Raw genomic sequence first — 144179 nt, 5'->3', positions numbered from 1 at the left:
TTGTGGAAAGGAACCGCCTTGTAAACAGAGCACTTTGCGTTGGTATCGACAACTTTGGGACACTAGTTGTCTCAATAAACTGCGAAGTGTGCGAGATGCTACCGTGGAAGAGGGGAGGGAAATTTTCTTACGGAAACCAAAAATCAGCGGTCGTTGCATACTACGAACTTGGAATTATCGGTGCAAAGGTTTCGCGGCGGTGGTTACATTTCAAATGCTACCGTCTGCAGCTCGTGGAACAATTAAAATTTGATGTGTATGACCGGCGGCTGCGTCACAATTCAGGAAGCATTTGTAGATGAACATTTTGCCTCCAACCTGATATCCAGCGACGAACTAACCTTCTAGTTATGTAGATGTTAACTCCCACAATGTGAGAGTATGGGTCACCGAAAATCCTTACGAAATTGTGGTGGATGAACGAGATTTCCCGAAGGTTAATGTTTTCTGTACAGTGCCACAGACGAAGTCTGTGCGAAGACAGAAGGATACCTCTTACCCTGATATGTTGCAGTTGTGTCTGTTTCCATAACTGACTTTTTCTTCCGGGAACTTCGTCTCCCAACAAGACTGGGCACCCGCTCATTAGAACATCTATGTTCGTCTGTACGACGAACGTCCGCGTCGATGGATTGGGCGTATTGGTAAGGGTGATGCGGCTATGTTTCCGTGGCCTTCCAAGTCGCCTGACCTAACATCTTGTGTCTTTTTTTCCCTTTGCGGTACATTAAGTACCGTGTGTAAGTACCCCAGCAGTGTAGTAGACCTGTATAACAGCGATCTGAACGACATGAATGCATTATACTGTTTGCCTCTTGGGCAGATAAAGTGTAGCTACAACTGGGAAAGCAGACGAGTTGAAATTTTCAATACATGAAAAGAAAAGGAACACAAGTGTGAACCTGATATATTACGGTGTTAACCTGACGTACTGCGTGGCAACAGAAATTGGAAGATGAAGAGAACGAAGGGAAAAGGTTTCAGCGAGTTACAACGTGGAGGTTTTCGACCAGTAGTGCAATTCAGCTCGGTTCAGACCAGCATAGAAGCAGGAAGCATCACATTCGAAGGAAATCCTCCACTGACATCATCAGGCTGAAACACGAGCTGCTTGCGTAAAAGCAACATCACGAATGACCTAGCGGCACTGATGAAACGGGACAGTGCTTCGCAAGACACAAAAACATACACCGCAGTAGCGTGACCACTAACGATACATGTACAAAATTTCTTGTGGATCTGTCTTTGCTACGTGTGTTCGATTGTGAGGTATTCATCGTGATGTAGAATGCAGTTTGGGTTTATAATGGTCGCGGGACTGCTAAGACTCTGTACAAAAATCGTGGGCTAAGGCGACAGCTGAATAATTTTAAAAGGAGTTACGCTCATTACGTCACACCTTCTCGAAAGTTAGGGCTAGAGAAGAGAGCTTTAGGGTATACTCTTCACTTCACGGTGGAATAAAACGTAAAGACAGTGGAAAATACTCTATTGCACACACACAAAGCCTAACAGCAGGACGTGTCTGCTACTAAAAATTGTCTCTTCTTGACCTCTACATTCGCAAACAAACTAATTACCCACAGAAAACTCATGATCGTTTTCTGTCATTCTTTCGGGTATCCTGAATCTTCAAAATAAAGTGGTTCTTAACGTGCCAGTAGCTTAATACCTACACTTCATTGCAGCAGCATGGTTTTCAGAAAGTGAATACAGAGATTTTATAGTCCTTTTTATTTTCTGCGAACAGGTGCACCTAGGCGATTTTTAAATTTTGTCATTCCATATTACAAACAAGACCTCTATCTAGTAGAGTACTACTTACTACTGAAAAGTATCTCCCTCATGCTACTTTTCTGGATTCAGTTTCATAAGAGATGACACATTTTACAAAAGAAATTTATAAAGTTAAAGAAAGTTTCATGTTTCATTGAATGAAGGGAAAATTAGCAAACATACTCTCATTTGGAAACCTCAATGGTCAGATTCAACGGTTCTTCAGGTAAACATGGGCAGTTAAAACTAATTTCAAAGTAATTAAAAGTTAGTATAAAGTGCAGCATTGGAAATCCATACATATTATAAAAATGGATGTATATATATTTGTACGCACGTACGTTTCATATCTCTTCCTAACTCACTCTACCGATTTTTACTGTCTGTAAATAATTGCTGTGGGGATGAGAGCCACCTCCCTGTCTAAGGGGGAGGGGTGAGGGTGAAAAGCAACGTAGATCACGACACGCCAACAGTCATACTTAAGTCATGCAATATTTGAGAATGAGAGCACTTAGTGACTTGGAACAAACTTCACACATAATTTCAAATATTTAAAAAAAATTCTCGCTGACAACCCCCATAAAATGATAAAAGCAAAAAATTCAACACTTACTTCATTTTTTGCTTTTAATGCAATAAAACTGCCGCATCAAGTATGTCGTTTCAATTTAGTACTTCTTCACAACTAACGCTATTGACGACACATTTTGCAGACAGTATTGACATAAACCACTGAATTTACCTGCAACATTATATCATTGTACAACACATAGTTCAGGAAATATCACGTCACAAACACGGAGATGTGTGAAAAACTGCCGCATCATACAAGACGTTTTAATGTATTCCTTCGTTGCTACTAACTCAATTCACTACAAATTTTGCAGACAATAGTCACTTACACCACCGGATGTACGTCCTTAGTTATTTACTGTGCAGCACATAGTTCTGGATGTAAGAAGTCATAAATATTTTAAATACAAAATTTCCTGGCAGATTAAAACTGCGTGTAAGATCCGAGACATGAACTCGGGACCTTTGCCTTAAGCAGAAAAGTAGTGTATCATCTGAGCTACTCAAGCAAGACTGACGAGCCATCATCACAGCTCCAATTCCGCAGTACCTTGTCTCCTACATTCCAAACGTCAAAGAACCTCTCATGCTGACCTTCCAGAAGTAGCACTCCTGGAAGAAGGAATATCGCGGAGACATAGCTAAGCCACAGTCTAGGTGATGTTTCGAGAATGAGATTTTCACTGTGCAGCGGAGTGTGTGCCGATATGAAACTTCCTGACAGATTAGAACTGTGTGTTGGACCGAGAGTTGAACTCTGGACCTTTGCCTTTCGCGGGTGAATACATGTCAAATATATTTGACTCGTGTATACGCAGATAAATCCAAGGATAAAAAGCTCAGCCTAAACACCTTGAACGATTTCAACCAAATTTGGAACACATGTTATTTAGGATCTGCAAAGAAATACTGCGCAGATAAGAATTACCAGCGTCTATTGGTGTGAGAGCGATACCGTGGAGAGAGAAAGGGAGAGGAGGAGATGCGCAAACAGCGAGGGGAAAGAGGAGATGGATTCATATGGGGGAAAGAGGGGACAGAGAGCACGGGGAGCAGAGAAAGGAAAGTGGAGGAGATGGACATTGACAGGGGAGATAAGAAGACGGTCAGAGAGAGAAAAAAGGAGAAGAGGAACATGGAGAGGAGCGAGAAGGCAGTGGACAGTCATAGGCAGGAGGAGAAAGACGTGGACAAAGAGAGGATGAAGAATGAGATGAACAGCGAGAAGGGAAGACTGAAATAAATACATATACGAGTAGAACAGGCTGCCCAGCTGGGTAAAGGTAAAGGAAAGTGGCAACAGCAAGGAAAGAATACAAATATAGTATTATTATTTTTATTTCCCTTGAATCATTAATTTTACGCTACTACAAATTGTATTTCTGCGGTGAATACGGTCCATAAGAAAGATGTTCAGAGGCATACAGATGAAAGAAGTAGCAGTAGTCTTTACCATTACGACCTGATGACAAATTTGGTTTTGATATGGTGTTATATACATCAATATTCCTTTTTCACAGGAACGGTAGCCCAGCAAGCAACGTAGAAGGGCGTAAGTTGAATCTGAAAATTAAGAGATAATGAAAGACCGAAGCTTTGAATAAAGTCCTGAGGTATTCCTGCATAACTCAATCGATAAGAGGAATACCAACGAAAGGGAAGGTCCTAGCTAGTGATTAACGTTTGTTGCTTCCAGTTTCACCATTTTTATGAGTAGGAAGGCACGTAATACAGTAAATTACTACTAAAAATACGTAACAAGCTCATCCTTCTAAGGATATTGAATGTAGTATAGCTGGTAATAAGATATCTAAATTGTGTAAAACAGTAAGGAATCGGTTTTAGATGACTGGAATACGGAATTAAGGGACGGAGTTAAAGGTAGAACTATCAAAAAAGGCTGAGATACAAAAATCAGAGAGAAGAGACACATTCTAACTTCTACAAAAGTCTTTCGTTGCAGCAGATGTTGTTGTTGTGGTCTTCCGTCATGAGACTGGTTTGATGCAGCTCTCCATGCTAATCTATTCTTGGCAGGCTGCTTCATCTCGCAGTGCGTACTGCAGCCTACATTCTTCTGAATCTGCTTGGTGTTTTCATCTCTTGGTCTCCCTCTACGATTTTTACCCTGCACGCTGCCCTCCAATACTAAATTGATGATCCCTTGATGCCTCAACACATGTCCTACCAACCGAACCCTTCTTCTAGTCACGTTGTGCCACAAACTTCTCTTCTCCCCAATGCTATTCAATACTTCCTCATTAGTTATGTGATCTGCCCATCTAATCTTCAGGATTCTTCTGTAGCACCACATTTCAAAAGCTTCTATTCTCTTCTTGTCCATACTATTTATCGTCCATGTTTCACTTCCATACATGGCTACACTCCATACAAATACTTTCAGAAATGACTTCCTGACATTTAAATCTATACTCGATGTTAACAAATTTTTCTTCTTCAGAAACGCTTTTCTTGCCATTGCCAGTCTACATTTTATATCCTGTCTACTTCGACCATCATCAGTTATTTTGCTTCCCAAATAGCTAAGCTCCATTACTACATAAAGTGTCTCATTTCCTAATCTAATTCCCTCAGCATCACCCGATATAATTCGACTACATTCCATTATCCTAGTTTTGCTTTTGTTGATTTTCATCTTATATCCTCCTTTCAAGACACTGTCCATTCCGTTCAACAGCTCTTCGAAGTCCTTTGCTGTCTCTGACAGAATTGTAATGTCAACGGCGAACCCTAAAGTTTTTATTTGTTCTCCATGGATTTTAATACCTACTCCGAAGTTTTCTTTTGTTTCCTTTACTGCTTGCTCAGTATACAGATTGAATAACATCGGGGAGAGGCTACAACCCTGTCTCACTCCCTTCCCAGCCACTGCGTCGCTTTCATGTTCCTCGAAAGGAAGAGACTAGAAGCTTTCGAAATGTGGTGCTACAGAAGAACGCTGAAGATTAGATGGGGACATCACACAACTAATGAGGAGGTATTCAATAGAATTGGGGAGAAGAGGAGTTTGTGGCACAACTTGGCTAGAAGAAGGGATCGGTTGGTAGGACGTATTCTGAGGCATCAAGGGATCACAAATTTTTGCATTGGAGGGCAGCGTGGAGGGTAAAAATTGTAGAGGGAGGCCAAGAGGTGAATTCACTAAGCAGACTCAAAAGGATGTAGGTTGCAGTAAGTACTGGGAGATGAAGAAGCTTACACAGGTTAGAGTAGCATGGACCACAACAACAACAACGACTCTTATAACTCTTGTAACTGTAGCATATATCGTCATCTAAAATCAAAAGCGAAGGAAATGCACTAGAAGAAAAAAAATACTGACCACAAAGTAATACAAGCTACATTACACCTCCTTAGACAATGATTTAGGACTGAAAGGAATTATGGAGAAAAGGTCGCATACAGAACTGAACGTAAATGCATATTATCTGACAAAGTAACACTGGCGCAAGTAAAATTAGAGACAAGGGCAGTGGACGGTGTTTGGGATGTAATTAAAGCGGAAGTAATTACGACTGAGTTGGCCCCAAAGCTGCTGCGAAAGTTGCAGTTTTTAATAGAAGAAAAATTTATAAGAAGGTAAAGGATGAAATTGAAAGTCAATAATATTGATGACATGGAAATGATATTAACATGACGTGCTTTCTTCCTTTCTTTTGCTGCTCAGTTCGAGGACTGATTGGCAGTAGCCTGGCTTATAGCAGATCTTCAGGGTTCACATGTTTCTGTCCTCTTCTGAGTTTCTGTGCAGGAGTACTAACTGATATATTTTATAAATTTTTCTACACTCCAAAATTGAAGTAACAAACCACTGTTTCCCCGCCCTGTGTCCCATTCATGATATAATCACAGAAATTACCACCAAATGTCCGTACAATCGTGTTCTGTATGGAAGATAGCTTTCCCGTCAACGAACAACCATGCCAGCCATGACGTCAGCACACCTATCACACGGGCTAGTGTTTGCCGAGTAGTCCAAATCCACAATCGCTGTGTGCACAGTCATAAATGGTGCTGTGTGGCACAGTGAAGACGCCTTCTAGACTCCTTGTGGTGAACGGACATAGGAAGAATGGAAGCAAGAAAGTCGCAAACTCAAGTGGCCCGATGGTTTAACATGAATCGTTCTGTTGTTTTTCGAATGTGGAGACGGTTCATAGAGAATGGATCTGTTTCCCAAAGACATCAGTAAGATACGGCCGTAATTTGGCGGTCTGGGGACGACGGTACTGCCGTAGTAGTGCACGGCAACTGGTTTCTGACTTCGCACCGCCCACTGGATGTATTGAATCGATGCAAATGGTGTACAGAAGGCTTCTGCAGAGTGCCCTTTACAGCTGGAGACCTGCTGTATGTGTATCTCTGATGCGTCTTCCCAGAAGGGAATGCCTAGATTGGAGTCGTCAAAAGTCACCTGGACGGTCTAACAGTAGGCCAACGTTTTTTCCACAGGTGAGTCCTGATTTACTCCATAGACTGATTGTCGAGAGATTCGCATCTGAAGTGAACGTGAAACATGACTGATGGACCCAAACATTGTGGAAAGAGACCGATATCGAGGAGGGTCCCTAATGGTGTGAGCAGGAATTATGTTGACCACCGAACACGTCTTCATGAAATTTTGCGATGAATCGGCGAGGCTTAACTGCTGTCAGGTATTGTGACAAGATCTTGGGACCTCATGTGGAATTGTTGCGAAGTGCTGTGGGCCTTGACTTCGTATTTATGGACGATAATGCCCAACCTCATAGAGCATGGGTGGTTGAAATGTTCTTGAAAACGAAAGTATTTGCACGTATGGCGTGACCTGCTCGCTCTCCTGATTTGAATTCCACAGACCGCAAGTCTGGGGGCGTTAGCGACACAGGTTGCATGACTTTAGCATCCATACTGCAAGATTTGCGAGCAGCTGTGCAGGACGAATGAGCTTTATTGCCTCAACATGAGATTGATGACATGACTTACACCATGCCCTATCGTTGTCAGGCCGGTACTCTTGAAAGAGGTGGTCACCCCATTACCAGTTGTGGAAATGAGTGTCTAAATTTTAAGTTGGAAAAAACGAATAACACATTTGTCTACCGTTATGCATTTTGCAGTTGTTTACGTTCTGTACTCTTTACAGTGTTTCTACTTCACTATCACCTGTTTATACTGTTTTGTAGCAAAATAAATGCTATTTTGCAATGTTTATGGCTTTAATTTTGAACACCAGTGTATCCTTCAGTTATAGCCTTCATCTGCTTCTTTTTCCACTGACCTATTATTATTTTTGGAGCTCCATGATCAGTAATCTGAACTCTTATTTTCACGATGGACTCCATAATCTTCTAGCAAGAAGCACAAAGCAACAAGCTCAAAATATGTAAAGGCGAAATATAGAGCGATTGAGAAGGAGTTGGTTACATTAAAGTTGATTCTGTGAAAAAAGGTGTTAAATACTATATAAATTAAACTGGAAATATAAGTATCAACTTACAAGGTGCATGTAGGAGATTTGTATTAAAAAGGGCAGGAGGCAGACACAAGGAAGAGAGACAGATGGCAAGAGTACCTTGAATATTAGTATAGGGGGTAATGACTGACCCGAAATGCAGTAGAGAGGAGAATATGTGGAATAAATAGGTAATCCGATAGCAAGCCCAATTTAGACCGATACATGGATGGTAGAATTAAGCAAGAAACGAAGAGATAATTTCAGAAAAACTAAAACCGTTGGTATGGATGTGGCCTTGAAAGGTGCTTGATCTGGTCTGGAAGTATATGAAACTGAAGATCTATGAGAAAATCATTAAAAAACATTATTAAACATATAAAGAAGTACGTTACCTATAAACTGTTCGTTCAAAATCTCTCACAAATTAATTTCTAGACAATTACACAGAAAAACTGAAAGATAAATAAAAGAAGTTAGGAAGGGGTATTTGTTTGAATTTTGGAATAGACAAATGTAACAGAAAAGGCATTTTAATTTTTCGTAATCAATGCAAGAAAGATTACAGAAACACAGAGTTAAAGCCTAAAATAAGCCTTGTACAATGCCTGGTGGAATAATATGTTCAAAATTCAGAGGAAATATACTGAAAAGACATACAAGTGTCGCTGTGGCAGTAATCAACGGTCAATGTAAATAAAAGACAAGGTTGAGCTGAAGTTGGTGGAAAGCAATGTTGCAGTTGTCAGCACTGCTGTTTAATTTCTATGTCGCAAAAGGAATCGAGAAAGAAACAGAAAAGGGAAATGCAGAATACTAAAAAAATGACAGAAATTAGGGATCGCTGTGTATAAATCCTGTATCATGAGTAGTCAAATTTTATAACGTTCATTACAAAGAATCTGTTACAGTTCTTGTGAAATAAGTTTTTCAAACCATGGATCAAAGTGTGGCAAATACCGAAATGAAAACTTTCTTATTTGAGTTAGGTTCGTATCTGAATGGGCGTCTGGGTTCAGCGACGGTGTAGAACAAGCAGTAGCCTCCACTACACACCAGTAAACTCTGATTATCTGTAAACTATACTTCACTTGACACGTTGGGCTTGTTAACTGTCGGTGAAAATACCAGTAAAAGTAGCTCTCTTGCATTTAATTAATGAAAACATATCGATTGCAACAGGTCTTCTTTATTACCCTTACAAACATTACCATGTAATTTCAGCCTGCTGGGCTGTTTCAAAGTAGCCTCATGAGAATGATCGTGGAAATGAAACACGAATCATATTTAAGTGAAATACACTGAAGTTCAAAGAAACAGGTATACCGGCCTAATATAGTGTAGGGCCCACGATAGCACGCACAAGTGACGCAAAACAACGTGGCATGGACTCGACTAATGTCTGAACTAGTGCTAGTGGGAACTGACACCGTGAATCTTGCAGGGCTGTCCATAATCCGTAAGAGTACGAGGGGGTGGAGCTCTCTTATAAACAGCTCTTTGCAAGGCATCCCAGATATGGTCAATAATGGTCATGTCTGGGGAGTTTGGTGGCCAGCGGAAATATTTAAACTGAGAAGTGTGTTCCTGGAGCCATTCTGTAGCGATTCTGGACGTGTGGGGTGTCGCATTGTCCTGCAAGAATTGCCCAAGTCCGTTGGAATGCACAATGGACAAGAATGGATACAGGTTATCAGACAGGATGCTTACGTACGTGTCACCTGTCAGAGTCGTATCTAGAAGTATCAGGAGTCCCATATCACACCAACTGCACACGCCCAACACCATTACAGACAATCCACCAGCTTGAACAGCCCCTTGCTCGCATGCAGGGTCCATTGAAGTCATGAGGTTGTCTCCATACCTGTTCACGTTCATGCGCTCGATACTATCTGACACGAGACACGTTCGATCAGGCAAACATGTTTCCAGTCATCAACAGTCCAATGTCAGTGTTGACGGGCCCAGGCGAGGCGTAAAGCTTTGTGTCGTGCACTCATCGAGGGTACACGCGTGGGCTTCCGGCTCCAAAAGCCCATATCTATGGGTGGCATGTCGATGGTGGTTCACACGCTGACACTTGTTGATGGTCGAGTATTGAAATCTGCACCAGTTTGCGGAAGGGTTGCACTTCCGTCACGTTGAACGATTCTCTCCAGTCGTCGTTGGTTCCGTTCTTGCAGGATCTTTTTCCGGCAGCAGCGATCTCGGACATTTGTTGTTTTGCCGGATTCCTGATATTCGTACGGGAAAATCCTCACTTCATCGCTACCACGGAGATTCTGTGTCCCATCGCTCATGGGCCGACTATAACACCAAGTTGAAACTCACTTATATCTCGATAATCTGCCATTGTAGCAGCAACAACCGATCTAACAACTGGCCAGACGATTGGTTGTCTTATATAGGGTTGCCGATCGCAGCGCCATATTATGCCTGTTTACATGTCTCTGTATTTGAATACGTATGCCTATACCAGTTTCTTTGACGCTTCCGTGCGTATTCAAATGTAAATACATCGCAGTTATAGCCAACACAGTCTAAATTACCATGCCGCTATGCATGGTCACGTTACGTAGCCAGCCTGCAGTAAAACGTCACTAGTAGATTTCTTTTTTTTTTTTTCTTTTCATAGTCGTCAGTCTTCTGACTGGTTTGATGCGAGCTGCGGTGAATTCCTCTCCTGTGCCAATCTTTTCATCGCGGAATAGCGCTTGCAGCCTACGTCCTCAATTATCTGCTGTTTGTATTCCAATCTCTGTCTTCCTCTGCAGCTCCCTCTGGTACCATGGAAGTCACCTCTGATGTGTTAACATATGTCCTATCATCGTGTCCATTCTAATTGCCAGTAGTTTACGTGACGGAATTACTTCGGCCTCGAAACGAACTGACAGCATTTGCAGGTCTACTTGGGAAATTCAATTCCAATAGTTAATGAAGCTGATCTGTGATGTGGGGTATGTAAAATCAGCGCCGCGAAAGAAAGGAGCAACCATAAAGTATTTCACTGTCCTAAACTGGTTGTCGGTTTCCTAAATATGATGCCACCTTTTTCATACATCACAAACTGGTTTATCTGGACTGTGAAACGAAGAGGATCGGTCCGAAAGTAATGCCCCCTATATTTTTGGGGTGGTTTTGGATGTTCGCGCCAGATATCGTTGATGTAGTGCCAATGCTTGAAACTTCCTCTTTCATTTTCAGGTGGTTCCGTTGTTCTGCGGTAATTGGCTCCAGAATATGAGTGTTCCAAAATGGAGTCTGATATAGACGCGATGTGTGATTTAATTCCTCACTGCTGAAGAACTTGCGCCGATTGTAATGCATCGACGTTTGCTAAGGGCGCATGGAGATGACGCAGTAGACGTGAGAAATCTGAGGGGATGGGTACGGCGTTTCCAAGGGGGTGAAAAGGATGTGCATGACAAGCCATGGCCAGGTCGTCCCTGCGCAGCTGTCATCCCTCGTCATAAAGAGAGTCTTGATCAACATGTCCACGCTGATAGGCGGCTAACGGTTAGAAAATTGGCTGCATAGCTGAATGTCGGTTGTAATGCCTTAGAAACAATGTTGGAACATCTTGGTTACCGCAGAGATTGTGTGAGTTGGGTCCTGCCTGCAGAAGAACAAAAAGCTTATCGAATGGAAATTTTTCGGCACCTACTGGACCAATACGAAGCTGAAAGCGGCAATTTTCTGAACAGCATTGTCATCAGAAAAGAGAGATGGTGTCACCACGACGACCCAGAATTCAAAAGACAGTCCATGGAATGGCGACATGCGGATTCTCCGTCAAAGAAGGAATTGAAGACACAGCAGTCTGCATGCAAAGTGATGTGCACAGTCTTCTCGGACAGCCAGGGTTTGGTTCTTTTGGATGTTCTGGAGCCCGGAGAAACTATCTTTTTCACCTCTACCGTGGCAAGAACAGGTACCACCAGCTTTGCGACAGCACAACGAATTGCAAAATTGGCTGCACTGTCTTACCACACCCGCCGTACAGTCCCGCTTTAGCGCCTTCAGACTTCCACCTCTTTGGGCCTCTGAAAACGAACGAGGCGAACATTTTCAGGACTCGGATGCTGTTGTCAAAGCTATAAGGAAGTGGTTAGCCTCAGCTGGTTCTGATTTTTACAAGGGCGGTATATGGGTCTGGTTCGTCGTTGGCAAAAGTGCATAACGAATTGTGGTGACTAAATGGAAAAATGGCAAGTCTGTATTTCTGAAACACTGCTCTATTTACCTATGATTTTGTGACTTACGTATCTCCTGCAGTTTCCATGAATAAAAATAGGACTGGTATTTGACTCCCTTCGAATTTTTCTCAAGAATTCTGCGTCTCCCGCCAAGCAGTTAGCAAGGAAAGTTGACTTCCTGGCGAACTACTTTTTTGGCAAAATTTTGAACTAGCAGAAAAAGTTCTATGTAAATCAGTTAACTAACAAAAACGTGTCTACCCATCCACTTATTTGTCCTCTGCCGATGACCAACAATGAAGCATGATTAATGATTTTCAGTGAACTTTTTATTTCTGTAATAGCTCCGTGGTGTTGTGGTTATGATAGTTGCCAAGAGGATCTTGAGTTCAAAACTCACCTGGATTGTAGAATTTTAATTTCTGTGTTCGGTTCGAGTACATTCTAGACGTATTCACAAATGTTAAGAATCATTGTACTGGAATGTTCTGTAGCTGTATATATACTGTATGTGTTCCGGCCGGAGGGGGTTAACTCCGCGCTCTTGTTTGTGCAAGTGCTAAATAAACCTTCGTTAAGTTAGTGTTCGTCATTCATCTAATTACACCTTCTTCTACGAGACAATATGATAAAGGGAAAGTTGTTGATCACACACACTGGCAAAAATCAAAGCAGTTGGAATTTTATAATCTTTTAGCTGAAATGTCAAACTTCGATGCTAAAGTTTTGCTCTGGAACACGCGTTACAAAATCCCAAATTCATCTGTATTATAAACTGGTCAAATACAAAATTCTCCCACAAAACCAATTCTCCCACTGTCAGCAGTGTCAGATTGCGCCATCATAGGGTCGAGATGCGCACGTATGCTGTCATGCCCCACAGATCGTTCGCTGCAAGTAATAACCTGTAGCTGTGATCCTGCGGTCCAATAACCAGTGATTTGGCTAGATTTGCGAATTAATGAATTACACAGACATACAAAATGAAAGATAAATGATTAGTTTAGTAAAAGAGTTCTTTTCTAACGTCCTGATTGGTTTAGACGACAGGATTTATGTTGAATAATGTTTATTCAAGAAAGGATTACTCAAATAAACGCGAAGTGGTCCTACGATATTCAGTTTAAATACGGACAGAAATCGTGCTTATCAAATGCAGTTAAGTTACGTCGAGAGCTTTACGAGAATGGTAGCAAAATCCCCGAATAAATAGCCGCAAAAGATACGCGAGAACTAAGTTCATTTCGTAATCACAATACACAAAACATTCTCCAGCTCAAATCAGTTCACAATTCAACATGATGATTCACAAATTAACACACGCGATACTAAGAATAGTAACTCATACGCTGTTTATTCTCAGTCATATAAATCAAGCGGAAATAGTTAAGAGTGCTACTCTGGAGCACATTCAGACCGAATTGCGCACGTTACTCTAGACATGCATTCGTTCTTCCAGAACTCACCACCAAATACCCAGAATCGCTTCATAGGAAATGTCCAGTCTTCACTTGACTCCAGCAATGTTCCACCAGCCAGCCCTTGTGACCGAGCGGTTCTAGGCGCTTAGGTCCGGAACCGCGCTTTTGCTGCGGTCACAGGTTCGAATCCCGCCTCGGGCCTGGATGTGTGTCCTGTCCTTAGGTTTGATAAGTTTAAGTAGTTCTAAGTCCAGCGTACTGATGGCCTCAGATACTAAGTCCCATAGTGCTTACAGCCATTTGAATTTTCCGTCACTGTCCAACTCTCGTTGGCTGAGGGTTCAAATGGCTCTGATCACTATGGGACTTAACTTGTGAGGTCATCAGTCCCCTAGAACTTAGGACTATTTAAACCTAAGTAACCTAAGGACATCACACACATCCATGCCCGAGGCAGGATTCGAACCTGCAAACGTAGCGGTCTCGCGGTTCCATACTGAAGCGCCTATAACCGCTCGGCCACTCCGGCTGGCTTGGCTGAGGGCCATCCCCACAAAAGCATATCGCTCTCAAGCTCAACAGATGTGATTTGACTCACACGATACTTTCTAAACTAATGTATTATAGCAATATTTAAATAAAAGAAAGTTATAACATTTCGATTACATTCAGATCATTTACAATAAATATAATAACTGGTTCATAAATAAATCAGGCAGGTGTGCTCTCATTAAATAACAAGAATTGTTGTCAATTATAATTTAACAATTAGTTAGGCCTGCCTATCGGAAGTGTCTTTCGGCATTCTATAACAGAGGTGGCGTCAGCTAACACATGCGACTGACCACTTTTAAATTGTCACACCTTTTTAATAGCACTGAAGTTACTGGCAAAATAGTGAACTATTCATTAAATAAATACACGAGTATGACAAAATATGAGGTACTCATACAGCATTCAAAAAATGGTTCAAATGCCACTGAGCACTATGGGACTTAACATCTGAGGTCATCAGTCCCCTAGACTTAGAACTACTTAAACCTAACTAAGGTAAGGACATCACACACATCCATGCCTGAGCCAGGATTCGAACCTGCGACTGTAGCAGCAGCGCGGTTCCGGACTGTCGCGCCTAGAACCGCTCGGTCACAACGGCCGCCTCATGCAGTATTCGTTTGCTGCGTAAATGTGGAAAATACGATGTTCTGACAAAAATTTGAATAACGAAAACTACAGATACGTAGCTTTCAGGGATAGCTACAATACAATGCTATCATCTGAGATATCGTATCTTGAAATCGCATGAAGCGTTTAAAATTGTCAATTCTGAGGGTAATTGAGAAAATGTTTATTTACAGTGAGATATTAACTTCAGTCGTTTTAAAGATATTGACATATTATTGTGCCTCTGATTGCGCCTCACTGATTGCGTCTCATTTTTCTGAGGTCACACGTGTAATCAGATGTGCATTAATATTTGATGTGAGATATTGTCGAAACTCAAAGAGATGTCACTTGACCATCTTTAGTAGTATCTGATACTCTGCCATTTCCCGGAGCACATTCAGCACAAAATCTATGAAATCATGAGCCGTCCAAATTCCCAGCTCTGGGATTTACGCATTTCCGGCGACGCGCTCATTGTCTCTGCACCTGGATGGCCGGAAATAAACTGTCCGGTCCCTGGCCACGGTGCTCTGTGAGCCATGGGCCTGCTAGCGTTCAGCCATACACCAAATTCACCTCACCTCGTAGCAGTTCTGGGTGGCCTATTAGCCCTCCTAGATATGTTAACGTTACGTTAGTGTTACGTTCTTAAGTTTTGTGACAATTTTTCCATGGTTCAGCGAACCATGGATACTAATGAAGTTCACGTCATGATTTGAACTTTTTATCCAACCTCAATGTCCAGATACCCGTCCCAAAATCGTAACTATTATGTTATTTGAGATATGTGCGTGAATAAATTACTGTTGGAAACAGAAAACTCTCGTGTTTTACATGGTTCCCCCTAGGTAGCAGCAGTGTGCGCCCTCTTCAGTTCTAGTAAAAACGGTATCGGGACAACAGAAAGCGTTTTGTGTTCTACGTTTTGCGCAGTGCGGGTCAGTAATAATTGTTCAGCGTGACTTTCGTACTAGGTATGCTGTGGATCCCCCTACAGCATAGAGCATTAGACGATGGCATGAAAAATTCCGAGAAACAGGTTGTCTGCGTAAAGGCAAATCGGCGGGCCATCCCCGAGTGTCTGACACAGATGTCTAAAGCGTCTGCCTTAGTTTCACTAGGAGTAGTCAGAAAACCGCTCGCCGTGCAGCTCGACAGCTCAGCATGTCCCCTCTGTCCGTGTGGAGTGTGTTGCGTTGATGTTTACGCATGAAATCGTACAAAATTCAGTTACCGCGAGCTCTTCGTGAAGGTAGCAAAGAACAACGTGTAATTCTGTTTTTGGCAAGATGGAGGATGGCAGTTGTCTTCCACGTTTAGTGCTTAATGACGAGGCAACATTCCATTTAATTGGAAAGGTGAACCGTCGTTATGTGAGATTATGGGGTACGGAACAACCACACGAAGTTGTAGGAGAGAGACTCTCCAAAATTTGACGTATTTTGTGCAGTTTCACAGGAAAAGGTGCATGATGCATATTTTTCTTCGGCAAGAACACTGTTATAGCAAGCACATTTTTTGACATGCTTTAGAACTTTCTTTTCCCACAGCTGCAGACTGATTCGAACGACTCCATTTACCAAAAGGATGGAGCACTGCCACGCTGGTATCTGGAAGTGCGGGAATTTTTAAATCAAAGGATTACTGAACAATGGACCGGTCGCATCAGACCAAATATTTCAGTCTTACATTACTGGCTTCCTAGGTCACGGGAACTGCCTGTTTGTGATTATTTCTTATGGGGGTATATAAAAGTCTCTGTTCATGTGCTTCCGTTACCAACATCAATGAATGAACTGAGACATTGCGTAACAGCAGCTGTGAAAGTTGTTACTCAAGGCATGCTCGCTGCAGTGTGGGAACAACTTGAATACCGCACTGAATTCCGTGCATCTCAAGATGGTCATACACCTATGAAAAGGCATGAAAAAAAACTTTTTCCGTTTTTCATTCTTCAAAACAAAATTCGTTGTATATGTTTATTAGTTTCAGGACTATAGACGTGCCAAATCGGGTGATTCTTTTCGATACATCCTGTATTTTTCTTGTGGCTTGTGCAGCCGAATTTAAATACCACATGCCAGATACGTATACAACTCCAACCCAATCGACGGGTCGCACCTAAGCTTCAAGTACAATAAAATTGCAAGGAGGAAGAACTTACAATTTGCCAACACAGGTCCAGTAAACATAATACGGTCACCAGTCTATTAAGATGGATCATAGCGGTATAGTAACGCAAAGTTGCCATTAAATCTGCGTGCAGTATTTGCGACGTAAAACAAATCCGTTCTAAGTTATAAAAAAGGTCTGAAGCGTACACTACAACTGGTACACAGAAAAAATGGCTCTATGATACAAGCAGGGTGCTTGCCGCACAATCTGAGTATTTAAGATCATAGGCAGGACGACAATCCACTGATAGACACTACAGATCGTCAATGAACCAGTCTATCTGGTCGCAACAGTAAATCATAGGTAACAGCAGAAGCATGTTGTAGGGCAGGAATGTTGAATGCATCGGTACAGTAGCACTGTTTCTCTTTATAACAACGTAAATTATACACAATATACCAGCTGACACAGCAATAACATACATAACACATTGCATCCAACAGTTGCTCCTAGCAAACTTACCTTGTTAATCAAAACATTTACTGCAGCTAACTTTAAAGGTCAAGCAGTTTCATACGAAGAAATTCAGCTGTTCATTGTAAGTGAATTTGATGGAACGCAGTTTTTACTCCCCTCCAATAATTTACCTAAAATTTTAATATGAAGAGACCAGAAATCGCAATTTGACTAGACCAGTTCCAATTTTTGGAGCCCAGTCTCCTCGTACCCAGCGTGTTACGCTGGGACGCCTAAACGTTCTAGTTTTTAGAAATCAAATCAAATTCTTTGTCACCTGAGGTTTCAGCATATAACATTTTATATTTTTAGCACTGTAATAATGAATCATTGAAGGCAGGTGGCCCCCAATACCGATAGTTTGGTATGGCTACCATGACGTGTTTTTGCAAAATCCCTGTGGTTAGTCGACAAGTTGGGGAGTAGCTTTGACTTCCCGCGTCTTCCGCACTTACGCATTGTTGTAGTAGTAGTCAGCAGGTTGTGAGAGAGGAAGATTTGAGCTGGAATGTGTAGACCGCAACGCCAATAGGAAAATGATGTTTTCCGAAGTTGGTGAGCTATTTGCATATTTTGGTGCATAATTCTGTGTTACAGAATAGTATCTACACTTTATTTCAATATCATATCTCTACATAACATACCTTGACACGCCGTACTATGAAATGCTTTCACACGGCCTACTCGAGAATGCACTCCAGTTCAAGTGAATTATAGTTATACAGTTAATTATTAATGTGGCTATGTTTTAGGTTTGTTTGTTATATTATCATTTAGTGTCTACTATTCAGTTCTTTGCGAGCTTTAATAATGTACAACAATTACAGGGCCTTGTTGCATTCCGAGCAATGAGCAGTTATAAAATTGGTCCCAGCATTGACACCCAGCAATGTGGTTACCTTATTTAGTAGAAACTGAAAGCAACTGGAGGTGTCAACCATACAAAAGTTAGTTTAAAGTAATTTTATAGCGACCTTAGTGCACAAAAATGCTTTCGTTTCTTTTTGTCAGTCGTCTACTACTGGTGAAGAGATACGTCGAAGGCAGCACTGACGGGAACAACCGAGTAAAAATAGTCGATTCTCATGGTAGTTACAGAACAATCGACTCATTCGGTTGTCGTTTTACATATTAGTTGGAGTATTATTCATTTATTTCTTTCGAGTGAAACCAATCTGTTAGAGCAACCTAGTAAAAACAGTCGTTGGAATCCATATTAGTTTTGCATATCGAGTAAATTATGATTCCTTTCTTTTCAAGTGAAATCAGGATGTAGTTTTTCTATCGTTGAAACAATGATTCGTTCTTTCAACTGTAACCACTTTTTAGTATGTTAGTTGACTGAGCTATTGATTCATTCTTCCGAGTGAACTAAAGCAGTGGGACGCACCCCTAGAGGATACCCTAAGTGAAGACAACTGATGGGGTAAGCAGAAGTTAAAATGGGCATAATACATGTTCATTTAATTATAAACTGGATGGACTAATACTTCCTTTTTATAATTAACAACCGATTAATATGTTATTGGGCATTAACTTGGGGCAGATGCAACTAACCCATAACTAATTAAGCTGGATCATCGTGAGTGTTTAATGTTGGCTGTAGAAGTTCACTTAAGAGTACGTGAATCAGAAAAAAAAACATTGCCAGATTTTATCGACAGTTTTCATTCCATTTTCCTGAAAAGGTGCGATGATCTCCATAGCGTAAAAATCATTTTAAAAATAACAGACCTTAAACTCTTATTCAGCCATTTATTTGTGTGGAGGGTAAATATACGGTTGTTGTTGTTGTCTTCAGTCCTGAGACTGGTTTGATGCAGCTCTCCATGCTACTCTATCCTGTGCAAACTTCTTCATCTCCCAGTACCTACTGCAACCTACATCCTTCTGAATCTGCTTAGTGTATTCATCTCTTGGTCTCCCTTTACGATTTTTACCCTCCACGCTGCCCTCCAACGCTAAATTTGTGATCCCTTGATACCTCAAAACATGGCCTACTAACCGATCCCTTCTTCTAGTCAAGTTGTGCCACAAACTTCTCTTCTCCCCAATCCTATTCAATACCTCCTCATTAGTTACGTGATCTATCCACCTTATCTTCAGCATTCTTCTGTAGCACCACATTTCGAAAGCTTCTATTCTCTTCTTGTCCGAACTAGTTATCGTCCATATTTCACTTCCATACATGGCTACACTCCAAACAAATATTTTGAGAAACGACTTCCTGATACATAAATCTATATTCGATGCTAACAAATTTCTCTTCTTCAGAAACGCTTTCCTGGCCATTGCCAGTCTACATTTTATATCCTCTCTACTTCGACCATCATCAGTTATTTTACTTCCTAAATAGCAAAACTCCTTTTCTACTTTAAGTGTCTCATTTCCTAATCTAATTCCCTCAGCATCACCCGATTTAATTTGACTACATTCCATTATCCTCGTTTTGCTTTTGTTGATGTTCATCTTATATCCTCCTTTCAAGACACTATCCATTTCGTTCAACTGCTCTCCCAAGTGCTTTGCCATCTCTGACAGAATTACAATGTCATCGGCGAACCTCAAAGTTTTTACTTCTTCTCCATTAATTTTAATACCTACTCCGAATTTTTCTTTTGTTTCCTTTACTGCTTGTACAACATACAGATTGAATAACATCGGGGAGAGGCTAAAACCCTGTATCACTCCTTTCCCAACCACTGCTTCCCTTTCATGCCCCTCCACTCTTATAACTGCCATCTGGTTTCTGTACAAATTGTAAATAGCCTTTCGCTCCCTGTATTTTACCCCTGCCACTTTCAGAATTTCAAAGAGAGTATTCCAGTCAACATTGTCAAAAGCTTTCTCTAAGTCTACAAATGCTAGAAACGTAGGTTTGCCTCTTCTTAATCTTTCTTCTAAGATAAGTCGTAAGGTCAGTATTGCCTCACGTGTTCCAAAATTTCTACGCAATCCAAATTGATCCTCCCCGAGGTCCGCATCTACCAGTTTTTCCATTCGTCTGTAAAGAATTCGTGTTAGTATTTTGCAGCTGTGACTTATTAAACTGATAGTTCGGTAATTTTCACATCTGTCAGCACCTGCTTTCTTTGGGATTGGAATTATTATATTCTTCTTGAAGTGTGAGGGTATTTCGCCTGTCTCATACATCTTGCTCACCAGCTGGTAGAGTTTTGTCATGACTGGCTCTACCAAGGCCGTCAGTAGTTCTAATGGAATGTTGTCTACTCCGGGCGCCTTGTTTCGACTCAGGTCTTTCAGTGCTCTGTCAAACTCTTCACGCAGTATCTTATCTCCCATTTCGTCTTCATCTACATCCTCTTCCATTTCCATAATATTGTCCTCAAGTACATCGCCCTTGTACAAACCTTCTATATACTCCTTCCACCTTTCTGCTTTCCCTTCTTTGCTTAGAACTGGGTTGCCATCTGAGCTCTTGATATTCATACACGTGGTTCTCTTCTCTCCAAAGGTCTCTTTAATTTTCCTGTAGGCAGTATCTATCTTACCCCTAGTGAGATAAGCTTCTACATCCTTACATTTGTCCTCTAGCCATCCCCGTTTACCCATTTTGCACTTCCTGTCGATCTCATTTTTGAGACGTCTGTATTCCTTTTTGCCTGCTTCATTTACTGCATTTTTATATTTTCTCCTTTCATCAATTAAATTCAATATTTCTTCTGTTTCCCAAGGATTTCTAGCAGCCCTCGTATTTATACCTACTTTATCCTCTGCTGCCTTCACTACTTCATCCCTCAGAGCTATCCATTCTTCTGCTACTGTGTTTCTTTCCCCCATTCCTGTCAATTGTTCCCTTATGCTCTCCTTGAAACTCTGTACAACCTCTGGTTCTTTCAGCTTATCCAGATCCCATGTCCTTAAATTCCCACCTTTTTGCAGTATCTTCAGTTTTAACCTACAGGTCATAACCAATAGATTGTGGTCAGAGTCCACATCTGCCCCAGGAAATGTGTTACAGTTTAAAACCTGATTCCTAAATCTCTGTCTTACCATTATATAATCTATCTGATACCTTTTAGTATCTGCAGGATTCTTCCATGTATACAACCTTCTTTTATGATTCTTGAACCAAGTGTTAGCTATGATTAAGTTATGCTCTGTGCAAAATTCTACCAGGCGGCTTCCTCTTTCATTTCTTAGCCCCAATCCATAATCATCTACTATGTTTCCTTCTCTCCCTTTTCCTACTGACGAATTCCAGTCACCCATGACTATTAAATTTTCGTCTCCTTTCACTACCTGAATAATTTCTTTTATCTCATCATACATTTCGTCAATTTGTTCATCATCTGCAGAGGTAGTTGGCATATAAACTTGTACTACTGTAGTAGACATGGGCTTTGTGTCTATCTTGGCCACAATAATGCGTTCACTATGCTGTTTGTAGTAGCTTACCCGCACTCCTATTTTTTTATTCATTATTAAACCTACTCCTGCGTTACCCCTATTTGATTTTGTCTTTATAATCCTGTAATCACCTGACCAAAAGTCTTGTTCCTCCTGCCATCGAACTTCACTAATTCCCACTATATCTAACTTTAACCTATCCATTTTCCTTTTTAAATTTTCTAACCTACCTGCCCGATTAAGGGATCTGACATTCCACGCTCCGATCCGTAGAACGCCAGTTTTCTTTCTCCTGATAACGACGTCCTCCTGAGTAGTGTACAAATCGCACACATGTACAAGAACCTAGTAACATTCCACACCATTCCTTCACGAAAGTATGAGGTATAGTATTTCACGTGTTTGAAACAGTGCTAATCACATTCACACGTTGATACTTGGATTTCACAGTTAATCTTATGTCAAGCCTACACTGTAAGCAGTCTGTAACCACATTCTCATTCTGCAGGACGTCTGGGAGCAAAAACAAAAGCAGCCCGATTCGCGTCGTATTCAATTCTGAGCGGAAACAGTCGATTGTTATTGTTGAAAGCACTCTGTTATCGCCGTCGCCACTGTTATTGTCGTTCCTAATTCGCTATTCATTTTGTGCCATTAAGTAGTTTTTAGCTCAGTTTTTTTGCATATGTCTATGGTTAGAGCGTTTACTTAACAGTGAACTTGGTGTCTAGATCAAAAGCCGAAATGCTCAGTAGTGTGAGAATGGGAAAATTCATGTAAATACATAAAAAGTTTTCCTCAAGATAAACTCAACACGATATACGGTATACAGTTATCTGCAAGGATGATGTATGTTCTGAATCAGTAGTAATTAAAGAAATTCGTAGAAAATTAACAAATGCTGACAAATATTTTTGATATAAAAAATATTTCCAGCAAACGAAGTATATGCCTAAAAATGAAGTGACAAAGTCAGTAACCTGTTAACAAATGTTGAATCCAATATGTTTCCTCTTAACAACACCTCGGCATTTGTCTAAGGAGAATTATCGGCGATCGATGCAAACCAGAAAAAAGAGTCAGAGTTTCAATGAAATTAAATAAAAATGAATTGTTAATTTTTTAAAATGGGAATTAATAATCTAACATCAGCACTAAAAGTTTTAAACCTACTAAAACTCGATATTTAATGCCAAAGGTAAGAAAAATTCATATTTAAGTAAATAAATCCACAAATACTGAAAATGATTAGTTTTAAGAAATGTACCCTTTTTTTACCTCTGCTTGAAATAAGATGCGTTATCTGTCTCCAAAAACTTAGAAACCCTAGCTACGATTCGTGTATAACCGGAGAAGCTGATTAAATATGTAAGGGAAACGACTCAAATCCAAAGACTGAGGGAAAACATTCCTGAAGCTGACATAACCCCCAGATACTTGTACCAGTCGCGTTTATTACTGAGAGGGATCGCCTCAGAGAGTGAGAAAAAAGTTCCTAAAGTGACGTGACCACAGGACCTCATTCGATTGTTTCATTTGACCGAAAAGACCAACTGAACGAAACAACCGACACCTGGCCAATCGCTTGTTAAAACTAGACCTATGATTAAAACCAGACCAATGACGCCAGGTTGGTATCCTGTTTCGGCCTAGGGGATCTGCAGACATGTCTCCACTGGTGAATCGGGCTCATTTCGAAGCGGGACTCGTCACTGAAGACAATTCTGTTCCAGTCAATAAGATTCCAAGACGATGACGTGTCTGGAGACGCCCCGGACAGCAATGGGATACCTACCCGACTGTCTCCCTCCATAAGGCCCGACATCCAGGAGTAATGGTCAGAGGTCCCATTTCATTTTATAGCAGGACGCCTCTGGTTGTCAACTGCGGCACTGTTACAGCACAGTGGTAGGCCGACGATTTTCTACTCCCCGTTTTGTTGCCTTTCGTACCAGGCCAACCTGGACTTACATTTCAGTAAGATAACGCCCGCTGCGCGTGGCAAGAGTTTCTATTGTTTGTCTTCGTGCTTGCCAAACCCTACCTCGTGCAGCAAAGTCGCCGGACCTCTCGGCAATTGAGAACGTTCGGAGAATTACGGGAAGGGCCGTCCCACTATCTCGGTATTTTGACGATCTAACCAGCCAGTTGCACAGAATTCGGCACGATATCCTGACTTATCTTAGAAGAAATATTAAGAAAAGGCAAACCTACCTTTCTAGCTTTTGTAGACTTAGAGTAAGCTTTTGACAATGTTGATTGGAATACTCTCTTTCAAATTCTGAAGGTGGCAGGGGTAAAATACAAGGAGCGAAAGGCTATTTACAATTTGTACAGAAAGCAGATGGCAGTTATAAAAGTCGAGTGGTATGAAAGTAAAGCAGTGGTTGGGAAGGTAGTGAGACAGGGTTGTAGCCTATCCCCGATGTTATTCAATCTGCATATTGATGAACTGTGTAATATGAACATCAACAAAAGCAAAACTAGGATAATGGAATGTAGTCTAATTACGTCGGGTGATGCTGGGGGAATTACATTAGGAAATGAAACACTTAAAGTAGTAAAGGAGTTTTGCTATTTGGGGAGCAAAATAACTGATGATGGTCGAAGTAGAGACGATATAAAATGTTGACTGGCAACGGCAAGGAAGGCGTTTCTGAAGAAGAAAAATTTGTTAACATCGAGTGTAGATTTAAGTGTCAGGAAGTCGTTTCTGGAAGTATTTGTATGGAGTGTAGCCACGTATGGAAGTGAAACGTGGACGATAAATAGTTTAGACAAGAAGAGAATAGAAGCTTTCGAAATGTGGTGCTACAGAAGAATGCTGAAGATTAGATGGGTAGATCACATAACTAATGAGGAGGTATTGAATAGAATTGGGGAGAAGATGAGCTTGTGGCACAACTTGACTAGAAGAAGGGATCGGTTGGTAGGACACGTTCTGAGACATCGAGGGATCAACAATTTAGCATTGGAGGGCAGCGTGGAGAGTAAACATCGTAGAGGAAGACCAAGAGATGAATACACTAAGCAGATTCAGAAGGATGTAGGCTGCAGTCTCAGGACTGAAGACCACACAACAACAGCAACAATATCCCTCAGGAGGACATCTAACTGTGAATCAACGCCAAACGGAATAACCGCTGGCATAAGGGCCAGAGGTAGACCAACGCGTTAATGATGTGCTCGATTTGTCAATCTCTTTCTCCTAAATAAATCGTCGAATTTTTCTGAAACTGAAATTATTTGTTTGGCTGTACATGTACACCAAACATGCCGAATCCTGTCCCATTCGTATGATTCCTTCGTGGTAGGTTGTTTTTTTGTGTTTTAGAGTGTATTTTTAACATTTCTTTCAAGTCTTAAAAATAATTATTGTTGTTGCAGCCTTCAGTCTAAAGACTGCTTTGATGCACTCTCCACGGTTGTCTGTAGTACGCAAGCATTTTCATTTCTGCATTACTACAACATACTCTCTTTGAAGCGCACAATAACCCTGGTTTCAGTGTGGAACGGCGGTGGGGTGGGTGGCAGCTGCCCTGCTGTGGGGTTGTGAACCAGTGAGGGCTACGGCAGGACGAAGCCTCTCCGTCGTTTCTAGGTCCCCGGTTCAATACACAGTACACACACCTACCACGCTTCATTGTTTTCCGTTTTAATCTGCGATTCATAACTAATGAATCTTGGTCGGAGTTCTCCTCTTCCTCAGAAAACGTTTTTCAGTTTAAAATTTGGTTTCTAAATCTCTGTCTTATCATTCTATAATTTATCTGATGTCTTCCGGTGTCTCTTACACGTACACAACATCCGCTCATTGTACAAAATCATGTCTTAGCCATGTGCTTATTTCCCATCGTCTTCAATTTGTTATCTGAAAACCCATATTAAAAAGGAAAATAAGTTATCGCTGTTAAAAGGTGGACATCACAATCCGAAGTAAATTTACGTATCATTTTGGATCAGGAGTTCTCATTTTCTCTTTGTTCTTTCTTCCATTTGAACATTGATGGAACTCCACTCTTCCAGTTAATAACTGCTTTTTGTAACGACCATCAGTTGTGTATTCGATTGATTGCATTAATATTTGTCAACTGAAACTTTGGTCTTTATATTACTTCGACATTACTTTTAAGCGGTATATGCACCACAGTAAACTGTTTACTATACATTCAAACAGCATGCTCATTAAAAACTTTCCACTGCGAGTTCATCAAAATCGCATTTGTATGCTCGCACTGAAAGGATGACACAGGACATTCGCCATTGACGTGCGTTTTATGAACTAAGGAGCTGCACGCTGGATGTAGATGAATTGGGTTATCTGTGATAACTGTCTGAAGGACTACGCTCTTCCTGAAGGGTTATTTTAGGTAAAAAGTTATTTGTTGGGCGTATGGAATATAACACTGACGTCCTGTCAATAGCTTGGTTTCTTTGTTACCAAAACTACACTCGACAAAATTCATTTAATATTTGGTTAATTAGTGCAGCGCACATTCACTGAAACGGTTTCTTGACGTAATACAGTTCATATATTAATTACAGTATTAAAATTTATCCAAGAAACACAAATAAAAATATTTTTATAAGTAGCTACCTATATAATCTGCGAAGTAAATAAGAGAAAATCATAGACTGTAAGAAAGCTTTTGACTTAGTGATGTTCAGCCAGCTATGAAATCGTGATATTATGTTTGAGATTGTGTTGTATGTGTTCTCCCTTTGAGAATCAATTTCAGAATACAATGCTTATAGCGTGAGGTGTGTGTAGGAATATATGTGTGTGTGTGTGCGTGCGTGTGTGGGTGGGAGAGTGGGCGGTTGGGTGTGTGCTTGCGTGCGTGTGCACACCATTAGCAAAGTGTATCACTTAAGAATGAGTATACTGTTGCGTGTTGTCACAGACTAGATGCTACTTGAGTAATCGATATAATAATTTTTCCATATACTTTCCTGTTTTATTCTCCACCACAATAACCTCTCTCGCCAGAGACACGGCTGTTACTGCTAATATTATTTTTACTGCCTTCAAGAGTCTTTTTCCTTTGTAGGGAGCTGTTGCTGACTATTAACACAGGTCATATAATTAAATATGGAAGTTTTATTACATTTTGGGTGATCTTTACGAAAAAGAAGTATAAATACATAATGGAAGTGCCAGTTCACACTTAGGTTAAAAAACATAACAGTGTCGTCTTTGGTGCCACAAAGTCTTCATAGCGAGTAATTAAAAATTTCAGTCCACAAGTAGAGTCCCGCTGCCGGGGTCACGGTGGAAGGCCGGAGACGGTTCTTCTCGGTGGGCTAGTCGATGTCGTAACGCAGTTGCCTATGTGATACACAGACACACCTGCACACACAAAGAGGTTACTTAGAGTCTTACAGCAATATGCATGCTAGACTTCAATAACGCTGAAGGGGGAAGCTGCGTGGAACGCAAAAGCAAAGAAAAATGAGGTGTTGTGGGTGATAGCCTAAATATCGAAATACCTCTGCCTGACACTGAACTGGAAAAACGGTACCGTCGATTGAGCGAGTCTCGGGTTCTTCCTACGCTACATCAAGTAGAACTTCTGAAATTATAGGATGAGCATAAAAAACGTTAATGTCTGGTTACTGGAAATCGTCACAAGGCTGCTTTTACATTGCAATAAATTAAATTAGCAATTTCGTCCTTTGGATCAGCTCTTTTCTAAAGTATTACTAAACATAACATTTAATCCTGGTATTAAGGTACCAGCACTCCAGTCCAGGGAAAAATTAGTTCTATCTGGTTTTTCCTTAAAGAATAATTTGCAAGTAACATGTAATTAATAAGATATATTTTCTGCTCTCCTTATGTACATATTACCGACAAGAGGACGATAAAATGACTGAACTGCGAGATAACGCATGTATATGATATTTTGAGTTCCGTTTTGTCCATGAGACGTAAGTCTTAGTTTAATTAAATGACCATATCAGTGAAGTTACCTTTAATTTGTTCTCGTATATCCCCGTATGTATGAGAGTTGACATGTAAATGTCTCTGATGACGAATACCCATTTGTGTTTTTCGGTAAGTTACTGCTTCCGTCCATTCTGACTTATTAGAATCCTCTGCATTTTAAAATATCGAAGAGCGCAGTGATTTCATACACAATGTTATTCAGTAACTTTCCATAGTCTACCACTGCATACACAATCTCAAGTTGAGTTGTCAAGTTTTACTTATGAGTTTACTATTTTCTTATTTTATTTTATTTTATCCATCTCTTAACGATTTCGTAGTTGATGCGACATGATATCTCAGTCTTTCTTCCCTTTTTTGTCTTAGATGTTGCAGAAAAAGTGCATTATCTTCCCTTTTTAGTCCTAAATTTATTCTATCGGAACTCCGCCCAGTATTCTCTGCAAGCATTTCGAAGTTAACTTAGTAAACAGTCTACACTGCCTGTCAAAAATGGTGACGCACCCAGAATGGGCTAATGAAACGAAATGAAACTTCTACAGTTGACAGAGTAGTTGGTGTTATTTCAGTGATTAAGAAATCGAGACAAATTTACAAAGAACTTGACAGTAAGAGACCATTTATCAGTATGACGTTGCACCCCCGTTGTCCTGGATTCATGCACTGATTAGAATGGCAAGGGTGTCAGAAAACAGTTGTATCCTTTCCTGGCGCAGGCTGGCCCATAGCTGTTGTCACTGGTCCTTGGTATACTGGATACTGACACTGGGACGGAGCAGACGTCCGAGCACGTCGAGGGCACAGGTTCTATTCTGGACAGGTCAGGGGATCTAACTGATTTCAGAGGTAATGGATGTTGATGTTGGGCTAGGGCAATCATCACATCCCATGAAAAAGCCTCCACTCATTGTGGGTTTCCCTCCCCAGCAGAAAGTCATGATAAAAGTACTACCCCAGTGATAGATGGCTCCCATCCTATGTGGAACATTAATGGGCTCAGGACACATGCGGAGGAACTGAAACTCCTAGCATAGGAAAGCCCTCTTTCTTGAGTTTGCAGGGAACTTTTTTAAAGCATCTGACGCCCCTGTAGTGCGGGGCTATACAGTATAGTACAAGGATGACGTGACTGCAGAGACGGCAAAGAGACGTGTCGTTGTTATCTTCACTAATGCATACCACTCCTCTGTTCTTCCCCTGGTTGCTATACTGCAATCAGTTGCTGCTGAAATTCATGTGTGTTGGAGCATCGCTGTTTGTTCACTGTTTCTACCTCCTAAAGATCTTATGGAATAACTCCCCTGAGCATTTCTCCTAATGGGAGATTCAATGTCCATCATGTTTTTTAGGGCTCGACCTCTACGTGATCTCAGGGTCGGGTTTTCGAGAATCTAATGACATCTCACGAGCTGTGTATCCTCAACACAGTACTCCCACCCATTTCTGTGCTGCTACTGGGTCTTTCTCTGCCATTAAACTCTCTCTCTACTTTACCTTATAGACTCTGTTAAGTGGAAGCCATTTACGATCTTCATTCTAGTGACAACTACCCACTCCGCATTCACCTACTGTATGGAGCATTACTTGAAGAGCAGCCACCAAAACCAAAGGTCAGCAGGACTAACTGGACGCCATTCAACTAGCTAGCTGTATTTGAACACCGTAACAGTATCCAGGAATGGGCGTACCATATTACACGAGTGATTCATCATGCTGCTGACTTATCCATTACAAATTCCTCAGCCCATCTTAAGAGGCAGCCTATACCTTGGTGGACTAGTGAGTGCTACTCAGCAATCCGGTACAGGCATGCAGCTCTACGATAGTTTAAGCACCGCCTAACATCAGAGAACCTCACAGAACTTTGGACTGCAAGAGCCAAAGCTCGACTCAAAATTAAGGAGAGCAATAAAAGGTCGTGGCAAGCTTTCCTGGACTCCATCAACTGTTCCACTCGTTATACAAAAGTACGGGAACCGATGATCAGGATTTCTGGCAAACACAGTCGTTTACCAATAGCAGCAGTCATGAAACACCTGGAGACATCACTCAGATGCAGGCAGAGCATTTTGCAAAAGCTATTGCCGATGCCAGATAGGATCTGGCTCTTCACTGCTACCATGTGACTTTGGAGACAGGCAATTGGACTTCAGATCCAACAACTGTGAGTCTTACAAAAACCCTTCCTCCAATTTGGAGCTAGAACTTACACTGTTTGGGACTCGTGGTATTGCAACTAATCGGTGCTAAATCTGGTAGTGAATGCTTCGACATTTGCCAGCAGTGTCTTCAATGTTTGAATTTGATATGGCAGACAGGTCACTTCCTGAACTCATGGATAGACAATTTTGATACCTCTTCTCAAATCACGAAAGTACCACCCGTGTCCCAGTAGTTACCAGCCTTAGTGAGCTGTGTAGGAAAGAGATTGGAGCAATGGTTAACCATCATCTTTTGTCATTGATAGAGACTGGGCAACTCCTTAGCCGCTCTTAGTATGGAGTCCAGAGAGTTTGGTCCACTGTTGACAACCTGACGCTGCTCCAGAGAGCTGTTCAGCAAGCAGTCACTATTTCAGCATTTTTTTGATATTGGTAAGGCATACGATACTACTTAGACACACAGTACTCTCGTGCAGCTGCATCAGAGGTTCTTTCGTAGCCACCTCCCCATCTTTAGATGGTCTTACCTGTCTAAGTGATTTTTGGATCCCTAGTTGGTGACACACTGTCAGATCGATTTGAGCTCGAGAATGTATATCTCATGGCAGTGTTTTAGGTGTCACCCTCTTTGCCATAGCCACAAACAGTATCGCATCTACCTATGGAGTCCTGTTAAGTGCTCCTCATTTCTGGACGATTTTGGTGTTTTCTGTTCCTCTTCCAGTGTTGCAACGGCGACTGCTCAGTTACAACTCGCAGTATGGAGATTAGAGAAGTGGGCTGCAAAGACGGGTTTTCAGTTTTCCGCAGATAAGTGTGGGTGTGTTCCTTTTACCGTTCTCATCATATTTTTAATTTACATGTTTTGTATATGAGCGACGCCCTTCTACATTTTCTAGACTCAGAGAGGTTTCTGGGCCTCATTTTGGCTGAATATCATAAAGTGTCTTTTCCAAATGCCTTGGGGACCAGACAGGAAGTGTCTGCTACAGTTTTATAGGGCTTTCGTGCATTCATGGGTAGGCTATGGATGGACAGTGTAAAGGTTGCAGGGCCTTCTTACCTGATGATTATTGACACCCATGAGGGGATTAGGCTGGCCGCAGGTGCTTACAGGACCAGACCCATACCCAGTCTTACACAGTCCTGTGCTGAGGCTGGGGAATCTCCAGTCGCCATCTGGTGGGAGGTCCTCATGGTATGACAGGCATGTAAATTCCTCACAGCTTCAACTTCACCTGTATACCATTCTGTTGCTTGTCCACCCTGGAAAGCCTTTTCTCCAATCATCCATGGACAAAAAGGCCATTTGGGATCTGAATGCGGCATATGCTGATGTCGCTTGGTGTGGAGCAACCACAATCCAACATCTAGGGTATTAACTGTCTGCCACCCTGTTTACTGCAGAGGCCCAGAGTTATTGTGGATCAAGTGCAGCACAGAAGAGATTGCAGTCCTGCATATTCTTTAATACTTTATTTTTTGCCATTCTAACTGAGCACCACAATTGTATGACTTCTTTATGGATGTGTCGAAACGGTGGGATTCCATTGGTTGCTCTGCGGTTTTCCCTGATCATGTCCTCAAGATCCGACTGCCTTGAGAGTCTACTGTCTTTTATGTGGAACCGTATGCCATCTTGCAGGCGCTATAGGAGAGACGAGTTGGGTTTCAAGTGCTAAATTGCTTGTTTCTTCCGATTTTCTGAGTGGCCTTCACTCTATACAACGCTTGTACCCAGCAGATAAAGTAGTCCTTAATATCCAAGAAGCCCTCCTTCAACTACAACGGCTGAGGAAGGAGGTGTTTTTCCGCTGGGTACCTCGACATATAGGTATTGCTAGGAACGAAAAGGGTGAATGTAGGAGCCAAGGAGGTGTGTAGCAATCCTCAGTATTTTATTGTGCTATCCCCCCTGAATGCTATCACCTCCTGTTGAGCTCCAAAGTCATGCGCCGATAGGAAAACGAGTGGCTGGAAGTGACTGATAATAAGCTGCATGTAGTAAAGCCCATTATGTGACCATAGAGTACCTACAGCCATGAGAATGGGATGAGTTCCTGCTTACTCATCTCTGCATAGGCCAGTACTCTGGCACATGGCTTCTCGCTTCTGAGGATATAGACTACACTAATGCAATTTGGCGGCATTTCTTTTTGTGGCAGACAACTGCAACTCTATTTACTTACATGCCAACCGATTGTGTGTATGTGTACGAAATGAAATTGACATCATACAAGTGTTCTTGATAGTTCGCTGTTTTTGTCAGGCTGTAAACATAGATATTATAGAAAACTAAATAAGCTACAAAAAATAATAACATGTGTCACAGTACTCCTTAAGAATGGTTCTTCAACTACACACGAGAATTCTTTTCGTTTTCGATACAAATAAAACAGTAGTCTACCATGCAGCGTCAACAGGACGCCAGATGGTCTGCGGTTCCAGTAAGAATGAAACAAGTAACATCCTCATGTTTCAGAAAATACCAAAATTTGGCGTTTCTGGCTCCTCAGTAAGAGAACCTATCGAGGATTAGAAAAACTGGACTCAAAACAAAACAGCATAACATTACGGAAGCCTGAAAGAATGACCTGAATGCCACCAAATTCAGAGGACGCACAGAAACGCCTTTGCTGGTGATCGGGGCTCAATTCGAAGTGCTTGCCAATCCGTGCCTTGGTCAGCAAGATCTATGGATCTCCAAACTGAGAACGTATGCAGCATTGTGGGCAGAACTCTTGAGCCATCTCGGAATTTTGACGATCTAATGAGCCAATTCGACAGAATTTGGCACGATATCCCTCCGGAGGAGACTAATGATAACGTATTGTACTTTTCGTCTATAGAGAGTCTGACTTACGTTTTCCGCAGTCTTTGGCACAGCGGAGGCGGCCAGGGTTGGGGTATGACACGCCGTCGGTGCCGCAGACGGGGTTGAACTCATTGGTGGACGGGCAGTTGCAGTCCTGGGGCGTGGCGCCAGCGCTGGGCGTGGTCGGACGGCTCGTGATTGGACGGCTCGTGGTGGGACGGCTCATGATTGGACGGCTAGTGGTACGCCTGGTACCAACGGAAGGCGTGGGAGGCCTCAGGCTTGGCTGAGGACCATGAGGAGGCCTGGGACGCCAGTCCAAATCCTGAGGGGGTGGGGACGGCCAGTCCAGGTCTGGGCGCCTGGTCTGCTGCTGGCGCCGCGGCGGCCGGCTGGTCGTGGTCGTGAAGAAACGCTGGTGCCGGCTGGTCGTGTGTGGGAAGAAAGGGGGGAGCCAGTCGTCAGGCTCCCACCTGTCAGGATGTACCTCATTCCCAGGCCAGCCTCTCGTCGGGAACCTGGTAACAGTTCGCTGTTTCAGTCCAACAGTGATAATGTGTACAAGCTTCAAAACACGATACAAAATGCCTGACACTAGAGGGTAACATCGGGTAATATCGAGAAGGTAAGCTTTTTCTAGGTTATATTTTCTGAGAGATGTACGAGGTGCATTCAAGTTCTAAGGCCACCGATTTTTTTCTAATTAACTACTCACCCGAAATCGATGAAACTGGCGTTACTTCTCGACGTAATCGCCCTGCAGACGTACACATTTTTCACAACGCTGACGCCATGATTCCATGGCAGCGGCGAAGGCTTCTTTAGGAGTCTGTTTTGACCACTGGAAAATCGCTGAGGCAATAGCAGCGCGGCTGGTGAATGTGCGGCCACGGGGAGTGTCTTTCATTGTTGGAAACAGCCAAAAGTCACTAGGAGCTAGGTCTGGTGAGTAGGGAGCATGAGGAATCACTTCAAAGTTGTTATCACGAAGAAACTGTTGCGTAACGTTAGCTCGATGTGCGGGTGCGTTGTCTTGGTGAAACAGCACACGCGCAGCCCTTCCCGGACGTTTTTGTTGCAGTGCAGGAAGGAATTTGTCCTTCAAAACATTTTCGTATGATGCACCTCTTACCGTAGTGCCCTTTGGAACGCAATGGGTAAGGATTACGCCCTCGCTGTCCCAGAACATGGACACCATCATTTTTTCAGCACTGGTGGTTACTCGAAATTTTTTTGGTAGCGGTGAATCTGTGTGCTTCCATTGAGCTGACTGGCGCTTTGTTTCTGGATTGAAAAATGGCATCCACGTCTCATACATTGTCACAACTGTCGGTGCGTGTCAACATTGCTTGGCAACATGCCACACGGGCAGCCGTGTGGTCATCTGTCAGCATTCGTGGCACCCACCTGGATGACACTTTTCGCATTTTCAGGTCGACATGCAGTATTGTGTGCACAGAACCCACAGAAGTGTCAACTCTGGAGGCGATCTGTTCAACAGTCATTCGGCGATCCCCCAAAACAATTCTCTCCACTTTCTCGATTATGTCGTCAGACCAGCTCGTGCGAGCCCGAGGTTGTTTCGGTTTGTTGTCACACGATGTTCTGCCTTCATTAAACTGTCGCACCCACGAACGCACTTTCGACACATCCATAACTCCATCACCACATGTATCCTTCAACTTTCGATGAATTTCAATTGGTTTCACACCACCCAAATTCAGAAAACGAATGATTGCACGCTGATCAAGTAAGGAAAACGTGACAATTTTAAGTATTTAAAACAGTTCTCATTCTCGCCGCTGTCGGTAAAATTCCATCTGCCATACGGTGCTGCCATCTCTGGGACGTATTGACAATGAACGCAGCCTCATTTTAAAACAATGCCCATCTTTTTATTTTTTTCAGTCTGGAGAAAAAAAAATCGGAGGCCTCAGAACTTGAATGCACCTCGTATTGGAACATTGTTCTCGTTAAAGTAAACTCAGTGTCGTAAGAATATACGTTCGATGTATTTTTTTAAATATTTTTTTCCACATTTGGGGTTTTGGTTGTTTAAATTTTTGGATGGTCTTTCCAGACATTAAATTGTAATCTGAAACCTAATACCGATTGCAAAATCGTAGTTTCAGCGTCTTCCAGCTTATGTCATGTCTTTCCATAAAATAGCAGTAAAAGTCTTTACTCACTTTCATTTCTGTATTATTGAACGGATGCTTTATTTTCAGTCGCTGTGCATATTTCTACTCAACTTTACTCAAAGGGATAAGCTTCCTATCAAAATTTTTGAGCGTATAATACTGTTACCTCTTCACGAGTTAATTTTCTTGGAAAAAACTTATTGTTTCGTACACTCGGTTTCATAGCCAATTATCTGTTCTCGCACAAAGGTTTAAGTTCATCACCGTAGCTGTAATTTACCGTCTAGTAAGGTCATCCGAAGACCAGTATCAGTTACAAAGCGATTTAGAAAAGATTGCTGTATGGTGTGGCAGGTGGCAGTTGACGCTAAATAACGAAAAGTGTGAGGTGATCCACAAGCGTTCCAAAACAAATCCGTTGGAATTCGATTACTCGATAAATAGTACAATTCTCAAGGCTATCAATTCAGCTAAGTACCTGGGTGTTAAAATTACGAGCAACTTCAGTTGGAAAGATCACATAGATAATATTGTGGGGAAGGCGAGCCAAAGGTTGCGTTTCATTGGCAGGACACTTAGAACATGCAACAAGTCCACTAAAGAGACAGCTTACACTACACTCGTTCGTCCTCTGTTAGAATATTGCTGTGCGGTGTGGGATCCTTACCAGGTGGGATTGACGTCGGACATCGAAAGGGTGCAAAAAAATGGCAGCTCGTTTTGTATTATCACGTAATAGGGGAGAGAGTGTGGCAGATATGATACGCGAATTGGGATGGAATCATTACAGCAAAGACGTTTCTCGTCGCGGCGAGATCTTTTTACGAAATTTCAGTCACCAACTTTTTTGTCGAGCCCAACCTACATAGGTAGGAATGATCATCAAAATAAAATACGAGAAATCAGAGCTCGAACAGAAAGGTTTAGGTGTTCGTTTTTCCCGCTCGCTGTTAGGGAGTGGAATGGTAGAGAGATAGTATGATTGTGGTTCGATGAACCCTCTGCCAAGCGCTTAAATGTGAATTGCAGAGTAGTCATGTAGATGTAGATGTAGCTGAATATTCTCATTCGCTCCCCTGATTGTCATTTATAGAAATTTGGCCTTTGTGTAGCTTTCTTGATGTTGCTTTCATCTTGTTTATGTCCTATCTTCTCCGCCTTCACCGTCTGCTTCACTTCAAAGAGTAGGCGTATAGCCTGTTCTGTTTTCACAAAATTACCTTTTCCTTGGTCTTTCTGGATCTCTCTTCCTGCAGGTCTGTAGGTATTACATTTCTTACTAGTCTTTGTGCACTGGCCGCGCGGGATTAGCCGAGCGGTCTCAGGCGCTGCAGTCATGGACTGTGCGGCTGGTCCCGGCGGAGGTTCGAGGCCTCCCTTGGGCATGGGTGTGTGTGTTTGTCCTTAGGATAATTTAGGTTAAGTAGTGTGTAAACTTAGGGACTGATGACCTTAGAAGTTAAGTCCCATTAGATTTCACACAGACTTGAACATTTTTTCTTTGTGCACTCGTTTTTTCAATAATCTTCTTCCATTTTGTTATCCCGCTTTCTAATCTCTCATTCATGCAAAATACGTTTCATTGTTTCCTTATTTCGAAATTCTTTATTTGATCTCTCAGAGTACATCGTTTTTGCTTTCCTTAAAAGTTCCATTTGAGCTGACTGTATACTTCTTTGCCTTTCTTCGTTATAGTTCAGGTCTCGCGTCCATACGTGAGTATAGATGTTGCCAATACTTTGTAGAAATTTGTCTTTGTGTCTTTCCTTCTTTTATTGGCTAATGATCTATGTCCAGAGCCACATAGCAATTGAAATTTTTGTTTAACTTCTTGGATATGTCATTATCATATTCATAACTTACACCAACATTTACGTGTTGAATTGATTTTCCATTTAGCATTATTTTATAGCGTACTTGGGATTTTCCTTTAAAAGCCATAACTTTGGTTTTACTTTCTGATATTATCAAGTTACAGAGTCTACATACTGAGTCCAAACGTTGTAGAGCAAATTGTGAACCTTCGTCCGTCTTTTCTTAAATTATTTGGTCATCGTGAAAGAGTATTCAAATATGTATTTTTAGGAATTAATTTTATTCCTGAGTTAACATCTTCTTTCCATTGTCTAAAAATGTAGTCAGTATATACAGTAAATTAAGTTAGCGAGAGATGCAACCTTCGCGCACTCCTCTGTTAATTGCTATTGGCTCTTTTCCCTCTTTGCCTATATAATTACAATTTCGCTATTCAAATACAAGCTGTTTATCATGTGTGTTAAATGTTTAGGATAACCTCGTCTTTCCATTGTATTCCATAGCATATACAATTTCACTATGTCGAAGGCTTTTTTTTTAATCTGTAAATACAATGTACTCTCCACATTACGTTCTCGTCTCTTTTCAGTTATTTACGGAGCTATTTTAATGCTGTAATGGCAGGATCGTCTTATTCTAAAACCATTTTTTCCTCCCGTGAGAGGGCGTCAGCTATTCTTTCCAGTCCATTATTAATTGTTCTTCCATATAGTTTACAGCCAGCGTTTAGCAGACGTATTCCTGTGTAGTTTTCACAGGCATTTCCAATTCCCTTTCTACAAAGTGATATTACTTCCATCACTCTCCAAGAGTCGGGTATCATCTTCAGTTTCCAATACTCATTTATTAAATTCAGCAGTCTCGGTTCCAACATTAAACCTCCATGTTTAATAAGTTCTGTATTAGCGTTATCAGCTCCTGTTGTTTTTCTGTTTCTCATCCGTTTTAACGCTTCTATCATCTCCTAGAATATAATATTATCTCCTTGGTATATTTCGTCATCTTATCCTTTGGACTGGTCTGTTTTCGTTAGTTCAGTTTTATCATTATTTTCTACCCACAGTCCCTGATAGGGTTTTATGCAATCTTCACCTTTTACATAAAAACCCTGTAAAAACTTAAGTTTGTTGCTCTCTGTTTTGCCAGGTACAACCTGAAATTCCCTTGTACGACACAACCCGAACGTACTGTTATGAAAGGTAGACATTCCCACTGTTATTCGGGGCAGACGTTTTCATAGCGTACAATATAGAGAGTAATATCAGTAGCGTACCTAAAGATAGAATAAAATATTACCTACTTGCTATACTTTAAAGTCTTGTCTTCATTTAGAGCAACGTAAAACTCACTAGGAACAGGTATTTGTTGCCACTACGAAAAGCACTGCTGTTTTGATTCAGAACTGCGTGACTGGTCTTGTTCCTATATACTCCACACAGCTGCGACGCAACAGACGCTGTCGCTACTGCGGCTCTTGTTCGATGTTACCCGACATTCCCCCATTTCTTTCGGTTGTGCAGCTTACGTGATATTATTGGGTTTAAAGTCATCGATAAATTACACATTGCTTGAGAACAATTTAAATGTTTTTATTCAGTTTAATTATTCTTCGATCACTCTACTGTTCAATTTAAAGAGTCAGTGAATGAGGCACGCTACAAAACCAGTTTGCTTCCTGACTTCCGTGCTAGGGCCACTAAGAGCAGTGAGTATCAGGTGGGGTAGAGACAACATTTTCGTTTTACTCTCGCGTTATGAATCGAAGAAAGAAGGAGAAAGAAAGCACTGCTACAAAGTATCATCTGCCATTCACTGAACAGTTAAGGAGAGTTAACGCGGGTGCGTAATTAAAAAAACCGATCAATCAAAGGAAGAAATTTGCTGAAACAAATTCTGTGAAATAGCGCTTTTGTAGATCTGACAAGAAATTGCCGAGTGAAAGTACAACGAATGTGGGGATTTTTATTCTGTCGTTGCGACTGGTCAAACTGCACCTTCTCAACTTTCCGTCGAGTTTCGGTGGAGTTTTTATTTTCTGAAGACGTGGCGTTAACTTTACCATTCAAACGCTTGCGACATCAGCACATAAATTCCCATATTCGATATTTCCCCCTTACTTTCTTGTCTGGTCTGCAAAGGAGTTATATCACTAAATTTGTCTTCTACACTTCTTGTATTCTGGCAAAAGAGATACCCCAGTCGTATTTTTAAATGCTAGTAATCACTGTTTTTTTTAAATTTTAGACTATACCCTTCACGTAATTTTTGGTAGGGCAAGAAGAGATTTTGGAAATTTTTTTGTCACTTCAGAATTAGCATACACCGATGAAAAAAGTCGCAGAAACAAAAAATAATTGATGTAGCGTAATTACATTTCGGGAATAAATTTGTGTAGGTAACACATATAAGTAATTAAGATTGCAAGATCATAGGTTAATGTAAGCACGAGATATGCCACTGAAAATGTGAAATTCTGGTACATTAATAATCGGTATAACCGCCAGAATATGGAAAGCATTGAGCTGTACAGGTGCCTGGCGTCACTTTGTGGGATGGAGTTCCATGACTGTTGCACTTGGTCGGTCACTACAGAGACGGTTAATGCTGCTCGTGGATGACGCTAGAGTTGTTCGACTGGAGACAGGTCCGGTGATCGAGTAGGCAAAGTCAGCATATTGAAATTGTGTAGAGTTACAACAGGCGGTATGTGGGCGAGTTTTATTCTGGTAGTAAACATCCCCTGGAACGCTGTTCATGAACGGCAACACAGCAGGTCGAGTCAACATATAAGTTTGCATTAAAGGTGTGTAGTATAACGACGAGACTGCTCCTGCAGTTATACGAAATCGCAGGTATCGTAACTCCAGGTGTCTGGCAAGCAAACACACTGGTTGCAGGCACTCAGCTGGCACCGAGGCAGAAACAGCTTTTATCAGGAAACACAACAGACCCCACACTTCCCTGCAATCAGTTCTCGCTTGAAACCACTGAAGTTCCAAACGGCAGTGGATTGCGGTGAGTGGAATACAGGCTACAGAGCGGCTGGCTCGGAGCTGTCTTTGAAGTAACCGGTTTGTAACAGTTCGTTGTGTCACTGTGGTGCCAACTACAGCTCAAATTCCTGCTGCAGATGCAGTACAACGTGCCAGATCCACACGCCGAACCCTATGTCTTCCCTCTCGGTGGTGCCATGTGGGCGTCCAGAGCCTAGTCTTCTTACGACCGTACGTTCTCATGACCTCCGCTGTCAGCAATCATGTACAGTGGCTAAATTCCTGACAAGCCTTTCTGCAATACACTATATGATCAAAAGAATTCTGACATCTGGCTAAAAATGACTTACAATTTGGTGGCGCTCTCCATCGATTATGCTGGAATTCAGTAGAGTGTTGGCCCACCCTTAGGCTTGGTGACAGCTTCCATTCTCGCAGGCATACGTTCCATCAGGTGCTGGAAGGTTTCTAGAAGAATGGCAGCCCATTCTTCACGGAGTGCTGCACTGAGGAGAGAAATCAACGTCGGTCTGTGAGGCCTGGCACGAAGTCGGCGTTCCAAAACATCCCAAAGGTGCTCTATAGGATTCAGGTCAGGACTCTGTGCAGGCTAGTTCATTACAGAGACATGATTTTCGTGTAACCATTCCGCCACAGCCCGTGCATTATGAACAGGTTCTCGATCATGTTGATAGATGCAATCGTCATCCCGGAATTGCTCTTCAACAGTGGGAAGCAAGAAGGTGCTTAAAACATCAGTGTAGGCCTGTGCTGTGATAGTGCCACGAGAAACAACAGAGCGTGAAAGTCCCCACTATGAAAAACACAGCCACACCATAACACCACCGCCTCCGAATTTTACTGTTGCCACTACACAAGCTGGCAGATGACGTTCACCGAGCATTCTCCATACCGCACTCTACCATCGGATCGCCACATAGTGTACCGTGATTCATCACTCCACACCACGTTTTTCCACTGTTCAATCGTCCAATGTTGACACTCTTTACTCCAAGCGAGGCGTCGTTTGGCATTTACCGGCGTGATGTGTGGCTTACGAGCAACCGCTCGACCATAAAATCCAACTTTTCTCACCTCCCGCCTAGCTGCCATAGTACTTGCAGTAGATCCTGATGCAGTTTGGAATTCCTGTGTGGTGGTCTGGATAGATGAGTGCCTATTACACATAACGACCCTCTTCAACTGTCGACGGTCTCTGTCAGTCAACAGACGAGGTAGGCCTGTACGCTTTTGTGCTGTACGTGTCCCTTCACATGTCCACTTCACTATCACATCGGAAACAGTGGACCTAGGAATGTTTAGGAGTGTGGAAATATCGCGTACAGACGTATGACACAAGTGACATCCAATCACCTGAGCACGTTCGAAGTCCGTTAGTTCCGCAGACGCCCCTTTCTTGTCTCTCACTATGGATTATGACTACTGAGTTCGCTGACATGGAGTACCTGGCAAAAGGTGGCAGCACAATGTACCTAATATGAAAAACGTATGTTTTTGTGGGTGTCCGGATACATTTGATCACATAGTGTATATTATTTGTTTCGCAACAGAATGTGCGTTCTCGATTTTTTAACTGTGAAAGTCTCCGTACCGAATAACACCCCTATAATTGTGTTTGTCACTAAGTTGTATGAACGTCTCAAGAGGTAAGCCTGCTTACTAAATGAACCCGTGACGTAAAGCACTGCTTTTCTTTGAATCTACCCTATCTTCTTTTGTTAATCCTACCTCCTAAGTAAATCAGACTGATGAACAATTTTATTTTCCCAGAATTCTTTGAATGGAACTCAATCTGACGTCTGATCTCACTACAATTAGTTTCGTTGCCGTTTCAGTATCCATGGAGCCTTGACCAGTTGAACAACGCGTCTTTGCTTTTGCGACACCTTCATTGTAACTGGTCATTCGGTAGTGAAAAAGCAGCGAAGATTACGTAATCAATCCAATATTGGTCGACATGGTGCTCTCCCATCTCACCCAAGAATAAGAAAGTTGTTCTACAACTTTAGAAAGAGAGGAACGGTGAGACATGGAACAGCTCGGGGAGGTGCCTCGGACGGTTAGAACAGCGGAAAACATTGAGAAAGTTCGACAAGCTGTGGAAGCCAGCTTTAGTGTCCAGTGGTAGGACATGCCCGCTCTTCGCACTTTTCAGATAGGTCAGTTTGCCGTATTTTGCAGTTTTTCGTACTCTGTCATCGTTTTAAAGTCATGGTGACTCAACAACTGAAGGAAAATGACTATGTACGGTAGCACATGTCAGCAGACAGGATGCTGGCAACATTGAAAATCGACAGTATTCTGATAATGAGTATTGAGGCTCATTTTCATTTATCGAGTGAACAAACTAAATTACCGGTACTGATCGAAAAATAATTCACAGAATTCTAGGAGAGACCCCTAGTGCCCGCATCTCGTGGTCGTGCGGTAGCGTTCTGGCTTCCCACGCCCGGGTTCCCGGGTTCGATTCCCGGCGGGGTCAGGGATTTTCTCTGCCTCGTGATGGCTGGGTGTTGTGTGATGTCCTTAGGTTAGTTAGGTTTAAGTAGTTTTAAGTTCTAGGGGACTGATGACCATAGATGTTAAGTCCCATAGTACTCAGAGCCATTTGAATTTGAAGCCCCCTAGTAACTGAGAAAGTAACTGTGTGGTGTGGATTAGCCCGATTTGGCATCACTGGAGCCTACTATTTTCGAAAAAATGGACGCACTGTGACTGTCAATTAGGTTTTGCATTAAAAAACCACCGACTTTTGAAGCTCTTTCAGAAGTCATTACTCGATAAATTCGAGGAGTTCCCCTCACTAACTCTTGCCCTGGACAAGAACGGCCGCCACATTGATGTCGTTCTTCGCACCTGAATTGCAATGCGTTCGTATTTGTGCTTTGTGTTTATTAAATGGCACTCTATTTATAATCTTCGAGAAATATTAAAATTGAAATTTATTTTAAAATATGTGTTGTCAAAGAGTAACACCTCCCAGACGGACCCTGTACCCCGCATAAATTACAGTTCAACTATACAACATGCACTGGTTCATGAAATATTTGATGAGGCTATTACTGTTTAATAACATTAGTCTTGTCATTGCAGCAACATTGAATAATATACATTAAGGCACTGGATGTCAAAATGGTCCAAATGAATGGTAGTTAATTTTCTTATTAAAAAGCATTCCAGGTAACCACGCCGAGTCCCTAGCTTTGTGTAATACGTTGACACGAACTGGAGCGCCTTCTAGCCGCATCGCGGTACTTCGCACCCGCTTAGCAAGTTTTAAGAAAAAATAATCAGAGAAAATTACCATGGTTCACTGTCGTCTTCGCCTGCATCTAGTGGAAATTCAGGTTCTATTTCGAACTGTGGCAATGGTGAAACCTGGAGCGCAAGTAGACCTGAAACAGACCAGTCGCACAAGAAGTTACACAACAGAAGCTTCAGCATAATTGTGAGACACAGTTCAGTTGAAGATCAGCTCACCCAGTTTGGTATATGTGAACTATTTGCATTTACTCAACCCGGTGGTTGTCATCACTTGCGTACATTTTATGTTGCATACATTGTAAAATTAATCTGTACGTGGAATACTCGTAAAGCAGTTCTAGCAAACAACTGTTGGTAGTTCGTATTACCTCCTACAAAAACCCAAATGTGATAATCGGTAGCTCATCACCCAGAAAGTTCATGAAAATCTTCCCTTTTGTAAGGGGAAGAACGCAAGTGAGCTTCTTTTCCGTCCTGTTACTGACCAAACGCCAGGGGTGAATTACAGTACCGCTGGTATCACTAAAGATCGATACATGAAATGTTTGACAGATACTTCAGTTACAGATATTGTGCTGAACTGGGAAGTGAATTCTTGCAGTTCCTGCATAATTTGATTATGTGCCTCTACAGTGTTAATAAACACCAATATTGCTCGTCCACCTAATCGTCATATTTCAGTTGTGGTGTGTTAGGTGATTTTGCCGGTTTTCAGCCTTAGATCGGCGTCTGCTTTAGTATCATAGTGGATGCTTCAGTAGCAGGTTAATTACGTGACTCACAAACAGCTGTGCTGCGATCACTCAAAGCTTCAGGCCCGGCAAATTTGTACAAATATTTCGAACACTTTGCCTGCCAACACCCAGCCAGAAACTGATTCCAATCTCTTAGTGAGTCAGCCCAAAAAAAAAAAAAAAAAAAAAAATATCGTTTCGTAAAGCATGAGAAATCTAAAGGCACACTTTGTAAAACGCATGACCAAAGCCTTCTTAACTCCAACCTGACTGCGCCCTGTTTATTGTGCCTAGAGGAAGAGAGGCTCTGCCTATTGAAGTCTTTTCCAGCTTGAGACCATCCGGACTGCTCCACTGTCTCACCGTCATTGTCTGGTGAGCATGCGAAATTTTATTGTTGCAGTTATCTGTTTTAACTAGGGCTCTTGAAGCCATCAAGGACAGAATTGTTTCATTGTTTTCATACGAAATATCCTATAGAAAGCCGATAAAAGGAAGAGTTTGATTGTCACTTCTAACCCAGATCGCCAGGGAATATGATGGTCCAGTGTTCAGAGAACTAGACCGTGTAGAGAGGAAAAGCAAAGTTGAAAGCCTAATGCGACACCTGATTTAGGTGTCCGTGGATTTTACAAATTATGACAGGCGAACATTAGGATGGTTCCTCTCTTATGCAACTTATTTCGATCTCTAATGTCATCCATGGGGCGGGAGTTGTAGGAGGGGTATGATGAAGAGATGAGGCAGAGAAACCAAATGGACTCGTATCAGAATGTTGCACTTCTTACGTCCAGAGGGATCAGGTGGACATTCAGCGAATGTTTCATTTATAGGGATCTGATAAACTGAGAGTGAATATGATACACAGCCTTTCCTAAATATTACAATTATGTAGGAATGTTTTTAGAAAGAAAAATTCTTGGTGAATTTATATTCTCTCTCTCTCTCTCTTTATGGGGTGAAGTCGTGAGGAAAGAGCGCAACAAGCAACATCAATGAAAGATGCCAGCAAATAATTGCACTGGCGAGACGAAACTAAACGTGTCAGTTAGATCAATCAGATGTTAGAACATGCACAGAGAATATTTTACAGAATGCCAGGAAAATATATCCCAGTGTGGAGTACTTCCGAGTTAGGTCTGATGTAAGGCACATCAATAGCTACATTAGGTCAAACAAGTCTGGTTGTACACACACTGGGTGACCGTAAGTTAGTCGTTATCGGCACATGCTCGGCCTCATTCGGTTCGGCCAGTCCTATGGCCGTATCCGGCGCACCAGGAGGTGCTGTCTTGCAAACGCCATGATTTCTTGTCGCCAGGACCACGATCACCGACGTCACAGACTAGCTTCAAGCGCTCTGTTTGTCTGGAAGTAATAATCAACAAACTGGAAATCAAATCTCAGAAAACTGTTACACAATAGGTAAATTACTATTTTATTCCAAATTTAATCTTAGTGTGTTATGGACGACCCGCCACTATAGCTGTCGCCCCTAACAAACGCTTGTACCATGGCCCTCAACTCGTAGTTAAGCTAGTTCGAATCCTGGATATGGAGAATATGCACGGTCAGTATTTGGCCGGAAGGGGGAGCACTGGTGGTGACGTAACGTTCCTGGTCACCAGTCTTTGCTTCAGTGTTCTGGATTAAATTCCAAACCAGTGCCGGCCGGTGTGGCCAAGCGGTTCTAGGCGCTTCAGTCTGGAACCGCGCTGCTGCTACGGCCTCAGGTTCGAATCCTGCATGGATGTGTGTGATGTCCTTAGGTTAGTGAGGTTTAAGAAGTTCTAAGTCTACGGGCCTGATTACCTCAGATGTTAAGTTCCATAGTGCTCAGAGCCATTTGAACCATTTTTTTCTCCAAACCACTCCATAGTGTCTTACAAAATGAGCGCAGTCCTATACTCAGATATAGTCTTGTAATTGTATTAACTTTTTAATTATTTGTACTTTCAACTATTGTTTTTGTAACTGTATTAACTTTTTACTATCTTTTTGTGTATTTAGCTGCAGCCATTGCTTAGTTTTAGTTACTGCTAATACTTTTTTCATTTTCTCAGTTTATTCTCTTCCATTCTGTAATAGTTCTATTGCAATTATTAGTCTCTCCTTTAGTTCATTAGTCAACCATCTCTTCAGTTTAAATTGTTCATAACAAAAATCACTATCAGTATCACTTTAGCAAATTTAAATCTAATTGTAGCTTCCTACGATAATCACTACCAGTATCACTCTAGTAAATTTCAATTTAATTCTAGCTTCCTACGATAATCAATTAAATATTAAGCTTACTTCTCTCTGCTGGCAGCATCGGCCTCTTAAATCACTCCCCTTTCCTTTATTTCCACCCTAAGCTGTTTCAAATACTCTAATTACATTTCTCCTCTCACGACATAGGATACTCAGTGACACACAGCCGTCACCATTTTGGTCATATTCTCCCTGCACCGAATACCACTAATCCATTTTCTATACTCCCGCAACCTCAGGAAATCTCTTGCAGTCGCCTTTCTTTCGGCACTCGCGGAGTCACAAACAGGGCGCGCAAAATCTGTATTATGTCACTTGGCGAAAACACCGGCCAGTGCCCCTCGGGGCAGGTAGTGCCTAACAAAGGAACAAACCAGTCTGCCACCCTACTCCAGGCTGCTCAGCGGAACACGTCCGAGCTTTTAGCAGCTCACTGCAAAATTCAGTCTTTACCTGCGCATTACGAAGAACTTAGCCTCCTCTTCAACCAACTAAACTACCACGTAATCCTCTTATCCGAAACGTGGTTGAAACCACACATATCCTCTGCATCTATTCATCTCCCAGGGTACACATTTCTTAGGGCAGACAAAAAAGCGAGGTGGCGGGGTCGGCGCATATATACGAACAGATCTCAAAGTGAAAGTCTTATGTACGTCAGATCCTGCTGAAGAAAAAGAGTCTGAATTCATGTTCATTGAAATAAATATACAAAGTCGGAAATTCTTGACTGACGTCGTGTACAAGCCGCCAAAAATAAGCTCAATGAGTTCCTTCCAGTCGGAATTACATTCACTTCAGTGTCAATACGAACATGTCATCGTAATGGGTGAGTTGAACATAGACCTGCTAAGAGACACTCCCTCCGCAATAACCCTAAGAAGATTGTTTAGTTGAAATAGCATGAACATTCTTCCATTACAACCTACACACCATACGGCGCACAGTCATACTCTTATAGACGTGATCGCAACAAAACAGACTGACAAAGTAAGAGATGTTGGTCAATCATCGGCCCCTGGCCTCTCAGCACATAATGTAATATTCCTGGCCTACTCTGTGCAGCCCCCAAGGATCAAATCGCGTTACATAACTTGTAGGAACATGAAACGTATTGACCTTGACGCTCTAACAGCCGATTGCTCAAAAATCTCATGGCATCAAATAATCAGAGAACCTACAATCGACAGCAAAATTAATGAACTTGGTGATAAACTCACTGCCCTCTATGACAAACATGCACCTGTGCACACAGTCCGTGTAAGAAAATCTCCTGCTCCATGGCTGACAGCTGAATTACGTCAAATGATGACTAATAGGGATACTGCCCACAGGCGTTTCAAGGCTGATCCGAAACCCGAGCGTTTCGAAGAATATAGAAAGCTACGGAACAGAGTGAAACAATGCATTCGCAATGCCAAAGTCAGGCACGCTCGCTCCCTTGTATGCAGCGATCTGACACCCACGACTCTATGGAAGAATCTCCGTAGCTTGGGGGTCGGAAAGGCAAAATCGGAAACTACTTTTCATGTGTCAGCTAACGAATTAAATGAATTCTTCTCTGCACCTCTGAATACCAGCACGGCTGATAATTACCGTCCACAAGAATCCCCAAACAGGATAACTAACAACGATACCTTCCATCTAAAACATGTACAACAAATAAGGCAAGAAAAGCAATAATGAGAATCTCTTCTGATGCAATAGGCAACGACAGTATCGGTATAACCATGATTAAGAATGTTGCCGATATCTTAGTACCTGTCTTAACTGACATTTAATTTTTCCCTCGTGAACGGAATATACCCCACTGCATGGAAAAGAAGCATAATTCGACCCATCCCTAAGATCGAAAACCCGCAACTGCCTAGTGATTACCGACCAATTAGCATACTGCCTGCCGTTTCCAAAGCACTTGAATATATTGTTCATGACCTAATCACTGAACACTTGCATGAACTCAGTCTATATGACAAATTTCAATCCGGTTTCCGTAAACATCACAGCACAAACACTGCTCTAATTAAAGTAACTGATGACCTGAAATATGCCATCGACAATCGAAAGGCAACAATATTGACGCTACTGGACTTCAGCAAAGCTTTTGACACTGTTAACTTTGAGATATTACTCAGAAAAATGCAACAGCTTAATTTCTCTGATAGTGCAATGAGATGGTTTGAAAGCTACTTAAAAGACAGACAGCAATGTGTTGTCTGCACAAATGAAAAATCTTCCCGGAAACATGTTTCTTCAGGAGTGCCACAAGGATCAGTCTTAGGACCGCTTTTGTTTTCTTTATATGTCAACGATATTTCATCGGTTTTGTCCTCCTGTAAACATCATTTCTATACCGACGACCTCCTGCTCTACCTAAGCGTCAGACCTGAAGACGTAAACACTGCAATAGCTCTGATGAATGATGATCTGTCTTCAGTAGTGACATGGGCGAAAAACCTGGGGGTTAAATTAAATGCAAAAAAAGATGCAAGTAATCTTAATAGCCCATCAGAAATTAATAAGTTCAGATTTCCGCGAACGGCTACCTCCTATTCTGCTCGAAGGTACTCCAATACCATACCAGAAAACAGTGAAGAACTTGGGTGTAACTTTGGACGAGCATCTCAACTGGGCGGAGAATACAGTCGCACTGTGCCGAAAGACGTCTGCTTGTCTCTATGCTCTCAAAAAGTTTCGGAACATATTCCCACAGGACTTGAAACGCCAGCTCGTGCAAGCACTCGTTCTACCGAACCTCCACTATTGTGATGTGATTCAACAAGGCATGAGTAGTGAAAACAAAAGACGGCTAGAGCTAACCATGAATGCCTGTGTGCGTTACACCTGCAACATTCGGCGATATGATCATTCATACTCCGAGCTAGGGTGGCTGCGGCGGGACAAACTGCGTGACTACCACACTCTATGTCTACTTCACCGACTCCTCGTCGTGCAAGCACCCCAGTACCTAGCTTCAGAGATTAAAAACCTGTCATGCCATCATAATCGAATCACGAGGTCACTCTTATCTGGTATCCTAACTGTGCCCACTCACAAAACGAAAACTTTTGCAAACTCCTTCTCAGTTGCCGCTGTCCGCCTCTGGAACAAACTGCCCCTTACCTTGAGGAAAATTCAATCTCCTGTTGCTTTTAAGAGGAAGTTGAAGCATTTCCTACTATCATCCGTATAAAATTCTCCACAAAATTAATGTGCAAGGCCAATCCTCTCATCTGTCAAATAGCAAAGCTAGCGTCTCCTATCTTGCTCCTGAGATGCCTTCCTCTTCATCTATCTCTATTAGCCATGCAGTCTTCTTTTCCTTTATATTTTCCTTAATTATGTTTCATCATGTCTCTCTATTCTTCTCCTCCCTTCACCATAAGTCTCCCTCATACTTCCTGCTGCCAGCACTCCTATCTAAAATCTTTCTCTTCAATAATGTATTTTTCGAGGTGTACCTTTCTAATTGTTTATCTCACTTTTTGTATTAGATGTAGTTTAACAAGCCTACTAAAACATATGTCTGTAAAATAAGTAGAATGCCTGGTTAGATGTAAGAGAGGGCCTGATGGCCCTAATCTTGCCAGGTTAAATAAATAAATAAATAAATAAAATAAATTACGGCTCCAACTTCGTATTCAGATGGGGGATTGCTTGGCCTGATTTGCAGATGCTATGTATCGATTCAGTTTAGCAGCAAAATCAGTTTAGTGCACATTCCATTGTATAGGAATTGATACCTGAGACCAATGACAGAATATGTGACTGATTACTGTTGTGTGGAAAGCGAATAATTCTGTTATCTGTTGCAGCACTTACGCAGAGACAGTACAACGGAGATGATATACGGCCTGATGGCAGCTGTTTCAGGTCCTTCGGTCGACGGCCATTTGATTCATTAATTTGTCAGTCACTTGTTCTGCGTACCGAAAAAGAAAAAACAAGGAATTCCATGGGTCCCTTGTACATTAGTGATGAGGCTTGTCGGAAAAAAATAATATCATCGTCAACAGAACCCGTCTGTCTACCTGTTGTATTAAAAATGAATTTTATCGCCATAAGACAGTCCTTTCACGATTCGTGCTTGGTTGCCTCGCGCATAGTACACTGTCAAGTCACATTAATGTAACCACCTGTCAAAACCCTGAATAACACCTATTGCAGCGAAGGCCGCTGCGGATCGAGCAGGAAAAAAGTCACTGATGTTTCGAAAGGTACCGACAGTGTCGTGGAGCAATGTCGAACTCAAGTGTCGTAGCCAGCTGTGTTAGGTTTCTCGACTGACGGTCCATGGCACGAACAGCCCGATTGAGGTCATCCCATGGATTCTCAATTGGGTTTAAATGCGAGGAGTCTGGTGGCCAGGGGAGTGCGGTAAACTCACCCTGGTGCTCTTAGTACCATACATGTACACTTCTAGGTGTGTGACACGTTGCTTTGTGCTGCTGGTAGATGCCATCATGCCGAAGAGAAACAAACTGCCTGTATGGGTGGGCATCGTCCCCAAGGATAGTTAGATATAAACATACGCTGATGAGCAAACTTTATGACCACTGCCCACCGCGAGGTTTAATGCCTGCTGGTGGTGATATGGGCACGTGACGCAGTATGGAAAGAATGTAAGCGGAAGAGAGGCGACTGGGTAATCATTACAGCGAGGATACGTGCCAGAAATGCGGAAATCCAGTGATATAAGCGGTCGTGACAACCGGAACATTGTTATGGCCCTGCGGCAGGAAATGAGAATCTCTGAACTGCCGAAGTTGATCCACTGCTGGCGTACTACTATCGTGAGCAACTGTGGAAAGTGGATGAACGGTGGTGAAACAACAAGTGGCCCGTATGGTATTCGACGACCACGTTTCATTACAAAAACCCCATTTGTTCCTGTGTTGACCCAACGAAATCGTCAGTTATGACTGCAGTGGACACCGGATCACTCAGTTCTCACCGTGGATCAATAGAAACGTATCGCCTCTCGAATGAATGGCATTTCTTGTTACACCAGGTTGTTGATTGGGTCCATATATGCCTTCATCCAGGCGAATCGCTACACGAAAGATGCAGCGTGACAAAGATGCAGGCTGGTGATGGCACAATTATGCTACGGGGTACTTTGAGTTGGGCTTCCATAGGATCTATGGTGGTAATTGTGGACATCATGACAGCAGTGAACTACGTGATCATTATTACGGACCGCCTGCATCTCTTCGTGCCTGAAGTCTCCCCCTACCCTGATGACATCTTCCAGCAGGATTACTGTCCGTGTTACAATGTCATAATCGTGCTACACTGGTTTGGGGGCCATTATAGTGAACTCACATTGATAACGTAGCCAGCAAAAGTACCTAATCTGTACCCACTGAAACACGTATCGGGCTCCAGCTGTGTTCCCGTTGACCATTATCCCATAAACTGTGGGTACCTAGTCTGTACCCACTGAAACACATACCAGGCTCCAGCTGCGTGCCCGTTATCCACCATCCCGTAAACTGCGGGCATTGCTTGACCTGTGCGTAGACATGTGGTGCCATGTACTTTTCGAATCCTGTCAAGGACTTGTAGAATCCATGCCAAGCAGAATCTCTGTTTGTCTGAAAAGTGGAACAACACGCTATTGAACAGGTAGTCGTAATGTTTAGGCTCATCGGTGCGCTTGTGTTGATCCATTGTGCCTTCCAAAATCACTAGATCACCTAGAGAATGCTATAATGCTTCCTACTGCGGCCCGGACCGTTCTGACGATTGTTGTAGGGTTTTCACTTTCAGACATTCCAAGCCGTACACGCCAACGCCATCTTTTACCTGAAAAGGTTACCTGTCGCAGCTCAGTGGACGTCCAGTTGCGCTATTGCCCTGCAAATTCCAAACTTTGTTGTCGATTAACAGCAATCAGCATGGATGCTTGAACCAAGTGCCTGCATCGTAGGCCCATACCCAGCAACGTTCGCTGAACGGTAGTTGAGGAGACTGTTGGTAGCTCCACTGTTCATCTGGGCGGTCAGTTGCTCAATAGCTGCACTTCTAGTCTTGAGACACTTAGAAATCTCTGTAGCCGTCGTTAAACCCTGTCAACTATGGCCTGTTGTGCGTCTCAGTTGACTCGGCGCCGGTTTTGGATAGCGCATACTTTAACCACGGCGGCACACGAACTGTTTACAAACTTCACCGTTTCCGGAAATGCTTCCATTCTTAGGCCGAAAGATCATGCTCTTATAGATGTCAGATAAATCGCTGCCTTTCTACATTACGACAACGACTGCATTGTTTTCCGCGTCCCCCTGACACCCTGTATGCACCCTCCACTGTTTGTGTCGCCACCTGTCTTCTGTGAGTAGTCACATTTAAGTGGATGGACCGTGTATGTACGTGATGCTGCAAATTAGACAATGCCACAAACGCCACCACCGAGGATCTAAGGCAGTGTCAACCTTTCCAGTTGTTTCTGCCTCTGACATTGTTCGTCGTTCATCAGTTAACGAGTTCTTTTCTTGTTAATAATCAGAGCAGCTGCCGCTTTGTCTCTACTCTTTCTATTTTACTTTTTACTCCTGGATGCTATGTTGTTACTGCCGACAAGTCAGTCGTGGTGTCGCATCCATTTTAGCTGGAACAAAATATTCACACGAAAAATGTGCAGGTTATCTTATAAGGCGTATACACAACAGATATCCAAGTCAGTGGTGGCCTCTGAAAATCACTGGTGCATTTTATTTTGTTGATTGATTGACTTGGGGGAGGGGACCAAACAGCGAGGTCGGTCCCATGAGATTAAAGAAGGATGAGGAAGGAAGTCGGCCGTCCCCTTTCAAAGGAACCATTCCGGCATTTGCCTGAAGCGATTTAAAGAAATCACGGAAAACCTAAATCAAGATGGCTGGACGCGGGTTTGAACAGTCGTCCTCCCGAATGCGAGTTCAGTGTGCTAACCACTTCGCCACCTCGCTCTGTTTTAAGTTTTTATGAAAGCGATTGTGCTGTAACAGATGAGATATTGTTGGTATGTGTTTTCTTCATATATGAACTTCATACGTCTGCGTGTACCGGATGTGTCTTGACTCTGTAAGCTTCTTTTACAAAATGTAACTTACAGTTGTTTTCTTCATATAAGACACAAACTAAGAGCTCCTCTATTTTGCCGTAAGACGAAGTAGAAATTCCTTTACCGTGATTTGTGGTTATATACACACAGTATGTGGTTGTATCTCACGGTCAAAGTATACCCATGTCTTTTTTCTCGGGCAAGACAATATATTATTCTCAGTTTCATCCCTCGCTTTTAACTTTTTGATATTTTACACTCGCGTGAGCGACCTGAAGGTAATATCCAAAATTACTTTGTGTTTAACCACTGCTGACCTTTTGTGGCAGAAAGAAGAAATGAAAGGCACTGAGCTTAGATGTTCACCAAAAAACTGGACTGTCGAGTGTCCGAGCCTTATAGAAATTACGTAAGTGCTTATCGCGGCCGCAGAGTCCTGGGAAAACCTGTCCGGCGGGATGGGTCACACGTTGCCTACTGCTTGCTGCACCTGTTTAGACGCTGACTGTTACTGTCCATCGACAGTTTTGTTTCGCTTCCAGGAGAGTGCAAGATGGCTTCCAGGAAACCGACACCCAATGATTCTTCCCTGTAATAGTAGTCATGAGAATACCAGTTCCCTCAGATGTGGTTCTACAATTCCTCCAGTACATCAGCGCACCTGATGATGGCAACGTGGTCGATTGCCGAAATATTGTGTCCTATGCACACTCATACCAGGCTGTTCAACCGAGATTTATTTCGTCAGTTCCCTCAGATGTTAAAGCTTCGCAAAATTAGTGACACTCAACTTCTCGGGTCATGTTTACCTATTTTTGTACCAATATAGACATGTCTATCATGGTAGACAGAGAGCAGTAGCAAGAACACTATTAAACAAGAAATCTATCAGAGTCCAAACTCTCACAAATATTTCAAAATATTAAACAAGGCTGTTAGTTCAGCAACTGTACGTCGGCAAACTTCAAGAGGTTGAAACAATCAGTCAACTTGTTGCAAATAAAGATTGTTGGAACTCTTGATCTAGGTCTCGACAATTTTAAAATTTTCTTCCTCAGAAAGTCTAATGGAGCTTGTGACATCACATTCTGACTGGCTTTATTCAATGTACTTCATCAGCATTTGATGCAACAAGGTTCAGTACATCTGCTGAAGAAGCCAATTTTAAAATTTAGAAACCTAGGTCAAAGGTTCCAGTAGATCTTTGTTGGCAACTGCTTGGCTGTATTTTTTTTTTCACCCTCTCCAAATTCGCGAACAGGGGACGCGGCCGAAGCATGGAGTGTGGTTCAAATGGCTCTGAGCACTATGGGACTTAACATCTATGGTCATCAGTCCCCTCGAACTTAGAACTACTTAAACCTAACTAACCTAAGGACATCACGCAACACCCAGCCATCACGAGGCAGAGAAAATCCCTGACCCCGCCGGGAATGGAACCCGGGAACCCGGGCTTGGGAAGCGAGAACGCTACCGCACGACCACGAGATGCGGGCCATGCAGTGTGACACAGCACACGGCTTGAATGTTTTAGTTTTATATTCACATGAAGATGTGGCTTTTAGTGCCATGAAACCGGTAGCTAATGAAGTTTATTAATACCCAAGAAGGCTATTCATAGGTGTGGATGCTGTACATAAAAGGTTGTCTGCTTTACGTTTCACTATCATGCTCTTCAGGCAACTGAAGCATGATTCTAGTCTTGTGACATGGGCATTTGGTAAGGACATCAAGCATGAAGGAATGCAGGTGGTCCGCGATAATGTTCACGCAGTCCACGATCTCATGGTACATCTGACTACTGAATGTTCGCCATAGCTTAATACTGCCACAGAGGCCAGAATCTTTAGCGTGGTACACGTGTCGAGCAGCTCTCCCCTGAATGACGCCTCGTCCGGTCACGGCCAATGAGCCAGTGGAGCAAGGAAAGTGTTTCATCCAATCAGAAAACATGTTTCCATTGATCCACTGTCCAGTTTCGATGAACCCGTATGCACTGCTGTCGCAACTGACGATGATGTTGGGTCAACATCGGAATATGTATGGGACGTCTGCTAGTCTATGATCCACAGTAGATAGTTAAATAAATGTGGGGGCTTAGGAAAACGTTTTTAGCTAACGTATTTTCCAACTTTAGACGCGAAGAGAGAAAGTTACCGAACATACCCGCTTTGAACATAAGTAATCGTGTTTTCAGGAATGTAAAAAATGCATAACATCCTATCTAGTTCAATGTCTCGGTTGGCTTTTTTTTAAGTATACAGAACGGATTGTACCAATTTTTATCGAAATCAAGGAGTGGTACTTTGGCACACGATAGCTTGATAATTTTTTTGTTGAATGTTTTCACTGCCCAGAGAAGTATTCAGGACTCCTTCATCTGCATGCAAGATATGGGCTGCAAGAAGATGTTATAAAATAGTTCCAACAAACTGCAGGGACGCCTGGGCAACAAACTCAGTAATGTTTAGTTGTGGACTTAGTCTCCGATAATTCGGTTCCTCAACATAAAGTTACCCGTGACACTGATGCATATTTTTCGGAAAATTAATTGTGAAGTTACAATTTTCCGCCACTTTTCTATTCACACGATTAATATTGGTTCTTAACATTGCTGTACCCTCCACTTCTCTCCTCACTAAGCACAGTCGTTTCATAAGTGAACTACATTTATTGTTGATCTTTTCCTTTAATAACTGCCATAAGTTCATAAACTTCATACAGAACCTGATAAATTTTCATGCGAATGTCTCCTTTCGCACAAAAATCTACTCATGTATCATCGATTTCTCGGAGCGGGATGATTTATTTTCGCAGCCGTTTTTATCACAAAGAGAAGCAACAACAACAGCACGAGCAACAATGGCTACCGATGCACGTCGAATCTTCACACGCCACTGCGCAGACGCAAAGTGATTAATGCAGATAGTAATAGTGTCTAACCAAACAGACGTTTCTCGAATTTGAGAATTTTCTCCGTCATTCTTACGTATTTCAATGACGAGCCCAAAAACCAAGTGTGAATTTTTAATTATCCGATCAAAGTCAACTCTTTACTTAACGATAATTGTAACAACATAGCACAAAACTCACCTACGAGCACTACGACGACGGCGGCGGCGGTAACAGACACTTGCGTTGCCATGGCGATGCTCTCTGCGAGTGCAGCGGCTGCGACCGACAGGTTATATAGTGAGCTGTGGGCTGTGGCGGCGGCAGTTCCCGACAAGGTCGCGGTGCCGGTGGCCGGATGACCAACCGGGCGCTCCGGTGCGTCTGTCCTCATTGGCGGATTTCCCTGCTCTTCTTAGTCCCCGTTGACACCGAATATGCGTGGAAACATCCTACGAATTATTCACTGTTGTGGTGGTTTGATGTAATTAACATCCTCTTGTAATAGGGCTATGTTTCCGGAAGTAGCATAACCCTTATCTAGTCATGATATTTATACAAGGCTCATCAGAAAATCTTTGAATCATCGTGGGTTTCTATGACAGTGCACGTACCAAGAAAGGCTGTCGGTAGAAGCAGTCATTGCTAAGTAAGTCGTACAAGTGTCAACTTACTCGTCGCACTTGTTGACTGCGAGACCTTCATTTCTTCCGCCAAGCTTTACTCTTCATCTTCGAAAGGAATATTAAACGCTAGTTTCATGAATTCAGACTGTAGAGTAGTCGAAAGCTGACCGCTACTTCGACTCCCCACAGTAGACAGCATATATCGACAAACTGAGTACATCGTTCAAATAGCATCCGCGGCGATTTCATAGATGCTGCACAACAACCTTCGGTTTAAAAGCAACTGTAGTCGTTGAGTACTGCACTTACTAATCGATGAGCAGAAAAGGCCTTGTGTGGAATTTTGGGATCAAATGCAAAAATAATTGTAATCTTAACATTTATGTTAACATAATGTAACCTAAAGAACCTCTAAAAAGAACTCTCCTGCTGAGTCTTTACCAAGTAGTCTGAATGGGTGCAGTGCCGCCTAGAACTTCAGGAACAGGACATATGAAAGATAAGTCTCAAAATTTTTTGGAGTGTTCGTCGTACCTTAATACACTTATGATTATAACATGTCGCTCAATTTATCACAGTGACATTTCTTCTTTCTGTAATCACCTTCTACTTTACGTGGCGAAAGCTCGTGGTACTTGAAACAAACACGTGGCGAAATTTTAGTGAGATACCAGTTTCAAGGGAAGACCGAAATGCAAAATACACTGTCTGATCAACAATAGACAGATATCTACTAACGGACGTTAATATGGACTGTGTCCATCCTCCGCCTTTTTTACGGTCGTACTCTGCTGGGGACACTTTCAATGAAGTGTCTGAATGTCTATGTAGACTATGGCTGTCCATTCTTTCTCAATAGCCGAAACCAGGGGAGGTAGTGTGTTGGACGCTGAGGTCCGGAGTGTGGTCGGCTTTCTTAGTGTTCCTTTAGGTTCAGGCTGGGACTCTGGCCTGCACAGTCCATTTTAGAAATGTTATTGTCCCCACAGTTGCTGCTTAATTGGAGGATGCATTGTCACACTGTCACAAGAAATTATCGCCTTTGATCTGTCACTCTACCTTACGCGGAAAACAATGTTGTAAAGCTACGAAATAAATCTCTGGTGAACAGCCTGGTGTGAGTGTACAAAGGACACAATATTTCGGCAATCTACCTTATTACCACTATTGGGTGTGCTGATGAACTGCCAGGGGACGGCAGGCGTGAGGTATATATCAGATTCGCTCTCCCCCTCCCTCGGGCGCTCTCTCCGCCGTCCGCGCCGCGGGTGCTCTCTCGGTTGTCCGCGCCAGGGTTCGACGCCCGGCTTGTGGCCCAGCGTCTGGGTATTCTCTCGCCCAGGGAAGTTTGCCGGCCGCGTTTCCGCGGTTGAGCCAGGCTGTGATCTTCACGAAGAAACGTGTACCTGAAGCTCTGCCACCAATCAGCATCATGGGAGGTCCCATCCCATGGCCGAACAACACCGGACGCTAGCTGGTCGTCACACTGGATCGCCGCCTTGCGTGGAAGAGGCACATCGCCGAAATACGGGGTAAGACCGACGGCAGACTGCGCCTGCTTCCTCAATCCCACGACCACACTGTCTCCACACTGCGGAAAGACGCTGTATCTGGCACTTACCAAGCCCGTGCTGGAATACGCAGCCGTGGTGTGCGGGAATGCCGCCAAGACTCATATCAGCAGTCTCCAGAAGATCCAGAACAGGTGCTGGAGACTGGCACTGCATCTTCAGCGTGACTTCAGCACGGCCGAACTACATCGGATAACGGGCGTACCGATGCTGAAGGACCACTTCAATCAGTCTGCAAGATTCTTCTGTGCCGACACGAGAAGATCTACGAATCCTCACATCAGGAATCTGGGACACTAGATTCACTGGCGAGAGACAACGAGATGGCCGGACTTGGTACGAGAGTAGTAACGCTGCTCAGGCAGCAAGAGGAAGGAAAAGGAAGAGTGTCAGACCAGAAGAATTAAACCAAGACGCGACGAACTGAAAATCAACCAAAGGAAGAAGAAGGAAAAGCAGCTAGACCTGCTAATAATTCAACATAACGGAGCTGGAGCTTCGAGATGATACAAAGCAAGCAAGCCAGCAAGAAGTTCCTCCCTCTGCCCTCGAAGTCAGTAAATTCTGGGATATTTCTGTCTTCTCCTTAATCTGGATAATCGCTGGTTCCCAAGCTGTTCATAATGTTGTGAAATGTATTCATATCCTTCCGCATTTAGCGTTTTCTGAAGCGCGATAAGGGGACCAGACCGTAACAACGAAACACAACCCCCTACTCTAACCCCACCTCCTCCATATTGTACAGTTGGCGCTACACTAGTGGCATGTAATGTTCTCCGGGCACTCAGAGAACCCAAATCCTTCCATCGGCTTGTCACAGTGTATAGCGTGGTTCCTCACTCAGACTCATTCATTTCCAGTCATACAGCCCAGAGCCGTCGCCGTTTACACCACCTCAAGCGTCGCTTAGCATTGACTACAGATATGTGTGGATTATGAGAAGCCGCTCGATCACTGCACCTCATTTTACGTACAGTCATCGTGTTAGCTTGACTGTAGCAATTTGGAACTCACGACTGATTCCGTCTACTGACATCATGCAATTCCTCCGCAAACCTTGACGGTCCCTGTCCATCAAGACAAGAGGCTTGCCTGGTTTTGTTTTAACTGTAATTGTTCCGTCGCGTATCCACTTCACAATCACTTCTCTAACAATCGACTTGGACAGCTGTAGAGGAATTCAAATGTCCCTGATTGATCTGTTACTTAGGTGGTATCCAATGACTAGTCCACGTTCAATATCGGTGAGCTCTCTTGAGCGACCCACTCTGATGTTACTGTCTCTCTACTGATAGACAATACTCCGCATCTTCTTTTGTACTGGCATGTCTGCCTCTTTTGACATCTAGTGTTCTATTTCACATTACGTAGGGACTCCAGATACTTTCCGTCAGATAGTATATTATTCTTAGAATGAACCATTCATGAATTTTATCTCTTACATTGGAAATACCTTCTCGATGCTGCTACTAGCCCCTCTTCTCATAGATGCACAGACAAACTTACTTCATAGCTATTATTTCCTTTTCTGATACGTTAGTCAATGTTACTGCCGTGCTTAGCGTTAGGAAAACGTTTTCTTAAAGTAAAACGTTTTGAACTCATCTTCGAAGCATTTGAAGACTTCTGAAAGTAACTTTCCAAGATTGATTGAGGAGTGTAAAAAGAAGAGCCCCGTGAATGGTCACAAGTTTTGCCAAGAAGCAGACGTTCTGAGCTATAGGTATATTATCTAACGAAAACCTAGTCTTAAGATTCCTAGAAGTCATTCATGAATCCACCAGTATTCTTCCCCTTCCTATATATATCATACTTAGATACCATTAAAGTAATACTAGACTCATGACAGCTCGCACGGAGGTGTATAAACACTGATTCTTCCAATGCCCTCCTTAACGGACCGGGAAGACGCGTTAATGTAATTATGGTTAAGAAAGTACCTTTTACCACACTCTTTATAGCGAGTCTCACGTCGACAAAAAAAAAAGGTTCAAGTGGCTCTGAGTACTATGGGACTAAACATCTGAGGTCAGCAGTCCCCTAGACTTAGAAATACTGAAATGTAACTAACCTGAGGACAACACAAACATCCATGCCCGAGGCAGGATTCGAACCTGCAACCGTAGTGGTCGTGCGGTTCCAGACTGTAGCGCCTAGAACCGCTCGGCCACCCCGGCCGGCTTCGATAACCCGCGAGGACTTGAGCATCTTGTCACGGTCTGCGCGGCTCTCCTAGTCGGAGGTTCGAGTTCTTTCTCGAGCATGTGTGTGTGTGTGTGTGTGTGTGTGTGTGTGTGTGTGTGTGTGTGTGTCGTCCTTAGCGTAAGATAATTTAAGTTAGATTAAGTATTGCGTAAGCTTAGGGACGGATGATCTTAGCAGTTTGGTCCAATAAGACCTTACCACTCCAAACTGATGTCGATCAAGACGTCTAATTATTCACAGATGACAAATTCTGTGTTATTGTAGATTGGCAGAACGTTCAAATATTTTAAGTAATGCAAACACTCCCCATATTAACACGATCTGTGGCGCTGGCTGGCCCATTGCAAGTGTCGTAACGGCGACCGGAACAGTCGCGACGTTGGATTGACGGAAAACGCGGCGGGACCCGCGGTGCCGCCCGCGAACAACAACACAACGGAAGAGGATGGACGCGACCAACGAAGGACCTTACGACAACAACAAGAACGAAACAACAGAGTCAAGAAAACCTAACTAGACAACCACGTCCACTCGTAAACAAAACGCGAAAGTAAATACGCTGTCTAAGGCGAGGAGATATGTCCTGAGACGTACGCAAGGTTAGACTGACAGGCTGAGATTTTTTTTTCTTTATTGAATTTCGATTCCCCCCGAAGGGGACGGGCTGGCATCAGCTTAGTATGCCGCTCTTCAGCCTACAGACTTTGTTTTAGAAAGACGAAGAGAATAAATTATAAAAAACAGGCTATAAAATCAGAGACTTAAATAGTAACATGGCGAAAAAATCGTGGAACTTAAAACATAGACCAAAGGGATGATGATGCGAATAAAATACATGCGAAGCAAACAGGTAACATAATAGACTTACAATTTAAAAAACACGGTGACAGTCTGGTTTCTGTTCACAACACTAGAAAGACGAACAACACTGAACATTCACTGGAACACTGCACTAAATGGTTGGCAAATGTGACGTACCACAGGCGAGAGCAGGTGGGGGGAAACTGGACAGATGATGTGAAAATAAAAAAAGGGGGGGAGGACAGGCTGACAGAGAGGCAGGCGCTTAAGTAATCTATCGGGGACGCTGCTATTGGCCGCTGCAAACACGTGTTCCACTGTGGCGCTAGGAGGCGCGCGCCGCCACAGCTTATGGTGCGATGGTACAGAGACCTCTAGGGGTCTTCGACGTCCATGACGTCTGGCGGGCATACAAATTCCACGGCGCGCGGTACCAGATTAAGAAAGTTAAACAGGTTAATCCGTGAGTCGCACAGTTTGTATATTGGAGGATCAACATTTTCAATAAAGTATCAACTTAGACTGATAAATAGAGTGTGACCAAAAACTCTACGGTTGAAAACCAATATGTAGTTATTTCAATAAATGAACAGCTTATACGTCTTACAGCAACAAGATAAGCTTGAGCTGTGGCGGGGTTGCTGGCGTCATCTTTCCTATTCCTGGCGCCACTCGTTCGATATGTAGTGTGATGTCCTTCTGGCTTGAGTCCACTAAGATCTATGCTCGAGGCTGTTGAAGGGCGATGGGGCGTGTTGTGGCGTGGCGAGTTGGGGAGTGGTAACGAAGCGAGCAGGACTCTGTGAGAGGTGCTCCGGGCGGATATGGCGAGCACTCGCGCAAGCGTGTTGTGCACAGAGTATGACGAGTGGTTGCTGGACATGTCTGTGGGACGATTTGAATCCGTGGCCGACTCAGAGTTCCACCTCGTGCGTAGCCTGGCCAGCCAGTCCAGGGACGTGGCACACTGATGAGGAAGTTGAAGCCAGTTTCACTGTGCTGAGTTCTGGGCCCCCTTGGAACAGTCAAGCTTCAGCTTCGGTTCGTGAACTTCAGTCAAGCTTTGGGTTTTGAAGTTTTAACCGTCAATTTCTCACTGAAGGCCTGTAACATCCAAACAGTTTAATCTCGTAACGTCCCAATAAAATTGTGACTAGGGTCCCAATGAAACTGTGACTCATATATAACCTTTCAATAATTAACTGACTGTGAATGTAAACTGGTAAATTTGGGCGTCAGCAGTGCTGCGTCATGGCCCTGAAAAGTCATTCTGAATAAACTGAAAAATCTTTCCTCAATGAAGTCGCCGGATAATGCGTATATATCTGCTCCTATTAAGAAATTTTTCTGGCACTGTCCAGTTCAATAGTGGCCACTAGATTTTATTATGTGTAAAAAACTTATTTTTCTATACGATAATCAGCATGACTATCGATAGGAGGAATTAGTAAAAACTTTAAATTCAGGTGAATGACTGTCAAAAGCTATCGTTATAAGAAAGATTATTATTTAAAAATTAATGAAAAATATTTACTTGTGACTTTGATATAACGATAGTACAAAACGTGTTGTTACAAATGACGCGGCAATAAATAATAATAATTTTTGCTTTTACCTTATACTACATCGCTGAGGCACCGCCATCGTTCTCCACGACCGGCCTTTGTAATTCCACACACGACACAAGTGCTCTCTGTGAGCTATACAACTAGGCAACTGCTCTCTAAGAGCCACTTGACCCCACTGCCCGACTGCTAGCTGCTAATACTACTAATGTTGCTGCTGCCGCCGCCACTGCTCTCTGATCTGCGATTCTAATGCAGCATACATATCGCAGGCAGCGCGTGTGCAGTCCATCGAAGTTACATCTGCTCGAGTGCGCTAGCAGTAAATTCCTCGGTCATGGATCTCTTAAAGGCCTACTTGTTTTCTATTCTGTAATTTTACTTAATTGAGGCTGTTATTAAAGACGGTCTACCCGTTTTCCATTTGGTAATTTCACTTAACGGAAACTGTTATCGTTGGAGGCCTGCTTGCTCTCTATTTGGTAATCTTACTTCACTGAAGTTGTTATCATTGAAGACCTGCCTATTTTCTATTTGTTAACTTTACTTAATCGACGCTGTTATTACTGATGGTCTGCCAGTTCCCTTTTAATTCAATTAAGAGCTATTTCATTATTTGGGTTATTTGAAACTCTTATTAATCACGGCCTACCTGTTTTTATGCCCTATTATTGTCATCTGATATCTTACTCAGTCCGTGCTGTAAAGAAGTGAAATTGATTTTGCCAAATGCCTACCTGTTTTAGAGATATTTATGTCAATAAGGAAGTAACAGGAAATGACACAAGTTGGTGCATACGCCCTAACCTTTCGCCTCACATCCCTTGTATTAAGCTAGCTTGCTATGGATCCAATGGGCTGCCCTGGAATTGGGCATCTAAATAAGGAGCACTTGCAGTATGAATTTAGAATTCGGGCCCTTAGCACCGAGGGTAGTGTTCCAGAGCTGGCGGCAGGTCCCGCACGGCTTTGGGCACACCGCTTTGCATTTCGGCGAGCGACATTGGGGAGATGGTGTTTCTCTACATTATATTTCCGCGGCGTTGGATGATGTGCAGCGGAACCTGTCCTTTCCTAAGGACATTCTGCCTAGTGTTGGGCAAGTTGGTAGCATTCAGGCCCATGTAGCACATTCCGGGAACCGTTTGAGGGACATTACTTTCTTGCAACTTAGCCAACCTGAAGTTTCCAGGGTGGTGCAATTGAGCGATGAAGCGAGGAATTTGCAGGTAAGGAAGCGTCCTTAAGCTTGGAAAGTCAGGAAGCAGGAGCAACTCCAGGTCACGAATCAGTTCTTTGGTGAGGCATCCGGAACCAAATGTTTAGTTAACCCTCCGGCTAATCATTTCACTACACGACTCAACCCAATTACGTGCCTAATCAGTGGTATTTCAGAGCTTTCGCTTGATACCTTGGGCCGTGTCCACTAGTTTTTGTGGTTCTTGATGCAATTTGAATTTTATGCAGATGCCTTGCGGACACCTCACCATGTGATATTAGCATTACTGTACCCCTTCGCGAAAGCTACTCTTAGTGGTTTTATACCTGAGGTCCTGAAACGGGAGGGCTCAATAGGCCGATTGCCTATAGGAAGTTCTCGCCACGCATGTGGAACGAGTCTGAACGCAGACAGTACCGGCGGCTGTTGGTATCATTGAACTGCTGAGCCATTATTTCGAGTGAGTGCTCCTAGTCACCTTGGTACTACGGTTGCGGAACTCAATAGTGTATCAAACATTTTGGATGGCATGAATCCCGAGGACAGGTTGCGCTTGGCTTTTCCTTTCCTAGCTTTCGGGAATTGCAAACATTAATTCCACTGAATCTTTGTCATTTGCTGAGGAGTGGAGGTGTGAGGAGCACTTGGAGAAGCCTCCTGCCACCTCGAGGATTAATAGGTCTCCTCAAGCATCCAACAAATTTTCTGGGAAAGGTAGTTTTCGGTGCGGCCTCCGCGATCACTTGCTGCGCGAGTGTCCAATAAAGAGAGCTCCTAGACCCGGCAAATGATGCCCGGTGAAGAAGGGTGAGGGCGATTGTTTCCGTCGGAGTCGTGCGCCATGGTATGCTCGTGTTGTGGCTTCCTCCGGACCCGCCCTCCCTTTTATCTGTGTCAGCCTAGGACAACAACTCTTGTGCGCGCTGTTGGATTCTGGTAGCTACTTGTCCTTGTTGAAATTATGATTAATATCTGGAGTTTAGGCATTTGTGTAAATTATCTTCCGTGCGCCCCTGCCCACAGAGGCGTCGTAAGGCCAATGGCAGTAAAGGCAATAATAGGAACTGTAGACAAAATACCAGCCACTACACTTCTCGACAGGGGCGCGACGGCAAATAGTGTCTCACAAACATTTTTCAAGCGAATAATAGAACCCACAAAAATTTCTATATTGCCAGGTGCTGTTGGTGCAAAAGCTGTGTAAGTGAAATGGCAGACACAGGTAGAAATAATAATAGGAAATCGAGCTATATTGTGCCCGTGCCTAGTAATAAGAGGTCTCACTGTGGAATGCCTCCTCGGCATTGACCATTTAGAGAAAGGTACGCATTGCTCCATTAAGTTTTGGGAATGCAGCTGCATGAATTCTGCTTCTTCTTATAATATTTCGGCTGTATACCTTTCAGCCATCTTCAGAGAGAGCCGTACGACTGACGCTCCAGCGCTCGCTCCATCCTTTTAAACTCGCGGACCGCGCCACTGCGCATGTAGCCACAGATAAGGCGACTATCATGGTAAGATATACAGCTTACTGAATGATAGTATGTGCCGGAAGATCAGTAAGGACCCCACCAACAAGGTGGTAAGGAAAACGGCGTCGCTTTTGAATGCCTCCCCATTTCCGCTGGAAATCATATGAAGGCTGAAACCAAGTGGTGCAGTGCCTCCAAGGCTTTATGGACTCCCAAAGATCCATAAGAAAGACGTTCCTCTACGTCCTACCGTGAGCAATATTGGTTCTCCCAACTATGATTGTGCCAAGCACCTGGCGTCACTATTGAGTCCGTTTGTGGGAAAATGTGATCATCATATAAGGAACTCTGCAGATTTCATTGGCAAATTAAAATCTTTGAAACTGAACACCTCTGATCTATTAGTCAGCTTTGATGTAGTGTCGCTATTTACTAAGGTACCTCTCTCTGAATCTTTGGATCTCACTGGAAAAAGTTTTGATAAGGAGATTTTAGCTTTGTTTCACCATGTGATGACCTCCACATACTTTTTATTTAATAACGACTTTTTTGAACAGACTGACGGTGTTGCCATGGGTAGTCCTTTGTCACCCTTGGTGGCCAATTTATTTATGAAGGACTTCGAGGAGAAGGCCCTGGAGTCTGCTATTTTGAAGCCTACAGTTTTTTGGAGGTACGTTGATGACACCTTTGTAGTCTGGCCCCATGGCGAGGACAAATTGCAAGACTTCTTAAACCATCTGAATTCCATCCATGGACAAATTCAGTTTACAATGGAAGTGGAAAAGGAGGGGTGTCTTCCATTTTTGGATGTCTTGGTACGGCGCAAAGAAGATGGCACTTTGGGTCATGCAGTGTATCGGAAACCGACCCATACGGACTTATATTTACATGCAAATAGCTGTCACGATCCTTCGCAGACGAGTAGTGTTCTAAGAACTTTGGTACACCGAGAACACGTCATATCTGATGAAAGTAGTTTAAAAGACGAACTTTTACATCTGAAGAGAGTTTTTGAGGACAACTGGTATTCTCCACAACAGATACGTAAGGCACTACAAATAAAACCTAAGGTGTCCGTAAGGAATGCAGAAGATGACGAGGAAACATTTAAATCCATGGCTTTCCTGCCGTATGTGGGAAGCCTTTCATCCAAAATAGGAAGGATCCTCACTAAACATAAAGTAAAAGTGATTTTTCGTCCACCGGCGCACTCCTGGGTTCCGTTAAAGATGACTTACTACTCCGCAAGCCTGGAGTTTACAAGATACCATGTGAATGTGGCCTTTCATATATCGAACAAACGAATCGTACAGTCCAAGAGAGGTGTACGGAACATCGCAGGTACACTCGACTCCAACAACCCAGTAAATCGGCTGTGGCAGAGCATTGTATTGATTCTGGTCACTCTATGGTATCTGAAAATGTCGAAATTCTGACTTCTGTTTCATCTTTCTGGGACTTCGTAGTAAAAGAGGCCATTGAAATCCGCTTGACGAAGAATTTAATTATAGAGACAGCGGTTTCACATTAGATAAATCATGGAATCCGGCACTTTCAATATTGAACTTACAAAGACGTCGCTACAGTTCAGCTCCCAGTAATACATCGACCTCCCAGCATGGATCGAATGCGCAGCCACAGACGTAACTCATGCATATGTTGTATGTCTTTGACGCCGATTAACTTCACTGGCGCCTTTTTTATCTGTGGCCGCATGCGCAGTGGCGCGGTCCACGAGTTTAAAAGGATGGAGCGAGCGCTGGAGCGTCAGTCGTACGGCTCTCTCTGAAGATGGCTCAAAGGTATACAGCCGAAATATTAGAAGAAGCAGAATTCATGCGGCTGCATTCCCGAAACTTAATGGAGCAGTCTTTGCGCCGCGAAAACTTGAAGATTCACAAAGGTACGCATTGTTCGACTTTTCCAAAGGAAAATTTATTTTGATACACGAAAAGGAAAATTTATTTTGATACACGAGAGTAGACAAATAAAAGTTGATTTATTGTGCACCCCGGACAGACAAGGTAAAAAAAATGGCTCTGAGCACTAGGGGACTTAACTTCTGAGGTCATCAGTCCCCTAGAACCTAGAACTACTTAAGTCTAACCAACCTAAGGACATCACACACGTCCATGCCCGAGGCAGAATTCGAACCTGCGTCTGTAGCGGTCGCGCGGTTCCAGACTGTATCGCCTAGAAACGCTCGGCCACCCCAGCAGGCGACAGACAAGGTAAATTTTGTCCAGAGTCGAAGGTACGGTTTCTCAAACACAAAAGTGCGCCATGTGAATATACTACGACTCAGAATTAGAGTAGTGTAAACAATGGCATTGATACTACGGTCACAGAATCCACGTATTTAAGTGAAACACAACAACACGAATTGAAGACTGTGCTGATAAAACATTTACACACGTTTGAAAAAAAAACAAGGCGTAATTAATATGTTTACCTATAAAATGAATGTCAAGCTTCATGAATCATGAAAAAAATACACTGCTTTTGTTCACTCAGGAAGGAGTTACCAATCTTATGTACTACCTGTCGGTTTAAATGTAAGTGCAGGAATTTTCATTGCAGCACTTGAAACTGTACCTAGTTCTGATCTTTTAGATAAAGTAACAGCATATGTTGATGGCATTCTTAATGTTTCTGGAACATGGATAGGAACCTCTTGAACTAGTTGATCAATTTTACATAGATTTTTCAAAACCAGCGGTACAGCTAACTTACAAAAAGCTACATTTGTTAGAGAAGATATAAAAGTTTTGGGGCATATTATTTCGTCAGCAAGCATCAAACCTGATCTCAGTATGTTGGATTCTATAGTAAACTTTCTCCGTCCTACAAATTAAAGGCATTTTTCTGATTAACTTCATTTTTCTGTCGTTTCATTCCTAAAGAGTTACTAAACAGTACGGCACTTTTGAAATTACTGAAAAAGAAAGCCATCTGGTGTTGGACGGACACCTGTAAAAAGGAGTTTGGGTCTATAAAGCTTGTCCTATTAAATTCAAATATTTAATACCATCCAAATATGAATTTAGATATTTGTATAGCAGTTAATGCTTCATTACATGGTCTTGGAGCTTGTCTGTTCCAAGTAAATGCAACAGACTAAAACCATGAGATACATAGAGTTAATTTTGGTAGTAGAATACTTTCAGAGTGTGAACATTCACATTCATCCTCTGAATTAGAAGCCTTGGCTAACCTATGGGCCTTTAAAATGTTAAACTATTACATCTGTGGTAATCATATACGTGTGTACTGTGAGCACCAGGCTCTAAGTTTCCTACTGACATGTAAATTACTAAATGCAAGAATTACTAGGTGGACTGCTACCCTTCAAGAATACACATGTGAAACTGTACACATGCGAAGAAAGGACAAAATCGTACCGGATGCACTCCCTTGACAGCACCAAAGACTCAGATTTAAATGACATTTAAAAACAGATTTCATATCGTAGAATTTTGTGAATAGAAGGCACACGCTACCGTCAATATTTAAATATGTAAAAAGACATGGCACTAGTTCAAGATCTAAATGACAGATAGCACACCGCAAAAACACAGTTTATTCGGAACCCCCCTGAAAAGGTAAAAGCGCAATGCAAAATTTAGAATGAAGCATTATGTTATTCAGGGAAACCCAAGCAAAACAACTGGTTTGTGTGTGTTTATTCCTGATTCTTGTAAACATGCTTTAGTATAGCACACTCATTATTTGTGGGGCCACTGTGAAACATATAAATGCCTAAGAAAACTCAAGAGGTGTTATTACATTCTAAACGTGCATAGACATGTACATAACCAATAAAAATTTGTTTGATTTGTCAGAAAGCTAAGCCAGCAACGAGGTGTAGTGGTATTGAGCTATATCCAATCTTACCAACCATACCCGTGGCTCCAGTCTCAGTTGAACACGGTGGTACAAACTATTATGTCAGAAGAAGCTGAGTAGAAAAATGGTGCAGTGTTGTGATACAAAGCTATTGCACGTAGCGTCGAAAGTTCAATACTCACCTGAATTGCAGAATTTTATTTTCTATATTTGGTACGACTACATTCTAGAAGTATCCACAAATGTCAAGAATCATTATACTGGAATGTTCTGAAGCTGTATATATACTGTACGTGTTCTGGCCGAAGGCAGTTCGCTCGGCGCTCTTGTATGTGCAAGAGCTGAATAAAACTTCGTTAAGTGAAGTTAGTGTTAGTTATTCAGCTACTCACACCTTCTTCTACGTGACATAATTCTGGTGGAGGCACTGGGTATTGGAACTTGTGGTAGCGCACATTGTCGACGACACAGTGGCTTCCATCAGGCCATGACTGAGCCGCCGTTTACGTGGCGAGAAACCCGAGTTCGAGCCATATTCAACATATCGCAATCTACTGGAGACAGAAGAAGATGATGACATTACGATGACAGCAACTGTGTGCCACCACATGAGACATCCTTCCGGGTTCTCAGGTGACGATGGCCAAGATCCAAACAAGTGGTTGAAGGCATATGAGCGAATAGCCAAGTGTAACAAATGGGATGACACCGTGTGTTTGGAGGACACTGCCAAGCAATGGTATGAGAACAACAAGAAGAAGTTCACAAGCTGGGAAGTATTCCAGGCGGAACTGCGTAAGTATTTCGGCGACACACAATGACAGAAGTGAAAGGCTGAAGATAAACTAAAGTGCAGGCCACAGCATCCAGGAGAAACTACAGCATCCTACATTCAGGACGTCTTGGAGCAGTGTAAAATAGTGGATCCTACAATGAAGGAGGAAGATAAGGTTGCACATCTCATGGAGGGTGTTGCTGAGGATGAGTATCAAGCCCTACTCCTGAAGGAGGTTTCGACCTCAGATGACTTCACAAAATGGTGCCAGTATATCGAGGCAATGCATTGAAGAATTACTTGCAAGAAGTTTGAACGGCTTCCAAACGTCGTATCGATGTCTGTGATGGAGGAATAAATTGATTTTACGAGTGTTCTTCGCCAGATAGTGAGAGAGGAAATTCAGGAGGCACTTGGATTGCACGGTGAGCAAAAAATCGAGACACTTCAAGAGGTAATAAGGGAGGAAGTGGAACAGACATTGAACCTAATCTCTCGTCCTTAATTTCCCTTTAAAACGGTGAAAAAGTTGAGACCAGGTGGAGTTACGTTCCTACAGTGCCTCATGAGGAACCTGTTTGGGCACCAAGAAAGACTGACTTCTGGAGGATCCAGGATAACCAACCAGTATGTTTCCATTGCAGACGACCGGGACATGTAGTGCGCTATTGTCGTTAAAGGCGGCGGATATTTGATGACGCCCGCGCCAGAAGACAGCAGCCCGATCTTAGCCGACGCCAACTCCGGACGACGAAGATGAACAAGAAGATATGGGTGCAGGACGATGTAGGTCACCATCGCCGTTTAGAAGTTTCAGCCGATCACCTAGCCGTCGCAACCTGGAAAACTAAAGGGTGCGACATTCCTTGGAGGTGAGGCCGCCGAAGAGAAAAATCCTCCGCCGTCGATCACTACAAAAATGGTAGGAAACTATGTCGATATCCTCATGGATGGCCAACCAGCCCAAGCTCTTGTGGAATCTGGAGCATCATATTCAGTCATTTCGGTAAGTACCGTTGCCAGTTTCAAAAAATGGTTAAAATGGCTCTGAGCACTATGGGACTCAACTGCTGTGGTCATTAGTCTCCTAGAACTTAGAGCTACTTAAACCTAACTAACCTAAGGACATCACACACATCCATGCCCGAGGCAGGATTCGAACCTGCGACCGTAGCAGTCCCACGTCTCCGGGCTGCGCGCCTAGAACCGCGAGACCACCACGGCCGGCTCGCCAGTTGCGGAAAACATTATTCGTCGACATCTCTGGTGATGGTGACTAATGGAAAATACGTAAAACCTACAGGAAGATGTATCATTCGTGTGGGTATAAGTGGCCATACACAGCTCTTAGAATTCATCGTCTTACAAGAATGTAATCATGACGTCATTCTCGGATGGGACTTTTTGAAAGCTTCTCAAGCAATCACAGATTGTGGTCGCTCGAAAATTATGCTAGGCGAGATACTGTGGACAAGAAGATGCGCATCCCAGTGTGGAGACTATGTGTGCTGGATGAAGTGATCATTCCTAAGGTCAGCGCTAGAAAGGTAACTGTCATGTGTCATGCCATGCATCAATCCAAGGATCATGTAGTGTACTGTAAGAGAAGCATACCACTGGAGAATAACTTGGTCATCTCAGCATCTGTCGTCTCGTTTAAGAACGGATTCGGTGAATTTTTTATAGTTAACTGTCGCCGAGAACCACAGACGTTTCCAAGACGGATGTACGTAGCAAACGGTGAGCCGTTAATTGCAGAACAGGTGGGCATCATAGAAACCTCCCATTCTGAGTCTGTGGGCAAAATTAGCGCCACCACTACGAGACAAGATCTTCTAGCTCGACTATCACCAAATCTCGCTAAGAAACAACAGAAGAAGCTGCTTGCCATTCTTCAAGACTTCTCTCAATACTTCAATCCACATGTGAAGAGCAATTTAGGGAAATCGATGGTGAAGCAATGGATTATCACTAAAGACGATCAACCAATAAACCAGAGGGCATACCATGTGTCAACAACGGAACGTGGAATAATTCGCGATGAGGTAGAGAAAATGATGAAGAATGATATCATTCAGCCTTCACAGAGCCCATGGTTGTCACCAGTGGTCCTTGTCAGGAAGATGATGAAGAATGATATCATTCAGCCTTCACAGAGCCCATGGTTGTCACCAGTGGTCCTTGTCAGGAAGAAGGATGGTAGTTGGCGCTTTTGTGTTGATTACAGGAAGCTTAATAAGATAAATAAAAAGGACGTTTACCCTCTTCCACGAATTGACGATACACTAGATTATCTAAAGGGGGCAAAGTTTTTCTCAGCCATGGACATGTAGTCGGGATACTCGCAAATCGAAGTAGATGAGGCTGATCGTAAGAAAACTGCATTCATCACCCCTGAGGGCCTGTATGAGTTTAAGGTAATGCAGTTTGGTTTGTGTAATGCACCAGCAACTTTTGAACGGATGATGGATAATCTACGTCGCCTGAAGTGGACGATGTGTCTTTGTTATTTAGATGACATTATAGTGTTTTCAGAGACATTTTATGAACATATAAAAGACTGAGGACCGTTCTGAAGTGTCTCCAACAAGGCGGTCTGAAACGTAATCCAAGAAAGTGTCTCTTTAGAGCAAAAGAAATCAAAATACTTGGACACCTTGTGTCAAACGAAGGTGTGCGGCCAGACTCAGAAAAGGTGAGAGATATAATGGAATTTCCTATTCCTAAAAGTGTTAGAGATGTGAGAAGCTTCCTCAGATTATGTTCTTATTACCGTCGTTTTATCAAAGACTTTTGTATCAAAGACAGACCACTCCAAAGTTGTTAAATTTATCTGGAGTGGTGCTGAACAAGATTCTTTCGATGTGCTGCGGAAAGCTCTGACCACTGATCCTGTACTTGGTCTGTATGATGAGAGATAACCTATAGAACTACACACCGTTGTCAGTGGGTAAGGGATTGGTGTTGTTCTGGTGCAAATTTCGGATGGAAAAGAGAAGGTTATAGACTATGCTTCTAGGACACTTACAAAAGCCGAGAGAAACTACTGAACTACAGAAAGAGAATGTCTTACTGTGATCTGGGCCATGTGCAAATTTCGACAGTATCTCTATGGAAGGCCATTCACAGTTGTTACAGACCATCATTCACTTTTTTGGTTAACAGGTCTTAAGGATCTAAAAGGACGACTCGCCAGGTGGGCACTATGTCTTCAAGAGTATGACATCACCATCATCCACGAAAGTGGAAAAAACACCAAGATTCTGACTGTCTCTCAAGAAACCGTGTGCAAGACCATCACGAGTTTGATGAAGATAGTGACTGTCTCGCTGCACTCCAGGATCTCTCTGCTGAGCGGAAGGAGGACGCCAAGATATCACAAATTATGCTTGCTTTAAATCGGTCAGAGGATGTGAAAGGACAAATTAAGGTAGTTAAAGGATTGCTTTGCAAGAAAAACGTTGATCCGTTTGGAAAGAGGTGGCTACCAGTGATACCTACACACATTCTATGACACACCTGAGGCCGGACATTTAGGGTTTATTAAGACATACGATAGAATCCGCAAGAGATTTTTCTGGCAAGGTTTATTTAGGAGTGTCCCTCACTATGTGTCGCACTGTCGAGAATTTTAGAGAAGAAAGGCAGTTCCTCAGAAACCACCTGACCAACTCATACCAATTCCACCAGCCGAAACGCCTTTCCAGCGTGTTGGGATTGACCTCCTCGGACGATTTCGAACGTCTGCTAGTGGCAATAGATGGATTATTGTTTGCACTAATTATCTGACACGGTATGCCATTACAAAAGCTGTGAAAATAGCCGAAGCATCCGAGGTAGCCAAATTCATCAAGGAAGACATTGTATTAAAACACAGTGCACCAAGGTCTTTAAGTACAGACCGAGGGTAAGTTTTTCAATCGAATCTTGTGACAGAGATAAACCATCGGTGCAACATCACTCATCACATGGCGACTGCCTACCATCCGCAAACTGACGGGCTTACTAAACGCCTTAATAAGACCTCGGCCGACATGTATCAATGTTCGTCAGCGTTGAGCAGAGCAACTGGGATGTGGTGCTACTCTCCTGACGTTTGCCTACAACACTGCCAAACAAGACACCAGAGGATTTACGCCATTTTTCGTGGTGCATGGGCGTGTGGCGACTATGACGATGGACACTGTGTTTCTGTTACATCCTGATGACGTGGACGACGACTACATCGACCAGGTCTTAACCAGAGAGAGGAAGCTCGGCAGTTAGCTCGACTCTGCACGCTGCAGGCTCAAGAAAACGATCGCCGAAGGTACGACGCGAGCCAGCGCTCTGTTCTCTACCAGCCTGGTGACCTCGTCTGGATCTTCACTCCTGTTGGGAAGGTTGGTCTCTCTGAGAAACTCTTCAGGCGCTACTTTGGACTTTATAAGGTTGTAATACAGTTGCCTGATGTTACTTATGAAGATGAATATTTCGACCCCAACACAAGACGACGAAAGATCAGAGATACAATCCACGTCCTTCGAATGAAGCCCTACAAGGATCCTGCAACTCAGGGTAAATTCGAAGCTCCAGCGACAGGAAACAAGGGGAAAGGAAACGGAGAGCGTAGCGGCAAAAGAAGTTGTAAGAAGATCACCGCCAGGTCAAGCATCAGTCATCGGGAGTCGAAGTATGCAGGACCGACGATTCGCTCGCGGACTAGGAGGTCGTAACGCCAAGACACTATGAAACGTCCCCTTACAACAATTATACAAAGCTGTGCTTAAACTGACACACAATATTTTTAGCGCAACGCAATCTGACTTTCAATAATCCCTACAAGAGAATGGCCCTGACTAACATTAACCTATATGTTTCACAAATCACTTACCTCACAAAAATCTTCGTTACTCGAACTACTGCAATACAGCGAGCGCCACTACTGCCAGCTAACTAAAAGATTCAAACTACGGAAGTCACTAACTACTGATAGACACAGTTAGCAAATGAAAGATTTTAATAGAGAACAAACAATATATTTCAAAACTCCGCCATCTCTCTCCCCACGTCCACCACTGCTGGCGGCTCACCTCCAACTGCACAACGATACGCGCGCTGTTAGCATCCAGCTGCCGCTGCCCAACACTACAATGGCAGACAACAATGCAAACCAGCCACAGACTGCGCACAGCACAGCCAGTGATTTTTCATACAGAACGCTATGTGGCGTTACCAATAAGAAAACCTAAACAGCCTACTTACATAGCCCCCATGCTCCCTACAAAAAAATTTACAAATTGTTTTGGGCCGTGGCCAGTACAGATTTGAAACTTTTTTTCATAATTACAATAACAAAGATATCAAATGCACACACTTATTGATACAATGTTGGTCAAAAGGTTAAATTTTCTCAAAGTCCCATAAAGACAGTCCTGATCATTCATCACAGTAAAATTGCAGTGGTTTTTTTTTTTTCAAAGTCTGTGCAGCAAAAGAAAATGCACACGGAAGTAGTGGATTTCCCTGCAGTCTTGAAGAAGTAGTGTTGTCTTTCCAACGGAAAGACAGTGCTGACTCTTGACATGCAGACAGGTAATAGGCCACAACAGAGCAAACCCACAGCAGAGTCAGTCGAAGTTGAAGAATATTGGTAGATAGGTCGTCACACAGCAGACCACTGTAGTCCTGTTAGAGATTATGGTATTTGTGGGCCATCGAAGGTGCAGATCCACTTCAGGCCTTGTAGAGATGGCCAGCAGCCATCTGTTGCAACTGTGCAGATGCACAATCGCCATTGAAGAGTCTTGCAGAGAATACAGCAAGTCCATAAACCACCACTTGTCCACTCACAAAGAATTTGTTTGAAATGTCCTTAGAACCAGCAATGCTTTTATCCAGTCCCTTGCTGAATTATTAACACACGTGCAAACACTATCAGTCCCTACTTCTCACATATTGTCCATATACTATGACCAACTGAACGTGTGCAGTGAAATGTAACTTACAAGTTACTTAATTTGATGAACTACAATTACAATTTTATAACATAAGAATGCAATAACAAAGGTACAAAATATATCATTAATGAACATAATAGTACAGATAACATTTGCAGTAATACAGGCTTTACAAAAGAATAGAAATAAACATGCACATCCGTGTTGCAAAAATTATGACATACGTACATACATAAAGATAGAATAACTTTTGAAACATCAACTTCACACATGAGCATTAAAACAAAATAGAATAAATAATGTCTAAACATCTTTACAAAGTAAATAACATATTATTGATGCAAATTATATTTGAGGACAACAGTATTCCTCATCATAGTGAATGTAGCTTAGTATTAGAAAAATTCTGCAACATAAGTCTTATCAGATAAATCTATAAAGACCGGTAGAACATAAATACACAAGGGTACACAAACACATAGTTGGATAACACAAGAGGAAAGGGCAGGGTTTGTTTTCAGTGTAACATTTGGTACTGCAGTCCACCCCAAAACTTCATTCCATAGATCGTCCCTCTTATTTCAACATTTGCTCCAGCCAAAAAAAAATCCTATCCAAGCATGCTTTCTGTATTCTGTTCTCATCCTCTTTCAAAAATAGTTTTCCTCAACTGTACACTACTTTTTTGGCCAAACCATTTTCTTATAGCTTCTCAATGCTTTTCTGCCAATTCATCATAGTTAGTTTCTTATATAGTCTACCCCCTCTTAAGCTAACTTAAACCTACTGAGCTCAGATGCTAAACTAAGGAACGAGGCAATGCAGCAGCACAAAACAAATAATACAAACAGCAATAACAAAAAAATAGAAATTGGCAAAGCACGCAGCAGTAAATGTAATAACTTATATCTAAACATGACAAACCCACAAGCAGAAAAAAATATTACAGTAAAAATGTTTAATACCTATGTCACATCTTAACACTAGAGTGATGCATCACGAGAACATACGCTAGCAGATAAGTTACCAAACCGTAAAAAAAAATATTTTTGCAATTCCTATGAAGGGAAATGTCTATTTGTGTTCTCTTTTCTAAGAAAGTACATCATACAATGGTTCTTTACTGGGTCTGTAGACAGAAAATAGTGATATTAGTACATCTATTAAATTTTATTTGAACCAATGCTGCAGTGCAGATAGAAACTGGATATTAAACAAAATGAGCAATCTCTCAGCTAGACAGACAATAGATATAAAATGTTTCTCATCATTTCATTTCAGTAAATATCATAAATTAAGAGCTTCACAGTGTAATCATATGTTTTCATGTTTGGGCGTGTCGTATTTCCGATGCTTTCTACAAAGGAATAACAATAGCTAGGTTAATGGCCTCCTTTTTTCTCCACCTGTGCCTCTGAAAGGCACACACTAATGACTTTTTCTCAAGACGATTGGCACACCTGGACGCTCACAACGCATTACGTCACGGTCACTTACCTTTCATACTGAAATATTTAAGAGAGCAGTTTCCGCTACAGTGACAGTCTCATATTAAAAAAAAATTCACAGGTTGAGAATTTGCGTTACAAATGTGTAGAAACAAAATCCTATAAATATAACAGTGTCAAATAAATTTTCGTCGGCATTGTGATACATTACGCATTTACACACCTTTCATAACTCTTAAAGTACGATTCTTGGTTTCCAACATCCTTTTTCACAAACCAGAGTCCCTAACCACTACTCATTATTCCTTGCTTTATTACACATATACATATTCGTCGACACTTCTTCAATATTTCATCATAATAAATACGTAACATAATCAAATTCCTCATATAGCATCAGCTTATTGATCATAAACATACCGCAACAGCGTAATACACATAGTCTTCATAACATCATAAAACCTCAACAAAATCTCATAATCGTCGTAGCTTCCTCCAATAATTTCAAAACCTAAAAAAAATTCTCTGCTTATGTCAAAAGTGTCATCTGCCTCAAACATACTTTAAAAATCATGATCCCATACCAAATATGTCATTCAAAGCTCTCATAGTATCACAATGGTTCCGAAAAAGTATGAACAATTCACAAAGTACAGACAATATACAATTTCATAAGTGTGAAGTTATCCACCTGCGTAATTGCTTAAATATGTGTCACTGACGTAGTTAAAAGATGTTTGTTTCTCTGTCAAATGATCAGATAGCTGTGTAATTAATGTGTTAGAGAAATATGGTACCGATGTGTAAAGTTGTATAAGCAAATACCATATTAGCTAGGGCTCCTTGTGCTTGCCATACACATGGTACACGAAGTAAGCGTGTACCCCCCTGAGGATAAATGTAATTATACCCTCAGGTGTTACAGAAAACAGCAATGAAATGAAATGTATCACGGAAAATATTTGTATCATTGTACTTCAAATATCTTTAAAAATAAATGTTTTAAGTACAAAATTAATCACTCAAATACGTGTATTGTAGAGCTAAACTGTGCGTCTTGTTGTAAGATAATCTCTGTGGAAATGTCGTAGTTATCGTCCTCCGAAAGCTAAGTTCTGCAGAAGTCAATGTACTTACCTCATGATAAACAAAAGTGAAATGCTTTGCGTATAGATATCGTAGTTACTACGCTTATTGCCATGATGAAGTAAGTACTGTACTGTAACGTATTGTTGTGCTACAGAAAAGGCTGTCTCATTGTAGCTATACCACAAAGTTACTACTAAAACATATTTTCCTTTCCAGAAGAATTCAGAAAAACTGTGCAGATATAAAACAGATACACCGCAAAAGCACAACGTAAATTGTGTCACACATTAGTAGCGTCGTGATATAATCGTGTAGCTATCAAAGAAACCAAATGCTATGTCATCTTTAATCTCACAGAAAGTACGTCAAATAAAGAATGTCTTTTCAACTGAACCAAAATGTTCCATTAAAACCTCATTAACAGTATATGTTGTAAGTATGTAAGCCTTATAGTCGTTACGTAATCGTGCAACTAACAAGCAAGAATGTACAAATAACAACACTGTGTCGTCTGTTCACTACAACAATGCATTCGTAATTTCTGTTTAAAAATGTTCCTTAGGTTCTAGACTGGATAGTTAACTTCAAAACATTGTTGCATGTTAACATTTTCTCAGGGTGACAAAGCATACTAGAAATGTGAAGTGAAATGTTTTATGGCAAAGATAAAGTTAAAAAGCAGATTATATTTCAATAAACGGTTTTACATGTGAAATGTGGTGTAAACCTTTACTCTTCCTAGTACGCAGAGTTTCAACTTCAACGCAATTATCATGTGGTATACGTCGGATTCTGTAAGGTCCATTGTAAACTAGAAAGAATTTGTGACTCAGGTGTTTCTTCTTATGTGACAATGAATGAGCTTTAATGAGAACTTTCTGACCAATATATAATTTCTTTGCATTTGCTTTATCGTGTAATTTTCTCCTTTTGTCTGCAGCAGAATTTATATTTTTAATAGCCAAATCAATTATGTATTTGTGTCGAAGTTTACGTGTATTCGGAAAAGGTACAATCTCTCTGATTCTGTTCGGTGGTTCTTTATTCTTCAGTACAAGAACAGGTGGTAAAGCAGTGGAGTCATGAGGCATTTCATTCAGCACGTTTTGAAATGAGTGTAAATATCTGTCCCAATGCTGATGCTTTCTGTGACAATAAAGTCTGCAAAGCTTATTGATTTCTTTCATAATCCGCTCAGACGGGTTACAATGTGGTGAGTACAATGAAATAAAAACAGATTTGATTTTATGGTTACGAAGCATGCGTGACCAAACAGCAGATCTGAATTGCGGTCCGTTATCTGAAATGACTTTACTAACGTGTCCAACTTCACGTAAGAAATTTTTACCAAAGGCGTTGGATACAGACCGTCCAGTGGCTTTACGTAACGGAGTGAAAGAAACAAATTTTGAAGTAAGTTCAACAGCGACTAGAACGTACGAAAATCCATTAGATGTTCTGACAAGCGGTCCCAAGAGATCAACAGCAGCAAATTCTTTTAATTTAGTAGGAATGATAGGAAACAATGGAGCACGATGCGAGACAGTAGATGGTTTCGCCTTTTGACAAAGTTTACAAATAGACAAGACTCTTCGAATTCTCTTTTCCATATTGTTAAAATAACAAGTCGTTCGAAGAATATGATAACATTTTCGTGGACCAAAATGTGCATAGCTGAAATGAATGTACCAAATGAGCTTATTAACAAAATTGTCTGGAATGCAAAGTACCCATAGCTTGTTATCAACAGAGGATCGTTTGAACAGTATGTTGTTTCTAACCAGATAATAATGCCGAATCTGTGTGTGTGTCTTTTCATGCCATTCACTTTTGATGTCTTTCCAAATCGGATCTTTATCTTGTTCATGAGCAATGTCCTTTAAAGATGTGGTGATGAAGTTTTCAAAGGCGACTTTCTGAATGTAAAGAATACTGAAATTTTTCTCTTTCTTGCTCTCTGTGTTACTTTTCTCAAGCCCAGCCAGTGCGCGTGACAGTGCGTCCGCAACAATGTTCTCCTTGCCGGGAATGTAGACTATTGTGAAGTGGAATTCTTGCAGAATAATGCCCAACGTTTTAACCTGTCATGATTTAATTTTGAAGACATAAGAAATTGTAATGCACGATGATCACTGTATACTTTTACGTACTTAACCATAAAGAAAGAAACGGAATTTGTTAAATGCCCAAACGATAGCTAAAGCTTCTAATTCAGTAACGGAATAATTTTTTCCAGATTTTGTTAGCACTCGGCTAGCAAAAGCAATGGTTTTATGAACAGTAATGTCATTTTCTGTGGCTTCTTGAAATAAATGGGCACCAAGACCGACTTTAGAAAAATCTGTGCTAAGGCAAAAATCTTGTGAGAGATCTGGATGAGCTAGTATTGGCGCGTTAAGTAGCGATTCTTTCAAAGAATTGAATTCCAACTGTGTTTGTTCGTCCCAGTTCCAAATAGTATTTTTTCCAGTGAGAGAACAAAGTTTTGGTGTAACTAGAATTTGCATATTCAGTAAACGACAGACTTGTTTTTTTGTGGATGGAACTGGAATGGCTCTGATTGCTTCTAACTTTTCAGGATCCGGCTGAATGCCTTCAGAAGAAATAATATGTCCCAAAAACGTCACCTTTATCCCAACGAATTCAGACTTTTCCAAGTTAACTGTAATTCCAGATTCTGCAAAAATATGTAACACGCTGTTGAGGATGCGATTATGTTGTTCCCATGAGGCTTCTGCTATCAGAATATCGTCCACATATAAGGTGATGTGACGTTTTAAGAGCTCAGGTAATATGGAATTTAGCCCGCGAATGAATGCTGCCGAAGAAATTTTCAGACCAAAAGGAAGTTTCCGAAACTGATAACAAACGCCGAAACAAAGGAAAGCTGTGTATTTTCTACATTCTGGATGAAGTTCTATCTGATAAAAGCTGGATCTGAGATCAATGGAAGACAACACTTTTACACCATTAAAATTTTGAAGAAGTTCTTCCAACGTTTGCGGCCTGTCTGTTTCAGGAATAATGATAGTATTGATTTGTCTCGAATCTAAGTCAATCCTGATCGATCCATTTTTCTTCTCAACAACATGTAATGGATTGTTGTATGAGCTTACTGCAGGCTCAATAATGCCCTCGTCAAGCATAGATTGTATTTCTGTTCTAACACGGTCACTATAATGTGCTGGAATTACGTATGGTGTAACACAAAATTTAGTATGCTCACGAACACGAAATTGGTACTGAAATCCCTTGATTGTTCCTGTTTTGTGAGTAAAAACTGTGGAATGTGCTTGTAAAATCTCAAAAAGGTCCTGCCTATCAGTGTCATTACAATTCTCAATTGTTTGAATTTTATTCTGAATTAACTCATTAGTTTCAAATATTCCGTCGATATCATCCCTGTCAGTACTTGCAGAGTGATTGTTAGTGTCTAGTTCCGTAGAAAATTCCGAACTGTTGTCTAACAGAAGGTAAAGCCGATTAATTTCCTTGTCATGGTTTGAGAGCCAATCTTCAAATTTCAAAGCTATTGAGTTACCTTCTTTCTCTAAACTTATTTCAGCATCGTGAAAGTTTAAGATTGCTTGTATTAATTGAAAAAGTCTACTCCCAATATAATTTCCGTCGACAACAATGGAACAATAAGAAAGTTCATAGAGAAGCTGTGGCTTTGACAAGAGAATTCTAAGTTGGTTTGTTGGCGTACATCTACACTTTTCCCAAAGATTGCACCTTGTAATTTAATCTTACGTAACGGAAGTGTGGGGCAATCGTTCGATTTGTTGCATTTGCTAAAGGCTGTTTCACTAATGACTGAAATGGGACTGCCAGAGTCAAGTACTGCCGTAAATTTTACGTCATTCACTGTAATGTGAATCACAGGATATGCAATGTTGTTATGTTTTACGTCGTGTTCCTGGAGTAAGATGTCCCTAATGTCTTCCATTTTTATGTAATTACTAGCTAGCTACGGCAGCTGCGTCGTCAGTTTCAGAAGTACGTTTCGTGGCTGCCAGCGGTATGAGTCATTGCCTATTGTGTCTTTGTTGGCGCTCGTCGTTATTGGGATTTGGAGACCTAACTTCTACAAATTCACCTTGTCGAGAGGGCCCTGCTCTGTTTGAATCCCGCCAGTTCTGCTGCAAATTCAGGTATGTCGTTACGATCATATCGTCTGTAGTCATGTCGGTAGATTCCATAGTTTCTTTCTTGTCGGTCACGTGGTGGAGAATTTCTCTCTGAATCGTAACTGCGCGCTGGACCGTTGCGTCTAAAGTTATTCTCTCTCCCCTGATAATAATTGTTTTTGTTCCCATATTGTCTGTTTCTACGATTGTCTCTGATATAATCATTACTACGGAAATGCGATCTTTCTCTGTAACTATTACTCTGCGAGTGGTTGTCATACGGGTCGTTGTCTGTTTTGGTCGCGATTTCTGTTGTGAGAATGGCCTTGTCGTGTCCAGTTGTTATTTCTTTCATCGCGGAATTGCGACGGATGTGACCTGTAATTGTTGTGTTCCTGTTTTCGCGTTCCGCGATTGTCAGTTTCAATTTCTAATTCTTGTAAGAGCCCCTGAAAAGCTTCAATGTCGTCTTTGCAACGTCCTGCCAAAATAATATGCCGTAAATGTTACGGTAATTTGATTAAGCAAATGCGGATGAGTTCTGAGGGGCTGTATGGGTTTGACAGGTACTGATTCTTGTGCAACATGTTTTCAAAATATTTCACAAGACTGGAAAATTCAGATTGTTCGAAATGTTTCATCATTATGATGCCATGTTTTACTCGGTCTTGTGTAGCTTGAGACCAATATGCTGAGAGGAAGGCATGATAAAATTCTCCTTCACTGTGACAATCGTGGATGACCGATCACATTCTTACAGCTGGTTCATCCTCCAAGTAGCAACACGTAAATTCTAATCTGTGTTCTAATGACCAGTTGGGAGGAAAACAATGAGAGAATTGATAAAGCCACGCTTGTGGATGAATGTCGTTGCCAGAATTCTTAAATGTTTTGAATTTACGTGTAGTAATGAACAGCTTATAGTCAAAATCATAGTGTCGGCGAGTCGTATGTCGGTCATTGTTACATCGTTTCGGCTGTTCCATCTCAAAATTCAGTGTACCTTGCCAATTTCTTTCATGATTTCCGAAATTTCCTGTGTTATTATTTTGTGGTTGTTCTGTATTTCTATGTCCCTCTTCCCATACTGGAGCGCGAGTGTCCTCTGAAATATGTAATTCTTGTATTACTTGAGCCAACTGATCTTGTATTTCCCGCATTTCTCTTTTGTACTGTGTGTTGATTTGATTTTGATTCTGTTTGAATTTTCTAATTTGTTCACACTCTTCAGTGTCAGTGAAGGCTAAAGGTTTTGTGTCATTCAGATCATCATCTACCTTTGTAGATAAGTTAGTGAACTGATCTGAAAGTTCGGCTACTTTATCAGATAGTGAAATTATTTCCTCTGTGTATTTTTCTGAACCAAGTTTCAGAGTGTCCATTTGTGTTGAAATCGTATCTACTGTGTCCTTTAGGTTTTCCTGAGTTTTTTCAAGTTGCTTACCCGAATCGGTTGGTGCAACTGAGTCAATTTTAGCTTGCAAGGTCTCATGATTTTCATGAACAACAGTTTGCAGTTCTTTTATGCCTGCTTCGTGATTCTGTAATGCATTTTCATGCCGCGAAAAAATAGGTTGAAAATGCTCCCAAATTTGTGTTTTTACGTCATTACAGACTTTTTGACAATCCGATTCAATGTTACGTAACTCATTAGTTAAATCTTCACGTGTTCGTTCAAGCGTGGTGTCTAACTTCCGAAGATTTATATCCATTGTGTCTAACTTTTGAAGATTTTGTCCCATTTGTTTCTGATTTTGTTCAAGGGTTGTGTCTAACTTCTGAAGATTTTGTTCCATTGTGTCTAACTTTTGAAGCTTTTGCTGTGTTTGTCTCTGATTTTGTGCCATTGTGTCTAACTTTTGAAGCTTTTGTCCAATTTGTTGCATTAATTGTAACAACAATGCACTGGTGTCTGAAACATGTTCCTTAGTGCTAGTCGGCAATGCATTTGAACCGGCAATATTAGCAGTTTGAAAAACAGAAAATGTGTCTTGACTTATTTGAGAAAACGGTGAGAACGCAAAATCTGAATCTACAGTATTTGCAAGATTGTGTCCTGTCATTTCGGAATCCTGAGGCGAGCTGTTGCCGACCGATCGATCGATAATGCTTCCCTGTTCACTAATTGTTTCACTGCCTACACCATTATTTGCAACCCGCTCCATTTCCCTATGCACAATTACCAAATTACTACTTTGAACATTAGTTAATTCATTACATGGATGGAGCTAACACACTGCTTTCGTCTTCACTGTCATTTCTCAGTTTACTTTGGAGCCTAGTATTACGTTGTTCACACGCCATTATTGTCACAATATTTCACACGATAACACAGAAAAGAACAATTTGAAGAGCAAAAATAAGAAAACACATTAACATAGCACTGAAAATAATATCTAGTTAATTGCAAGCGCAGCTGCGAAATAGTTCGTGCGAAACTTCATGCATGCCACAACTGTTTTACTGTAGAAAAATGAAAGACTACAACTACAAAGGAGATTCTCTCTACAATTACGCGCTAGCAATAAACAAAGTCTACACTTATTACAAAAACTACATGAAAAAAAATCAGAAGATTCCAGTGAGGTATCCTCGGCTAAGGGTCGACATATGAAACGTCCCCTTAGAACAATTATACAAAACTGTGCTTAAACTGACACACAATATTTTTAGCGCAACGCAATCTGACTTTCAATAATCCCTACAAGAGAATGGCCCTGACTAACATTAGCCTATATGTTTTACAAATCACTTACCTCACAGCCAGTGATTTTTCATACAGAGCGCTTTGTGGCGTTACCAATAAGAAAACCTAAACAGCCTACTTACAGTTGTTCTCTTAAGGAGGTAGCAATGTCGAAGAAGAAGCTGAGTAGAACCGTGGTGTAGTGGTTGTCTAGTAGGTCATGAGTTCAAAACTCTCCTGTGCTGTAGAATTTTAGTTTCTATATTCGGTTCGAGTACATTTCTAGAAGTATCCATAAATGTCAAGAATTATTGTACTGGAATGTTTTGAAGCTGTATACATACTGTATGTGTTCCGGCGTGAGGCAGTTCGCTTCACGCTCTTGTATGTGCAAGTGCTGAATAAACCTTCGTTAACTGAATTTAGTGTTCGTCATTCAGCTACTTACACCCTTCAGCTACTACTGACTGGTTTGATGCGGCCCGCCACGAATTCCTTTCCTGTGCTAACCTCTTCATCTCAGAGTAGCACTTGCAACCTACGTCCTCAATTATTTGCTTGACGTATTCCAATCTCTGTCTTCCTCTACTGTTTTTGCCCTCTACAGCTCCCTCTAGTACCATGGAAGTCATTCCCTCATGTCTTAGCAGATGTCCTCTCATCCTGTCCCTTCTCCTTATCAGTGTTTTCCACATATTAATTTCCTCTCCGATTCTGCGTAGAACCTCCTCATTCCTTATCTTATCAGTCCACCTAATTTTCAACATTCGTCTATAGCACCACATCTCAAATGCTTCGATTCTCTTCTGTTCCGGTTTTCCCACAGTCCATGTTTCACTACCATACAATGCTGTACTCCAGACGTACATCCTCAGAAATTTCTTCCTCAAATTAACGCCGGTGTTTGATATTAGTAGACTTCTCTTGGCCAGAAATGCCTTTTTTGCCATAGCGAGTCTGCTTTTGATGTCCTCCTTGCTCCGTCCGTCATTGTTTATTTTACTGCCTAGGTAGCAGAATTCCTTAACTTCACTGACTTCGTGACCATCAATCCTGATGTTAAGTTTCTCGCTGTTCTCATTACTGCTACTTGTCATTGCCTTCGTCTTTCTCCGATTTACTCTCAAACCATACTTTGTACTCATTAGACTGTTCATTCCGTTCAGCAAATCATTTAATTCTTCTTCACTTTCACTCAGGATAGCAATGTCATCAGGGAATCGTATCATTGATATCCTTTCACCTTGTATTTTAATTCCACTCCTGAACCTTTCTTTTATTTCCATCATTGCTTCCTCGATGTACAGATTGAAGAGTAGGGGCGAAAGGCTACAGCCTTGTTTTACTCCCTTCTTAATACGAGCACTTCGTTCCTGATCGTCCATTCTTTTTATTCCCTCTTGGTTGTTGTACATATTGTATATGACCCGTCTCTCCCTATAGCTTACCCCTATTTTTTTCAGAATCTTGAACAGCTTGCACCATTTTATATTGTCGAACGCTTTTTCCAGGTCGACAAATCCTATGAACGTGTCTTGATTTTTCTTTAGCCTTGCTTCCATTATTACCCGTAACGTCAGAATTGCCTCTCTCGTACCTTTACTTTTCCTAAAGCCAAACTGATCGTCACCTAGCGCATTCTCAATTTCTTTTTCCATTCTCCTGTATATTATTCTTGTAAGCAGCTTCAATACATGAGCTGTTAAGCTGATTGTGCGATAATTCTCGCACTTGTCAGCTCTTGCCGTCTTCGGAATTGTGTGGATGATGCTTTTCCGAAAGTCAGATGGTATGTCGCCAGACTCATATATTCTACACACCAACGTGAATAGTCGTTGCCACTTCCCCTAATGATTTTAGAAATTCTGATGGAATGTTATCTATCCCTTCTGCCTTATTTGACCGTAAGTCCTCCAAAGCTCTTTTAAATTCCGATTCTAATACTAGATCCCCTATCTCTTCTAACTCGACCCCTGTTTCTTCTTCTGTCACATCAGACAAAGCTTCACCCTCATAGAGGCTTTCAATGTATTCTTTCCACCCATCTGCTCTCTCCTCTGCATTTAACAGTGGAATTCCCGTTGCACTCTTAATGTTACCACCGATGCTTTTAATGTCACCAAAGGTTGTTTTGACTTTCCTGTATGCTTAGTCTGTCCTTCCGACAATCATATCTTTTTCGATGTCTTCACATTTTTCCTGCAGCCATTTCGTCTTAGCTTCCCTGCACTTCCTATTTATTTCATTCCTCAGCGACTTGTATTTCTGTATTCCTGATTTTCCCGGAACATGTTTGTACTTCCTCCTTTCATCAATCAACTGAAGTATTTCTTCTGTTACCCATGGTTTCTTCGCAGCTACCTTCTTTGTACCTATGTTTTCCTTCCCAACTTCTGTTATGGCCCTTTTTAGAGATGTCCATTTCTCTTCAACTGTGTTGCCTACTGCGCTATTCCTTATTGCTGTATCTATAGCGTTAGAGAACTTCAAACGTATCTCGTCATTCCTTAGAACTTCTGTATCCCACTTCTTAGCGTATTGATTCTTCCTGACTAATGTCTTGAACTTCAGCCTACTCTTCATCACTACTATATTGTGATCTGAGTCTATATCTGCTCCTGGGTACGCCTTACAATCCAGTATCTGATTTCGGAATCTCTGTCTAACCATGATGTAATCTAATTGAAATCTTCCCGTATCTCGCGGCCTTTTCCAAGTATACCTCCTCCTCTTGTGATTCTTGAACAGGGTATTCGCTATTACTAGCTGAAACTTGTTACAGAACTCAATTAGTCTTTCTCCTCTTTCATTCCTTGCCCCAAGCCCGTACTCTCCTGTAACCTTTTCTTCTACTCCTTCCCCTACAACTGCATTCCAGTCGCCCATGACTATTAGATTTCCGTCCCCCTTTACATACTGCATTACCCTTTCAATATCCTCATACACTTTCTCTATCTGTTCATCTTCAGCTTGCGACGTCGGCATGTATACCTGAACTATCGTTGTCGGTGTTGGTCTGCTGTCGATTCTGATTAGAACAACCCGGTCACTGAACTGTTCACAGTAACAGACCCTCTGCCCTACCTTCCTATTCATAAGGAATCCTACACCTGTTATATCATTTTCCGCTGCTGTTGATATTACCCGATACCAGAAATCCTTGTCTTCCTTCCATTTCACTTCACTGACCCCTACTATATCTAGACTGAGCCTTTGCATTTCCCTTTTCAGACTTTCTAGTTTCCCTCCTACGTTCAAGCTTCTGAAATTCCACGCCCCGACTCGTAGATCATTATCCTTTCGTTGATTATTCAATCTTTTTCTCATGGTAACCTCCCCCTTGGCAGTCCCCTCCCGGAGATCCGAATAGGGGACTATTCCGGAATCTTTTGCCAATGGAGAGATCATCATGGCACTTCTTCAACTACAGGCCACATGTCCTGTGGATACACGTTACGTGTCTTTAATGCAGTGGTTTCCATTGCCTTCTCCATCCTAGTGTCGTTGATCATTGCTGATTCTTCCGCCTTTAGGGGCAATGTCCCACCCCTAGGCCAAGAGAGTGCCCTGAACCTCTATCCGCTCCTCCGCCCTCTTTGAGAAGGCCGTTGGCAGAATGAGGCTGACTTCTTATGCCGGAAGTCTTCGGCCGACAATGCCGATTATTTATCAAAATGTAGACAGTGGTGGGGATCGAACGCAGGACCGAAGATTTTTGATAATGAATCAAAGACGCTGCCCCTAGACCCTCTTCTACGTAACAGTGTCTCATAGTGTTTGATGAAGTGTTCGCTCAATATGTTAAGTTATATGCATTTAAGTCAGCAACGGCATTTGCCGTAATTCTAGGGTTCTCACAGCACTGTCGACCAATGATAAGGAAACCTGCCGAAACTTACAGAAAATGCTACAAATTTCACAGGTCAAACGGGGAGAAATTTTCTAAAGGAACACATTCCAATCTCAAGACTGCTTCCAGAAATTAATTCCACAATTGGGATTCTACGAGAATTTAACAAATTTAGATGTACTTATGCTAGATCACATCGTTCTAAATGGATAGCCTACATCGAGGTTTTTGAAAATATAGTAAACAATTTACCCACATACAACGCACCATATTCACCTGCTGAACTAATATTTAATAGAAGAATGAATAGCTGCAGCCTCTGCGTCAAATGCGGAAAGAAAAATCGTTGCTTCAAGACAAGGGAAGAGACACACTAATTGCGCTTAAAAACTAAGCAACGCTACGAAAAAGGGTATGTGACAAAAGACTTCCACCAGTGGCAAGCAATAAAGGAAACTCAATGCAAAACGCCTATTTCCGCCAATGACAACACGCAATGCAAAGACCAATAAAAGAACACCTAATACACTTCCTCCTCACCCTCATATCAAATGACAGCACTCCGCCATAGTATATAAGTAACCAAACTATTGCTTATTCAGCATTTAGTAATACACCCTTAGGAAGGCGTCTTGCAATAGTCACCGAAACGTTGGAATTTCATAGTTGACAATGCGGCCTCAAACCCAAAAGAATTTTATTGGCCGTTCTACAGATATCTTTTTAGATCGCGGTGACTGTAATGTCCTTTGATGTTTAACGATCTCCCAAAGAATGTTACGCGGCCAGGAAGAGAAAGAAAAGCAGTAGTTGAATATGGACTGTGGCAAAGGAATGAAAGAGGAAGCCACCTGGTAGAATTTTGCACAGGGCATAATTTAATCGTAGCTAAACCTGGTATAAGAATCATGAAAGAATACTGTATAAGAATCATGAAAGAATACTGTATACTTGGAAAAGACCTAGAGAAACCGGAAGGTTTCAGATTGATTATATAATGGTAAGACAGAGATTTCGGAACTAGGATTTAAATTGTAAGGTATTTCCAGAGGCAGATGTGGACTCTGACCACAATGCATTGATTATGAGCCAAGGTTACAGAGAGTTTCAGAAGGAGCATTAAGGAAGGACTGACAAGAGTAGGGGAAAGGAATGCAGTAGAAGAATGAATAGTTTTGAGAGATGCAGTAGTGAAGGGAAGCTTCAAGTAAGTGAAAAGACGACAGCTAGTAGAAATACTTGGGTAACACAAGAGATATTGAATTTAATCGATGAAAGGAGGAAATATAATAATGTAGTAACTGAAGTCGGTGAAAGGGAATACAAGCGCCTAAAAGATGAGATTGACAGGAAGTGCAAAATGGCTAAGCAGGAATGCCTGGAGGACAAATGATATAGAAGCACGTATCTCTAGGGGTAAGATAGATGCTGCCTACAGAAAAGTTAAAGAGACGTTTGGAGGAAAGAGAATCACTTTTATTTATACCAAGAGATCAGCAATGAAGGGAAAGAAGAAAGGTGGAAGGAGCATATAGAGGGTCTATCTAGAGAGATGCACTTGAGGGCAATATTATGGAAATGGAGGGGGATGCAGATGAAGATTGAGGATGAGGAGGGAAATATGATGCTGCCTGAAGAATTTGAAAAAGCACTGAACGACTTAAGCCGAAACAATGCTCCGTTAGAGCTACTGATAGCTTCGGGAGAGCCAGCCCTGACTAAACTATCCCATCTGGTGAGCAAGATACATGAGACAGGCGAAATACCCTCAGACTTCCAGAAGAATATAATAATTTCAGTTCAAAAGATAGCAGGTGATGACAGGTGTGAAAATTATCGAACATTCAGGTTAATAAGTAGCGGTTGCAAAATATTTTGCACGAATTCTTTACAGGAGGATGGAAAAACTGATAAAAGCCGACCATCGCAAAGATCAGTTTCGATTCCGGAGAAATGTTGGAACACTCCAGGCAATACTGACCCTACGACTTCTCATACAAGATAGATTATGGAAAGGCAAACCTACGTTTAAAGCATTTGTAGACTTAGACAAAGCTTTTGACAGTGTTGACTGGAATACTTTCTTTCAAATTCTGAAGGTGGCAGGGGTGCAATACGGGGACCGGAAGGCTATTTACAATTTTTACTGAAACCAGATGACAGTTACAAGAGTCGAGGGGCGCGAAAGGGAAGCATTGGTTCAAAAGGAGGTGAGACAGGGTTGTAGCGTATCACCGATGTAATTCAATCTGTATATTGAGCAAGCAGTAAAGGAAACAAAATAAAAATTCGGAGTAGATATTAAAACACATGGAGAAGATACACTCCTGGAAATGGAAAAAAGAACACATTGACACCGGTGTGTCAGACCCACCATACTTGCTCCGGACACTGCGAGAGGGCTGTACAAGCAATGATCACACGCACGGCACAGCGGACACACCAGGAACCGCGGTGTTGGCCGTCGAATGGCGCTAGCTGCGCAGCATTTGCGCACCGCCGCCGTCAGTGTCAGCCAGTTTGCCGTGGCATACGGAGCTCCATCGCAGTCTTTAACACTGGTAGCATGCCGCGGCAGCGTGGACGTGAACCGTATGTGCAGTTGACAGACTTTGAGCGAGGGCGTATAGTGGGCATGCGGGACGCCGGGAGGACGTACCGCCGAATTGTTCAACACGTGGGGCGTGAGGTCTCCACAGTACATCGATGTTGTCGCCAGTGGTCGGCGGAAGGTGCACGTGCCCGTCGACCTGGGACCGGACCGCAGCGACGCACGGATGCACGCCAAGACCGTAGGATCCTACGCAGTGCCGTAGGGGACCGACCGCCACTTCCCAGCAAATTAGGGACACTGTTGCTCCTGGGGTATCGGCGAGGACCATTCGCAACCGTCTCCATGAAGCTGCGCTACGGTCCCGCACACCGTTAGGCCGTCTTCCGCTCACGCCCCAACATCGTGCAGCCCGCCTCCAGTGGTGTCGCGACAGGCGTGAATGGAGGGACGAATGGGACGTGTCGTCTTCAGCGATGAGAGTCGCTTCTGCCTTGGTGCCAATGATGGTCGTATGCGTGTTTGGCGCCGTGCAGGTGAGCGCCACAATCAGGACTGCATACGACGGAGGCACACAGGGCCAACACCCGGCATCATGGTGTGGGGAGCGATCTCCTACACTGGCCGTACACCTCTGGTGATCGTCGAGGGGACACTGAATAGTGCACGGTACATCCAAACCGTCATTGAACCCATCGTTCTACCATTCCTAGACCGGCAAGGGAACTTGCTGTTCCAACAGGACGATGCACGTCCGCATGTAACCCGTGCCACCCAACGTGCTCTAGAAGGTGTAAGTCAACTACCCTGGCCAGCAAGATCTCCGGATCTGTCTTCCATTGAGCATGTTTGGGACTGGATGAAGCGTCGTCTCACGCGGTCTGCACGTCCAGCACGAACGCTGGTCCAACTGAGGCGCCAGGTGGAAATGGCATGGCAAGCCGTTCCACAGGACTACATCCAGCATCTCTACGATCGTCTCCATGGGAGAATAGCAGCCTGCATTGCTGTGAAAGGTGGATATACACTGTACTAGTGCCGACATTGTGCATGCTCTGTTGCCTGTGTCTAGGTGCCTGTGGTTCTGTCAGTGTGATCATGTGATGTATCTGACCCCAGGAATGTGTCAATAAAGTTTCCCCTTCCTGGGACAATGAATTCACGGTGTTCTTATTTCAATTTCCAGTAGTGTATAAAGACTTTGAGGTTTGCCACTGACATTGTAATTCTGTCAGAGACAGCAAAGGACTTGGAAGAGCAGTTGAACGGTATGGACCGTGTCTTTAAAGGAGCATATAAGATGAAGATGTCCGCCTGCTTAGCTGGGTGATAACATGCTTGCCTCCCGTGCAAGCGCACCCGGTTTCGGTTCCCGGCCGGGTTGGAGATTTTCTCCTCATCATTTCATCCTCATCACCGGCGCGCAAGTCGCCCAATGTGGCGTCGAATGAAATAAGACTTGCATTTGGCTGCCGAACTTCCTCGAATAGGGACCTCCTGGCCATGTAAAATTACAGACAGTGCCATATGTAATTTTACTTATGTTCTAAACAGGCTTATGTCTGTTAAAGATATTTTATTCGTCTTGACACAGCCGCTAAGATATTTTTCATTTAATTAGTGTGTATGACTTCTGAAGAAGGCTATATTTTCTAAGCAGAAACCATGGTCAAGGTTTAAAATAAACATAATTTAGTGCAACCGAGGCTGTTTTTCATTCGAGACAATTTCGTAACGGTTGCTGTTGTCGCTGCCATTATGGAAATAATGAATAATCACTACCCTCTTTTTGTGTGATCCTTTATTAGTAAAAGGGCAGTAAACTGACGAAATATGCGAGGGAGAAAGATGCAGATTTATTTTTTTGTACTGTTAAATAGGCCAACTAATTTACAAGGTTGTGTATGATTAAAATTATTTGCAGATCCTTGGTATGTACTTACAGTTATAAGGATTTAGAATGTGATCCTACTTTGTTTGCTACTCCAAGCAAAAATTTTTTAATATCCATGTTCTTCAGTCTATGACTATTCCTGAAAAATGTGGCACCTCCTCGTCTGTCTATTTCTTTAGGTAACTGCATTTTGTAATTTTGAATTTGTGAATTGATATCTGTTATCAGTAACGCATTCAGTAAAAAATATTGAGAGACCTCAGTAAAACTGATCCCAAAATGTCTTTAAGTTTTGCATTATGGAATTCCTGTACAGCGATTTTTAACAAGTTAATATGCAAAATGTTGCATAACATATAAGATTTCTGATATTTGGGCTGTGGAGTGTCTGTTATATGTTTATGTAATTTTCTGAATAAGAAATTATTTGATGATTTTTAGTTCTTCAAATGTAACTGCATCAGCTGAAAATGTTTTAAAAGCACCAATTACAGAGTATATCTAGATACACTGAGGCATAGTTACAGTAGTTTGTGACTTGGACTCTGAAGCATGGTGCAACTCTGCAGTTTTCACATTACAATATTAAAATTTTATGCAGAGAAACTTCCAGCTTTTGAGTGATGGTTATGAAGACTGGTTTACATAAATGCAAGTACCACACAGAGAACACACCAGAAGAGACCTATAAATTGGTTGCAGTATACTCTGCTCATTGGAGTTTCTAAGAGTGGGGAAGGTACAGGATGGGCAAAATAAAACTGACCCAGAAAATATTTCATGCACCTTAAGATAGGCAGTACAACTTCTATCATTTGTCCCATGTGAGGAAGATGTAATCCGAGTAGCGTGTCTTAAGGTCCATGAAATTCTGTACTGTACTGAGGAACAGAAAATATAGTCGAAATACGTCTTCTTAGATACAGGGTTGGCCAAATGAAATTGACCTGATAAATTTTTTATGCACCTTAAGATAAGCAGCCCAGCTCCTACCATTTGTCCAATGTGAAGAAAATGTAAGCTGAATAGTCTGTCATAAGACGTATGAAATATTTACCAGGACAATATCATTTTTCCACCCTGTATATAAAAAGACGTATTTCGACTGTATTGTTTGTTCCACAGTACATATTCAACAAATGATATGGCTACTTTTTATACAGGGTGTTACAAAAAGGTACGGCCAAATTTTCAGGAAACATTCTTCACACACAAATAAAGAAAATATGTTATGTGGACATGTGTCCGGAAACGCTTAATTTCCATGTTAGAGCTCATTCTAGTTTCGTCAGTATGTACTGTACTTCCTCGATTCACCGCCAGTTGGTCCAATTGAAGGAAGGTAATGTCGACTTCGGTGCTTGTGTTGACATGTGACTCATTGCTCTACAGTACTAGCATCAAGCACATCAGTACGTGGCATCAACAGGTTAGTGTTCATCACGAACGTGGTTTTGCAGTCAGTGCAATGTTTACAAATGCGGAGTTGGCAGATGCCCATTTTATGTATGGATTAGCAATAGCCGTGGCGTGATACGTTTGTATCGAGACAGATTTCCAGAACGAAAGTGTCCCGACAGGAGGACGTTCGAAGCAATTGATCGGCGTCTTAAGGAGCACGGAACATTCCAGCCTATGACTCGCGACTGGGGAAGACCTAGAACGACGAGGACACCTGCAATGGACAAGGCAATTCTTCGTGCAGTTGACGATAACCCTAATGTCAGCGTCAGAGAAGTTGCTGCTGTACAAGGTAACGCTGACAACGTCACTGTATGGAGAGTGCTACGGGAGAACCAGGTGTTTCCGTACCACACGCAGCGCGTGCAGGCACTATCAGCAGCTGATTGGCCTCCACGGGTACACTTCTGCGAATGGTTCATTCAACAATGTGTCAATCCTCATTTCAGTGCAAATGTGCTCTTTACGGATGAGGCTTCATTCCAATGTGATCAATTTGTAAATTTTCACAATCAGCATGTGTGGGCTGACGAGAATCCGCACGCAATTGTGCAGTCACGTCATCAACACAGATTTTCTGTGAACGTTTGGGCAGGCATTGTTGGTAATGTCTTGATTGGGCCCCATTTTCTTCCACCTCCGCTCAATTGAGCACGTTATCATGATTTCATACGGGATACTCAACATGTTCTGCTAGAACATGTGGCTTTACAAGTACGACACAACATGTGGTTCATGCACGATGGAGCTCCTGCATATTGCAGTCGAAGTGTTCTTACGCTTCTCAACAACAGATTCAGTGACCGATGGCGTGGTAGAGGCGGACCAATTCCATGGCCTCCACGCTCTCCTGACCTCAACCCTCTTGACTTTCATTTATGGGGGCATTTGAAAGCTCTTGTCTACGCAACTCCGGTACCAAATGTAAAGACTCTTCGTGCTCCTATTGTGGAGGCTGTGATACAATACGCTATTCTCCAGGGCTGCATCAGGGATTCCATGCGACGGAGGGTGGATGCATGTATCCCCGCTAACGGAGGACATTTTAAAAATTTCCTGTAACAACGTGTTTGAAGTCACGCTGGTACGTTCTGTTGCTGTGCGTTTCCATTCCATGTTTAATGTGATTTGAAGAGATGTAATAAAATGAGCTCTAACATGGAAAGTAAGCGTTTCCGGACACATATCCACATAACATATTTTCTTTCTTTGTGTGTGAGGAGTGTTTCCTGAAAGTTTGGCCGTACCTTTTTGTAACACCCTGTATATTATGACTTTTGAACATTAGTAAGTTCTGCACCTCCCTAGAGAAAATATACTGCATGTGTGTACTTTATGAATAACAGTCCATCAAATGACTGTTGTTATTTTCATTTACTTAAACTTATTTCAGAGCAGAATGTCCACCTGTTTTTTTTGTTTTTTTTTTTTCAAAACTCAACGGAGCGTTTCACTTCGTTTTGAAGTAGTTACACCTGTGATTTGCAGTCTGCACTAAAATACAATCAATACACCGTCTTTCATAAAATATTTATCTTCTTGTATATCTGTGAGCCCAGTGCAATTATTAGGAAGTTAGTAAAATGAAATATATGAAAGTGCTTTGAAGGAATATTTTATGTATAGTGTTTTATGTGACATTTCCTTTGTAAGTTAGTATTCTTCATTTTCATCTTATGAGTCCATATATTCTGACCTCGCTTTTAGACCTGAGAGCTGTGTACTTCAAGTTCTAAGACTCAGTTTTGCTTCTCGTATTTTGAAAACTACCAGGATATTTCTGCTACTTGCTAACCAAATCTAATTTTGGAAAAACCTCCAGCGAAGTTTGTTAAGGATCCCATAGTCAACTTCTTCCTGTTATGCATTTCTTTGTAAGAATTGCCACACTGAAATAAATAAATGTGTTCCACTTCTTAGCTGTTTGATGGAAAGTTATTCACATGCTGTGAATTTCCACAGACGTTATTTTAAGTTCACGTGCTTTGCGTACAGTTCATGATAGCGAACTTTCGTTACAGACAGGGAATGTCACCAGTTAAGCAATGGTACGTTCTAGGAATCATTTCACCGATATCTCTATTTTGTGATCCATATTTTTATTATTACTACTTTGTTAAATATAGTTAAACCGACACAATAAATACATTATTTACACAACAGCAAAACATCATCGATTTCTGTACTTTCTTTTGAACATGTATCAAAATGTCAGTCTACTGCACGGTGCAGTATTTAAAGCTCTGTCTCACACGCACATAATAAATTAATCTTTGGCATTGTAATATTTAAATAAATAATTATGAGATGCTGGAAGCGTTCCTTGGAATAATATGAAGATTATGACTTGTGATGATGACAGGAATGTGGTCACCATCTGATGTGTGGCTACGTGAGGACAACACTCTGAGGCTCTGTAGTCGTCGTCATGCAGATACCCATATGGTATATCCCAACATCTGTAAAGATAAGGATACTTTCAGCTTTTTGGAATATTTTAAAAACATTATTTGTCAAATTATATGTAATACAACAGAAAAAATGTAACAACTAATCAGACACTGCATTAATCATCTGCTATCGTTGAATTCCATTACTTTACATGAATCATTTCCTATAAATCCCACTGAGATTAATCTCTGGGACGTGGAAAGAAGTTAATGACACACACTTTGTAAAACCACATTACAGAAAATTGACTTACAACCAATAACATTATTTATACATCCTTGTGAATATACTATTATACAGAGTAGGAAGAGTTGACTAAAAATAATGTTTTTTTATTCACTCATAAGCGCCACTGTATTTATCTCAATGTATTTAATATGCTCTGGTATATTGAGTACATATGTAACCAACTAGATGAATCCTTTGAACGTTAGCGATAAGCCCTTTAAGTCTTTCGCGATATTATTTTGACTTTTAGTTCTATAATAATTCAGTCTACTATTTTAATGCAAAGTTAAATGTTAGCAATTGAAAAGGATATCAATAAAGGAAGTATTGTGTAACAATTGCTGCAATAACACGCTTTTTAGTGAGTTCATTTCATGAAAATTTAGCTCCAATTCTATGTAGATATAAGAATATATCTAGTAGTCGAGTTTCCCTCCAAAAGTAATCTCTTACTTATTAATGCATGAAATTAGGCACATGTCTACAAAGTGTATCAGTTGAATAAGCTCCGCCAGAAGAATGGCTGACTTCTCAGCAGCATTAACATCCAGACAAGGTGTATAGATAAAGAATTAATATCTACAGTCGATAAACTCAAGAAGTATACAAAGAACGCATTACATATGAAAGCTAGACACAACTTTGATGGACAAATGGTTGAGAAAGGGTTGACAGTTTAGTACGAGACGAAAGCTGACTCCACACAGTTAAAGGCATAATAAGGATAAAGTCAACCCTTGTGGTATACCATCTCTTTCACTCCAGAAAAACATCATAAATCGGATTATTTGACATCATAAGTAGTTATAATCAAGTATCTTGCCAGATTTGCTTGGACCGAAATGCTTCATTAAGCCAACAGTGGCGGTTTTCTAATTTCCGTTGTGACCTATTCATAAACATGAATAATACTTCATGAGCTCTATGTCATACAAGTGATCTGTGCTTGGAGGTACATCGAGTTGGCGAAGGTCTTGGTTTGGAGCTAAATGTGAGCAATTTATGTAATTGTATCCATGCTGTAATATTATTTTTCCTCGCTTACTAGTAATAAACAGCTCGTATAAGTTTATACCGTTTTGCTGTTTCTGTGAGTGGCATAACATAAAAGAAGACTACAAAACATTCTGCTGTTCCTCTGTGATATATCTGCATTAAACAGTGTGTGTAGACTATTTGAGCTACAGTAGGTGTAAGAGCCAATAATAAAGAAACATTTCTTTTTGTCATGTAGTAGCCTCAATCTCAAGAAACTATAACACGCCAAAAATTACTGAGTAAACCAGTCATAATAGCTGCAAGGTATCATATGAAAGTCTGTTATTTTGAGAAGACAGATAAAGGGCTTTGGGTCTGTCTATCTCTACTATCGTTAGTACAAGGTGGCAAAAGGAAATATGAAATGTTAAAGTAATATCATAGATAACTGCGATCTGAAAAGTAGCTGGCGCCTTTATCCCAAGCCTTCATGCAGAGTTCATCTTTTCCTACGCCAACATATGAGCGCTTTCGATTTTACTAAAATGACGATATTCCCGCCTTGTGTGTTTCCAGCCTGATCAGCCAAAGTTTAGTTCCTCTGGGCCGAGTGCTTTCAGCTTAGGTTTGTCCCCCCCCCCCCCCTCACAAACAATAAATATGTTTCTCAAACGACAATGCAGCTGAAATCTCGGCAACTTTCGGCTGCTTTCAGGCTCTGTGCGAGGGCTGCACACTCATTTGGGATGGTATATGCTGGGCATAGTGGCTTGTGTCTCTGTGGGAGAGCTGCACAGTCATCTGGGATGGTATATGCTGGGCAGAGTGGCTTTGTGACTCTGTGGGAGGGCTGTGAAGTCATCGGGAATGGTATATGTTGGGCAGAGTGGCTTCGTGACTCTGTAGGATAGTATATGCTGGGCATAGTGGCTTCATGACGTTGTGAGAGGTCTGTGAAGTCATCTGGAATGGTATACGCTGGGCAGAGTGGCTTCGTGATTCTGTGGGAGGGTTGTGCAGTCATCTGGGATGTAATTCCTGGGCTGAATAACTTTGTGACACTATGGGATGGTATATGCTGGGTAGAGTGGCTTTGTGACATTGTGGTTGGGCTGCACAGCCTTCGTCATCATGGGTGGTATATGCTAGACAGTGTGGCTTTCTGCCTCTGTGGGAGGGCTGTGCAGCCATCTGGGATGGTATATGCTGGACAGAGTGACTTTGGGACACGGTGGGAGGGCTGTACCGTCATCTGGGATGGTATATGCTGAGCAGAGTGGCTTCGTGCCTCTGTGGGAGGGCTGTGCAGCCATCTGGGATGCTATATGCTGGGCAGAGTTGCTTCGTGATTCTGTGGGAGGGTTGTGCAGTCATCTGGGATGTAATTTCTGGGCTGAATAACTTTGTGACACTATGGGATGGTATATGCTGGGTAGAGTGGCTTTGTGACATTGTGGTTGGGCTGCACAGCCATCGTCGTCATGGGTGGTATATGCTAGACAGAGTGGCTTACTGCCTCTGTGGGAGGGCTGTGCAGCAATCTGGGATGGTATATGCTGGACAGAGTGACTTTGGGACACTGTGGGAGGGCTGTGCCGTCATCTGGGGTATATGTTGGGCAGAGTGGCTTTGTGCCTCTGTGGGAGGGCTGTGCAGTCATCTGGGATACTATATGCTGGGCAGAGTGGCTTCGTGATGCTGTGATAGGGTTGTGTAGTCATCTGGGACGTAATTGCTGGGCTGAATGACTTTGTGACTCTGTGGGATGGTATATGCTGGGTAGAGTGGCTTTGTGCCATTGTGGTTGGGCTGCACAGCCATCGTCGTCTTGGATGGTATGTGCTACACAGAGTGGCTCTCTGCCTCTGTGGTAGGGCTGTGCAGACATCTGGGACGGTATATGCTAGACAGAGTGACTCTGTGACACTGTGGGAGGGCTGCACAGCCATTTGTGTGGTGTATGTTGGACAGAGAAGCTCTGTGAGAGAAAGCACTGCCCACATTATCATATGACACCTTGGCACCAAACAAGTAAATATACGTTTAAAAGGTTTGAACGGCGTTTCTTTTCGTTTTTTTGGCTTAAACTGGCCGAAAGTAGTTTTTGTGTATGTCAGTTTTTTCATGAGAACGCCAGGAGACAAGAGAATGAAATTGTTCTAGACTTCCGCAGACGCTGGGATAAGACACTGCTGTGATCTCTAGGGCGAGACTTCTTTGTAGGATGCGAGACATGAATGCGGTTTCTGGATGCTTACTGTGTAAGTGCTGCTTCGCTTCGATGGTTGAACTGGACCAAGAGTGGACAGGATGATTTCCAATCAGGTATCATTGGATATTAGGGTCCTCTCTGCGATATTCGACTTATTCTTTGCAGCAGTAATTATCTTCCCACAGTTGGTGATTCGCTAGTGCATTTCATCCCAGTGAATCGTGTGCATGTGCTTCCACATTCTTCATTGCAGTGTCAGTTACTAACTATATTATATGCAAACCTAGTGCCTCTACTCACAACGTAGTCAATTCAGTTATTCCTTTAATATTAGTGTATGTTGGTGTGTGTGAGTCTTGTAATGACTGGACTTTTACATTACATGGATAGCTAGGGAATCCGTGCAATTATTGCTGTTCATTAATTTTACAAGCTTGGCATTCATTGCACATTTATGAGCGCAATTTTTCTTTCAGTCTGTTCTGCTAACCTTACGTATCTGAAGAAATGGATGGGGGGGGGGGGGGGGGCAGGGAGGAGGGGGGAGGGCTCTGACTGTCGGAATGCCTAAATGGTATCAGCTACGGCTAGCTCATCGATACTCAACTCCATCAACCTGAAAAGGGTGGTAGTGGCATCTCTCTGTGCGCAACTTCTTAATAATCGTTGAGCAATTATTCTCTTCACCATGTTCACTTGCTTCTTATAACAACGATGTCTGGGGCTCGATCTTTACATTTGAAGACATCATTCCGTTCCATCTTTTTACGCCATCATGGCATGACCGAGAAGTTCGAACAGATGTCCAACTGTCAACAAGAAATCACAAAAATTGAATGAATCAGAGACGACATTTAAGCACTATGGACGTCAATCACAAGGAGACTACGGCTGTGGGAAAGGAATCTCACTACAGTATCAGACCTAAAACTCACAACCACCCTCGACTTCACCACTGAGATTGTAAGATTCACTAAAGTGAAGTTGTACAGGAACTGAAACCATCAGACCATATGGAGGAATAAATAACGATACCAGATTTGTTGGCAATCTTTTCCCATCGGATAAGGCTAATCTCCAAATTACCGGGCATGGGAATCAGAATTATTTTTTGTACAGTGTAAAGGTTACAGTGTCGATATGCCTTATCAACCCTAGATGCCATACAGACTTACTTCTGATGATGAGTAAGGGAATGCAACAGCAGTTTTAAATTCGTTGATGATATTTTGTAGTAACATTGCTATCCTCAGTGAAATTGGAGAAGCGTAGCAGGATCTGTTGAATGGAATCAGCATTCCACTGGATACAGATCATGATTTGAGAATAACTGAAGAAAGATAGAAGAAGTGAGGAGTAGCACAAATGAGATTAGCAACTAATTCAGTGTCAAAACTGAGGACAATGAAGTAGACGAAGAAATTCCTCCAAGCTGGAAGCAACGCATGACAGGCGAAGTAAGGAGGAGATGAAGCCGGCCGGAATGGGAGTGCGGTTCTAGGCGCTACAGTCTGGAACCGAGCGACCGCTACGGTCGCAGGTTCGAATCCTGCCACGAGCATGGGTGTGTGTGATGTCCTTGGGTGAGTTAGGTTTCATTAGTTCTAAGTTCTAGGCGACTGATGACCTCAGAAGTTAAGTCGCATAGTGCTGAGAAAGAGGCATTCCAGGATGAAAGAAGACAAATAGTATCAAATATTACCCTCAACGTCAGGAACAAATATCTGAGAAGGAACTTTTGGAGAATGGTAGAGAGTCCTGGATAAGAAGAGAATCGAAGCGTTTGGGTTGTGGTGCTGTAGAAGGATGTTCGAAATAGGACGAGTTAATGGTGGATGAGGAGGTTCTCTGCAGAATCGGTGAGCAGAGGAACATGTAGAAACGACTAATAAGACGAAAAGAATGATACGACAAGTGCATTAAAGAATAACCTCCATCGTACTTGAGGGAGCAATATATGGTAAAACTGTAGAGAAAATACAGAGACTGAAATATATGCAATAAATAATTGAGGATATTCGGTACAAATGTTACTGCGGAATCAAGGTTGGCACCACAGAGGAATTTGTAATTCGTCACGTCAGAATGCTCAGAAGACTGATGATTCTTAAAACGTAAATGAAAATTAGTGATGTTGTGGTCTTCAGTCCAGAGACTGGTTTGATGCAGCTCTCAATGCTACTCTATCCTGTGCAACATTCTTCATCTCCCAGTACCTATTGCAACCTACACCCTTCTGAATCTGCTTAGTGTATTCATCTCTTGGTCTCCGTCTACGATTTTTACCCTCCACGCTGCCCTCCATGCCCTCCAATACTAAATTGGTGATCCCTTGATGCCTCAGAAAATAGTTCAAATGGCTTTGAGCACTATGGGACTTAACAAATTCTGAGGTCATCAGTCGCCTAGAACTGAGAACTAATTAAACCTAAGTAACCTAAGGACATCACACACATCCATGCCCGAGGCAGGATTCGAACCTGCGACCGTAGCTGTCGCTCGGTTCCAGACTGTAGCGCCTAGAACCGCTCGGCCACTGCGTCCGGCGAGGCCTCAGAATATGCCCAACCAACCGATCCCTTCTTCTAGGCAAGTTGTTCCCCAAGCTCATCTTCTCTCCAATTCTGTCCAATACCTCCTCATTAGTTATGTGGTCTACCCATCTAATCTTCAGCATTCTTGTGCAGCACCACATTTCGAAAGCTTCTATTCACTTCTTGTCTAAACTATTTATCGTTCACGTTTCACTTCCATACATGGCTACACTCCACACAAATACACTCCTGGAAATGGAAAAAAGAACACATTGACACCGGTGTGTCAGACCTACCATACTTGCTCCGGACACTGCGAGAGGGCTGTACAAGCAATGATCACACGCACGGCACAGTGGACACACCAGGAACCGCAGGTGTTGGCCGTCGAATGGCGCTAGCTACGCAGCATTTGTGCACCGCCGCCGTCAGTGTCAGCCAGTTTGCCGCGACAGCGTGGACGTGAACCGTATGTGCAGTTGACAGACTTTGAGCGAGGGCGTATAGTGGGCATGCGGGAGGCCGGGTGGACGTACCGCCGAATTGCTCAACACGTGGAGCGTGAGGTCTCCACAGTACATCGATGTTGTCGCCAGTGGTCGGCGGAAGGTGCACGTGCCCGTCGGCCTGGGACCGGACCGCAGCGACGCACGGATGCACGCCAAGACCGTAGGATCCTACGCAGTGCCGTACGGGACCGCACCGCCACTTCCCAGCAAATTAGGGACACTGTTGCTCCTGGGGTATCGGCGAGGACCATTCGCAACCGTCTCCATGAAGCTGCGCTACGGTCCCGCACACCGTTAGGCCGTCTTCCGCTCACGCCCCAACATCGTGCAGCCCGCCTCCAGTGGTGTCGCGACAGGCGTGAATGGAGGGACGAATGGAGACGTGTCGTCTTCAGCGATGAGAGTCACTTCTGCCTTGGTTCCAGTGATGGTCGTATGCGTGTTTGGCGCCGTGCAGGTGAGCGCCACAATCAGGACTGCATACGACCGAGGCACACAGGGCCAACACCCGGCATTATGGTGTGGGGAGCGATCTCCTACACTGGCCGTACACCTCTGGTGATCGTCGAGGGGACACTGAATAGTGCACGGTACATCCAAACCGTCATCGAACCCATCGTTCTACCATTCCTAGACCGGCAAGGGAACTTGCTGTTCCAACAGGACAATGCACGTCCGCATGTATCCCGTGCCACCCAACGTGCTCTAGAAGGTGTAAGTCAACTACCCTGGCCAGCAAGATCTCCGGATCTGTCCCCCATTGAGCATGTTTGGGACTGGATGAAGCGTCGTCTCACGCGGTCTGCACGTCCAGCACGAACGCTGGTCCAACTGAGGCGCCAGGTGGAAATGGCATGGCAAGCCGTTCCACAGGACTACATCCAGCATCTCTACGATCGTCTCCATGGGAGAATAGCAGCCTGCATTGCTGTGAAAGGTGGATATACACTGTACTAGTGCCGACATTGAGCATGCTCTGTTGCCTGTGTCTATGTGCCTGTGGTTCTGTCAGTGTGATCATGTGATGTATCTGACCCCAGGAATGTGTCAATAAAGTTTCCCCTTCCTGGGACAATGAATTCACGGTGTTCTTAATTCAATTTCCAGGAGTGTACTTTCAGAAGCGTCTTCCTGACACTAAAATCAGTTAATTTAACTATGTTTTCTTATGATGACAGACTTACTCTTGCCACAGTACTTGGCACAGTAGACGTGGCCCGGGTTGGAGTAGGTGACGTGGTCAGTGCCACAGACGGGGTTGTACTCGTTGGTGGTGGGGCAGTTGCAGTTCTCGCGCGTGGAGCCGCTGCCGGTGGTTGTGGGGGGGCTGGCGGTGCGCGGCACGTACTCGATGGGCATGGAGGGCCGGTCGAAGATGAACAGCTCGTCGTAGTCGACGTAGGGCGGCCGCGTCTGGCGGCGTGGCTGCTCAGGCTTGGGCGTTGTCGTGATGAAAAGGGGCCTGCCCCAGCCGCCTGGGTAGCGCGTGCTGCGGCCCACCTCGTTAGCTGAGGTTCCCCCAGCCAGGAACCTGCAGACCAGTTGTTGTGTCATAAACAGAGTTGTAAAACTACTTGAGGCTGCCTTAGACTACCATATAAGTAAACGTCGATTATGGTAATTTTCCCAGCAGCTTTCGTCAGTTAAAGTCGGGCCTGTGTTACTTGTATGTTGGGTGTGTTGCATATCCATTGAGTGTTACCTCATTAGATCTACATCCATACTCCGCAAGCCACCTGACGGTGTGTGGCGGAGGGTACCTTGAGTGCCTCTATGGGTTCTCGTATTTTTCGTGGAAAGAAGGATTGTCGGTATGCCTCTGTGTGGGCTATAATCTTCTGCTTTTATCCTCATGGTCTCTTCGCGAGTTATACGTAGGAGGGAGCAATATACTGCGTGACTCCTCGGAGAAGGTATGTTCTCGAAACTTCAACAAAAGCCCTTAGCGAGCTACTGAGCGTCTCTCCTGCAGTCTTCTACTGGAGTTTATCTATCATCCCCGTAACGCTTTCGCGATTACTAAATGATCCTGTAACGAAAAGCGCTGCTCTCCGTTGGATCTTCTCTACCTCTTCTATCAACACTATCTGGTACGGATCCCACACTGATGAGCAGTATTTAAGCAGTGGGAGAACAAGTGTACTGTAACTTACTTCCTTTGTTTTCGGATTGAATTTCCTTAGGATTCTTCTAATGAATCTCAGTCTGGCATCTGCTTCACCGACGATCAATTTTATATGGTCATTCCATTTTAAATCACTCCTAATGCCTACTCCCAGATAATTTATGGAATTAACTGCTTCCAGTTGCTGACCTTCTATATTGTAGCTAAATGATAAGGGATCTCTCTTACTATGTATTCTCAGCACATTACACTTGTCTACATTGAGATTCAATTGCCATTCCCTGCACAATGCGTCAATTTGCTGCAGATCGTCCTGCATTTCAGTACAATTTTCTATTGTTACAACCTCTCGATATACCACAGCATCATCCTCAAAAATCCTCAGTGAACTTCCGACGTTATCCACAAGGTCATTTATGTATATTGTGAATAGCAACGGTCCTACGACACTCCCCTGCAGCACACCTGAAATTACTCTTACTTTGGAAGACTTCCTTCCATTGAGAATGACAAGCTGCGTTCTGTCATGTAGGAACTCTTCAATCCAATCACACAATTGGTCTGATAGTCCATATGCTCTTACTTTGTTCATTAAACGAATGTGGGGAACTGCATCACTTTCCTTACGGATGTGATCAATGTATTACTACATTACCCTAAAAACCGGCAGTTGTGAACCGTCTAGAACCTGAGTGAGGATGCATAAAGCGCTTGATAACCTATGGAATATTTTCGCTCTACATATTTATCCTCCTGTCTGCCACTTAAAACCTGAAGCCTCAATGTTTAATTAAGGGTTTATTCGAAAATTGTTTATTTGTAATGTTAAACAGAGGGATGTTGTAGTAAAGAAAATAAAACACGATTCTCCAGTTAAAACTTCCAGGCTGAGAGGCCATGGTCCTTGTATAGCACACCTCCCTGATATTGCATCTCCAACTGCATGAGGCATCTTCCGAGGTACTGAACACGACCTCTCAGCCCGGAAGTTTCAACTGAAGAGGATGCCGTTCGTGAAAGCCTACGTGGTATGACAATACGGATTTATCATACAGCGCCGTAAAACGAAATTTCCACAACAGAAAGCTAAAAAAAAAAAAAAAAAAAATCTAACATCCCTTCAATACTTTGTCGAAGTTACGTAAATTTGTTTCTGTTATTTATAAACAACTTTTGCATTTATCAGTAATAACAGGAAGGTCTTGCTTTTGATCATGCTGAAGAACGTTCTATTGAGTACGAATAACAACAATAATCATATACATGATTTGATGTTTGTGCATGTAAACTGTACGTGAATCAAAAGTAATTGCTTTGGTTACATAAAAGCATAGAAGCTAAGCGATCAACTAATTTTTATTATCTATAAAATGCAAGTTATATTGCGTAAGGAAATAAAATACACAATGAAGTAACATTGAATGATTTGTGGTTCTAATTATGTGCAAAACAAACAACCAAACAAAGGAAAAAATAAAGAGAAGTCATCAGTTCCATGTTTCTCTCTTACACATTTATTCACGTTTCTTTCCTACAAGTGTTACCAATACTACCGGTAATCCTACCATTTACTACATCATTTATGTAGTGTTCCCAAACGATGAAATAATCCACCTCAGAAACATGACAGACGATCGTGTATTGATTTTTAAGGGAAGTGTGCTGCTGTCGATGCCGAAACAAGGAATTTACAAAAACGTTCACAGCATGCACTATTTAGCAATTCCTGAAGTATTGCAAACTATTGATTCCTCACCTCATTATACGCACTTCAATTATCTGTTGTCTGCATAATTTTGTCGCTCGCAGCAATCTGTATTTATTTTTAAATGAAATCACTTACGCCAGCATGTTCTATCTATTTTCCGTAATTATATTATAAAGAGACGCTGACGAAATATGTATGTCGAGTATTAAAGTGAGAGGCTGCATACCCCATATCACAATCTTTGGAAGCAAGTTCTTTTCACGTATTAATGTTTTTGTTACTGATTACGCTGCAAACTTCGTCGTTTCATAGAAAAGATAAGCAAATCGATTGAGAAAAGAACAAACTTAATACGTAAACGTGTACGAAAAATTTTCATGCACACTGATAAGCCAAAACATTATAACCACTGTCGCCACGACGGTGGATGCCGCCTACCCTAGCGAAGGTATAGGCTGTCAATGGCGAAACCCATTTAGATAAACAACTTTCAAAAAGAGCAGATTATGTTATACAGTACCTGTGAACGATTATCCCGAAATCCGCGAAGTTTATCGAATCCATTCAGCCAACTAGATTTTCAAAATCCCGAGGTGATTGGAGTGCCCTGCCCATAATAATCGGAACGTTCAAAATTGGGGAGAGATCCGGTGACCTTGCTGGCCAAAGTAGGGCTTGGTAAGCATGAAGACAAGCAGCTCTCGCTGTGTATAAGCGGGCAGTATCTTTCTGAAATGTCACCCCAAGTTCGCTTGCCACTGAAGGGCAACAAATCGGTGCGTAGCATATCGTTCGGCTGCGACGTAAAAGACGCCATCGATGACAACCAATGAAAAAGAAATGGCTTCCAAGACCGTCACGCCCGATTGTTGGACCGTATGGCAGGGGACCGTCAGATTGGTATACCGTAGCTGTCAGAGGCGTCTCCAGACACGTCTTTGCTGATCTTCGCAGCTCAGTTGGAAGCGAGACTATAACCGAAGACTGTTCTACTTGAGTCAGTGCGACTCCAGGCTGAAGCCGTGTCTGAAGACGCCCCAGACAGCAGTGGGATACCTGCCTGACTGTCGCATGCCATTCAGCCCGACAACGAGGAGAGATGGTCTGGGGCGCGAGTTCTTTTCGCAGCAGGATCCCTTTGCTTTTCATCCGCGGTTCCCTTACAGCACAGAGGTACGATGACGATATTCTACGCACCGTTCATGGTACGTCTTACCGGACTCACATTTCAGGAAGATAAAGCCCACCAACACACGGCGAGAGTTTCTACTGCTTTGTCTTCGTGCTTGCCAACGCCTTACTTGGCCTGCAAGGTCGCCGGATTTCTCTCCAATTCAGAACTTTTGGAGCGTTATGGGCACGGCCCTGCAAACATCTCGAGATTTGACGACCTAATCCGCCAATTTGACAGAATTTGGCACTATATCCCCGAGAAAGACATCCAACAACTCTGTCAACGACAAGGCGAATAATGCTAGCACAAGGGCCAGAGGTGGGCCAACGCGTTATTAATTTGCTCAGTTTGTCACGCTCTTTACAATTTTTCTGTAATTTTAATCAATTGTTTGTCTTCGCGTGTAAATCACATCTCTCGATTTCCGTCCCATTGAAATAATTCCTTCGTGGTGCGTCGTTTTTTCTTTGTCTTAGAGTGTATGATAGTTTACAGGATATTATGCTATTTTAAAAGATGTGAAAGCCTGAAAGCTACTAGTGTAGCTTTTAAGATAATTCAAAGATGGCTATGAGACACGTTTACGCACTTCTATTAGAGCACGTTTACACGCTATCTTGCAGTGTCGTTCTGGTACTCCAGTCAAAGAAACTTTAAGACAACAGCACTTGGAAATTCAGTCTAAAAAAGTGAAGGCGCAAGAGAATAAAAGGCAGAAATTGCTAAGAAAGCTATTTGAACCTAGTGAATAGCAAGCAGAAAGAATTCATTCTTTGAGCGCAAGACCTGTTAAGGGCAAGAAATTTCTAAAAGCAAGAACACGGAAAAACTTGATAGGCCACACTTCTGATGTCATCCATCCCAAATGCAGATTTTCATCTGGTAACTCTCCATGCTCTCCTGTCTTCTGATATCCTCTTCAGGTCTGCGTAATTTCCTCTTCTCTTTATGTCGTCTATCATGTTGTTTCTCCACCTTCGTCTCAAAATCCTCTTAAAAACTAGCACTTGCAAAGCGTCTCTTAGCAAGCGCTCCCGTCTCAAGGAATATCCCATTCAATCTCTGTTGGTCCATCACGGCCAGGGGACATCGACTGGTTAATAAATTGTCAATGTCAGTAAAATTCACCAACTGCCGTGTACTTTACGATAGTACAACCATAACAGGAGCATTTTGGAGAGGCATTCGTCTTCATGGACGACAATTCTCTTCGCGCCCCCATCGTGCACATCTTGTGAATGACTTCCTTCAGGGTAATGACATCGCTCGACTAGAGTGGCCAGCATGTTCTCCAGACATTAACCTTATCGAACATGCCTGGGATAGACTGGAAAGGGCTGTTTATGGACGACGTGACTCACCAACCACTCTGAGGGATATGCGCCGAGTCGCCGTTGAGGAGTGGGACAATTTGGCCCAACAGTGCCTTGATGAACTTGTGGATAGTATGCGACGACGAACACAGGCATGCATCAATGCAAGAAGACGTGCTACTGGAAATTGGAGGTATGGGTGTGTACAGCGGTCTGGACCACCAACTCTGAAGGTCTGGCTGTTTGTGGTACAACATGCAATGTGTGGGAACTAATATTTATGTTGATCTCTATTCCAAATTTCTGTACAGGTTCCAGAACTCGCGGAACCGAGGTTATATATATATATATATATATATATATATATATATATATATATATATATATATATATATATGTGTGTGTGTGTGTGTGTGTGTGTGTGTGTGTGTGTGTGTGTATTATACGCACTAGGAGAGGTTACCTGGGGCCGATGCTGTCATCGTCTGCGCTGAACACGATTTGCGAGTCTGCTCTCAGCTGCGGTAACGAAGACACCAGGGGCAGTACCAACGCTGCTGAAACATGAAATGGAGTAAACTGAGATTCAGGATTTTAAAAAAAAGGCAGGACACAAATAACGAAAATCGATAGGCTGATAGTAGGGTGTCGTGAACCTGAGAGAGCACGTTTTCGATTGGGAAAGCAGAAAAGCACTGTAGACGCAACAAAAACAGAGAATTTCGTTAAAACTGAAAGAAAATTTCAACTTTAATGTCACTTTAGAATCAAAATGTTGTTATAAACCGGTGAAATGTCAGAAAGAATATGACAGATTTTATAAAGTAGTGAAAGCTAAATTGTTATGTAAACAGAAGCATATAATTTTCCACATAAAGAATATTTTAACTATAAAGTGTATGTGACTTAAGTGAAAACAGAGAAACAACGATTAGTGGGGACACTCACTCCTGCAAACACGAAACTACGTTGGGATGTTCTTCGGATATCAGCCTCCGTGACTAAATATTGAAGTTGAAAAATGTTTGCGTTGTGTAAGAAACACATCAGAATCATATTCTCAAATATCTGGTGCAATTATTAACTTCTACTAATCTGTTACAAGCCACTGAAAAAGGTTTAGGACTAAAAATTATTTAAATATTTTTTTAAATGTAACATCTTTAAAATGGACTAAAAAACATAAAATAATTTTCCTAGCCCCTTGCAGATTCCTAATCCCTTACGAATAGCCCTGAACATTTGTACTTGCGAATTTTTAATAGCTGTGACAATACTTTAAAAATTCAAAACGAAAAACTTGGGGCGCACTCAACGGGTAACTGATGCGTTAACAATTCACCTGACGTGCTAACAATTTTATTGCACTGCAGATGATATGAACTGTTAGGTGAATTCTTGCAGCGGCAGCAACTCCCTACACCCGTTGCTACTGTTCACTGCATGCACCCCACGTTTTTCGTTTTAAATTTTACAAGTATTGGCGTAGGTATTGAAAATTCACAAGCACAAATTTTTAGGATGGTGTAAGAAATCTGCATAGGACTTGGAGAAATTATTTTATACATTTTAGTACGTTTTAAAAAGTGTCTCTTAAAAAGTTTCTTATTTAAACAATTATTTTCTGCTGTTTAATCTCCCGTGTGGTAAATTTTTCAATCGATTTCAAACTTCTTTATGAGATTACAATAGAGACTTGTGGTAAATCTGAGGTTTATTTTAGTTTCTCTCCAATATTTAGCTTCCTCCTACATATGTCTTGCGAAAAGACCGTTAAGGTAAAAATTAGAGAGCGTGGAGCTCATACGGAGGTCTACCATCGTGCGTTCTGAGTGAGATTCATTCGAGGCTGGAAAAGGGAAGGGGAAAATAGCAGTGGTACACAAAGTAGCCTCTGCCAAAAACCATACAAAGCGTGATAATATTGTGTTCTTGTCCACTTCTGAGCTATGTTGAAAGCTTCAAGTCTCTAGCTCATACGGACGATAGTTTAAAAACATTTATAAAATTTGAACCGAACACACAAACAGACAAGATGAGCTAATAAAAAGTATTAAAACAGCGAAAAGCATATGGCTAAAATTTAAATTATTATAATTATGCACAGAGATGGATGTGACGTAACAAATCACAGTTGATTTTAGGGAGCAAGGAACTGATAGCAGACATTCAACAGTTTTGTGTTGGTGAATTGAGTTCAAGAGGGTAAAAATCAGACTGCAAAGAAGAAGATCCCGGCTTCATTTCTCCATCGGTACGAGTAATTTTGTGTCACTTGCAGCTTCTTTCATCTCCGGCAAAGATTTGTGTACCGGAAAAAATATAAGTTGCACCCTGGTTAAGAGGCACGTTAAGCTGTAGGTATGTCGCTGCGAAAGTCAGTTCGAAGGATGGTGGAAGGTAAAGACATACCACTTGAATAGATTGGTTGACTGTTTCGAGGGAGAGAACCAAGCAGCGAGGTCATCGGTCCCATCGGATAGGGAAAGATGAGGAAGGAATTCGGCAGTGTCTCTTCACTGGAACTAACCCGGCATTTACCTGAAGCTATTTAGGAAAATCTCGGAAAACTCAAATCAGGATGGCCAGACGCAGGTTTGAACCGTCATCCTTCCGAATGCGAGTCCAGTGTGCTAATCACAGCGCATTCTCGCTCTGTATTTCAATAGGAAAATGCCTTGTAAAGCTGTTTGGTGACGAAATCGAACTGCAGGTTGTGGACAGCTTCACTAATTCCAAATAATCAGTGTGGGACACAAATATTCTTAACTTCTTTTGCAGTAGCCATCAAATTGTCTGGCAGTGAGAGATGGGGTAATACCGTTATGAAAACCATGCCATCCCATACACAAATAAATGTCCACATACACGGAGAGGCAAAGTAACCTGTTCCGCTCATGTACATATTTGTTGAGGTCAATCACTCACGACATTATCAAAATAAGGATGTAAAGAAACCAGTCAATCGTTTCTCTCTGAAGATAAATACTTTACGCACAGTTCGTTTACACGGGGAAAGTAATGCCAAAACCATTTCACGTTTTCTAATCGATTCTTTCATCGTATGAATCAGAGTATTTGTACTAGTTGATGATTCTTGCGTCGTGTAGCGGAAACAAGGTACAGTCTCATTTAAAAAGACCGAGTGAGTTGGAGCAGTGGTAAGACACTGGAAGATGCTGGTTAGAAATCCGTCTGGCCACCGAGATTTAGGTTTTCCGCCATTTCTCGAAGTTACTGAAGGCAAATGCAGGTTTGTTGCCTTTGGAAAGGCACGACTGGTTTCCTTCTCCATTCCGAGCTTGTGCTCCGTCTCTAATGACCTCGATGTCAACGGATGTTAAACTCTAACATTTCTTACTTTTCTTCCTTCTCATTTTAAAGAAGGCACTTACACAGCTGCTGTAAATAGCATGGTGTTTTTCTTTAGCCTGAAATTACTTGAATTATAAATTTTGTAGATTTTTTACCGTTCTGTATCACAAAACTGATCAGAGCTCCATGGTAAGTGATCATTCTAAGGGCTTCATAAAGAGCTTGACGAGCGTTGCCAAGTTATTCGACAGTCATACTGATTCACCTATGGGTGTATCGCGGTAGATAAAATGGTTCAAATGGCTCTAAGCACTATGGGACTTATCATCTGAGGTCATCAGTCCCCTACACTTAGAAATACTTAATCCTAACTAACCCAAGGACATCAAACACATCCATGCCCGAGGCAGGATTCGAACCCGAGACCGTAGCAGCAGCGCGGTCGCGGACTGAAGCGCCTAGAATCGCTCGTCCACAGAGCCCAGCCGCGGTAGATCGTCGGCTACAAAACTGTCTCCTCATAATGAGGAAAACGGCACACGCGATTATGCATCCTGTAGGTATCGTTCTTGAAGGACTTCTGAAGCATAACAACGACCGATCGGCAGTTTCTCTTAACAGAGAGAAAATATTTGTTCACAGTGCAGGCATATATCGCAATAGTACCTGCCCGTTGCAGGAACGGACACCCATGAGGAAGCGCTGATCAGGAACCACTTCACTCGAGCCAATGACTGCCTGCGAAGTGTTAGGGAAAACGATAAGATATTTTAAAATAACTTCCGGGAATTCAGCCAAGGCAAACTGCCTTGAAAATGGCGGGGTGTTCTCCCACCGAAATGTCGGCGGTCGCTGAAAGTGTTAACTGCCTGAATTCCCGGAAGTTATGTTAAACTTGTATACGCCAGCAGAAACTCAGGGAAAAAAACATAGGTATAAAAATAGCCATAAACGTAACTGCAAAATTCCTCTAGTGTTTCAAGTTCCCATTTCTTGGGAGGCTGAAGAAAGGGCAGTAGGGATAGCGATGCAAGTCGGAAAATTAATACTTGCACAATATCTCAGCCCTAGTGTTCAGTTTCTGCAATATTATATAGCTGTATACCCCTTCTATTTTTGTATTGTGGTTGCTAGTGCATGCTAGTGTGGCGATGCTTATCCCAAGGAAACCAGAATGAATCCTGCAGCTAAAATAAATTTTCAGCCGAAATGACCGGGAAGGCTAATCACCAGATTGCTTACTGACACCATAGATTAAATTCCAAACTTCTACTAAGTGAGTTATGCGGTACTGTTGACGGTGATCCACGTGTTTTCGGAGGGGCAGACTCGGAGGTACCTATGGTGGTATTACTAAGAAGTGAGTTATGCTTTGTCACCCATTTCCGTTCACTCCATTTCTCCATCAGGAAACAAACACAAATCCTACACTCGCTCATCGGCAACATTAATTGCAGTTACACCATTGGTTTCCAAAATGGCTCTGAGCACTATGGGACTTAACATCTGAGGTCATCAGTCCCCTAGACTACTTAAACCTAACTAACCTAAGGACATCACACACATCCATTCCCGAGGCAGGCTTTGAACCTGCGACAGTAGCAGCAGCGCGGTTCCGGACTGCAGCGCCTAGAACCGCTCGGCTACAACGGCCAGCCATTGGTTCCCAACAGGGGTTAATTACCCCCTGAGTGGAAAATAAAATTATCTGAGATGTTAAAACAAAAATTTTCAATTCCGTTACCGTAGCAAAACTAATCATTTAAAAAAAGTAATTGATGTTATCACTATTTCATGAGACTGTATTACTGACCACATAAGTTACCAATAATTAATTTTTCCAGGTACTAACATAAATGCGTGCGCAGTGTTGTGAAGATTACAGCTTGTGAAATGAATGTATGAATAACGGATTCCTCACATGTAAATAGGCTGTTTAGGTTTTCTTATTGGTAACGCCACGTAGCTATCCGTATGAAAATCACTGGCTGTGCTGTGTGCAGTCAGTGGGTGGTTGGCATTGTTGTAATACTCGCCATTGTAGCGCTGGGCAGTTGGCTGTTAGCGGCGCGTATTCACACATCGTCCATCCGCTACACACAATTTATCCTTCGTACCATGCATCTACGATAGTAAAATTGAGGCATGTGCGTCACATATCACGGAAACTGCTTCTCCGAATTGAAGGTAATTCCTACTATGGACCAGAAATTTCTTCATTATTTACTTCGCAACAGATGAACGAGCTAATTAACAGCACAACATAATAATTACGTAACGGCAACTACATTGATGTGTTATTATCAGGTTAGTGCACAATTTCGAAGCGTTTCTCAATAAATTTAGTAAACACAACAGACACACATAACACAGACTTAAGTTATCACTAATATATTGTCCTTCAGTATTTGCAACAATCAGTCAACGCTGGTGTCGATTTCGTGACTGTAGAAATCACCTGAGGCGAAGAACTTGTGGAGCTACGTTCCGAGCGCATTTTCATTCGGAAAGAAAGTTCCTTCAAGATTGTACGATAGAGAGCGGAAAAGGAAAAAATCCGAGGGCGCAAGATCGGATGAAAAAGATGCATGCAGAATGACTTCCCAACCCAACATCTCTTCTTTGTCGATCTGCCAGATTGTGGGTGAGTGTTATCATGGAATAGCATCATTTCATGCAGTCCTCCCGGTTGTTGGTTTTGGAATGCGTCTGCAAGATGTCTCAGTTGTTGACAATATATGTCGGCAGTTATAATTACACCTTGGGGAAGGACTTAGTAGTACACCACACCGTCGCTATTCCACTAGACGCATAAGGTTACCTTCTGTGGATACCCCTAGGTCTTTGTACTGGAAGTCACTACTTTGTTTGGGCTCAACCCTTCCTTTTTTCATTATATTAAAAACACCATTTCTCTTCACCAGTAACGATACAGGATACGAATGGTCAGTGTTGTTTACTAGCCAATTGATTACGAGCAAGCAGAGATACACATATAGCCACCCAGCGATTTTTGTGATTTTCGCTTAAAGAATGCGATACCTACCAATTTTTGAACCTTCCCCAGTGCGTGCAAATGTCATATGAAATGATCATATTCCTTCACATTTGCCATTTGACGAGTACTCTGACGTGGAATATTATCGATTAAAGCAGTTAAACGATCTTCATCGATCCCCAAAGGTGTTCCTGAACGTGGAGAACCACTAACGTCGAAACGAACGAGAAAACAATTTTTTCCTGTACCCTGTCCATTATCCCCATACACTGTGTAAATGTTTGTGGCGGCCTCCACTGCTTTCACCCCTATATTGAACTCAAACAGAAGAATATGTCGTAAATGTTCCGATTATTTTATTTGGCACTCCAGTTTCTATTGTCCACAGCTATCTCTAAATGACAACATGTAAACTCAAATAGCGATAGTGAACTACAAATAAAAAATGACAAGCGTCAAATAAAGCAATAGCAAACGAAATATCAACAAGCAAAACAAAAACACAACGAACTTCTGCACCAACGAATAGTTATTACTAGTGGTAGTGGTCAAACACAAAACACTGACACCCTCTAGGCTTCCAATTGCTCTCAATTAAGACTTAAGTGATCCAGCAATCAAGTGATTTTCAAACGGGAAGTGTAGCGCACACAGTTAAACTTGGTTGAGTTTAAGTGGGTGTAGGGTGTTGGGGAAGCAAGTGTCTGCACTACTTTACGCACAGTAGTAGTGCAGCGGAGGCATGCTTTGTAACAAGTGTCTGCCCTCAATATGGGGAGTTAGCTTTCGTTTCTGAGAATCTGAGAAGGTGTTGTTAGTAGCACTTAGGAAGCACTGAGCGTTCCATCATCGTACTATGAAAAAAGTTTGTTAGAAATAAACATGACCAAATATCTCATTAACTCATTAGTTCGTGGTTTAATGAAATATCTTTGCTGTTTCGTCATCTTAACAATAAATGTGTCCAAAGAAAATTCTTTTTCATTATAAAGGTTAGTAAGGGGTTCATTTTGATGACTGCGGAGCTAATACCTGATTATACTCAGCGGTAATGGTCTCCAAATTGATGTGAACAACACAAACACAGTATGAAGAAGAATCACATTTTTTACGGTAAGGTACTATAAGGAGGGTGTATAAAAGAGACTCCGATTAGGCGGGTAAATTTCAACGTTATATTCCGACCAATAATGTCGGAATACTTAACTTGTGTTGCGAAAACGCAGTAACTCCTCCGCAACCATAGGGCACAACTGTACTTCGATATGTTATTCTCGAAACAATTAACTAGGAACAAACAGAAACGTTAACCAAACGAACTGAAGATTGAACTAGATGCCACGTGTAGTCGTAATCAACACAATAGAGCTGGAAACTTTCATTCTCGCAGCGAATAAAATGTACCTCTGTGAGATTTCATAACAACCCTTAATGAAAACAGTTTTCAATGAGAAATTCCAGAAACCAGGTACTTACTGCATAAAACAATAGTACGACGAGATTTTCTATCCACAGGTACTGAAAGTACGCAGAAATCATAATAGTCAATCTGTCTCTGTGCATGAAACAGTTGGCTCTAAAAATTAAACGTACGAGTAATTTTATTCAAGCGCTTGGCACACTTCTTTTGGTTCCATTTTATTTTCGCTAACAGCAACATAAAAATTCTGTATAAATATCAGCATATATTAAAAGAAAACATATTCAGTGAATACAGGAATAAAATGCACCCTACAATTACAAAAGCTTGCTAGAATCGTAGTTTCTACGTCCATGTCCCGTCACTTAGAGTAGCAATTTCATAAGCTAGAAAATGTGCAATGAAAATGTGTTACTTGAGGTGGTGATACAACTGTTTGACCATAAAACTGAGCGTGTTACATATGTTGTACTGCATATACACTCCCGGAAATGGAAATATGAACACATTGACACCGGTGTGTCAGACCCACCATACTTGCTCCGGACACTGCGAGAGGGCTGTACAAGCAATTATCACACGCACCATTTGTGCACCGACGCCGTCAGTGTCAGCCAGTTTGCCGTGGCATACGGAGCTCCATCGCAGTCTTTTACACTGGTAGCATGCCGCGACAGCGTGGACGTGAACCGTATGTGCAGTTGACGGACTTTGAGCGAGGGCGTATAGTGGGCATGCGGGAGGCCGGGTGGACGTACCGCCGAATTGCTCAAAACGTGGGGCGTGAGGTCTCCACAGTACATCGATGTTGTCGCCAGTGGTCGGCGGAAGGTGCACATGCCCGTCGACCTGGGACCGGACCGCAGCGACGCACGGATGCACGCCAAGACCGTAGGATCCTACGCAGTGCCGTACGGGACCGCACCGCCACTTCGCAGCCAATTAGGAACACTGTTGCTCCTGGGGTATCGGCCAGGACCATTCGCAACCGTCTCCATGAAGCTGGGCTACGGTCCCGCACACCGTTAGGCCGTCTTCCGCTCACGCCCCAACATCGTGCAGCCCGCCTCCAGTGGTGTCGCGACAGGCGTGAATGGAGGGACGAATGGAGACGTGTCGTCTTCAGCGATGAGAGTCGCTTCTGCCTTGGTGCCAATGATGGTCGTATGCGTGTTTGGCGCCGTGCAGGTGAGCGCCACAATCAGGACTGCATACGACCGAGGCACACAGGGCCAACACCCGGCATCATGGTGTGGGGAGCGATCTCCTACACTGGCCGTACACCTCTGGTGATCGTCAAGGGGACACTGAATAGTGCACGGTACATCCAAACCGTCATCGAACCCATCGTTCTACCATTCCTAGACCGGAAAGGGAACTTGCTGTTCCAACAGGACAATGCACGTCCGCATGTATCCCGTGCCACAAAATGTGCTCTATAAGGTTTAAGTCAACTACCCTGGCCAGCAAGATCTCCGGATCTGTCCCCCATTGAGCATGTTTGGGACTGGATGAAGGGTCGTCTCACGCGGTCTGCACGTCCAGCACGAACGCTGGTCCAACTGAGGCGCCAGGTGGAAATGGCATGGCAAGCCGTTCCACAGGACTACATCCACCATCTCTACGATCGTCTCCATGGGTGAATAGCAGCCTGCATTGCTGCGAAAGGTGGATATACACTGTACTAGTGCCGACATTGTGCATGCTCTGTTGGCTGTGTCTATGTGCTTGTGGTTCTGTCAGTGTGATCATGTGATGTATCTGACCCCAGGAATGTGTCAATAAAGTTTTCCCTTCCTGGGACAATGAATTCACGGTGTTCTTATTTCAATTTCCAGGAGTGTATTTAGACAAATCGGATAGGAATACATTGTATGTATCTGTACGGTCCGTACCATAAAAGTTACTGTACGATTGACGCATTATACATTACAGAGTAGTGCCTATTACTTCTTTGCATTTTGTTTTCTGTCACTGCAGCTGTCAGTGTAACACGCGCAAACTGTTATTACACTCAGTCTGCAGTACACCTGTTATGAGTGTGGCAAGTAATTATCGTAGCAGACCACAGACAGCTTAGCAATTGCAAGATTCTAGTCACTATCGATGTATTGAGACTTCTTTGCCTCTACTAGTACACTTTTTTATCAGCTGTCCAGTGGCATCTGTGTGGCATGAATCTTTTCGCAGCGTTAACGACTATCACAATTTCAAAATGAATGAGTACACTACCGAGCACTATTTGCATACACTGACGGCGTAATTTATATTACGATATGGTAACAGGTAACTCTGCACAAGATTTATCACCGTTCGATAGCGATTTTATATTTCCCCTAATATGCTACTGTAAATACTTTTATGTGAGTACATAACATAGCATTATATAGGTTGTCGCTAACAGTTACATCAGTTAATTGATTAGTGACGGTTTAAGCCTTTAATGTTACTAATATATTATTTTATTTGGTATACAGGAAACTGCTGATGGTCAGACGACTGAAAGTGGTTGTGAAAATAACGTATTTTAGCAGCAGCTGATAACGGTAATAGGACGTTTTTCAAGTATATGAGGGCTGTGGGGCAGCATCTCCTGAATATTAAAATGTGCAATGATTAATTACCAAATGAGATACGTCACCCTAGATGTCTCCAGTGTGGTCAGTAATGCTAACACCGACTGTGGACCTCCCTAGAAGACACTGAAAAAGGAATGACAGCGCAGAGTTCATTGAAGCCAGTCAGTGAAGTGTATAGTTGTATCTCAAGTTGATTCCGTATTTCTAGATTTCCGGAAAGCTTTTGACACCGTTCCTCACAAGCGACCTCTAATCAAGCTGCGGACCTATGGGGTATCGTCTCAGTTGTGCGACTGGATTCGTGATTTCCTGTCAGGAAGGTGCCAGTTCGTAGTAATAGACGGCAAATCATCGAGTAAAACTGAAGTGATATCAGGTGTTCCCCAGGGAAGCGTCCTGGGACCTCTGCTGTTCCTGATCTATATAAATGACTTGGGTGACAATCTGAGCAGTTCTCTTAGATTGTTCGCAGATGATGCTGTAATTTACCGTCTAGTAAGGTCATCCGAAGACCAGTATCAGTTGCAAAGCGATTTAGAAAAGATTGCTGTATGGTGTGTCAGGTGGCAGTTGACGCTAAATAACGAAAAGTGTGAGATGATCCACATGAGTTCCAAAAGAAATCCGTTGGAATTCGATTACTCGATAAATAGTACAATTCTCAAGGCTGTCAATTCAACTAAGTACCTGGGTGTTAAAATTACGAACAACTTCAGTTGGAAAGATCACATAGATAATATTGTGGGGAAGGCTAGCCAAAGGTTGCGTTTCATTGGCAGGACACTTAGAAGATGCAACAAGTCCACTAAAGAGACAGCTTACACTACACTCGTTCGTCCTCTGTTAGAATATTGCTGCGCTGTGTGGGATCCTTACCAGGTGGGATTGACGGAGGACATCGAAAGGGTGCAAAAAAATGGCAGCTCGTTTTGTATTATCACGTAATAGGGGAGAGAGTGTAGCAGATATGATACGCGAATTGGGATGGAATCATTACAGCAAAGACGTTTCTCGTCGCGGCGAGATCTTTTTACGAAATTTCAGTCACCAACTTTTTTGTCGAGCCCAACCTACATAGGTAGGAATGATCATCAAAATAAAATAAGAGAAATCAGAGCTCGAACAGAAAGGTTTAGGTGTTCGTTTTTCCCGCGCGCTGTTCGGGAGTGGAATAGTAGAGAGATAGTATGATTGTGGTTCAATGAACTCTCTGCCAAGCACTTAAATGTGAATTGCAGAGTAGTCATGTAGATATAGATCCTTTTGAGCGAGCCGCTGATACCCTTGTAATCGTCCAAAGCAAAATGAAGCTTCTCCAGATAAAGCGGCATGCTTCGTGGCCGAGCCTTGGTTGGATTACCGACACCACTTGGGTGGTCGGACATTCTGTAAGAACCCAGCCTTTCTACATTCGCGTCTCATTGCCGCCTGCCGGTGGAGTGGCTCAAAGACACGCAGCTAATTAATTATTCACGGCCGCGGCCAGCTGACCACTTATCGCCGATCTGCATACGGTATGTGTTTCCTGGACAGCGTTCGGTATTTCCCAGCAAGGCTGCGACTCCGCTGCTTACCACCGGGACAGTCTTTGTTCAAAGAACACAGTAATGATGGTTGAGGCACCAGATGCTCTTTTTTCTTAGCGTTCAGATGCTTGTTTTTTGCTTAGCATTTAACAAATATTCATGGTGAAAGTATTACAAAAGTCATTAGCCCACTGCACTATGAGCCTAATTACTAGACGCGGATTAAAAAACCAAGCCCGTGCTGTTAAAAAAAGAAAAAAAAAAGCTGCAGAAGATGTAGATCGAAGATTAGTGAGAGATCCACGCACACATATATGTCTTGCTAGTTTTTCTGCAACGTCACCATTAATTTCCCGTCATGTCGGGTAGCATGAAACAACTCTCATCCTACCCCTTGGAACAGAACGGAAGGGTGGTAACGAGACTGTTGGTCGTTTTTTTATTTTGGAATATAACATAATCATTATTCCATAAAGCGTTTATTAATGGTTCTGTCAACAGTTGCAGTATTTATTAGGCGACTAATTTCGAACCCTTACATGTTCAATTTAGTGCCTGGACCAGTGATTCTGCAGCCACAGCGCCTTAACTTAATAATAAACGCTGAGTGGCAACACATGCTCTATAAATGTTTTCAGGGTGAATGCCACGATTCACACATTCCTCTTACCAATTGTATTTTGACTTGTTTGCAGGCAAGTGTGGATTTTGGCATTCACCCTGCAAACATTTATAGAGCATATGCTGCCACTCAGCGTCTATTATTAAGATCAGGCACTGTGGTTGGAACCTCAGTGGGCCAGGCTTGAAAATGAACCTACAAGGGTTCGAAACTGCATAAGTTAGCAACACACACACAGAATGTCACATAATAAGAACACAGGTTTTCCTGTGCATTCGTAAAAGCAATACTGGTTCAAGAAAACAATAATGCTCCTTTCAGTCACTGTTAGGACTATATGTTCTTTGGCTTTTAAGGACATTGTATTAAGATTAATCGATCACACACAGGACACGGAAATGAACGTAGATTCACAAGCTCTCGAGCTATACTGGGTATCGCCCAAGGCACTGCACAGCAAGAAGCTATTGGTACAAACAACAATGTATAAAAAGACGAACTCATCGCTTGCAACAAAACTTTATGGAGATTATAGTGACTATTTGCAATTTCCCAGAATTGGGGTCTTAATATTTGTTTAGGAAAATAATGAATACAGACTTGAGTGTACAAAAAAAACTGCTTGTACTGAAATTTGATTTCATATTAGAAATCGTCGGAATAGAAAGTTGCTTATGAACATTTCATAGGCACCATGGCGCTCAGCAACGTAGTACAGCCCTGCACTCTAATTGTTCACATGATACAAACGTATGTTTACCTTTGGTTGACTAATCTTCTGAGATACGTTGCAGAGTCAGTATTGCCTCGTGTGTTCTTACATTTCTCAAATACTTACAATTATCTTCCCTGTGGTCCTTTTCTAGAGTTTTTCCATAGCATTGTAAATAATTTGTGCCAGTATTTCTCAATCCTGGCTTATTAAACCGTTAGTTCGACAATATTCACACCAGAAATTGGTATTATTACGTTATTCTTCAGGTCAGGAAGTATTTCGCCTTGATTTTACATCTACTATCAAGGTGGAATAATTTTGTCATGACTGGCTTTCCTAACGATCTCAGTGATTGTGAGGGAATGTCGCTAAGGGAACGCCGGCTAAGTGTGAATCATCACACCATAATAGCGGCGAAGTAGTGAGAATGACTCAATTCCGTGGAAATATGTACTCGATATAAACAAAAGTACAGGTTGTCCATAATTAACGTTCCAGTTTCAAATCACTGTAGTAAGAGAACCAGTGCTCATAATGACATCAAATTTGAACAGCGTATTCTTCACACAGGAGGAACCATTAGAGTGTCAGAATATGCACACCAAAAGAAGCTTGGCACATAGCCGTTCCTAAGTTTGCGTCCGACGTCCATTATGACTGTCTCCATGAAGGATCACACGCTGGTGGTAAAGCTCTTTTACAAGAAAGGTGACTTTGTGCCAGAAGTTCGAGACACTCAAGAGTACGAAAAACGGCATTGATCTGATGTCTGCTAAGGGTCTGGAGAAAATGATTACAAAATTATGAAAAGACAAGTTCTTTTGAAGTGTAATGTGGCAGAGCGAGGAACGCAGTTGATCCGACTTCTGTCGAAGATATGGCCACAGTATTGCAGGAGGGATCGAACGGTGGTGTGCAAACATGCAGTTCACGACTGCCCGAACGTTGAACATGCCCGCATGCGCGATGCATAAAATCATACGAAACATCTTGCATTGCTGTCCACACAAAGTCACCCGTTTACAGGAGCTTCTTGCTGCTGTCGTGCCAGCTCTGGAATTCGTTGCTCGCATGGAAGTGGACAATGAATGGCCGTGGAACATTGTGTGGGTAGACGAAGTCCATTTTCGTCTCGAAGAACATGTCAATACGCACAATTGCAGACTACCGGCAGCGGAAAATCTGCATGCACATCAATTGGTACCAGTTGATTCTGTAGAGGTGACCGTGTGGTGCTGGTTGACACGGCGGGGTCAGGGATTTTCTCTGCCTCGTGATGACTGGGTGTTGTGTGATGTCCTTTAGTTAGGTTTAAGTAGTTCTAGGTTCTAGGGGACTGATGGCCATAGATGTTAAGTCCCATAGTGCTCAGAGCCATTTGAACCATTTTTTTGCTGGTTGACAGCATCGTGTATCGTAGTGCCGTATTTTTTCGAGGAGACGAGTCCTGCAGGTCCTGTTTCCTATTCTGTCACTGGTGAACGCTATGAGAGTCTTTTGCGCACCAACAACACTCCAATCCTTCAACAGCGTGGATTGCGTGAGTAGGTGGCGCTCCTCAGCACATTGCGCAGCCAGCGAAGCGACTTTTGCAGAGACAATTAGGAAAGGCTAGAACTATCGGTCGTCATCTCCCTACAACCTGGCCATCTACATTGTGTCTCTGGAGCAATCTGAAAGATGTCGTGTTCAGCGCTGCAATTACGAACATAGATAAACTGAAGGCACGCAATGCACAACGCATTCTGAGAGTGACCAGTAAGACGCTCCGATCTGTTGTGGAACACGCTGTTACTCGATATCAGCTTGAGGCAGAAAACGGCGCACACAATATTGAACATGTCTCGTGCCACTCTCACGACAACTAGAGACCAATTTCATTTTGCTTTTTATGTGGTTTTTGGCTCCATATCAATTAAAAACCGATGTTACATGCGGTTTTTGGCCTCAGGAAAGTAAACACCGATTTTTCCCATCCAATATGTACGACCTTGCCGTGGTGGATTTGCTTAGGTAACTAACAGTGCCACAACTGTTGACTGCCGAACTTGTGCAGTCATATACACTGAACAGTACGGATGGTGTAAAGTGCAGCTCAAATCACAGCCGTGGTATTATAACTTATCTGTCATTTGTAGCCGACATAATTTACATTAAACGCTTACAACACTATCTATTGCTACGTTTTTTTTTTTGTTCCACGACGTTTTCTCCTGCGCCACAATATGCTATTCAAATTTGACGTCATTATGAGCAAGGATAATTTTCCTCAGCGTTTCTAAATTGGGACATTAATTATTTATAGAGACACCGTATAAATAATTGTGTTTTCCGAAAGAAGGATCTCAACCTAGGTGTTCTGTACCCATTAGAAGTGAAAAATTCTAATGAACCAAAAGCTAAAGGCGCCAGGGCTTCCAAAAATTTATTTCTTCGGATAAAACATTTCACCTATGGACCACTGAAAATGTTCTTAGTAGATGAAGATTCTAATTACGAAGCCTTTTAGCAAAAAAAATATGTTCTAATGGCTCTGAGCACTATGGGACTTAACTTCTGAGTTCATCAGTCCCCTAGAACTTAGAACTACTTAAAACTAACCTAAGGACATCACAAACATCCATGCCCGAGGCAGAATTCTAACCTGCGACTTTAGCGTTCGCGCGGTTCCAAACTGTAGCGCCTAGAGCCGTTCGGCCATCCGGCTTGCGTTTTTTAGCAGTTGCCAATATTTTTGACAGCAGCTGTATTAGGTATGGAAATCATACCTATTGATGACACACGAAAATTTGTGCCGGACCGGGACTCGAAGATATTTGCGAATGGTCACCTTAACCATTCGGCTATCCGTGCACGCTTCCAAGTGCGACTCAAACCTCCATGTGCTAAAGTGTCTATGCCCCTCGCCGATCGCAGTTTACCTGGATTCCCGCAACGAGGTTAATGAAATAAACGTCTTCAACGTTCATATTATCGTCGTTTTCCCCATATACGTTTATGACATCGTCATTAGAAGATTCAAATGTTTGACTTACGTAATAGTACCTCAGTAGTAATGAAGCTAGGTTTTACCTCGACGCACTGTAGTGAGCTGGAAGTGCGACGAAGTGCGGATCTCTGCGCTGGGACTGGGTTTGTCCGGCGACCTTGACCGTGGGCGCGGCCCTCACGGGGACCTGAGCAGTCAGCCAGCCAGCAGCGGCCATTGCCAGCGATCCGTGTGTCATGCACTGCCGTTTCTGATAGCTGCCTACCCATATATTACGCCAAACAATGTTTAGACTTACGTGGACGAGAAAATTTGATTCTCCCCTTCCTCCTATTCTGGTCTCTCACCTTCTGCACGTTGCTTTGTGGCTAAATGTTTGCGGCTTGTTGCGGCCAATTATTATTTGAAAAAAAAAAAGAAAGCGAACGACCACAGCCGTATCATCAAAGATATTTAATTCCAACCTGCTGTTTCTTGATGAGAATCGTAATTTTTACTGAGACTCAGAAACTATGACAATTTCCCGTGCTGCTATGCAGGCAATGCCTGATCTCAATTACCAGAACTAAGACTTTTTGAAACGTTGCAGCTTGTTTCTACTGGAAAGTCAGCGGTTATGTTACAATTTTTTATATAGTAAAACAGTTCAACCGAATAAAGATGTTTATTTATTTACTGGTGACCGGTTTCGACTACTGTTCTGGTACTTTGTTGTTACCAGAGTACTGGTGACTCTTTTCCCTAATCTTCGTTATCTCACCTACGTTTAAGTGCCATTGTGGCATTTAATATTGTTGTCAAAGATTTATTTCAATTAATTTTTGTATTGTTCCGCTGAGGTTTTTAGTGTTTTAAACACAACTGTAAACTCTGGGGTAAGTAATGCCTTGGACCTAATGTAGCATACAATTTTAAGAATAGGAACATATCGATCTTCATATGAAAATATTTTCTCGCCATCTATACCTGCCAGTGCTATGCACTTGTCCCTACAGACGGGCACAAAGGTTTTATATCTTAGTATTATTTGATTGCAACACATTTTAATAGTTAAAGGCCACGTTAATTTTGAATACAATTTTGACAAGAATAATTTCCAACCAGTAATAACTTTTTCGTTTTGTGATTGATAGTAGTAACATATCCAACTTGATAATGGTACCTAGATTGCTGGCGCGCCAAAGACTGTAGGTCAGTGCTGATGCATCAATCGTAATACAACGATCTTCAGAAAATCACCACGGTTACTACTGCCTTCCCTGCTGATTATCTTTGCCTCATGATTGTTACACACAGGGCTCTACAGAGGACAACATGCGTATCCTATACGTTGATAGCTTATTTTCTTTATTTTTATGGAATTTTAAGTTTTATATTATAGTTCGATAAAGTTTATCTGTGCTTTCCATATACCTATGGTCTGGACGTAAATAGTTTACATAAATAATTTTTTTTTAGATTTTATTTAACTTGATGATGATGATTTTTGGTTTGTGGGGCGCTCATCTCCCCGGTCATCAGCGCCCTTACACAATGCCAGTCTGTACACAGTCCAATCTAGCTATTTTCATGAATGGTGATGGAATGATGAGGACAATACAAATAATCAACCACCGGGCAGAGAAAATCCCTAACCCGGCGGGGAATCGAACCCAGGACCCGTGAACCTGAGATAGCACTTACTTAATTTCTTTTACAGTCAGTGTCTGACAGTGTTTTAATGGTGGAGCCGGTGGGTGGAGCTTCCGCTATTTAAGCGATTTAAACTGTATGTCATGCAACAGTGGGTGTATGCCTCTTAGAGTGGCGCCTGCTCCTCGCGAGATTCAGCAGCCTTAGCTATCTTTCTATCACGGCTTTTACGGCTTTGTGATTGCAGTGTACAGTCCTCTAAGTACATTCATGCTACTCTCGTCCTAGAGTAAGTGGTCTGATGAAGACCAGTGGTCGAAACCAGTCACCATTAACAAATTAAAAACTTTTATATGTTTCGGACCGTTTTATTGTATAAAAAATTACCAGACTGCTCTTGGGCTACAACTGCCGGACACTGCTTCGATAGCAAACAGATCTGGTTGTTGTTCGTAATCACATCTGTGCACTGAGGCGATGGTTTACTTTCTCAACTGAGTGTCGTAGATGCTGACCCTACGACTTATCTTAGAAGACAGGTTAAGTAAACGCAAACCTGCTTTTATAGCTTTTGTTGATTTGGAGGAGGTTTTACGCAATGTCGACTGGAATACTATCTTTGAAATACTGAAGATACCAGGGGTAAACTACAGGGAGCAAAAGGTTATATAAACCTCGTACAGAAAGCAGACGGAAGTTATGAGAGTCGAAGGAAATGAATGGGAAGCACTGGTTGAGAAGAAAGTGAGACAGAGTTGTAGCCTATCACCGACGTTATTCAAACTGTACATTGAGCAAGCAGTAAAGGAAACCAAAGGAAAAAATGGAGAGCAAATTAAAGGCTAGGGAGAAGAAATGAAAACTTTGAAGTTTCCAGTGACGTTGTAGTTCTGTCAGAGGACGCAAAGGACTTGGAACAGTTGAGCGGGATGGAGAGCGTCCTGAAAGAAGGATATAAGATGAACATCAACAAAAGCAAAGCAAGTGTAATGAAATGAAGTCGATACTGACAGAATAAGATTAGGAAACGCGACACCGAAAGTAGTACATGAATTTATTTATTTGGCCAGTAAAATAATTGATGATGGCAAAAGTAGGGAGGATTTAAAATGCAGACTGGCAATGGCCATAATGGCGTTTCTGAAGAAGGGGAATTTGTTGGCATAGAATTAGATTTCCGTGTTGGGAAGTCTTTCTCAAGGTATTTGTCTGGAGTGTAGTCTAATATGAAAGTGTAATGTGAACGATGCAGATTTCAGACAAGAAGGCAATGGAAGCTTTTGAAATGTGGCGCTGAAGACGAATGCTAAAGATTAGAAGGGTAGATTATGTAACCATTGAGGAAACACTTATTAAAATTGGGGAGAAAAGAAAATGTGTGGTATAACTCTACTAAAAGGGAGGGATCGGTTTATAGGACACATTATGAGACATTAATGGATCGCCAATTCAGTATGGGAGAAAAATGCTGGGAGTAAAAATTGTACAGGAAGACCACGAGATGAATACAGCAAGCAGATTCAGAAGGACATAGGGCGCAACCGTTATTCAGAGATGAAGTAGTTTGCACAAAATGCAGTAGCGTGGAGTGCTGTATCAAACCAATCTTCGTTGTAAAGACAACTCGGCGCTGAAATTTTGGGAGTTTACTGTAACATGGACTACTATGTTTATCGACTGAATTAGACGTAGATTCAAAGACAGAAATATTCTTTCAAATAACTGAACGTTCCTCCGGCGACGTCCTTTATGCAGAACACGGTATTACAGCACGCAAACGGAGAACGAAATACTTCTTACATGTACACAATGCTGTTATTTATCGCTTGTTCTATAATTCAGTATTTTAATTAGTTAACCTGTGAGGTGGCGCATTGGTTACCACACTGGACTTGCATTTTTCATTATAGGGCCGAGTACGGGCTTTAGCTCTTCTGTGGTTTTCCTAGACAATTTAAAGACAAATGTGGGACGGTGTCTTTGAAAAGGCCCCGAAGCCTTTTCTTTCCCTGTTATTATGCGATACGAACTTGTGCTCCTCTCCAGCTCGTCGTCGAAGTGGATGTTTTACCATAGCCTTTATTTTGTAATTAGCTTGCCACATATGCTCTGCTGTAACACACCGCCTTTTCCAACAGTTAATAATAGTACAAAGTTTTTTTGGAAACCTTGGGGGGAGTGTGATGTTACTGATGTATGTTGCTGATGACAATTGATCACCTAGTTAACATTTACAGGCACTGTTTAGCATGTGTCCCTTGCTCTAAGAATGGTGTTTTATGTATACTGAGACTCCATATTTTAGTCACAATGACATGCACAACCCTGTGTCATGAGAAGGAAAGAAGGAGTTGCATGATCTGCGCACTTACGCGACCTCAAACCGTTTGACCTCTATGGGAGGAGACGTGTGAATAAATGTACAACGGTTATTCCAAAAGCAGAGACAGCTTATGACTGCAAGGTGAAAAACTGGGAAACGGTTAGGGATCGCTCGGAATAGTTTTAAAGATCATGATCACACAAGTCCACGCCTGTGTGGAAGGAAGAAGACTTTTCAACATTTTAAACGCGTGAGTGACAAGGTGCACAGCTCGTATGAAGTGCAAACAGCAAACAATATTAATGAAGAAATGGCTCAAATGGCTCTGAGCACTATGGAACTCCTGAGGTCATTAGTCCCCTAGAACTTAGAACTACTTACACCTAACTAACCTAAGGACATCACACACATCCATTCCCGAGGCAGAATTCGAACATGCGACCGTAGCGGTCGCGCGGTTCCAGACTGAAGCGCCTAGAACCGCTCGGACACACTGGCCGGCAATAATAAAGAAACAAAGCATTTCAGTGTATTAGTCGACGGAGATATTACTGAACTTGGAAGTGTGGGCGCTTCGGTTGGCGTATTTGGAGTTTTTATCGTGATATTTCGCGAGAACACGCTGAGCCACTTGGTAGTATATGCACAGCCATTCACAATGCGATGCGTTTTCCTTAGTCACCACTGTACCTGTTTACTGTAATGTCAACGAGTGTTTGCGATAGCGGTCACAGATGGCCAAGTGCAATAGTAACATCATCGTGGAGCATGTGCCTACACAATATTTTTCCTTGTTTTGGTGGGAGGAAACAACATGAAGTACGAGTAATTTTTTCATACAACGTGATCATATACCGGGAAACTCGAAACAGCTCCATTTATTTACGAATGCTGTAACACGCAAATTGAGGGAATTCTATTCTTTTAAGTCATTTTCTGGCTTTAAGTAAACCGGTAATTTCATTTCAATGCTCCTACGGGATCTAGTAGGTATATTCTTTCCTTTTGTTTTGTAAATGCTTTGTTTGACAAGTATGATACTTCCTAGTCATTAAGGCAAATGACAGAAAGAATTGGACATCGCAGTGAGAGGAAGAAATAGGTACCTCGACAATATAGGATACATTAATAGTTATGGGAAATAAGATATACTTCGTGTCTAAAGCTCGTGTACAATGTGCATTAGTACCACGACCGAACGACAAGCTTCTTTCGCCGACTAAAGGCTGTCCCATACTAGATATTCGGTCTCCCACTGCCGTATGTGAGGACATAATCCATCCTCGGCCGTAATTGAAGCTACATAAATTCTCATTTATGTATTTCATTTTACTTGTCCTGTGGACCACTAACTCGATGTACGTGTAATGAATCTAAAACGAAAGAAATTTAAATTAACGTGAGAGAGCATAAAATGTATGTACTGTAACAACAGAACAAAACGTGTGGTCAGTAAATTACATGAACAGGATATGTTGTACGGAAGTAGCGCATTTGTACACTAATGTAACAAACTTGAATGTACACCAACAGTTTGGACTATTTTCCATTACGTGGAGCAATAAATTACGAACGCCCCGCCAGGTAGTGACGGCCTTAGTGAAGTCTACTGCCAGTCGTGTCTTCCTCCGCCTTACGGCATCATGTAGAAGCTGTGTGGAGGGACATGTGGCCACCACATCGCTCTCCCGGTCGTTTTGCAGACTTCCCAGACCGTGAAGCCGCTACTGTTGGGTGAAATAGCTCATCAGTTGACATTACGAGCCGAGTGCACTCTGTAACAGTCCTCCCAACAAGGAAAAATACTAGACAACACCGGGAATCGAACTCGGATTCTTCGCATGACAGCCATCTGTGCTGACCACTCAGTTACAGAGGAGGATAAAGCACTAAACAGGGAAATAATTTTTTGTGAATGCAACAAACCATCAATGAAGTTTTGAACTTTCTGAGGGTTCACATTCAACGATGGCAAAAGTTTTTCTGTTAAAGGCTGCCGATTGTTCAAATGTGTGTGAAATCTTATGAGACTTAACTGCTAAGGTCATCAGTCCCTAAGCATACACACTACTTAACTTAAATTATCCTAATGACAAACACACACACCCATGCCCGAGGGAGGACTCGAACCTCCGCCGGGACCAGCCGTACAGTTCATGACTGCAGCGCCTGAGACCGCTCGGCTAATCCCGCGCGGCTGCCGAGTGCTCTGGCAATTCTTGCAGCGAAGCGACGACACAAACGAAAAGAAAATACGGGAGAGATGAGATCAGTTGCGGCATGAGACAAGTAAACGCCAAATGCGTCATGCATTTAAGACAGCTGTATCAGCTTTTTTTTTTGTCACACTTCTCAGATGCAACAGAACTGGCGATGTTATTATAAAGCAATGCAATTCTTCCTGACGGAACTAACTGAGATATGGAATTTATTTACAAGACACACAGTCTTCTCGGCGGGTGCTATGCACGTATCGGACATTGTTACTAGTTCTTACATAAGCGTAGATGACCTAATGAGAAGCGAAATTACTCCGTTATAAGTGTATTTACACATACTTTTCTCATAAATAATTTGTATTGGTCGAGTGTTCAGTGCTAAGTTTTCCTACGATTTTTCGTCCAACATTCGTTCGACTGGTGTGAGCCTACGAGTTTTTTTTCCCTTTCTTTCTCAAGCTTCCTACTTGTGCTTGGATGGTCCGTTAACATTCCTTTCACTTTTAAATGCGTATATAAATATTTTTCTTCCTCTAAATCCTTACAGTTTGTACACTACCCTTCATTCACAGCAAATTGCTTACATCAACGTAAATCGTGTCCGTGCGGCATAGTCATGGAAAATCACGTTCGCCTCTTAGCGACTCCCGTGTAGCCAACAGTCACAGTACTCAAATGTGAAAGCGTGTTCGAAAGCATCTTTGGCGTCAGGGATACTCAACACTAATGAATTACGCATGCGCAGTCCTTGGCACAGATCACGCATATAAACTGCTGGTAGGGACAATCCCATGCCTTTACCCGTACTCCAAAAATATGAAAAGCTTTCCAATTCGTCATTGTCATGACAACTTCGTGTGTAGACAATAATGTAGTCACGTTTCATGGACCACTTCCGCGTTTATAAACTTTGGTTTCTTCCTTCCACATATCTGGTCGCACAGTAGTTCTGTCACATGCAGTGTTTAGTTTCACATCCTCATTCTTATAGGAGAGCCACTGATCAATTATTGTGAACTTGTGATACGTCAAACTCTGACGGTGACAAGGAGTAGTCATATTCTAAACATCTGTTACACGTAATTTTGAGCGTATTCTGTTATAATAATTATGTTGCATTAGTGTGTCTGTAATCAGCGGTTTCCTTTCGTTTAAAAGAAGTTGCGTCGACAAGAAAAGGATAGACTTTCTTATGAAATTCTACATCGAAATCAACAACAATATTCTGCAAATCAGTGTGAAGTACATGGCAGAAGGGGTACTCCCCATTGTGCCACTTGATAGGACTTGTTCCCATTCCATTTACGAGCGCACTGTAATGTCTAATCTCATATTCGAGATCCCTACGGGAGCGATCATTATGGGATTGTAGTAAATTCCCCGATTCCTTTCATAATGTTGGTTCTTGACACACAAATAAAGACTCTTACACAAGAACTTTGCCAGCTTGTCTGTCTTTTTTGCCTTCGAGTTGATTTGTTATACAAAAAGCTTTATGACAGGTTTCCTGTTTCTATCCACTTAAAGTAGCGCACATTATACAAAGCAGTGTCCTTTTGTATGTTTATTTTGCCGTTGTTGTATTAGGTTGAGTGAGGTTCAAATCCACGTCCAGCCATGCTGATGTTGGTATGTCTGTAGCTCCTCTAAACTAATTCAGACAGATGCCCGGATGGATGCTTCCTTCCTACGTCCAGCTGAACCAGTGTTCCAACGCACTGTGTACGAGACGTTATAGTGATTATGATAACATGACATTGTGAGTGTTGTAGGAGACGATCTTTAAATAAAGTCTTCTTTAGGAAAACTATTTCTTTGCCAAGATCGCAAGGAATGGCAATTCGCTTACAATTTTTGGCAATTAAATGACCATCATCAGACCGTGTTATACAAAGCAGTGTCTATGCCGACTACTGAAACGCCGGCCGGTGTGGCCGAGCGGTTCTAGGCGCTACAGTCTGGAACCGCGCGACCGCTACGGTCGTAAGTTCGAATCCTGCTTCGGGCATGGGTGTGTATGATGTCCTTAGGTTAGTTAGGTTTAAGTAGTTCTAAGTTCTAGGAGACTGATGACCTCAGAAGTTATATCCCATAGTGCTCAGAGCCATTTAAAACATTTTTGATTACTAAAGCAGGAAGCACTGTCACAATCGTGTTTACAATTACAAACTCAAAATTGTGTTTACAGCGTTAAGTATTTACAATATATACGTATTTTGAGTTTGGAACTGTAAACAAATTTGTGACAAAGCTTCCTGCATCAGTGGTCGCTGTAGACACTGCTTTCTGCCATATGATCTGAAGATGGCCATTTAACAGGGCGAAACTAGCAGTCGGTATACCCTTCATTCGAATATTGGCAAATAAAAAGTTTTCCTAAAGAAGAGTACAGCAGTACGTTAAACCGAACCTGCTTCTTTACTTTTAAACACAGACAACAAGATTAGTTCTAAAACTTGGAAGTAAACGCTGCAGTCTGGAGTGACGGTGGCCATTAGCAGTGTTACAGCACTGCGAGTCGTTTGCAGCAGTTGTCCTTTCTCCTCCGACAGCTCACACGATTTGTAAACCACTTGACACACTGGCACAGAGTAGCTGCCACTATCGAGTGCTCAGCATTACGCAAGAGCTACGCAGCGAGAACGCGCGCGTCATCACGTAGAGCACGGACACACGTATTAAATGCCTGCGAAGAGTTGCTAATTGGCGACCACTTTGCTGTTCACTAGGGTTGGAGAGTGTCTGTCTCGAAGTCGAAGGTTAAGTCTCCGAGTGGAGAACTGATCTGGTATCACTGTGAAAATATATGGCAAATACCACAATGGAATCGTAGCTGACGGCTGGAAAACGCTAGCAGTAATGTAACTACAGCTGCAGCGTCACAGAATCGCCACAGGCGGTATCTCACCTGCAAGCACGTAGGCTGCGGCAGTAGCAGGTAGCGCAGTCGTTGCCATGGCGAGGCGTGTCGAGGCGAGGCGTTGCAGCGGGACTCCGCGCCGCCGCCGCCTGCTACGTTTTATATACGACGGACAGCGCCAAGGACGCGCCGCTGCCGGATGGCCAGCGACCGCCGCCCCCGCTTCTGCTGCCGCCGCGGCTTTTCCTGGCTTCCCTAACGGCACACAGGGCGACGAACCGTACGCCACCTCGTGACAGCTCTCTTTCCCTCATTTATTTCGCCCCGATTAGCAAGTCAGTAAGGAACAAACGATTTACATAAAACGTAGCTTAAAGATAAGCAAATCATAACAATGAAATTCTGGCTTCTCCAAACAATGTTCTCGTTCGTACACAGAAGTAGCACTGAAGTCGTGAGACCTCTTTTCTTGCCGTGACGCTGTGGATGGATTACCAGTCAACAGGCTGTGGTGTCACCGCCAAACACCACACTTGTTAGCTGGTAGCCTTTAAATCGGCCACGATTCGTCGGTATACGTCGGACCCGCGTGTCGCCACTATCAGTGATTGCACACCGAGCGCCGCCACACGGCAGGTGTAGACCAGTCTCCCTAACACTCGCCCCAGTTGTACAGCCGAATTTGCTAGCGATGGTTCACATAAGCTCTCATTTTCCGAGACGACAGTTTAGTATAGCCTTCAGCTGCGTCATTTGCTACGACCTAGCAAGGCAGCAAATTCTTCAAGTTGTATTCTGAACAGATAATATTGTGAATCATGTACCGTCAAGAGCGACGTTCATCATTAATGGATTAAAGTTAAGTATCAAATTAATTACGTCCGCTTTCTGAATTCTAATTCCTTATGTTCCAGACCGCACATCAGTCCTTCCCTCCTCACGTGAGCTAAAACGCGTGCATTTCGGCCTCCTCTCGTAACACGGTGTTGGCTCTTCTGCCAACACAACACTGGCCAAGGCTCACTATACTATTAATTCCTGAACTAATAAGTACCTGTGAGACTCTTGGTTCAAAAATGGCTCTGAGCACTATGCGACTTAACTTCTGAGGTCATCAGTTGCCTAGAACGTAGAACTAATTAAACCTAACCAACCTAAGGACATCACACACATCCATCCCCGAGGCAGCATTCGAACCTGCGACCGGAGCGGTCGCTCGGCTCCAGACTGTAGCGCCTAGAACCGCACGGCCACTCCTGCCGGCTGAGACTCTTGGCCCAGTATTTGGGACAAATATTATAATCACAACGCTGGACCGTGGTGCGACTGCAAAGTGAAATGCAAAAATTGCACGGGCCTGGCGCGCTCTACGCCAGTAGCGACTTATGATGTATCGCTCTCCCGCCCTCCCCTCCCCTCCCCCCACTCAAACCACAGGCCAGAATCGTGATAAATTAGTATTAGCTCTTTGTATCACACTCAGTTACATGTTATTCTTGGTCATGTTCGCACATCAAAATATATGTTCGTAAAATTTAGGGACGTATCCCCAGAAAACGTTTTCAAAAAATAAATGTTGTGATGAGAACCCCTTAGTCGTCCAAAAAAGACACAGTCAGCGAAAAAGGACCACAGGCGCAAAGATGAGAGCTGGTGCCAGTGGCATAGAGACTCGCCTCTTGCACGAAGCCGGCCGCTGTGACCGAGCGGTTCTAGGCGCTTCAGTCCAGAACCACGCTGCTGCTACGGTCGCAGGTTCGAATCCTGCCTCCGGCATGAGTGTGTGTGATGTTCTTAGGTTAGGTTTACGTGGTTCTACGTCTATGGGACTGATGACCTCAGATGTTAGGTCCCATAGTGCTCAGAGCCATTTGAACCATCTTCTGAACTTGCACGAGTTCCACCAGTGCCACGGGCGGCGCTGAGGATGAAGATACCGACTTCGCCTCGGCCAGTTGCCGGCCGAGTACAATCCGCCAATGACCGGATGACAAGGGAGAAGCCTAGTCGGATGACAGAAGAGCAGCTTTCGCGCATCTGGTTATAGATAATCTTTCAGGGCTGACTTAGATGGGGAACGTCGTATAGTGAACTCTTAGAAGCGAACAGACAGTTGTTGTACACTGCATTTGCTATGCACCGTGAAGTTTACCTAAGATTATTTCCACTTAGCCACTGAGGGTCTTTTTTGTTGCAGGGTGCTGTGACCGAGTGGTTGAAGACGCTTCAGTCGGGAACCGCGCTGCTGCTACGCTGGCAGGTTCGAGTCCTGCCTCGGGCATGGATGTGTGTGATGCCCTTAGGTTAATTAGGTTGACATCTTTCTAACTCTAGGGGACTGATGACCTTAGATATTAAGACCCATAGTGCTTAGAGCCATTTGAACCTTTTTTGTTTTATATACGAGCAGTGTTGCAGACTCCATTATTCAAGAAGTCACAAAGGTAAGTAAACCTGTTTAACTCATTTGTGTTCCTTTTTTTAATAATTTGTTCGAGTGTTGTAGAACCTTACTACTCTTACCCTGTTACCTGATCACGGGGCCTAGCTGTGTAGTAGTGGAAGGGAGAAATTGTCTTAGCGGTATACTGCACCAAGAGCCGCTTCACGAACTACACAAACTCTCCTACCGTAACAACAGTGGCAACTTGGCCTCCACAGCAGCAGCGACGAGGCCCTTACAAAACTGGTGACGAAGGGTTCCGAAAAGAACAGTGAGCATTATGTCGATACTTCTGCTACTGAAAGTGGTAGCAGTGACATCTTACTTCCTGTACAACAAAAATGCAGGCGTTAGTTATTGAGGGAGGGTGAAACCGCCAGCGAAGATCAACTACCATAGCTCCGGATTTCGAAAGAAATACGAAATTGGCCAAAATTCTGGAACTATACAATGACTGCTGGCGGAGAAGAGGCAACCCTAAGAGAGTAGGGGTAAGTAAACGAGAACTATTGATTGGCTACTCCATAGAGTGCTGTGTGCACAATGACCATATGATAAGTAAAATCAGAAGGTAGGTCACCGTTGGCCGTAATTTTGATGCTTTATTCACAGAAAAATCGATTTCGATCACATAATGATCATATTCAGTGCTAAAGTTCGTAGCTTGTGTTACTGCTTCTAACTAGACACCAGTGCCTACGAGCTTTAATTTGTACGCTGAAGCACTGAAGATGATCATTATGTGATCGAAAATCGATTTTGCTGTTAATCACTCATCAGAATTACGGCCAACGCTGACCTTCCTTCTAAACGAGAACTATATATGTTTAAAACTATATTTGATAACATGTTCTGGGAGAAGATTGTAACCGAGACTAACCAGTACGCAGGACAAATACGAATCAATCCTAACAGAATACGAAGACTCGATAACAATTGCTTTCCTGTGGGTTGTAAATAACTTTCTTATATTGTTGCATTGTCCATAATAATGGCGAAGGTGAAAACAAAACAAGAATTCAGCTGAATTAGTTGAAGAGTGCTGATATAGAAACTTATATAGAAAAAAAAGGTATAGAAACACATCTAGAAAAAAAAAACGATGCCGCTAGAAAGAGCCCTGTAAATTAAAAGATGTTTGCACTTTGCAGATAATGATCTGGTTGCCAGTACGCACAAACTGAGCAAAGTAAGACCTGTGACCAAGCATATGAAACAAAAATTTAGAGAAATGTACATAATGAAACATGGCGTTACTGTCGATGAATCTCCCATGAAATTCAGTGGACCCCTATCTTACAAACAATTCACTCCACTTACATTCCATAAGTTGTGTTCTGTTACTGGAACGTCGGACTTATTTGACGAATCGTGGAATGGCTTGAAGGCCAGGCTATCGTGTTTACTTTTTAGGACCGGGCCGTTGGAACTTAAATCGTAGGTTAAGGGTTAGATCAGAATCCACAGTTTATCAGGATGCCAGGGGATTTCTCTGTATGACATTTTCATCAGAAAGAGCCATAAACTAATCATAGAAATTGTACAAGTGTACGAAATTCACATGTGAGGTAACCAGTCATCCACAAATTTCATTAGCATTATTCTTGTAGACTGAAAACATTGTAGAAATTGTGGTCACACATCAAAATACGCATCATAGCGCTATTCTTCTCTGCTTTGCGCGCAGAGTCGCGATCTTTTGCAAGCACCTGAACGCTTTTGACGTATTAAGCACGGCCCATAGTCTAGAACTGAAATTGGCAGCACGAACCACTTCACAGGGCGTACATTCGGCGGAAAGGCGAAGACCGAAGAACGACTCGTCTGCGTTTCATTATTAAAATGTTATTAAAAATAGATATTAAAATAAAGTGTGGACTTAGAGGAAGCTAACTTGTTTTTCCGCTATTCTTATCACAGAAATCTGACTTTAACAAAGATTAATAAATGAAAATGTTTGTTCTGGTGCCCTCTCTCGAGGATAATCACTTTATCTCCTGTCGCGGCAGCCGGTTTCATTACACGACTACCAAGTTGGCGCAATTTCTCAAGGAAAGGAATGGAAGACAAACAAATTTTGGGATTGCTTTCTTAGGTCGTAATGGTGATGGTGGTTCGATTTCTTCAACAGACTGTTTATTAAAGCGGTGTTAAAACCATTATTTTGGGGTATAGATTGAAGTATGTTCATTTTTTTCCATACATATTCTTAACTGATGGGGGTGCGGAGCAACAGTTTACAGATGAACTGAAGAGGCGATTTTATGTTGGTTCAGGTGGCATGAGGTATTGTTAATGGCAACATCAATGGTTGTGGGTATTGTGTATATATGGAAGGTGTGCTTGTTACTCTGAGTGGAGATAGTAACGTCAAGGAAATTAATTCCTTCATTGGTCTGATGTTCCGCTGTGAATATGATATTTGGGAACAATTTATTCATTTCATCTGCTAGACTATGTCGTTTTTTTGTTTGTTTTTTTATTATTGAAAAGTGTTATTGTGTCATTCAAATATCTTTTATAATACATAATTTTGTCGGTAAATTGCGGGTGTGGTAAGAAGAATACTAGGTCCTGGTTATTTATAAATATGTCAGTAAGCAAGCCTGCAAGGCTGCTACGCATCGCCAGACCATTGTTTTGCATGTAAAATTTACCATTGATTGTAAAATAGTTATGTGAGAGGATTAAATCAAGCAACATCAAGAGTTCATAAGTTTCTACATTGCTTGGCTTTTTGTATTTGATGGGATTATTTTATATTATTGTGAGAGTGCCTTTTCAAGGGATATGGACGAATCCATCGTATCAAAAAGCTAAAAAAGAAGCTATTGGTTACATATTTATTACCAGAAAAATCGCCAATGCATGACTATATTTAAAGATTAAAAATGGCCGACGTTTGTAAGTGAATTATCTAACAACGACATCACCGATATGGAAGCATCGAGATACAGTCTTTGTGCTTCATTCGCACCTTTTACAAATCCATTAACTCACTCAAGAGCATTATTTTCTTCTGACTATGCGATACACACGGAGGACACAAAAACCTTGGGATACCTCCTAATGTACCGAACTTGCTTTGGCCCGACGTATTGCAGCAGCTCGACGTGACGTGGACTCAACAAGTCCTGGCAAGTCCCCTGCAGAAATATTGAGCCACGCTGACTCAATAGGCGTCCATAGTTTCGAAAGTGTTTCCGATACAGGATATTGCACACGAACTGACCTCTCGATTATGTCCCATAAATGTTCGATGGCATTCATGTCGGGCGACGTGGGTGACCAAATGATTCACGCGATTTGTACAGACCCATGCGTCTAGCTCCTTCCACCATCCACAAGAACAGATGACAGCTCCGCCAAAGCTCTGCCCCTTTACACATTGTGTACGCCATACTACCGCCATCTCTATTGTACATAACGGTAGCCCATGACTTTTGTCACCTCAGTGTATAGCAAACATCCCCATCAAAAGCGCTAGAAAGAAAACCTCTTTATGCGATGACACGCGAAGACCAGGGGATCAGGGAGCATGTGTTTTAACACCAAACGGAGTTCCAGCGGAGACTTTTCCACTCAGATGCGTGAGTTTCTTGATGAAAAATTTCGAGGTCGCTGTACTGGAATTGGTCCAGCAACATTTCCAGCCCCATTGAAATGGCCACCGCGTAGCCCAGACCTTACCATGTCAGACAACTCTCTATGGGAAATAATCGGGTGCCATGTGACTGTAAGTGTAATGAATAATTGCGCAAAAGTGTTGAGGATGACATTCGAAGCACAATTTTCGAAATTCTCGGCAAGATGTCAAAGAGGCCATGGAGAAACACAGAGTTCTGTAAAAATCATGGTGCACGCACAGATCCGCTGGGTTTATTGCTTTAAGCGGAAGTGCTCTGCTGCACCATACGCAGTTTACTGTTTTTGGCCTAATCTTACGGGAACTTTTCGAAAACTATGCTTAGAGGGTTGTGGGCAGGATTGAAGTGTCAGGGGTGAATGAGAGACATAATTGCAGTAAAGGAGTATTTGTTCATAGCAGTGCTTCGTTTTACGGTGGACTCTCGAGGTGTGACGCAGTATACCGAGTGCTAATCTGACGGTGAATAGGGTGGGTGCCAGAAGCCACATAAGGGAAAGGAGCGGTGAAATTTCGGAGGTGAATGCGAAGGACAGACAGGCAGACGGCCTAAGGTAGTCTGCAGTGTAGCCGAGCTACGTAAAAAGAAGACAGAGAGAGAGCAGTAGGCCTAAGCCGTCTGCCGTGGAATGGAGGTGAAGTTCAACACAGGTTGAGGCAGACGAGCTATGGCTTCTGACTTTAGGCAATACCCAACTACGACAGAAGACAGGCGGACTGCCTAAAAGAGTCTGTCCCGTAGCAGATGCTAATTACAGGACAACTAGTTTCACAAATGCCTCTGTGCAGGAAGATGAAAAAGGCAGTCACATGGCCTCTCTCCCACTTCTGCTGACTGGGCTACACTGTATCTTTGTACAGGCTTTGTACTTACTGTGGATTTCAAAGCCCCTCGTTTTTGATTCAGTTTAAATTACCAGTATCTGTAATATGCTAGAAGCCGTTTGCCCGACGGACTCATTTAACTTTTCAAATGATAATACCGTGCGGTATAATAGAAGCAGAACATAACACAGTCGATTGTGTATCACTAAAAGTGATTATTTGTAAAAATGATTATTGAGCACAGAAAATGAGTTATAGAATGTACAGTTAAAATATGTCAGTGAACTTTGTGTCAAGCACATCTGTAATGAATGATGACGACTGTGCTTTTGCGGTTGCCATCAGTTTCCTGTTCGACGAATTAGCTGCGACTGCTGAAAATTGCACTATAACGACACAGGCATCATTACTGAATGTGCAAAATAGCTCTGGAGACTGGTCCGTCAAACAGGGAAGGGGAGTACATATTGCCACTGCAGGGCGTGATGCTACTTAGACGCGTAGTGGGGGAAAAACAAAGCAAATTTGCTCTATTGGACCAAAATACCTTTTTACAGGACAGACAAGTGCACATCGAGGATTGTTAGCCAACACCAAAATCCAAAGCAAGTAAAAAAAGGGCACTGAGAAACGAATCAAAATAATAACTTCTAAGAGTCGAGTTGACTTGCTACCAGTTGAAAGAGTTTATTTACACATTATATCGACACGGATGCTGATGAGAAGTTTGGGGGCCCCTCGCCTCGTGTGCACAGGACTCAAACCTATTCACAAAATCTAAGTTCCGGTTTCAATTGGAAGGCAAAAGAAAAATGAGAAGATTTACAGATTTACTGTACGTAAACACGAAATCATCGTCATTGGTGTTTCACCTGCAAGAGAAACAGGCGTAGTGAGGTTCGCTTTCTGATTGCCAGGATTATTTGGTTATTTCTTGTATGAACATAAGACTCCCACCTGGATTCCAAAGTAGATCATCACACATTAAACTTAACAATTATCTATTAATACATTAACTGGTAAAAGTAGTGGTATGTTTTTCCGAAGATAGATACTACAGAAATTTGTATATTAAAAAATTAATGAAAAAGCGTGGCTAACGTTTTACACATTAATTTATCCAAAGCTAGCGAGAAATTATATTTCGCCAAGAATTATAAAACTGGCAGAATTTGTATCAGCTTTGAAATGTGGAAATGTGAGTGTATGGCCATATACACCTTACACAAAATAATGACAATAAACCAACGGAAAAGCACATTACTAATATTGAGAAAGCTATTTAACGAATGTAATGAACCTTTTAGAAGTGCTGAATATGTAACACGTTATAAACAAGATATAAAAACATAGTTACAGGCAGTCTGTTCATGTTTGGCTCTAAACCTAGTCTCCAGTATGCAAAACGGAGTTTCACTATGGTACCGTAAGTAACACCAGAACAGAATCTCCTTAGTCTGAGCAGCAACATAACGCAGAACAGCGACCTGTGATCCAGAAAATAGTGCCTGAGTTGTACAGGAAGTGGAGGCCCTTTCGCCTAAACATAAATTTTGAGTTCGACGGAGATCCTGTCATGAAGGATGTGAACAGCAAGACGCCCCTCGAAATCATCCCAAATACGCTTTAATTTTACCGAATACCTCTGTTTAGAGAAACATAAGGTTTCATGATTTTTTTCCAGTCACTACCACGACACTAGTTACTAAATTTATCTACATGTAATCTGTTTTATAAACAAGCTTTAAATAAAAATCCAAAATTCAACCTCTGCCAATAGGTCCTTTATTGACACTGCCATCAGTTTCAGAGGATTACTCTTCCAGCTTTTGAGGAGCTTTATCAAAAACGTAAATTATTGTAGTGGTGAATTCTTATTCACTGCATGAATATGTGACACTGTGAATAAGCTTACCATCTAGGCGATCGGTAATTTTTCTAATTACTACTGTTACTTACAACTTGTGATAAACGCGAAATAATATATCAAAAATAACTCTAAAACTTCCTGGGAGCTTAAAACTTC

The 144179-nt window shown here is 42.4% G+C and overlaps 1 protein-coding gene across 1 annotated transcript; it reads right to left on the bottom strand.

Moving 5' to 3' along the window:
* Positions 1-26674: 26674 nt before the first annotated feature.
* Positions 26675-135360, bottom strand: LOC126282836 (uncharacterized). Its single transcript, XM_049982228.1, has 7 exons — positions 135288-135360; positions 110505-110598; positions 104906-105252; positions 55880-55957; positions 42795-42885; positions 32569-33038; positions 26675-26943 (listed from the first exon to the last, which is right to left on the bottom strand). The coding sequence occupies exons 1-7, from the start codon at positions 135334-135336 to the stop codon at positions 26861-26863; spliced, it is 1212 nt and encodes a 403-aa protein (XP_049838185.1). The 5' UTR covers positions 135337-135360; the 3' UTR covers positions 26675-26860.
* Between the last annotated feature and the right edge of the window lie 8819 nt (positions 135361-144179).

This window comes from Schistocerca gregaria, chromosome 1 (assembly GCF_023897955.1).
Source record: "Schistocerca gregaria isolate iqSchGreg1 chromosome 1, iqSchGreg1.2, whole genome shotgun sequence".
In the NCBI taxonomy this organism is placed as follows: Eukaryota; Metazoa; Arthropoda; class Insecta; order Orthoptera; family Acrididae; genus Schistocerca; species Schistocerca gregaria.
Note: the sequence above shows the minus strand (reverse complement) of the source record. Positions and strands in the feature narration are given on the sequence as shown.

What these genes read in the sequence shown, in the direction of transcription:
- LOC126282836 (XM_049982228.1), bottom strand. Translation starts at nt 135,336, where the DNA reads ATGGCAACGACTGCGCTACCTGCTACTGCCGCAGCCTACGTGCTTGCA. An exon ending in GATGACAGCATCGGCCCCAG is followed by an intron (nt 105,253 to 110,504) that starts GTAACCTCTCCT and finishes ACTGGTCTGCAG; the next exon opens with GTTCCTGGCTGGGGGAACCT. An exon ending in GAAGACGACAGTGAACCATG is followed by an intron (nt 33,039 to 42,794) that starts GTAATTTTCTCT and finishes AACTGTTACCAG; the next exon opens with GTTCCCGACGAGAGGCTGGC.